Source organism: Trematomus bernacchii, unplaced genomic scaffold (genome assembly GCF_902827165.1).
Source record: "Trematomus bernacchii unplaced genomic scaffold, fTreBer1.1, whole genome shotgun sequence".
NCBI lineage: Eukaryota > Metazoa > Chordata > Actinopteri > Perciformes > Nototheniidae > Trematomus > Trematomus bernacchii.
Window position 1 is genome coordinate 10,186,753 of NW_022987720.1, and position 123,256 is coordinate 10,310,008.

General features: G+C 40.6%; 7 protein-coding genes across 8 annotated transcripts; 4 read left to right on the forward strand and 3 right to left on the reverse strand.

Annotated features, from left to right (window-relative positions):
• Positions 1-13,010: 13,010 nt before the first annotated feature.
• On the reverse strand, positions 13,011-15,871 carry rcvrna (recoverin a). The gene is made up of 3 exons (XM_034143561.1): positions 15,491-15,871; positions 14,877-14,988; positions 13,011-14,776 (listed from the first exon to the last, which is right to left on the reverse strand). Exons 1-3 carry the CDS (start codon positions 15,869-15,871, stop codon positions 14,658-14,660), a joined length of 612 nt encoding a protein of 203 aa, XP_033999452.1. The 3' UTR covers positions 13,011-14,657.
• Positions 15,872-36,077: 20,206 nt separating this feature from the next.
• Positions 36,078-42,001, forward strand: LOC117493481 (germ cell-specific gene 1-like protein). The gene is made up of 5 exons (XM_034144047.1): positions 36,078-36,378; positions 36,941-36,988; positions 38,659-38,811; positions 41,361-41,472; positions 41,698-42,001. The coding sequence occupies exons 1-5, from the start codon at positions 36,078-36,080 to the stop codon at positions 41,999-42,001; spliced, it is 918 nt and encodes a 305-aa protein (XP_033999938.1).
• A 1,953-nt stretch (positions 42,002-43,954) lies between these two features.
• Positions 43,955-47,319, reverse strand: LOC117493113 (protein NATD1-like). The gene is made up of 3 exons (XM_034143533.1): positions 47,121-47,319; positions 44,605-44,726; positions 43,955-44,530 (listed from the first exon to the last, which is right to left on the reverse strand). Exons 1-3 carry the CDS (start codon positions 47,272-47,274, stop codon positions 44,414-44,416), a joined length of 393 nt encoding a protein of 130 aa, XP_033999424.1. The 5' UTR covers positions 47,275-47,319; the 3' UTR covers positions 43,955-44,413.
• A 1,794-nt stretch (positions 47,320-49,113) lies between these two features.
• On the reverse strand, positions 49,114-59,928 carry LOC117493179 (dehydrogenase/reductase SDR family member 7C-B-like). 2 transcript variants are annotated; one of them, XM_034143612.1, is made up of 7 exons: positions 59,792-59,928; positions 57,537-57,714; positions 56,518-56,630; positions 55,921-56,131; positions 55,299-55,391; positions 54,492-54,641; positions 49,114-49,959 (listed from the first exon to the last, which is right to left on the reverse strand). In XM_034143612.1, exons 2-7 carry the CDS (start codon positions 57,697-57,699, stop codon positions 49,754-49,756), a joined length of 936 nt encoding a protein of 311 aa, XP_033999503.1. In that variant the 5' UTR covers positions 57,700-57,714; positions 59,792-59,928; the 3' UTR covers positions 49,114-49,753. The 2 variants fall into 2 exon arrangements, with proteins under 2 accessions (XP_033999503.1, XP_033999502.1); XM_034143611.1 differs by lacking the exon at positions 59,792-59,928 and adding an exon at positions 58,015-58,068.
• Positions 59,929-60,856: 928 nt separating this feature from the next.
• LOC117493116 (splicing factor U2AF 65 kDa subunit-like) lies at positions 60,857-77,912 on the forward strand. Its single transcript, XM_034143537.1, has 13 exons — positions 60,857-60,905; positions 62,124-62,274; positions 62,407-62,442; positions 65,595-65,606; positions 66,634-66,737; positions 68,226-68,377; positions 68,488-68,604; positions 69,704-69,842; positions 70,148-70,227; positions 72,401-72,523; positions 72,599-72,685; positions 74,814-75,056; positions 75,857-77,912. The coding sequence occupies exons 1-13, from the start codon at positions 60,857-60,859 to the stop codon at positions 75,986-75,988; spliced, it is 1,425 nt and encodes a 474-aa protein (XP_033999428.1). The 3' UTR covers positions 75,989-77,912.
• Positions 77,913-79,999: 2,087 nt separating this feature from the next.
• Positions 80,000-108,856, forward strand: LOC117493604 (myosin phosphatase Rho-interacting protein-like). The gene is made up of 22 exons (XM_034144247.1): positions 80,000-80,216; positions 82,449-82,526; positions 82,645-82,710; positions 83,680-83,831; positions 83,928-84,012; positions 84,859-85,024; positions 86,497-86,632; positions 88,937-89,048; positions 98,334-98,432; positions 98,647-98,703; positions 98,816-98,884; positions 98,975-99,064; positions 99,142-99,251; positions 100,820-101,309; positions 101,828-101,920; positions 102,030-104,222; positions 104,436-104,583; positions 106,057-106,174; positions 106,269-106,428; positions 106,851-106,952; positions 107,424-107,510; positions 108,184-108,856. The coding sequence occupies exons 1-22, from the start codon at positions 80,091-80,093 to the stop codon at positions 108,322-108,324; spliced, it is 4,878 nt and encodes a 1,625-aa protein (XP_034000138.1). The 5' UTR covers positions 80,000-80,090; the 3' UTR covers positions 108,325-108,856.
• Positions 108,857-109,522: 666 nt separating this feature from the next.
• On the forward strand, positions 109,523-117,005 carry LOC117493606. The gene is made up of 7 exons (XM_034144249.1): positions 109,523-109,855; positions 110,955-112,676; positions 113,495-113,617; positions 113,716-113,809; positions 114,506-114,555; positions 115,153-115,220; positions 116,246-117,005. The coding sequence occupies exons 2-6, from the start codon at positions 110,988-110,990 to the stop codon at positions 115,192-115,194; spliced, it is 1,998 nt and encodes a 665-aa protein (XP_034000140.1). The 5' UTR covers positions 109,523-109,855; positions 110,955-110,987; the 3' UTR covers positions 115,195-115,220; positions 116,246-117,005.
• Positions 117,006-123,256: the final 6,251 nt, after the last annotated feature.

Below are 123,256 nucleotides of genomic sequence, written 5' to 3' on the forward strand. Positions count from 1 at the left end.
CGTGATGAAGCTACAGTTGCAAAACACATGTGAGTGTGTGTCTTCAAGCCCAGACACACCAGGCCGATATCGGCCGTCTTCGGTTGTCTGGCGACAAAGCGTGCCCTGTCGCCCAAAGTCAATTTGGTGTGTCCCGAACCCTCGGCCGTGACACGCCTTATTTGGCCTTTCACAGTCGACACATGGCCGATTCAACATGTTGAATCGGCCATTTGTCGGACACAAGCTATTGGGCCAAGAAACCACTCTGATCAGCTGTTCAGCTAGCAAATGAGAAGCGAAATGGAAGTGAGGGACGTAAACAAACAATTTAAGAAGGCACAGGACAGCAGCTAAACCCCAGCAGGTGATACTTAAAAGACATCAAACATAGCCCTTAAAGCTCCCATGTCATGCTTTTCCGGTTATTACCCGTCCCCTTGTGTGTTATGAAGGTTTTTATGCATGTAAACGGTGTGCAGAGTCAAAACCCTCAAAGTACACCCTGTAGCGAGTAAAACTCTAACACAGAAAATACCTCCCCAAAACGCCTCGTTGGAGATACGTCACTGCCCATTTGAGTCTTCCATTTAGTTCCGGGTACGGCCTGATGTCATGCGGTACCCGGAACGAAATGGACCAATCCCGAAGAGCTATGGCCACACCCAGCGGCGCTGGCCGCACCCTCTGCCAGCCTAACATTTACTGTTGGAAGCTCTGGTTCAGTTCACAATCGATCCAGTCATGCCAATGCCAAGGACCTGTTTCCTGAAATGTGAGGATAAATCTGAGCTGTTTGTCCTACCGACGGAAGAACCACGACGAAGTCAGTGGTTGAAATGTCTTTTTAACACTGTTCCTTCAGAGGTTCGAAGAACCGGCATTTCACAGACGAAAGCTTCCAAAACATTGCCTAGTTTGAGGCCGGATATGCACAGCTTGTTTGGACCGTTTGGAGCAGGGGAAGATTCGGGTACACAACCTGTAAGTTTGCATTGTTATTTGTGTATTTATCAAACAAGGTATCTACCACGACTGTTGAAATGTGTAAACATGTTTCGGACTGCTAAGCCAGTGCTAACTGTGCTAACTAAGTTGCTAGCGTTTCCATATCAACTCTAATATCAGCAGATGGCCTTACATACATGTATGTAGAATGTCTGCATTCACACACGAAATACTCATAGACAGTATACTCCAGGTGATTTACCGTACGGTCAGTCGCGAAACGTAATTACATTATAGCTGGCGTTCCGAGCGTGTATGCTACCGAGCTACACAAACAACGAGGCTATAGTTTGTTTGGACCGTTTGGAGTAGGGGAAGATTCGGGTACACAACCTGTAAGTTTGCATTGTTATTTGTGTATTTATCAAACAAGGTATCTACCACGACTGGTTAAATGTGTAAACCGGACTCGTAAGTCATTGACATAGTGCTAACTGGGCTAACTAAGTTGCTAGCGTTTCCATATATCAACTCCAATATTAGCAGATCGCCTTACATACATGTTCCTCATAGTTGGATAATGTCTGCATTCTCACACGAAATAGTCATAGACCGTATACTCCTGGTGATTTACCGTACGGTCAGTCGCGAAACGTAATTACATTATAGCTGGCGTAGCGTGTATGCTAGCGATCTAACCGACGGAGCTAGACCTTAGTTTGGTCGGAAAAACATTTTTGTTATGCTACGTTGCTAGCGTTTAAATATATCAACTACAATGTCAGCAGATGGCCTTACATGTTTGTCATGGCAGGAGAATGTCTGCAGTCACACACACGGAATACTCATACAGTATACTCCGGGTGATTTACCGTACATTGTGACAGTACATGTACATACTGCATGTATAGCTAACGAGGCTAGCTGTATGCTAGCGCAAAACAATGTATTCATGCAAGTTACAATGTATGACCGAACGTAGCAGAATACCCGTATAATATTGCAATTATAAACACGTTATTGCTAGCCTAATATGAACCACAAGCTTTTGTTCATAGTAGTTTTATTACACTCCATTATCAAATCAAATCAAGTTTTATTTATATAGCACATTTAAAAGCGATTTTTGGTCGAGCCAAAGTGCTGTACATGTAATAAAAACACATTACTACAATCACAATAAACGATATATCTTAAAAAACAAAATAAAAATAAAACACACGGAAAAGTCAGGAGTCGTGCTCCGCTCTAACTAGAAAGCCAGAGAGAAGAAGTGTGTTTTTAGTTTAGATTTAAAAACCCCTAGGGTCTGGGCCGACCTCACATGGAGGGGCAGAGTGTTCCAGAGCCTAGGGCCAGCTGCTGCGAAGGCTCGGTGCCCTCGGGTTTTAAGCCTGGTCTTGGGCACTACCAGCAGCAGCTGGTCAGCAGACCTTAAAGCTCTGGCTGGGGTGTAGCGCTGGAGCAGTTCAGCTATATAGGCCGGAGCCAGCCCATTTAGTGCTTTAAAAACAAATAAAAGGATTTTAAAATCAATTCTGAACCGAACTGGAAGCCAGTGTAGTGAGGCCAGAATAGGGGTGATGTGGTCACGCTTTTTGTGGCCAGTCAGCAAACGTGCAGCAGCGTTTTGGACTAGCTGTAGGCGTTTAATTGAGGCCTGGTCCATACCCACATACAGAGCGTTACAATAGTCCAGTCTCGAGGTTACAAAGGCGTTAATAACCCTTTCTATGTCATTAAAAGATAAATACGACTTGGTTTTGGCCAATAGTCTTATTTTAAAAAAGCAGGATTTTACTACGGTGCTGACCTGCTTGTCGAATTTAAAAGTGCTAGTGAAGGTCACTCCAAGGTTCATGACCGAGGGGAGGATGTTTTTTTTGATAGAGCCCAGCTCAGTCTTGCTCTCGTTGAGGTTGAGAAAGTTTTTGCTCAGCCAGGATTTTATCTCTACTAAGCAGTCCATCAACTGCTGTAGTGAGTGTTTGACATTTGCTTTGAGAGGCAGATAGATCTGTACATCGTCGGCGTAGCAGTGGAAGGGAATATTATGTTTTGTGAGAATTGAACCTAGGGGCAGTATGTACAGTAGAAAAAGGATGGGGCCCAGAATCGAGCCTTGGGGAACCCCACAGGTAAGAGGGGCTTTGGCAGAGGAGAAGGCACCTAGCTGCACTGAGAAGCTACGGTCTGTCAGGTAGGACCTGAACCATGCAAGGGCAGAGCCTGTGATGCCAGCGGACTGTTCAAGCCGTGACAGCAGGATGCTATGGTCCACAGTGTCAAAGGCAGCCGTCAGGTCTAACAGCACCAACACAGCTGGGCTACCTGAGTCGGCGGCTAGGAGCAGATCATTAAAAACTCTTAAAAGGGCTGTTTCAGTGCTGTGCATGGGTTTGAAGCCAGACTGAAACTTTTCATGGATTCCATGGATGGTTAAAAAAGACTGCAGCTGGGCGTAGACTACTCGCTCCAGGGCTTTTGATAAAAAAGGTAGCTGGGAGATGGGCCTAAGATTTGCGAGAATGGAGGGGTCGAGATTTTTCTTTTTAAGTAGTGGCTTAACCACGGCATGTTTGAAGGCAGCTGGGACACATCCTGAGCTAAGAGAGGTGTTTAAAAGTAATAAAATACTTGCTCCAACTGAATCAAAAACATCTCTGAGAAGGCGAGAGGGAATGCTGTCTGAGGTGCAGTTTGTCGGCCGCAGGTGCTTGACTACATCCGAGAGAGAAGAGAGGGATACAGGCTCAAAGTGGTCGAGGACAGCAGGGCACAGAAAAGGAGCAGGATCTGGGGTAGGATTATAGTTGCCGTTCCTCCAAGCTAACGTTCATATCGTGTTAGCTACCAAGGTAAACAAAGCTAGGTTAGCATATTAGCAGGCAAGCTGTTCATTAGATAGATCCACACTCCTACCACAACTACTACTAACGAATCTAAAACAACTAAGTTTCTCTAATATTTTGTGATTTGCATTTGATTTCGTCCAGCCAGATCCTGCCGGACAATACATGACGGGGACCGGACTACCACACTGAGGCCTCAAGCCCCGGCTGCTATAGGCAAGATGCCGACAACGGGGAGTAATTGACGATATACCGTGTATATATGTATATTTACGTTCATTTTGTACATTTCTAAAAATAAAGTTTAATGGAAATACTTAGTAGGCCTATCCTTTCTTCCCTGAATTATTTGCTCCTATAACATATCATTCATATATAGCAAACCATGATTTGATTTCTCATCAAACAGTAGTAGTTTATAACAGGTAAAAATAACTTACTCTTTGTTATGACCGGCTCGTAGGCCACAACGGAAAGACAAGGAGACATACACGAGTTTACAAAACCACGGCACATTTATTGTGGTAAATGCAGAGATAGGGGAGAGGATCGCTGAGCCGCTTGGGAGAGAGAGAGGGGCCCGTGTGACTCCGGGCAGCTGGCTAGCACCTCGGCTCCGGCCAGGTGTCCGTGATCGCGCTGATTAGCCTCTTCAGCTCCACCCCATCGTAAGACAAAGGCCCTGGGGCCGTCACACTCTTCTATAACAACAGTTGTAGGTACAGTTCGGTTAGTTAGCGTATAAAATATACGGCTGTACCGACGCCATGATAAGACTGATGTTCCGCTGAGAGCAGCCGGAAAAAAGCACTGTTAGACATGGGCGGAGCCTCTCTGGTGGTTGACTAATCAGAACGAGTGGCCGAGCTGACCAATCGGAGCACACTAGGCTCACAGGGAGGGGGGGGCAAGAGCTCCAACGAGTCGTTTAGTGGAGAGAGTGAATACTGCTGAATACACATACTTGACAGAGATGCTGTATGCGAAACCAATGTGAGTTTGGAAAATTGCACAGTATAAATCTATTTTAGTATACCTCAACAATGTAATTATGATCAGTGGAAATGGCCATGACATGGGCCCTTTAAATGTCCTCTCTTACGGGGACACATAGCAGGGACATCTCTGATATCGGTGGGAGCGTCCCCGGCTGTCCTCTGCTGAGAGCTCCGTGATTTGTTTGGTCAAGTCCGGTTTTTCATCTCATCGGTTTATTTGTCAGTATAAAGTTGCAGGATTAGTCTCAAGTACCTCAACATTGTCCTTAAGTACAGTGTCTAAGTAAATGAGATACTGTCTACTGCTATTCATTTACCTATTGTGAGTCGCCTCGGATAAAAGCATCACATGGAAATGTAAATTTAGCAAGAAGTGGCCATTATTACATTACATACATTACTACATTGCTGACTCAATAAACTACACACCCGCCAGAACACTGCGATCATCAGATGCAGGTCTATTAACTGTGATTTTATAGTATGTCTGCACTTTATGTGCTCATTTCATCATTCATGTATTTTTATATTCTAAAACATGTTTTCGATGGACGAGAGTGAAAATGGAACGCACACGCTATTTGTTTGTTTATATCAGTCTGTTCTTCTTCTCTGTCTTCCGGTTGTTGCCTATTTTGAATGACGAATACACACTACCGCCGCCTGCTGGCCAGGAGAGTTATTGCCACTCACGCATGCGCAGTTCGTACGTGCTCGGCTGAAGTCTTTGCGGTGTGTTCCAGTGCGACACATGGCCAAGACGCAGGAGAACTCGCCGATGCAACAGTCGATGTCGGTGTCGGCGAGTTCTCTGGTGACTGCCTGGTGTGCCAGGGCCTTAAGTGAGATAGGTGAAGAGGTAGGGTCACTTCACTTCAGAAGCAAAAACCCAAGTGGAAAACAAAACAAAACCACCCAGTGGAGTGTAACACGTCAACATTTTTACACTCAACAGTGATGTCCTGAGCTTTTACATCCACATAAGCCAACCAAAGATTGTTTAAGCAACTTCACTTTGTAACAGCAAACCCCAAGAGTGGCTACAATGACCTTAAAAGAATAGTTTGACATTTTGAGAGTTACATATTGCATTTTTTTAAATTAGTTAAAAGAACAAAAAAAAAGGCACTTCAAATTTTAACTACGATTTAAACAATCAAACAAACTGTAACTTGGGCACATCGCCACATGCCATTGATCTTACTGTCCATATTCAGACATCACGCCACTCATGGTCCGAAAGTTCCTGTATCAAGGTGAGGACTCTCGGGTTCACCTGAAGACGGGATGCACGTGTCTTCTCCACTTTGGTGCCCTTCTCTGGGTTGATGGAGAAAAAACACCTTAAAATAAAAATACAAACAAACAGAATTAATAATAAAATAGCTTGCCTAACAACAAAAAAACTTCACATCAATCTTATTATTTTGAAGCCAAAATGACAATTATCTTAACCCCCAATTCACTGAAGCAGCTGCTTTAGATTTGTTGCAGTTTAATAAAATAAATTGTTGGATAAAGCCAATCCCAAAAAACACATACCTCTGGACAAACTCCAGGGTGGATGCCAGCTCTGACGGGTAGGCGATGTTGAAGCAATAATAGCTCCCAAACATCATGGACAGGGCAGAAACCAAGGAGGGGATGTTGTCCTGTACTATGTTTCGATCCACACTCAGCATGAATCGCCTTGAAGAATAGCATGATCGTCCTAAAAAAAGAAGAAAAACACAATTCAAACTAAACTAAAACAAGACTTGTCTTCCTGAAACATTTCACAAAACAATTTTAGCACACATGTTATTACATTTTAAGGTCTGTTAAATTGCTCACCATCAATACAAAAATGTATGTATGTGTATTTGCAGGTTAAGGGGAGATAAATGTAATGTCAATTTGACTTGCTTTTAGGGGATAGTTCATATTGTTTGAAGGGGGATTGTAGGAGCTACACTTTGGAGAAACAGAGAGGAGAACCAGCAGACAGCTAAGCAATATACTGCTGTGGACATAGTTAAGCCACCAAAAAAACTAAAACAATATTACTCTTAGTGTATGCTATATTAAAGAATATTTTCAAAGCTCTACCTTGCTGTCAGACAGCTATACAGTCTGTTTCTGATAGGGACTGAAGCAGCAGGGTACATTTGTGACAATATTATAAATATAGCGTACACGTAAACTGAATATTTAGGTGGCTAAAATACGTTTCGCTGCTGCACCCATCCACAGCTTTACATACGTACCCGTACTCCTCCCTGTTCCTCCAAAGACATGTAAGTAATACACTGACTATGGATAAGTATCCATAAGCATCCAAACTAGCCCTTTACGAGCTTACAGTAACAAAAAACATTGTGCAACATAAACGTCTCAAATTAGACAGAAAAGAGAGAGAGAAGTGGCAGAAAGAACAGAAAAAAGTAGAGTGGACATTTTTACTTACCACACACAACAATGGTGGGAGTCAACTGAACTTGGTCCATCTGTACTTCCCCTGCCAGGCATGTGTCCTCCACATAACAGAACATCGTGTCTTCCTTCTCATCAAAGTAGGACAGTAGAAGCAGCACCATGTTTTTGACGTCTTCAGAACAACCACTTAGCTCTCCTCTCATCACTTTAAACTTGGATAAAGCCTGTAGCAACTTTTTGCTCTTGTACACAGCAACAGTATTCCTGTAGTTCACAAACAGAAGTTAGTATTGTCCTGACAACACACCGTGTTATAATTGAAGTTTGAAGAAAAATAAACGGTTAGCTTACCAGTGCTACAGATGTGATCCTCCGCTCATGTGCACACAGCTCCGTGGTCCGTGGAAGGCAGACTTGAGACAGACTTGGCCGCGCACTGAGCCGTAACCGTTAACCTGCAAAAAGTGGCTGCCCCCGCGATAATTAAATAGTCCAATGAAATAACAGAAACAAACTATACTGCTCAGTAGGCGTGTCTCAGTTCAGCGGCCGTTTCCTTCGGAGGCTGCATTCGTTGACCGCTTACGTCACTTACGCCGAGAGAAGGCTGTCCCAATTTAAAAAAAAGACAAGACTCAAAAAGTAGACTTAAAGCTCCCATGTCATGCTTTTCCGGTTATTACCCGTCCCCTTGTGTGTTATGAAGGTTTTTATGCATGTAAACGGTGTGCAGAGTCAAAACCCTCAAAGTACACCCTGTAGCGAGTAAAACTCTAACACAGAAAATACCTCCCCAAAACGCCTCGTTGGAGATACGTCACTGCCCATTTGATTCTTCCGGGTACCGCATGATGTCATGCGGTACCCGGAACGAAATGGACCAATCCCGAAGAGCTATGGCCACACCAGCAGCGGCGTGTTCCTCCTCCAGAGGTTCGAAGAACCGGCATTTCACAGACGAAAGCTTCCAAAACATTGCCCAGTTTGAGGCCGGATATGCACAGCTTGTTTGGACCGTTTGGAGCAGGGGAAGATCTGGGTATACAACCTGTAAGTTTGCATTGTTATTTGTGTATTTATCAAAGAAGACTGTTTAAATGTGTAAACTGTGTTGGACTGCTAAGCCATTGACACAGTGCTAACTGTGCTAACTAAGTTGCTAGAGTTTCCATATATCAACTCTAATATCAGCAGATGGCCTTGCATACATGTATCTCATAGCAGGAGAATGTCTGCATTCACACACAAAATACCTATTGACAGTATACTCCGGGTGATTTGCCGGTCAGTCGCGAAACGTAATTACATTATAGCTGGCGTAGCGATCTAACACACGGAGCTAGAGCTAGTTTTGGTCAGAAAAACATTTTTGTGATGCTACGTTGCTAGCGTTTAAATATATCAACTACAATGTCAGCAGATGGCCTTACATGTTTGTCATGGCAGGAGAATGTCTGCAGTCACACACACGGAATACTCATACAGTATACTGTACTGTGATTTACCGTACATTGTGACCGTACATCAGGGTTGCCAACTCTCACGCATCTGGCGTGTGACACACGCTTTCACTCTCAATCTCACGCTCTCACGCTGCTCAAACTATTTTCACGCCAAAAACAAGAATACCGAAGACTAGAAACGGTTTTGAAAACTTTTGTCACGTAGTGATCGTCTTCTCAATAGAACATCTTTGATAATGTCTTCTGGCCAATCAGAATCACGATAACGGCGTGGTGTTGTTGCAGGAAGTCCCGACGGAGAATACTTTTGCGGTAGTACATCTCTATATACATCGATACAACATTACGTGTTGATAGAAATCAACACGTAATGAAATAAGACCCCACGGTTTGATGATTGATAGGTGTGTGGGCTGTCTTTCATTTTGACACACAGAACAATGGGGGCTATCCACCCTTATCCACAATGTAAAGTAATTCACACAGCCTCTTCCCTCTTCTCTCTGTGAGGAGCAGCAGGTTCAGCTTTCAGAACAAAGTAACACAAAACTAAAATGGCATTCATTTTTTTAAATATGTCGTGTAGTAATAGATTTATTTATTTTTCTTCTCAAGAGAGTACAAGAATGTGTATTTTATGTTAGTATTTCAAAAAATCTCCTGGGGGAGACTCCCCCCCAGACCCCCCTGCAGGGGTTGAGTTTTCAGCATGTCAACTCTTTCACTTGTGGGGAAATTGCAGGATTGGCTCCAGGTCGCCCTTTTTATTTACTACAAGACAAATGTGCCTTTTTATTTCATACAGTTCAATTTGGATTGAGACAGGGAAATAATCTAAACCTCACGCGTGGCGTTTCACTGTCGGGGGGAGCGTGTATGCAATTACATTGCAAATACTGATTTGAGCCCCACCACTGTATGGGTTAGCCCTACCATAGATTACGCAACAAAAATACTCTGGAGCCGCAACTGCCGACCCGTATTGCGAATGCGCAGATCTAAGATCCAGTAGAAATGATAAAAAAGTAAAAGTCTGCTGGTTATTGTTCTACTAGGCCAAAATAGAGTCAAAGAGTATATGAGAGTGAGAGTGTGTTAATTAATATATTTGGCAGTTTGGAGTAAGTCTGTAGATTTGTTTGTGTGTGTGTGTTTCATGTATAGGCCTCTCACGATAATTAATTTTGTTGGATACATTTTCCCGGAAATTATTGCGATAAACGATAATATTGTCGGCACCGTTGTATGACCATTTTAGACCACTGACATAATGATAATATATAATAATAATTCAAGTACATCCTTTCAAACTGCTAGTCACATCCTCATGTAAATGGCAATTTATCGAGGTCAGAAAAGTTATCGAGTTCATTTTTATTTATCGTACGATAAGTAAATTAATTGCTTATCGCGACAGGCACACAATAAAACAGTGGAAACAAACATGTTTGACTTTCATTAGTGAATGAAACTGTGTGCCCTTTATAGTCTGTGTCCATTATTGTGTATTTGTATATATTGTATATATATCCTATATATATGCTAAGGTCCCGCTGCTGACACGATAGCAGTCATTTCGTGCGCATATGTGTAATTAAACCGAATTAAACCCATGATATCAAAATCTCACTCCAGCCAGGTACCCAAAGTTGGCAACCCTGCGTACATATACTGCATGTAGCTAACGAGGCTAGCTGTATGCTAGCGCAAAACAATGTATTCATGCAAGTTACATTGTATGGTAGCAGAATACCCGTATACGATTGCAATTATAAACACGTTATTGCTAGCCTAATATGAACCACTAGCTTTTGTTCATAGTAGTTTTATTACACTGCATTATAGTTGCCTTTCCTCCAAGCTAACGTTCATATCGTGTTAGCTACCAAGGTAAACAAAGCTAGGTTAGCATATTAGCAGGCAAGCTGTTCATTACACAACTACTACTAACTAATCTAAAACAACTAAGTTTCTCTAATATTTTGTGATTTGCATTTGATTTCGTCCAGCCAGATCCTGGCGGACAATCCATGACGGGGAAGGGATTCTACTACTACTGAGGGTGCTAAAAGGCACCGCACCGACTGTGCGCAGGCAAGATGCGAGGAGGAGGAATGAATGATATACCGTGTGTATATATGTATATTTATGTTCATTTTGTACATTTCTAAAAATAAAGTTTAATGGAAATACTTAGTAGGCCTATCCTTTCTTCCCTGAATTCATATATAGCAAACCATGATTTGATTTCTCATCAAACAGTAGTAGTTTATAACGGGTAAAAATAACTTACTCTTTGTTATGAGAGTAGCTCGTAGGCCACAACGGAAAGACAAGGAGACATACACGAGTTTACAAAACCACGGCACATTTATTGTGGTAAATGCAAAGATAGGTGGTTGAGAGGATCGCAGAGTTAGTCTTCCTGCAGCCGCTTTGGAGAGAGACTGTGTCCTGAGGTGTCCGTGATCGTGCTGATTAGCCTCTTCAGCTCCACCCCATCGTAAGACAAAGGCCCTGGGGCCGTCACACTCTTCTATAACAACAGTTAAAAATATATATGTATATAAAATATACCGCTGTACCGACGCCATGATAAGACTGATGTTACGCTGAGAGCAGCCGGGAAAAGCACTGACATGGGCGCAGCCTCTCTGGTGGTTGACTAATCAGAACGAGTGGCCGAGCTGACCAATCGGAGCACACTAGGCTCACAGGGAGGGGGGGGCAAGAGCTCCAACGAGTCGTTTAGTGGAGAAAGTGAATACTGCTGAATACACATGCTTGACAGAGATGCTGTATGCGAAACCAATGTGAGTTTGGAAAATTGCACAGTATAAATCTATTTTAGTATACCTCAACAATGTAATTATGATCAGTGGAAATGGCCATGACATGGGCCCTTTAAAGTAGTGGCGCGTTCGATTACTGTTTGGGCTGTCTGCCGTGGGCTGCATTCCACTCCAAATAGCCGGTCGGCCCCAGAATCCAAGCTGTTTTATGGATTCTCATTTAATTTCCAAGAATATCTCAGTACTGGGTTATTTCCAATTTCCAAATAAACATATGTATTAAACAAATAGAAATAAGAAGTAAGTATATTATAGTATGTTCAAGAATTAAAAAATGTAAAAAAACATGATTTTAACACTGTCATGTTGTAATTTTAACTGTATTGTATTGTTTTATGTATTACAGTTTTTCTGTGTTCAAACCACAGTAATCTGTAAATTATACAATGAAATATAATTATTTTAACATATTCTTAATGTGAATTTAACAGTTTTGTTTGGTTCAGTACTTTACGAAATATTACTGTAAATTAAACACTGCTTCATTGTTTCTCTATTTACAGTTTTTTGATGTCGTGATTTTACAGCTTTTCCCTGTTAATTTCACGGACTTTTTTTACAGTGTACGCGGAAGGGCCAAAAACTGCAGTCGACTGTAAAAAGGTAAAATAATGTCCCTATTCTACTGTAAGTAGGGTGAATTGTAAAATTACTCATCCGTTTTGATTGAATGAAGGCTTACAAATGTGGCTTCACTATAGCATAGCCACATTGGGTGACAGGTGGGTGTTCTTCATATAGCATCACAGATATTTCATCCATATTTTACAGGCTATGGGTGTCCTTAACAGGACCACATTTCTAAAAAGAATATGTATGACAAATATATTTTTGTCCTATTCTGTTGTTATGAATTACACACTTTAGTTGACTACATGCATGACAGCATGACCCAGCTGTTGTACTGTAAGTAGATATGAGAAAGTACTGTAGCTACAACGAAGCTTACTAAAATATATACATGTGTCAATATGTGTTTGTCATCATCATAATATGACACCTTTTATTATTAGACGGCGGGGTCAAAGCAAGATTTTAAGAATAATCTTTAGTTTTATACTTTTGCAAGCTAGACAAGTCGGATGTACTACGACAAGGATTGTCTTAGTACAATTATGTGTTGTGTGAAACTCTCTCTGTGAACCAATATGCGTCACCAACACCAGTAGGTGTTACTGGGGTCTATATCACTTTGTTCTTCCAGAACAAGGGAAGATGTTTTTAAAAGAGGTGAAATACTCTCTAGCTGCAGCTATCTGAAAGGAGATGTAAAAGCTAGCATCAAGTTCTACAAGGTGTTCGTGAATGTTTCCTGACTTGCAAAGTTGCCTTTTAACTTGATTAACATTATATGTTTATAATGAAGGGATCTAAAAAATATATATACATTACCCTCCCCCTTTCTGTCCCCTGCCCCGAATACTTTACACACAGTCCCTTAAAAGTCAGTTTTGCAAATGTTTATTCAACAGTGACATGCATTCAACCGTTTGTGGGCTTCAGAGATACACACAAAGCATTAGAAAACTCCACTTTAAGTAAAAAATATGCTACAAAAATTACACGAAACATAAGCTACGTAATAAAAGAAAGCAGAGGAATTGTTATTCTATTCTTGTTATTCATGATAATCCATCTATTTGATAGGCCAATTTTTATAAAAGCTGTTCTCATAGCACATTCCAGGATGAACGTAGTCCGCATCAGAATATATTGTCTAATCTCTTTCACTGACATATCCATTTTCTTTACATATGTATATTAAAGTAAAATGATAACCAGCGATGTATTCTTCACCCACATTACATACACACTTAAAGTAAGGAGGTTGTTAGTCTCAACTGACCTTCAGCTCCTAATAGGATTGGCTGACACAGGCAGATTGTTAACCTGAGCCTAATTCCTCTCATAAGGAGCTCTTGCCCTGGCTTTTCTTGCCATCAAACTAATGAATGAATCCAAGCTCTGTTACACTGCCAGACATGAGAGAGTAAATTGGCTGGCATGGAGGTCAACTCAGGATATACAGAGGCCCATACCTTACAGAGCAGCAACGGTGAAGTGAAAATGTAGCCCAAAGTGGGCAACAGTTAGCCTAAAAGAGTTGTGAAATTGTATCCCTTTTATGCTGATTGCTGATAAGTGTCATTGTCCAATTTCTTAGGCAAAGGGAAACCACAGAAGCCTACTTGCACACAAAATTAGTTATTTGATGTTTTTCTGCTTTTTATTTCTCTTGTTTCTTTTTTTTAATAATAACTAACTCGTATTGAAATAAACACAAATAAGATTTAACTATAGTTGAGTTTAACCAGTAGTTTACCAACAGTAACTTCTAGCTTAGCTAATTAGCATTTAGCTTGACTAGTTTATTTGGTGTTATTCTTTTCTCTCCATTAAATGCTTTTGTTTTAACTTTGCTTGCTTTTCAATGTTAGTAATACATTCATGTTTAATTTTACAGTTTAACCACATGAAATCACATGTTTTCCACCAGTCAGAGGCTCTAGCTTCTTCTGACTGATGGAACGCACTGCTAGTCCGCTAGCTAGCAGTGGCATTTAGTCAAACTAGCTTAACTGGTAAACCCTTTTACCCTACATTTCAGTTAAGATAAAGCTGGTGTATGAATGATGTGGTATAACAAACTCATTTACTAAAGTGGGTAAATCAGGGAGTTGCGGGGGCGGCAGTTGCTGCTAAACTGCTAGCTAGCCATTTAGGCCTATTAAGTGTAACTTTCTTTAGTTCTTTTCATGACGTTGTCCCAAAAATGATAGACTCAATGGTATGATCTCGTAATTGTAAGTTACTGCATTTTGGCTTTGTGAGAGACAGTGTATCACTATTAGTGAGTGCATGTTTATCACAAGTTTTAACTGCACAAAGTTTAGAAACCCAGTTGTTTAGCTTCTGTTGTTTGGTATTAAATACAATTATTTAATTTCTTACTGGGAAAAAATACGAAATGCAACACTACCAGGCTGGTAAAGACCAAAGAAATGAATGAAATAATAAAAAATAAAACAGTGAGAGACGCAGAGGGAAAGACAGTGAGTAACACAAGCAGGCAAGCAGTCATATCATGTTAAATGTAAACAGAAAAAGAAAAAACTTAAAATCACACGAGTGGGCTTTAAACAATATATATTATTGCTTTTTCTCCGCCAGCTTGTCTTTAATTTTCTGAGGCTCATCATATTGTATCAATCGCAGGATATCTTTGTTGTCCATCACACCGTGAATGAATTCTCCTTCTGAGATTTTATCTGGAAAAAGACGAAAAACAGTACAAATAGAACAGCAGCCAAACGTGGATGTGTTTCATTGTATAACAAAAACTGTTAAAGGGAGCTAAAGAATTGTTACCGTTTTCTTTCTTCCCAAAGAATTGCCAGATCTTGTCCGCCCTCTTCTCTGGTGAGTCTTCATCCTCGGGGAGGACCTTCTGGTCTTCAGCAGGAATCATGTTGAATATTGACTGCATGAGAGTCATTTAATTACATGTTTTTAATCGTGCATGCTCAATTTCATCATCAAATCATATTTTAAACCTGTGTTCTTTAGAATGGATTAGTGCTGAAATATTTTGAAAATCAATAATTCATCAAACATTTGCTTGTTTCAGCTTTTCAAATATGACGTCCTACTGCTTTTCTTTGCTTTATGTAACTGTGAATTTATTATTTTGTTTTTTTTGGCTGTTGGTCTGTATTCAACAGCAAATTTAAAAAGAGAAAAATATGGCAATTAAACAATTGTCCTCAACATTATGGATTCATCAAGAGATTAAAGGTGTTAATAGCAATACATAGGGTGATAAATGATCTGCCAACAGAAAACAAATATACCAATATATAATCTTTTTAACAACATTTATGCTTGAAAGGGCTGGCTTTTGAAAATAGACTCAGGGATAAAATAAAATGTACTTCAAAACTATTTTTTTACACCATCACAATGAAAGAAGAAGGTATATATACCCTAACAATCTCCAGGATTTCACTTTTGCTGATGTTTCCGTTCCCATCGACGTCGTACAGAGCAAAGGCCCATTCCAGCTTCTGCAGCGTCTTCCCCCCTGACGTGAGATGCAGAGCAACAATGTACTCTTTAAAGTCCAAAGTGCCGTCTGCGTTGGTGTCGAAACTCCTGAAAACGTGCTGTGCGTATTTCGATGGGTCTGCATTGGGGAAGAAGCTGGCGTAGATGCCTTCAAACTGCTGCTTGCTGATCTTCCCGCCGGGGCACTCCTTCAGGAAGGTCTGGTACCAGGTGCAGAGCTCGGCCTCGGAGTATTTCGTGTTGGATTTCAGTTCCTCCAGGAGCTCTTTTGACAATGCGCTGCTCTTAGTATTCCCCATCCTGCAAACAGACTTCACAAATGTATTATTGTCCTCCTGTGTTTGGGGTCAAAACCTCTCAGCATTTATTTGGAATCACTCTGCCTCATATTCACCCTGGCAGCCCTCTCAAGGTGCCAAATAGGCTTATGGTTATCACTAGTAAATCCTGACAGCTGTCTTGAAGATTAAAGGGATAACCAATCACACTATGCCACCTATTTGAAGGAGGTATAAGTAAAGGATTAAACACAACAGGTGACAAACACTTTAGGGGTCAACATCTGGGAGGCCTATTATGCCTTTTGCAGCGGTTTTGCTTAAACTGCAAGCCCCTCATTCTTAGGCTTATTGACATTTTGTGAGAAAATCAATGAGTCATTTCCGAGGACAACTGTATGTAAGTAAATCATTTATTAATGATGATAACTACGTGAGTAACATTAAGTATTTGTTGTTTGAACGTAAAAGTTAAACTATAGTGGAGTGCCATAACTTTAGCAAGAATAAATAAATCATGGGTCTTGATCTAAATAGATATCATGGCAGAGATTAGTCAGCACGAAAAGGCAGATGAATTGGCTGGACTTGGGGGGTCCGGGGGGACTGTGTTGAATCCCTGCGTTGTGTGCGATGCTCCACCACAATGAATGCGAGGAGATTATCTGTGTCCCCAGTGTATTAATCTCAGGCCAGATTACAAGACCATCTGCTGCAGTGGTGCCAAAACCCCCCAAAAAGTGAAGGCAACTAATTCATTGGGATTAATGGAATGTGCTGATGATGTTGGTAATCCATTAGTATAAGAGATAAAAAACACAATTGATGTATTGAATGTCCCACGAATCCTAAAATGACTGAAAGTACTTTTGCTGAGCAGGATAATGCCATGCCCTTTTGTCACCTCCCTTTTTACCACCTTTAAGATATGCATGGCTAATGTTGGCATGATGGCTTTTCGTAGTCAAATGTAGACACATACAAGCATCAAAATTCCTGAGTGGGGTATACTGACATATCTTAACTTGTGGAATAAAGCATGATCATCTCTTAGGCTGGTGCTGAACGCAGACCTTGTTTAAGGCATCTATCCAAAATCCCATTAAAGAAAACATTGACTTTAAGACGAGCAAACTAGAAGTGCCAAAATGCTAACTCATATCTGGGTTTTAGAATTAATTCCTGAACTACAGATGATCATTTGGGAGTTTTCTGAAACGGATATATTAATAATGTCCCTTTTCTATGTTGGGAGCATCCATCTAAAACTCTACATATCAATGTAAGCATAATCAGATTAGGAAACCCCAAATCATTCCCTTGTCCCTCTTAGGTGCCTTACAAACAATGGACGTCCACTCTCGGGAGCGTCGGAGTGGTGCGGTCACCCTAAGTGACAGACCTAAAGTATCCGGGATTCAGGCATCTTCCCTGGCTTGTACATTTTTGGTGATGCGCCCTGGAGGTATCAGACTATTTTAAACAACTTTTCCCCGCTTTTCAAACACTTATTCCGAGGTTTTAGCCAGTCATTTTGCACGAAATCATTTAACATTGACGGTCTCCTGAAAAAGCACATATTCTGTGCATTTTCAGGAGAGCGTCTATGTTAAATGATTTCGTGCAAAATGACTGTCTAAAACTCTCTTCCAGACATTTAAAAATACTTTCCCCGACCATTTAAACATTATTTCTGGCTTGTAAAGTGCAGTTATGCGCCCTGGAGATATTGCACTATTTACAAAATGTAGCACTCTGTTTATTTCACACCTCCAGGAGAGACCAGGGGGAAATCACCTCTCTCTGCCCCCTCACAGAGCCCCAAGGACGGACTAATTACCTCCAGCATGTCCCCATAACAGTGGGACTCTGTTTCTTTCACAGCTCCAGCAGAGACCAGGGGGAAATCACCTCTCTCTGCCCGCTCACAGAGCCCCAAGGACGGACTAATTACCTCCAGCATGGGCCCCTAACAGTGGGACTCTGCACCTCCAGCAGAGACCAGGGGGAAATCACCTCTTTTTGCCCGCTCACAGAGCACCGAAGGACGGACTAGAGACCTCCAGCACCAGTCCCTAACAGGGGGACTCTGTTTATTTCACACCTCCAGGGCGGAGACCGGGAAAATCACCTCTCTCTGCCCGCTCACAGAGCCCCAAGGACGGACTAATTACCTCCAGCATGGGCCCCTAACAGTGGGACTCTGCACCTCCAGCAGAGACCAGGGGGAAATCACCTCTCTCTGCCCCCTCACAGAGCCCCAAGGACGGACTAATTACCTCCAGCATGTCCCCATAACAGTGGGAACTCTGTTTCTTTCACAGCTCCAGCAGAGACCAGGGGAAAATCACCTCTCTCTGCCCCCTCACAGAGCCCCAAGGACGGACTAATTACCTCCAGCATGTCCCCATAACAGTGGGACTCTGTTTCTTTCACAGCTCCAGCAGAGACCAGGGGGAAAATCACCTCTCTCTGCCCCCTCACAGAGCCCCAAGGACGGACTAATTACCTCCAGCATGTCCCCATAACAGTGGGACTCTGTTTCTTTCACAGCTCCAGCAGAGACCAGGGGGAAATCACCTCTCTCTGCCCGCTCACAGAGCCCCAAGGACGGACTAATTACCTCCAGCATGGGCCCCTAACAGTGGGACTCTGCACCTCCAGCAGAGACCAGGGGGAAATCACCTCTTTTTGCCCGCTCACAGAGCACCGAAGGACGGACTAGAGACCTCCAGCACCAGTCCCTAACAGGGGGACTCTGTTTATTTCACACCTCCAGGGCGGAGACCGGGAAAATCACCTCTCTCTGCCCGCTCACAGAGCCCCAAGGACGGACTAATTACCTCCAGCATGGGCCCCTAACAGTGGGACTCTGCACCTCCAGCAGAGACCAGGGGGAAATCACCTCTCTCTGCCCCCTCACAGAGCCCCAAGGACGGACTAATTACCTCCAGCATGTCCCCATAACAGTGGGACTCTGTTTCTTTCACAGCTCCAGCAGAGACCAGGGAGGGGAAATCACCTCTCTCTGCCCCCTCACAGAGCCCCAAGGACGGACTAATTACCTCCAGCATGGCCCCCTAACAGTGGGACTCTGTTTCTTCACAGCTCCAGCAGAGACCAGGGGGAAATCACCTCTCTCTGCCCGCTCACAGAGCCCCAAGGACGGACTAATTACCTCCAGCATGGCCCCTAACAGTGGGACTCTGTTTCTTTCACAGCTCCAGCAGAGACCAGGGGGAAATCACCTCTCTCTGCCCGCTCACAGAGCACCGAAGGACGGACTAGAGACCTCCAGCACCAGTCCCCATAACAGTGGGACTCTGTTTCTTTCACAGCTCCAGGCGGAGACCAGGGAAAATCACCTCTCTCTGCCCGCTCACAGAGCCCCAAGGACGGACTAATTACCTCCAGCATGGGCCCCTAACAGTGGGACTCTGCACCTCCAGCAGAGACCAGGGGGAAATCACCTCTTTTTGCCCGCTCACAGAGCACCGAAGGACGGACTAGAGACCTCCAGCACCAGTCCCTAACAGGGGGACTCTGTTTATTTCACACCTCCAGGGCGGAGACCGGGAAAATCACCTCTCATTGCCCGCTCACAGAGCCCCGAAGGACGGACTAATTACCTCCAGCATGGGCCCCTAACAGTGGGACTCTGCACCTCCAGCAGAGACCAGGGGGAAATCACCTCTTTTTGCCCGCTCACAGAGCCCCAAGGACGGACTAATTACCTCCAGCATGGGCCCCTAACAGTGGGACCTCCATAACCTTGCACACCCTGAGTCCCCGGGCCCCCACAGTTAAGCACTCCCCCACGGACTAAACACAGGTATTCACACCCACCAGAACCTCGTGCCCCTGGTGACCTTACAAGGGGGTGGTTTTATGGTGCTTCTGTGTCCGCCCATCAGCATCCATATTCGGCCTTCTTCACGGCATCACCCCCCCTTCTGTGGAGGGTATTCTCGTGCCCCTGGTGACCTTACAAGGGGGTGGTTTTATGGTGCTTCTGTGTCCGCCCATCAGCATCCATATTCGGCCTTCTTCACGGCATCACCCCCCCTTCTGGGCTGGAGGGTATTCTCGTGCCCCTGGTGACCTTACAAGGGGGTGGTTTTATGGTGCTTCTGTGTCCGCCCATCAGCATCCATATTCGGCTTTCTTCACGGCATCACCCCCCCTTCTGGGCTGGAGGTTCAAACACTTTAACTTTTGTTCACCCTCCTCTGGCTTACACCTCCTCCGCCAACACTTGAGCGCTCATCACAGGGTTCAGCACCAAGGAGAGTGCCTCCCCGGTGCTGATGGAAAGTGGCACTTTTTCTGCCCCTGGTAACCATCAAGGTTATTGTTTTTTTTTTTTTTTTTATTTTATTTGAACAAAAAACACAGTTGACAGTACAGAGAGGCTAAAACATAAACTATTTACACGTACTACTGCTACTATAACAGTACTACTAAATTTCTTAACCTACGTTTTAAAGTGCAGTTATGCGCCCTGGAGGTGTTGCACTATTAACAAAATGTATGCCCAGGATTCTGGCACCTTTCCTGGCTTGTAAAGTGCAGTTATGCGCCCTGGAGATATTGTACTATTTACAAAATGTATACACAGGATTATAATAATAATTATATACACGGTATACATATTCACAATGTTTAGCGGGATTCAGGGGACCAAATTAGGCGTCTAATTCTTACGGTGCACCAGGGCAAACAGGTTGAGTCCACGGCCCCTGCCCCATCATCAGGAGTGTCAACCAGCCCCGGTCCCGACTTCATTGGCCTCTTTCCCTCCCGCTTCCGCTTCCGCTGCTGCTGCCGCTCCAATGACCCATCAGGTGAAGATGATAGAGCTGTACTGTTATAGCAGCCCTCTTCGGAGGTCTCCCCATCTGACAGCGGTAGACATCCTTCTGATGATGATGCAGCTGCTGCCGCATCTGATGACGCCCTGAACATGGAGCGGATTCTCAATGCCTCCTTTATACCTGGCGCATTCGCGTAGAACCGGTCCGCCGTGGTTACGTCGTGACACATAAACCTGGCGAGAATCGACCGGCTTTCTGGATCTTGGTGATGCTTGATATTGTCAGCCAGGGCAGTGCGCAGGATTGTGAAGGTGACGGCTGTTTCTAGCCCAGCATCAGCCCATGCCCTCTTCAAGTGAGCGTTCAGGTTCTTGGAGGCCCGATTCCCCCTTGTGAAAAGGAAGAATTCATTCTGAGGACCCAGCAATGCCTCTTTAATCCCCATCCACCGCATGACCCAGCTAAACTCCTCTACTGTAAGCGCCAGCTGTGCTTCGCCATATGTCTTGGCCGTCTTGTGATCCTGCACATGGATGATGTAGCCCTCAGCAGTTCCCCTTATGGCTGCCTCTAAGACCTCACTGTTTTTCATGTTTGCGTACACGCCCGTACGGTGGCCATACAGGAGGCTCCAATGGAGGGTGAGATAGCCATAGAGAAGCTTCTGGGTGGTTGAGGTCGGCGTGCCGGCCATCAGGTCGAGGAGCTCCGGGATGCGCTTCTCAGCGGCCGCCATGGCGGCGAGAAGCTCCGCCTGGCTCGGCAGACGATCCAGTTTGTTCCTCTTCACCTTAAACTGATGTAGAGTGACTGCCTTATTCAAGTGTTTCATGTTGGCTTTCACCTCTCTCATTATGTGGGTCATATCAGACTGGGTGAGCTTGCACCCCCGGGGCTTTGACTCAGACATGTACCCCATGAACTGGTGCACATTCTTCAGGAAGAACTCTGATGTTGTGACTGCCCGGCCCGGCTTTACAATATACTCGCTCCAGCCACGGATCATCTTCATGTTTCTTAGGAACAGCCAGTCTGACAGGCGGTTAACACCATGGGCCATGTATACTATGAAGTTCTTTATCCGGCTGATCTTCGACACAACATTGTCTTTCTGTTTTACTGTCGGAGCGACACCCAAACAGTGATCCAAGTATGTCTGAAGGTACGCCTCCATGCTTCTAGGCAACGTGATTTCACGCATGGTATTCCCCCGTCCACACCCAGTGGACCAGTAATTTGAGGGAGAGGGCAAGTCATTAGCCAGCTTAGAGGCACGGGTCTTCCGGCATACAGGGGTCTCGCTACCGGAGGCTACTGCAAACATGACAGTTTCCACCGGGGTCTTCACAGGGGTCTCGCTACCGGAGGCTACTGCAAACATGACAGTTTCCACCGGGGTCTTCACAGGGGTCTCGCTACCGGAGGCTACTGCAAACATGACAGTTTCCACCGGGGTCTTCACAGGGGTCTCGCTACCGGAGGCTACTGCAAACATGACAGTTTCCACCGGGGTCTTCACAGGGGTCTCGCTACCGGAGGCTACTGCAAACATGACAGTTTCCACCGGGGTCTTCACAGGGGTCTCGCTACCGGAGGCTACTGCAAACATGACAGTCTTCACCGGGGTCTTCACAGGGGTCTCGCTACTGGAGGCTACTGCAAACATGACAGTCTTCACCGGGCTCTTCTCAGGGGTCTCGCTACCGGAGGAAACTGGTAATATGACAGTCTTCACTGGGCTCTTCACAGGGTTCTTGACCGGTCTCTTTCCACCGGAGGCTACTGCAAGCATGACAGTCTTCATTGGGCTCTTCACAGGGTTCTTGACCGGTCTCTTCCCACCGGAGGCTACTGCAAGCATGACAGTCTTCACCGGGCTCCTCACAGGGGTCTCGCTACCGGAGGTTACTGGGGACTGCATGACAGTCTTCACCGGGCTCTTCACAGGGGTATTGCTGCCTGAGGCTACTGTGTTTATGCCGGAGGTATTTGGGATTGCCAGGCCCTTAAATCGTATACATTCGTCCTCTTCCTCAAGAACAGCAGCACTCTGCTTCCTGGGTTTTAGCTCCTTTTTCAGCCTGGAGCGCAGGGTCTTCACCTCATCATTGAGGGCATCCTTCTGAGCCCTCAATGCCACATTTTCCAGCATCACCTGCCTGCAGTCCTCGTTGTCACACTCGGTATGTGGGGAGAAGGGTGGAGGGTGCCCGGGGTATTCCTCCTCATTGTCTATATCCAATGATGTAGCCATTCCAATGATGGGGTTAGTCTCACGGAGGTCATGGAGCAACTGCAGTGCCACACTATGCTTCAGCCTTGCCATGACCTGATGTGCCTTATGTCGGGACAACTCAGGGTGGTCATGTTTTACATGACGGTCCAGTCTCTTCCCAGCGTACGAACACCCAGCGATGGGACAGGGTTTGGTCCGAACATTTATCCTTCCACTGGCTATTTTCAGGAGGATTCCCCTCTCCTCCAAGTTCCGCACTGCATGCTTGTGCTTAAGGTGTTTGTTCAATGCCAGATAGAAGAGTCTGCACACCGGGCATTCAGATGACATCCTTCCTGAAACACACATAATGATTTTGATCAAAATTATGTTATAGTTCTCCGTTTATATGCGTTAGCGTGAGCGGTGGTTGCGACACTGGGTCCGATGCATCAATTCATGGTGCATGGACGAAGGGAAGTATTGGGTTACCACCGGGTCAGATGGTCCCACTTCCGCACCAACGCGGGGCTGGTGATGGCAACATTGGGTCCGATGCATCAATACATGGTGCCCCGACCATGAGAGGGTTTGGGGTACCCCGGAACCAGGCACCACCCCAGCAGGAAACGGGTTGTATGGTCAAAGGAGGAAAGAGTGATAGAACCGGGGTAAAGCAAAGAAAGTGTCCGACAATAGTGACTTGTGAGGCGGCCAGAGAGTCTGTCATATCTCGGTCCTATCCTCCAGGCAACGCTGTGGCCAAAACTGGGCTAAAAACTAAAAAAACTAAAAAATATTTCATCCAGGGAAATTTGGGTGAAAATGAAAAAAAAGTACCCCAAAATAGTCCTTCATTAGCCAGCAGCAGTCCCCTGTCGACTCATGTGACATTCCTCCAGGGTTACATAGAACCAGGGTGTGGGCTCCGAGCCATCTCCGAGACATCTCTAGTCCGTGTTGATAATGGGGGAAATGTACCCCAAAATAGTCCTTCATTAGCCAGCAGCAGTCCCCTGTCGACTCATGTGACATTCCTCCAGGGTTACATAGAACCAGGGTGTGGGCTCCGAGCCATCTCCGAGACATCTCTAGTCCGTGTTGATAATGGGGGAAATGTACCCCAAAATAGTCCTTCATTAGCCAGCAGCAGTCCCCTGTCGACTCATGTGACATTCCTCCAGGGTTACATAGAACCAGGGTGTGGGCTCCAAGCCATCTCCGAGACATCTCTAGTCCGTGTTGATAATGGGGGAAATGTACCCCAAAATAGTCCTTCATTAGCCAGCAGCAGTCCCCTGTCGACTCATGTGACATTCCTCCAGGGTTACATAGAACCAGGGTGTGGGCTCCGAGCCATCTCCGAGACATCTCTAGTCCGTGTTGATAATGGGGGAAATGTACCCCAAAATAGTGCATCATGACTCAGCAATCATCACACTCAACTTTGGTGAGAACCGGGCAAAGGGGTCAAAATCCGTCAATGTGGGGGGTGAAACGGCTGTACGCGAGCCCTGGGGGGGGCACCCGGGACCGGGCAGTGCCCCCGGCAGAAGGAACCGGGTCAAACGGGCCAAAACAGGAAAAAAAATAAAAATAAAAAGAACCAGGCAAAAGGGGGGAAAATGGGAAAAAAGTGTCCGAAAATAGTGCCTCATGACCCCGCAGGAGTCCCCCGCGGACTCCCCTGACATTCCTCCATGGTCGAAATCATCCAACTCAACTTTGGTGAGAACCGGGCAAAGGGGTCAAAATGTAAAAATTGTACCCCAAAATAGTGCCTCATGACCCCGCAGGAGTCCCCCGCGGACTCCCCTGACATTCCTCCATGGTCGAAATCATCCAACTCAACTTTGGTGATAACCGGGCAAAGGGGTCAAAATGTAAAAATTATACCCCAAAATAGTGCCTCAAAATCGGGTAGAGTCACCTGGAAAGTGCCCTCGCATTCCTCCATGGCTCAAAATGTCGAACTTAAACTATTTGGAGAACCAGAGAAATGTAAAAAATACGCCCCAAAATAGTGTCTCAAAATCGGGTAGAGTCACCTGCAAAGTGCCCTCGCATTCCTCCATGGCTCAAAATGTCGAACTTAAACTATTTGGAGAACCAGAGAAATGTAAAAAATACGTCCCAAAATAGTGTCTCATAATCGGGTAGAGTCACCTGCAAAGTGCCCTCGCATTCCTCCATGTCAAACTTTAAGTATTGAGAGAACCAGGCTGGGGGGTCCTTGCGCCACAAAATTAGGCCCACTCAAAGTGCTTGGTGAGCGGATACATTCTTCCATGATTTGCAACAGCCGTTATTTTTCTGAGTGCACCCAAAAACTGGGTTTCCGATTTCGTGCAGACGGTAGTTTGAAAAGTATGGATGAATCTTTTTAACAGAGAAGTGGAATGAAGCCCAGGGACTTTTTCCCCTTCTCCGTTGTACCAACCATCGGAGAAGGGGAAAAATCGGCCTGAAGCGCCAATAGTCTGGCCCCTTCTCCCGTTGGCACTCTGTCATTTTTTTGACAATTTTTCAAAACTTCATTTTTGATTATTTTAAGTTATAATTAAGCGTTTTCTTCAATTTTTTTTTTGCTTTCCACGGGTGGGGGCGCCTGGCAGGCCGCCTATGAGCACCCAAATTCGGCCTGGATCATCCAGGATTTGTGGGCTAAGCTCCATAAACTGACTAAATCACCCAGAGAGGTCACCTTTCTAGCCCAAATATATATAATACAAATACATTTAAATAGTAAAAGGTGCACTTGTGCTCTGCATTACCCGGAATTTTATTTTCATAGCCCCATGATAGTGATTAAAAATCATTTTCATGGGAAAAAGTGTTAAAACGCCTGATTAAATTATATGCAGGACCCCAGTGAGCTCCAGACTATGTGCATTGTGTTGGGGAACCATATAAATGATAGAATAAATGCATTTAAATGCAAAAATAATGATTTTAAATCATTTTAGGGGGACAATTGTGGAGAGGAGCCTGAAAATGACCTCTGCAGCAGGCTGCCTATGAGCACCCAAATTCGGCCTTCTTCACGGAACCACGACCCCTTCTGTGGAGGGTATTCTCGTGCCCCTGGTGAGCACACAATGACCCAGGAAAGAGTCTTCAAAACACAGGTAAAACTGTGTTAAACAGTGGGGTAACATGTTTGAAATTGACAGCACACTGCTGCTTGTTGGCAGCCTGACTCACTTCACTTGTCTCACACACACCCCAGGGGGGGAGAAAGAGGACACATTGACCCAGGAAAGAGTCTTCAAAACACAGGTAAAACCTGTGTTAAACAGTGGGGTAACATGTTTGAAAGACAGCACACTGCTGCTTGTTGGCAGCCTGACTCACTTCACTTGTCTCACACACACCCAGGGGGGGAGAAAGAGGACACATTGACCCAGGAAAGAGTCTTCAAAACACAGGTAAAGTGTGTTAAACAGTGGGGTAACATGTTTGAAATGACAGCACACTGCTGCTTGTTGGCAGGCTGACTCACTTGACTTGTCTCACACACACCCAGGGGGGGAGAAAGAGGACACATTGACCCAGGAAAGAGTCTTCAAAACACAGGTAAAACTGTGTTAAACAGTGGGGGTAACATGTTTGAAATGACAGCACACTGCTGCTTGTTGGCAGCCTGACTCACTTGACTTGTCTCACACACACCCAGGGGGGGAGAAAGAGGACACATGACCCAGGAAAGAGTCTTCAAAACACAGGTAAAACTGTGTTAAACAGGGGGGTAACATGTTTGAAATGACAGCACACTGCTGCTGGTTGGCAGGCTGACTCACTTGACTTGTCTCACACACACCCAGGGGGTGAGAAAGAGGACACATTGACCCAGGAAAGAGTCTTCTAAATTTCTTAACCTACGTTTTAAAGTGCAGTTATGCGCCCTGGAGGTGTTGCACTATTAACAAAATGTATGCCCAGGATTCTGGCACCTTTCCTGGCTTGTAAAGTGCAGTTATGCGCCCTGGAGATATTGTACTATTTACAAAATGTATACACAGGATTATAATAATAATTATATACACGGTATACATATTCACAATGTTTAGCGGGATTCAGGGGACCAAATTAGGCGTCTAATTCTTCACGGTGCACCAGGGCAAACAGGTTGAGTCCACGGCCCCTGCCCCATCATCAGGAGTGTCAACCAGCCCCGGTCCCGACTTCATTGGCCTCTTTCCCTCCCGCTTCCGCTTCCGCTGCTGCTGCCGCTCCAATGACCCATCAGGTGAAGATGATAGAGCTGTACTGTTATAGCAGCCCTCTTCGGAGGTCTCCCCATCTGACAGCGGTAGACATCCTTCTGATGATGATGCAGCTGCTGCCGCATCTGATGACGCCCTGAACATGGAGCGGATTCTCAATGCCTCCTTTATACCTGGCGCATTCGCGTAGAACCGGTCCGCCGTGGTTACGTCGTGACACATAAACCTGGCGAGAATCGACCGGCTTTCTGGATCTTGGTGATGCTTGATATTGTCAGCCAGGGCAGTGCGCAGGATTGTGAAGGTGACGGCTGTTTCTAGCCCAGCATCAGCCCATGCCCTCTTCAAGTGAGCGTTCAGGTTCTTGGAGGCCCGATTCCCCCTTGTGAAAAGGAAGAATTCATTCTGAGGACCCAGCAATGCCTCTTTAATCCCCATCCACCGCATGACCCAGCTAAACTCCTCTACTGTAAGCGCCAGCTGTGCTTCGCCATATGTCTTGGCCGTCTTGTGATCCTGCACATGGATGATGTAGCCCTCAGCAGTTCCCCTTATGGCTGCCTCTAAGACCTCACTGTTTTTCATGTTTGCGTACACGCCCGTACGGTGGCCATACAGGAGGCTCCAATGGAGGGTGAGATAGCCATAGAGAAGCTTCTGGGTGGTTGAGGTCGGCGTGCCGGCCATCAGGTCGAGGAGCTCCGGGATGCGCTTCTCAGCGGCCGCCATGGCGGCGAGAAGCTCCGCCTGGCTCGGCAGACGATCCAGTTTGTTCCTCTTCACCTTAAACTGATGTAGAGTGACTGCCTTATTCAAGTGTTTCATGTTGGCTTTCACCTCTCTCATTATGTGGGTCATATCAGACTGGGTGAGCTTGCACCCCCGGGGCTTTGACTCAGACATGTACCCCATGAACTGGTGCACATTCTTCAGGAAGAACTCTGATGTTGTGACTGCCCGGCCCGGCTTTACAATATACTCGCTCCAGCCACGGATCATCTTCATGTTTCTTAGGAACAGCCAGTCTGACAGGCGGTTAACACCATGGGCCATGTATACTATGAAGTTCTTTATCCGGCTGATCTTCGACACAACATTGTCTTTCTGTTTTACTGTCGGAGCGACACCCAAACAGTGATCCAAGTATGTCTGAAGGTACGCCTCCATGCTTCTAGGCAACGTGATTTCACGCATGGTATTCCCCCGTCCACACCCAGTGGACCAGTAATTTGAGGGAGAGGGCAAGTCATTAGCCAGCTTAGAGGCACGGGTCTTCCGGCATACAGGGGTCTCGCTACCGGAGGCTACTGCAAACATGACAGTTTCCACCGGGGTCTTCACAGGGGTCTCGCTACCGGAGGCTACTGCAAACATGACAGTTTCCACCGGGGTCTTCACAGGGGTCTCGCTACCGGAGGCTACTGCAAACATGACAGTTTCCACCGGGGTCTTCACAGGGGTCTCGCTACCGGAGGCTACTGCAAACATGACAGTTTCCACCGGGGTCTTCACAGGGGTCTCGCTACCGGAGGCTACTGCAAACATGACAGTTTCCACCGGGGTCTTCACAGGGGTCTCGCTACCGGAGGCTACTGCAAACATGACAGTCTTCACCGGGGTCTTCACAGGGGTCTCGCTACTGGAGGCTACTGCAAACATGACAGTCTTCACCGGGCTCTTCTCAGGGGTCTCGCTACCGGAGGAAACTGGTAATATGACAGTCTTCACTGGGCTCTTCACAGGGTTCTTGACCGGTCTCTTTCCACCGGAGGCTACTGCAAGCATGACAGTCTTCATTGGGCTCTTCACAGGGTTCTTGACCGGTCTCTTCCCACCGGAGGCTACTGCAAGCATGACAGTCTTCACCGGGCTCCTCACAGGGGTCTCGCTACCGGAGGTTACTGGGGACTGCATGACAGTCTTCACCGGGCTCTTCACAGGGGTATTGCTGCCTGAGGCTACTGTGTTTATGCCGGAGGTATTTGGGATTGCCAGGCCCTTAAATCGTATACATTCGTCCTCTTCCTCAAGAACAGCAGCACTCTGCTTCCTGGGTTTTAGCTCCTTTTTCAGCCTGGAGCGCAGGGTCTTCACCTCATCATTGAGGGCATCCTTCTGAGCCCTCAATGCCACATTTTCCAGCATCACCTGCCTGCAGTCCTCGTTGTCACACTCGGTATGTGGGGAGAAGGGTGGAGGGTGCCCGGGGTATTCCTCCTCATTGTCTATATCCAATGATGTAGCCATTCCAATGATGGGGTTAGTCTCACGGAGGTCATGGAGCAACTGCAGTGCCACACTATGCTTCAGCCTTGCCATGACCTGATGTGCCTTATGTCGGGACAACTCAGGGTGGTCATGTTTTACATGACGGTCCAGTCTCTTCCCAGCGTACGAACACCCAGCGATGGGACAGGGTTTGGTCCGAACATTTATCCTTCCACTGGCTATTTTCAGGAGGATTCCCCTCTCCTCCAAGTTCCGCACTGCATGCTTGTGCTTAAGGTGTTTGTTCAATGCCAGATAGAAGAGTCTGCACACCGGGCATTCAGATGACATCCTTCCTGAAACACACATAATGATTTTGATCAAAATTATGTTATAGTTCTCCGTTTATATGCGTTAGCGTGAGCGGTGGTTGCGACACTGGGTCCGATGCATCAATTCATGGTGCATGGACGAAGGGAAGTATTGGGTTACCACCGGGTCAGATGGTCCCACTTCCGCACCAACGCGGGGCTGGTGATGGCAACATTGGGTCCGATGCATCAATACATGGTGCCCCGACCATGAGAGGGTTTGGGGTACCCCGGAACCAGGCACCACCCCAGCAGGAAACGGGTTGTATGGTCAAAGGAGGAAAGAGTGATAGAACCGGGGTAAAGCAAAGAAAGTGTCCGACAATAGTGACTTGTGAGGCGGCCAGAGAGTCTGTCATATCTCGGTCCTATCCTCCAGGCAACGCTGTGGCCAAAACTGGGCTAAAAACTAAAAAAACTAAAAAATATTTCATCCAGGGAAATTTGGGTGAAAATGAAAAAAAAGTACCCCAAAATAGTCCTTCATTAGCCAGCAGCAGTCCCCTGTCGACTCATGTGACATTCCTCCAGGGTTACATAGAACCAGGGTGTGGGCTCCGAGCCATCTCCGAGACATCTCTAGTCCGTGTTGATAATGGGGGAAATGTACCCCAAAATAGTCCTTCATTAGCCAGCAGCAGTCCCCTGTCGACTCATGTGACATTCCTCCAGGGTTACATAGAACCAGGGTGTGGGCTCCGAGCCATCTCCGAGACATCTCTAGTCCGTGTTGATAATGGGGGAAATGTACCCCAAAATAGTCCTTCATTAGCCAGCAGCAGTCCCCTGTCGACTCATGTGACATTCCTCCAGGGTTACATAGAACCAGGGTGTGGGCTCCAAGCCATCTCCGAGACATCTCTAGTCCGTGTTGATAATGGGGGAAATGTACCCCAAAATAGTCCTTCATTAGCCAGCAGCAGTCCCCTGTCGACTCATGTGACATTCCTCCAGGGTTACATAGAACCAGGGTGTGGGCTCCGAGCCATCTCCGAGACATCTCTAGTCCGTGTTGATAATGGGGGAAATGTACCCCAAAATAGTGCATCATGACTCAGCAATCATCACACTCAACTTTGGTGAGAACCGGGCAAAGGGGTCAAAATCCGTCAATGTGGGGGGTGAAACGGCTGTACGCGAGCCCTGGGGGGGGCACCCGGGACCGGGCAGTGCCCCCGGCAGAAGGAACCGGGTCAAACGGGCCAAAACAGGAAAAAAAATAAAAATAAAAAGAACCAGGCAAAAGGGGGGAAAATGGGAAAAAAGTGTCCGAAAATAGTGCCTCATGACCCCGCAGGAGTCCCCCGCGGACTCCCCTGACATTCCTCCATGGTCGAAATCATCCAACTCAACTTTGGTGAGAACCGGGAAAAGGGGTCAAAATGTAAAAATTGTACCCCAAAATAGTGCCTCATGACCCCGCAGGAGTCCCCCGCGGACTCCCCTGACATTCCTCCATGGTCGAAATCATCCAACTCAACTTTGGTGATAACCGGGCAAAGGGGTCAAAATGTAAAAATTATACCCCAAAATAGTGCCTCAAAATCGGGTAGAGTCACCTGGAAAGTGCCCTCGCATTCCTCCATGGCTCAAAATGTCGAACTTAAACTATTTGGAGAACCAGAGAAATGTAAAAAATACGCCCCAAAATAGTGTCTCAAAATCGGGTAGAGTCACCTGCAAAGTGCCCTCGCATTCCTCCATGGCTCAAAATGTCGAACTTAAACTATTTGGAGAACCAGAGAAATGTAAAAAATACGTCCCAAAATAGTGTCTCATAATCGGGTAGAGTCACCTGCAAAGTGCCCTCGCATTCCTCCATGTCAAACTTTAAGTATTGAGAGAACCAGGCTGGGGGGTCCTTGCGCCACAAAATTAGGCCCACTCAAAGTGCTTGGTGAGCGGATACATTCTTCCATGATTTGCAACAGCCGTTATTTTTCTGAGTGCACCCAAAAACTGGGTTTCCGATTTCGTGCAGACGGTAGTTTGAAAAGTATGGATGAATCTTTTTAACAGAGAAGTGGAAATGAAGCCCAGGGACTTTTTCCCCTTCTCCGTTGTACCAACCATCGGAGAAGGGGAAAAATCGGCCTGAAGCGCCAATAGTCTGGCCCCTTCTCCCGTTGGCACTCTGTCATTTTTTTGACAATTTTTCAAAACTTCATTTTTGATTATTTTAAGTTATAATTAAGCGTTTTCTTCAATTTTTTTTGCTTTCCACGGGTGGGGGCGCCTGGCAGGCCGCCTATGAGCACCCAAATTCGGCCTGGATCATCCAGGATTTGTGGGCTAAGCTCCATAAACTGACTAAATCACCCAGAGAGGTCACCTTTCTAGCCCAAATATATATAATACAAATACATTTAAATAGTAAAAGGTGCACTTGTGCTCTGCATTACCCGGAATTTTATTTTCATAGCCCCATGATAGTGATTAAAAATCATTTTCATGGGAAAAAGTGTTAAAACGCCTGATTAAATTATATGCAGGACCCCAGTGAGCTCCAGACTATGTGCATTGTGTTGGGGAACCATATAAATGATAGAATAAATGCATTTAAATGCAAAAATAATGATTTTAAATCATTTTAGGGGGACAATTGTGGAGAGGAGCCTGAAAATGACTCTGCAGCAGGCTGCCTATGAGCACCCAAATTCGGCCTTCTTCACGGAACCACGACCCCTTCTGTGGAGGGTATTCTCGTGCCCCTGGTGAGCACACAATGACCCAGGAAAGAGTCTTCAAAACACAGGTAAAACTGTGTTAAACAGTGGGGTAACATGTTTGAAATGACAGCACACTGCTGCTTGTTGGCAGCCTGACTCACTTGACTTGTCTCACACACACCCAGGGGGGGAGAAAGAGGACACATTGACCCAGGAAAGAGTCTTCAAAACACAGGTAAAACTGTGTTAAACAGTGGGGTAACATGTTTGAAATGACAGCACACTGCTGCTTGTTGGCAGCCTGACTCACTTGACTTGTCTCACACACACCCAGGGGGGGAGAAAGAGGACACATTGAACCCAGGAAAGAGTCTTCAAAACACAGGTAAAACTGTGTTAAACAGTGGGGTAACATGTTTGAAATGACAGCACACTGCTGCTTGTTGGCAGCCTGACTCACTTGACTTGTCTCACACACACCCAGGGGGGGAGAAAGAGGACACATTGACCCAGGAAAGAGTCTTCAAAACACAGGTAAAACTGTGTTAAACAGTGGGGTAACATGTTTGAAATGACAGCACACTGCTGCTTGTTGGCAGCCTGACTCACTTGACTTGTCTCACACACACCCAGGGGGGGAGAAAGAGGACACATTGACCCAGGAAAGAGTCTTCAAAACACAGGTAAAACTGTGTTAAACAGTGGGGTAACATGTTTGAAATGACAGCACACTGCTGCTGGTTGGCAGGCTGACTCACTTGACTTGTCTCACACACACCCAGGGGGGGGAGAAAGAGGACACATTGACCCAGGAAAGAGTCTTCAAAACACAGGTAAAACTGTGTTAAACAGTGGGGGTAACATGTTTGAAATGACAGCACACTGCTGCTTGTTGGCAGGTAAACATTGTTTAATTGTTTAAGTGTTTTTAAATGTATGGAACAGTGTTTTGTCTCTTTCAAAACTCTCCCGTCATTGGCCGGATACATGGGGACGATTTTATATTCACTATGACCGTTACTATTCCAGTGAGACGAAGTACGTCCGGTGACAGGAGTGATCCCATGTTAATTTTGTCCAAAAACCAGAGCATTCCCTTATCTTTCAAATATCATCCCATGCTCTCACATAATCACATAACATTTAGGTTTTGTTATAAATTCACGGAATGGCAAGCATTGCTGTCCCAGGGGAAAACATTCAAATCTCACATCTGTCAGTCGTAAACTCTGAAAGAATTAGTTCCCCTCTGGCAGGTATTTACTATGTTAAAAAAGGGATGATTCCATGAAATATTCACTGAACAAGAGGCTTACTGCTTCATCAATTGTAACGCTGGACTTTTTACATGTTTATTACGTAAAGGCTAATGTTCAGAATAATCTCTTTGTGTTCAGGAGAATTACTCAGCGTGATGCTGGCTACGACTCAAATACTGCTCCGCAGTTTAAAGAGGAATGCACCGTACATTGGTTTAACATTTATGGATGCAAATACTTTTTTTTGCAAAGAAAACTAAGATTCTAAAGGATGCATCTTCAGAAGCATCAAACCTTAAAACCCACTTTGGAGTTGTTTTGTTTTTTTAATGTTCACGAATGCAGTCCATTGTTTTAACCTACTTTTTTATATTTGTGTTATTGCATCAGAATATTACTATCAACTTTAATAACTGAGTAAAATATTTCCTATGCTCGGAAATATGGGGGTGGCGGCGATAATAGTATCTTGCGTGTACTAATTTAAGCTATAGGCTAATGTATTTTAGGAAGAATATGCATATTTTAAAGAGTTATAACTAACTGTGTTAGCAATTTTGCACACAAAACAGACGCACGAATACACAAAAAAACAACATTTAGGCTTGGCCGACTATGGGTTGAAAAGGGAATACAATATTATCTATGCATTCTACATTACCTTCAATGTCCATACATTTAGTTTAACAAATGCAACACAACAGTTTTATTAAACTGTAGTAAAACAATTGCCATTAGTTTCCATTTAAAACGTTTGTGGTATCTCTTTAAAGGTCCCCTATTATACTGTTTTTCATCAATATATTATAGGTCTCAGATAACATGTCTCTGAAGTGTTTGGCTCGAAATACCAAACAGATCATGCATTGTAGCATCCCATAAACCCCTCTGTTTCAGCCCTGTTTCAAAAGTGCTGATTCTCTGTCAGGTTTTTATATAAATGGATCAGGACAAAAAGTGAGTGAATTTTTTATCCTGAAACTTTTAGAATCTTTTTACACAGAGGGGACACATGTTTATGTATAAAAGACATGAAAAAGTGGATTTTGCATAATAGGTGACCTTTAAGTGTTTCAGTTTTACTGTTTATAAAACCTTTAACTCAATGTATTTTCCGAAACAATTCCTGTTATTGAAGAAATCACGGCATTTGTACTTCCAGGTTTTGGGTACATGCTAGCATCTCTTTGAGGCTGTATTAAGTCACATTAGCGCATCGAGCTAAATGCTAACATGGTCGCAGCGCTACAAGTGCTCTAACCTGATCAACAGCATAGGGACTGTGACTCCCTAAAACGAAATACGACATTGGCGATCCCTTCCAAGTGTCCAATACTGGTTTGACCAAATACTTGAAAAAAACGTTCCAGCCTGAGCTGTACTGTGTTTCATGGTAATTAGCAAGATGGTAAACATGCTTAACATCATGTTAGCATTAGCATTGCAAGCATGTTAGGGACTCTTGCTGGTTATTGTTGCTTGTAAACCATCTTCAATATGTCCAATTTATGTTGCAGTTTGGGAAACATTGTCTTAACTTAGTGTCAGATCATTTGCCTAATTTCAATCTCAGACAACAGCATCTTATGTTGGCAAGACTTGAGCAAACTTTAAATCTCACCTCTGCATTTTAGCTATTAAAATGACACCCATTTTCCTTTTTTAAATTACAGCTCAAACACAAGGTGACAGGTTTGTTGGAGTAAGTCTGAACTGCTAGTGTTGTGATGGAAAATCTTCGACAGGAAAAAGACAAATGTATCAGCGTAAAGGCGGCAGATGTTTTCCCATAACATCTGTCATTTTCTTCACATACCTCTGCAAGTAATTTGTCTTACTTTGCGAGGCATATCCCACATCAGCAGGCTGTTAGATGTGAAGAGATTTGCCTTGCATGCAAACATTATGGATGGATTTTCATATGAGACTGTCACTGTACACATTATGTCACGGGTTAGCGGCTGTACAACAGGCTCTTGATCTTGTGCGGCTGAAATTGCTTTGGAGATGCCCTTTGACATGAAATGCAGAAAAGAAAAATCTGGGAAATGTAAATTTGCCCTGGATTATAATTTAAGCTCATAGTTAATCTTTTATTTTATTTTATTATGATGCTTAAAGGAAGTCTGGAATATAAGTGTAATGGATGATATTGCAGAAAAAGATTTGTGGAAGGGGAGGAGCGAGGGTACGGCGAGCTGCGACGAGAGAAATATTTCAAATTAATCAGGAAAAAGCAAAATACTCCCATGGCTGTCTATTGTTTCTCTGGAGACAATGAATCCTTTCATCAAGTTGGTGGCACATCATTAGCGCCGGCGGTGGGATGTAAAGCGTTCTCACCCAAGAAGCCCCAACAGGATTATGAAGATTTGATGCATCTGCTGGGAGGCAAAACACGGTGGCTGCATTTCGAAAGCCAGGATTAGTTGCCTTTTTTTATGTCATCTCCTCTGGCCTGGACCATGAGGCTAGAGCGAGGGCGGCGGGCTTCTCTGGCGATCACCCTCAACTTTGTCGCGTTTGCTTTTGCATTGTCTGCGGTGACCACCAGCTACTGGTGCGAGGGGACCCGGAAGGTGGCCAAACCCTTCTGCACCGGCCCCGCAAAAGCCAAGCAGTGGTTCTGCATCCGATTCAACAGCACCAACATCAACGACAGCCGCCTGGTGCAGTACATCTTCGAGACCGGAGAGGAGAAGTTCCTCATGAGGAAGTTCCACACGGGAATATTTTTCTCCTGTGAGCAGGCCGCCGACATGAATGGTTAGTCTGACTTTAAAACCTCCTTCAGCTGCAGCTAGGTGTGCAAAACCAGGAAGTGATGCAGCAGGAAGTAAAAATCTAAATATTTTGTCAATCTACATTACAGGTATAAATGTCGAGAAAGTTAATGCAAATCCTACCTATTCATTAGTGATTACGCTGAACGTGTTTTATTAACAGCAATATAACTTTATTTGTCTATATGATTTAAATTAAGGCACATTTGCTTATATAGCTGTACAGTGCATTCACTTTATTACTTTGTACTGTAAGCGTTTGCACAGTCCTTGGACATTTTTAAACATCTTTGCACAACCTGTGCAATGTGAAAAACATTGTCAGTTTCAAAATCCTCCATATGTTGAAGTTAACTGTATTCACAGTTACCGTTAGCCTTCAGGGGAAATGTATTGCTAATAAAAAGCCTTGAATAACTTTTTCATTAGTAGCCTACCCAATAAAATGTTCTCTTCAAGGGAATGTCAGAGGTAAGTTGTTAGAAGTGTCATTTTATCCTGCAACAACAATAAATCCTACTGTCTTTTTTTTCTTTTGATAACAGGGTTTGACTGCAGAGACTTCTCAGAAATTGCACCAGAACATGAGAGAGGTAATATGATGTATGAAGTTGAGCTTGAGTTACAATGTAACAACAATAATTCTGACTTTTAACAAACCGCTATAATTTTGTAGTCATTTCAGAATCCTTGTGTGCAATTAAATCCCTGCATGTCAATGTTTGGTTCATATCACTCTAGCCAACAAGATAGATTCAGCTGGGTTGTGACTTGCTAGATACATACAGCCAGGGTTCGAGTTATAAACTGAGCTCCATGGGGGTCTTTAAAACTAACTAACACACACACACACACACACACACACACACACACACACACACACACACACACACACACACACACACACACACACACACACACACACACACACACACACACACACACACACACACACACACACACACACACACACACACACACACACACACACACACTTGCTACAAACTTAAATATGAAAAGGTTCAACTACGCACACACACATCATCTCGGCTCGCGCAGCACGCTCACAGGCATAGATTGCTCAATAATGTATTGCACACCTTGGAGGTGCAGTGCAGGCATATTGTCATTCAAGAGATGCGTAGTTCTTTTGGAAAACGTCTTTTTCTTTAGCCTATTTACCTCGTTAACGTAAATAATACTCATTACATTGACACATGCATTATTTGTGATTAAAATAATGGTTGTTGGTAATGTATTAGCGACCCCCACAGATGTATGATTTCACTGCGTCCGTGGGAGCTCAGACCCCTCCTTATGGGAGCTCAGCTCCCATTGGCTCCCACATAATTTGAATCCTGCATACAGCTTGGTTAAATCACTGTTTGTGTCTCGGATGGTGTTATGAACCAAGACTTGACACATTTGGTTTCCCTACATATCAGGGACTTCCACAACAAAGCAGCAGCAGTGTTTATTTTGGCGATAGCTAGTTAGTATCTATATGAAAATGGAGATTAGCCCTGCCTCCTCTCAGGTGGGTCTACCTTGAGTGAAGCAAGTAAATACAAATGTTGCTGTGGTCAAACTTGCACAAGCATGACAAAGCAAAAATGTGCTTGGCGTCCGGTGTAAACTCACTATAAGAGTCAAGGAGTATATGAAGTATGTGCATGCATACAAGTGGGCAAATTGCTGTAATTGCACACAATTGATGTAATCATAAATTGCAAAGATGTACTGCCATGCCATGTAGGTCCGGTTAGTGTATCAAGTAAGACCTCAGCTTTATCCAAAGGCAAAAACAACACGAGCATTGCTGCTAGTAATAATGAAAACATTTTTTTTAAAGGGACATTTTGCTGACACTGGAACTTATACTTAGGTAACATTTTCAATTCTGTATTTTCACTTGTATGCCTTTACTTTAGTTTACCGTTTACTTACAGTGTTTTAAGACTATTTATACTTTTATTTAATTAAAGGATCCAAGATTCTGCATTTCATTAAGAAAAAATAAATAACAGAACAAAACCGTACACATTTACCGAGTTTTCCCACCTTTACAAGCTTGTTAGAACCAACAAAGCAGCTTAATAAATACATGTAATATACATAGCACCAGCCGCTGCCCTTGTTTATGAATCTGCTCAGATTCAGATCTCAAGACCTAAAAGGAGCAGACAAGTGGGATTATTCCTGAGGATAGGGTATTATTCTGAGGACACAGCACAGCCTAATCCCATGTTTCCGTTGTTTCCAGGAGTGCTGTGGTTGTGTATCGTGGCCGAGAGTCTGTATCTCACGCTGCTCTTCGCCGGGGGGGCTCTGATGACCCTGGAGCAGTGCCCCTGCTTCAGCATCATGAACAAGCTGAAGCTCAGTGCCTTCGCTGCCCTGTGCACCGCCCTGTCAGGTAACACTGACCCTTCCATTTTTTGATATTTTTAAAGACTTACACAAAACAACAACAAAAACCAACAAGAGTCCCTAACATGCTCACAGTGCTAATGCCAACATGATGTTCAGCATGTTCACCAATTCGCTAATTACCATTAAACACAGTACTGCTGAGGCTGATAGGAATGTTTTTTTTAAGTATTTGGACATACAGTGAAGCAGTATTAAAAAACAAATACAAATCCAATGTGTCAGGAATTGTTTTATTATGAAAAGAAAAATCGGTCTTTACATACTTTTTAGGATGTAACTGTTAGTGCAATATCCTTCCAAAAACATAGGGTCCAACAATTGCTAATCTAAGATCATTTAGTTTTTTGACCATCTGGTTTCTGAGGATTGATTTAATAATATAAATAATAAATGATAATTTTCCCGCAGAAAGCAGGTTTAGGAAGTGCAAAAGCTGAGATTTCCAGTAATATATATTTATTAATTTACAGGACAAAGTGTAATAATAAAAAAATAAAAAAAGTTTCACAAGCCAAATTATTTTTACAGAAAAGGTTACATTTTTGCTAAACTGCATACACAATTGTATTATTTTCAGAAAAAAACTTTCCCATAAAAAGTCACATTTCCAGAGAAAATTATATTTCTAGAATTATGTTTCCAAAAAAAGTTGTAACATTTCTAGAAACAGTCCTAATATTGCAAGAAAATAGTCAATATGTTAGAAGAAAAAAGATTATATATTGATCAATCTCTTTTGTGACCCTTGGGTTTGCTAATACTAAATTGAGTTTAAGAACAGTACCGATTAAAGTGCCTTCTGTTTCTGTTTCTGTTTGTTTGGTACGTTTGTGGTTTTTGGGGGGATGTGTAAAGGGGGCATTTGTCCTCAATTATTTTTCATGTATCTAATAACTCCGTTCAGGTGGCTACAGGAATCGGCTGATCTTAAACGGAGTTAAATTAAATCTTTGCACATTATGTTTCGACAGGAAAAGCGCAGTTTGTAATAAATGAGGAAAATCCTGCATATATTTAGTTTCTTGAAATCATATTTATGTTTATTTACACAAAAGTCGTACAAAAATGAACAAACAATAGGTTTAAAAAAACAACAACTGAAGTTTAAGCGGCATCAAACACACACACACACACACACACACACACACACACACACACACACACACACACACAGAGTGAGTGTTGAAGTATGGGTGTTGAGAGTAGCAGCAGATACATGTATTGTAAAAGAAAAAAGGAGCAGGGCAGCAGGTCAGTGTGCAGCGGCTCACTGCAGCGCGTGCACTCTCTACCTCGGAGGATTTGCTGGTTTGTGGACTAATCGGATTGGATCTGCGGTTTTGGGCTGTGCCAAGACCTGCCCAGAGGAGCTCCCTCCACCCCCCCTCCCCGGACACCCATCCCCCCCCCTGCTGTTACCAGTTAATCCCAAGAAAAGCAGCTGTAGAGAAGCAGGCTGCTGCATGAGAGAGCGCCACCTCCACCACATTCACATTCACGCAGTGTATTTATACTCTCTGTAAATATTTGTTTCTTAAGGTTCAAAGTTCAGGATTCAGAGGATTTATTTTCAAAGGCAGCTACAGCGTGGTTGTTGGCCTAGAACATCTTAAATCCCAGGATCCTCTGACAATGCAATATGCAGTCGAAACTAATTTAAACAATAAAAAAAATACAGGAAATAATAAAATGTCAATTTAAATCCCCAGAATCATTATCATCAAAGGTCAATTTTAGGTACTTGTGAATTACTTCAGTGTTTTAACTTCAAGAAACATTTGACTTCTACTCCTTTAATGACTTAGTTACTTGTTAATATTTCAAAGGGGCCCTGTTATGCTTTTGGGTTTCCACTTTCCTGTAGTGTGTTATATAGGTTTTTGTGCATGTAAATGGTCTGCAAAGGCTAAAATCCAATAACCAATCAGAGCAGACTCAGCTCTGGTTTCAGACAGAGGGTGAAAAGAGGTGCTGCAGCACAGGCAGTAACAGTAGAGGCACTAAATACTAATATGAACTTGGAAATGGATGGAAATTCAATACGCTGATACTGGAGAGCAAGGAAGCTGGAGACCAATCTGATGTCCTGCCTGGTCCAAGAGTAACAGATCATATTGATACCAGCAGGACACAGAGAAAGTGTCCACATTGCGGCCATCATTCTCTTCCCACATTGATCCTGCACAGGGCGCCTGCAGTAAGCCTCTTTATCTACAGATCAGTCATTTTGATGACTCATCAATCTTAGTCAAAACAATCTTAGCCGGACGTTGTCTCTGACTTTCTATCCCCTTGTTCTCTCTTTTACCAAAGTAAAGATAATCAATACGTCTTCCACAACTTTTGGAGATGCTGTAATACAATTGAACTAATTGTTTATTACACTGCTGGTGTCTCGTTTGCTTGGCAGCAGTAGATTCGAGCAGTATGTGTCACTTTGTGCTTTTTAAAATGAGAATCCTTGTTAATGCACAAATTACTTTTTATTAATATATTTTAATATTACTATCTCTGGTTTCCACATGTTCTCAGGCCTTTGTGGGATGGTGGCCCACATGATGTTTACCACCATTTTCCAGCTGGCTGTGGCGATGGGGCCAGAAGACTGGAGGCCAAAGACCTGGGACTACAGCTGGTCTTATGTGTAAGAACTTTCCTTATTTTGACTGAAAACTGAAATGAAAAATATTTTCCTTAAGAAATCAGCATAAATATATATATATATATATATATATATACAGTTGATTCTTTAAAATCCTTTTTAACAAAAAGAAGAAATCCAAGTTCTCTGTCACTTTTCTTGATAAAAATGCACAGTAAAAACACCTCCCTGTAAATGTACCCTGTCTGTTTCCAAACCTCTCTGCAGTTTAGCGTGGGGCTCCTTCGGCACTTGCATGGGCTCTGCAGTGACGGCCCTCAATAGATACACAAAGACCATCGTAGAGTTCAAATACAAGCGGCGGAACATCGAGAAGAGCCTGCTGATCCAGCAGAAGATGCTGGAGCAGCAGCTCCCCGAGCAGATGTGGGACATGTACCTGACGGCCGTACCCGCTGAAGCCGAGGCAAAGCTGGAACTGCCGGTCAACGGCCACAAACCCTCCACAGGAACTACGTACATGGTGCAGATGGACGATGGAACAGAACACCAAGGAGAGGTGTACTGTTAAAGAGTCCCTGCCCCCGTGTCCCACTGGAACACTTTTCAGCGCTGATGTTCCAGATTGACTCTTGTTTCCTGGATTAACATTTCTAATACAGGAGTGTTTTTTGTTTTGTTGACACACATCAAATGTGTGTCCTGTGAGGCCACAGCCCAGATTCTTTTTTTATGTGAATAATGTTACATGGTCGGCTTTGATGCAACATGCATTTCATCAAATCTTTCCATGCGATTCTATTTGTGGGAGGAAGGGAAGAGGGCTGCAATTTCATAGCCTTCACACTAATCTGTAACAAGCTGCAGGATGTGCAGCCTGCTGCTGCGGCATGGATTATTTATGTTTTAACTTCAAAGATATTCTGCTTTTGGCCTTTTTTTAAGTCAAGATGCATGGAAATGTTGCTCATGTGTTGTCCTCTGGGACAAGACTTAGTCACGTACTCAAAAGGCTGGACAGTGGTTCTGAGTGAGAACATATTGCACTATACATCATTGATGGATTACTGGATGGTTACCATTTCTTGTTGGTCAATCAAAAGATGCGAAACAACCAAATAAGACACAAACTATAACCACAAAGACACACAAAACAACAAAACACACAACCATGAAGAGAAACAATTACTACAAGACCCAAAGAAATACCACCATAAAGCCAAGCAAAAAAGACAAAACAACTACACACACAGCACACCATACAGAAATGCAAAAATAAAGCCACAAAAACATGCAAAACAACCAAATAATACACACAAAACAACCACAGAGACACACAAATCAATAACACCACATAAATCCACAAAGACAAAGAAATTACTACATGACCTACAAAAAAGACCACCATAAAGCCAAGCAAAACAACCACTATCAGACACAAAATGACAACAAGATGACAACAAAATGAAAACAAAAAGACACAAACAAAAATCAAGGCAACCAACAACATGCAAAATAACCACTTAAGAACAAATAATGACCACAAAGACTACACACGTCAAGACGCAAAACGACTACCAAGACACACATATTATGAAGTCCCAAAAAGACACACAACAACTACAGAGGATGCAGCAGCAGCTGTTTTGCACAAGCAGGCCTTTTATCATTGTGTAATAATCCATAAAATCCTTATAACACATCTGAGCAGAGGGGTTTTTATGTCAACAGAAAGTAAGTCTTCTGTCTGCAGCCTGTGAGTGTTGTAAGCCTGACTGTTATTCATCATGCGGCTCATATGGAGCGCAGAGGATCAGACGAGGATCGCTCATTAATGTATTAATGATCTCTCCTCTGGAGCCAAATTTACATTTTGTGCACATGCAGGGACAAATATAAAAAGGTGAGGGCTTATTGATATCAAAAAGGCTTATTTATCAAGTGTTTGATGGTGCATATTATGAACAATTTGCCTGTATGTATTTTTTCTAAAATAAAATTCCATGCTTTAGTTGTTAATGTTAAAAAAAAAAACTTACTTTGTCTCCAACAAACATCTGTTGCTTTCACACACTTCATATCAATGCAATGCAGATATTTTAATTTCAGATATAAATCTAACATTGACAGTTAAATAAGAGTATAAAGGAGTAAGACTGACATCTATTGGAATAAAAGTATATTGTCTTTTGAGCGTACTTGAAATATGCAAGGTTTGTTTGTATTTTACAGAAATGCATTTATGTATAATTTGATAATAAAGTATAGGTATTATTGAAGATGAAAAATGTAAAGACTTAGAGTATCTAAATGTATTACTCAAATACAGTACATTATTAACTGTACTTATTTACATTTCTCCATTGGTTTAGTTTTTTGGCCTCGGGTATTATATTATTTTGTGATACAGAGTACTTAATAACAACTATATATAGATATTTATTTATATCTATACTTGTTTTGATTGGCTCTATCAATACTGACAAAGTAACCTATCCAGCAAATAATCCACCAGATACCATAATACTCAGAAAATCATGTTTAATCATCAACAAATGCATATTCTTTAAGAGTTGTTGCTACATTTTAGCAGAATTTTACTGAAGAGTGACAACTACATTACAAGCATTTTTTTAAATGATATTCAGCACCCATTATTCTGCATCAGAGACACAAAGTGTTAATTATTTTTGCAGAAATTATAAAAAAAATCAAACATTATGCCTGGTTAACATTTGCATTTATTTTTCCAAATATTAAATAATTAATAAATAGTAATACTTAGTGAGAAACTATGAATTAACTAATTAAAGATGACAAAATATTAAAAAGTGCTTTCTGGTATGAAAAATCAATTTACATAATTCAGGTTGTCGAACAACAATTTACAACTTGAAATATCTATTCAGATTATTTTTGACTGATTTTGGTTAAAGATCATTTGAGGTAGCATCACTGGCTGTTCTTCACAATCTGGCTGCAGTCAAGGGATCACAAGTTCTTTATAAGTTTTCATCGGGTGATCCTCAATGTATTTCTTTATATACCAGCAGGAGATGTGAGCCTTGAGGTGTTCTTCAACCAGGAAGTCCATGGCAGCCTGTAAAAGAAGTATTACATATGCTAAATACAGCTTTTTAGACCCTGCACATGCCTGCATGAAGTTTAAGTTACCTGTGACAGCAATGCAGCAACACCTTGGCCCCTAAATGTCTCTGGAACATACGTTGACACTAAGTCCACTTCCTTCTCTCCGGTGAATTTGTAGTGCAGCACTGCACACTCTGCATGGCCGCCTGGGGAAACAGGAGGAGAAAGACTCAGTGTTTAATTAAAATGACTCGGATCAGAAAAAGGACCCTTAAAAAGAGAATTAAACATGTGAATCCAACTGTTTACTTTTAATTACTTAAGTATTTATTGATTTAGCTCATATTTTCTTGAATTCTAATTGGGTGAGGGACATGAGGTGAAAGTGAAATTCTATGAGACCAAAAAAAGCCTTTTGCTTACCCATTTGATAGACGTCCATGACCATTTTTGCCAGAAAAAAATAAATAGTATGAAAACTTGAATGAAAAAAATGATGTAAGCCATAATAAGAAAAAACGTGGTCAAAATAATGACTTACCATGAATATTTGGTGAAAGTGTCTCATTATTTTCGAACAACTAATTCATTTTCTTGAGACACGTGATTATTTTTGGGAAGTTTATTTTTATTTTGAGATAGTGAAGTAATTATTTAGGGAAGAAATGTGTCATCATTTAAAAACACAGTTTTTATTATTGTGGGGAAACTAGTCTCAGTGTCATTATAAAGATGTACAGGCTCGTCTTTTAACAGGGTTGCCAACTTTGGGTACCTGGCTGGAGTGAGATTTTGATATCATGGGTTTAATTCGGTTTAATTACACATATGCGCACGAAATGACTGCTATCGTGTCAGCAGCGGGACCTTAGCATATAGGATATATATACAATATATACAAATACACAATAATGGACACAGACTATAAAGGGCACACAGTTTCATTCACTAATGAAAGTCAAACATGTTTGTTTCCACTGTTTTATTGTGTGCCTGTCGCGATAAGCAATTAATTGACTTATCGTACGATAAATAAAAATGCACACACACAAACAAATCTACAGACTTACTCCAAACTGCCAAATATATTAATTAACACACTCTCACTCTCATATACTCTTTGACTCTATTTTGGCCTAGTAGAACAATAAGCAGCAGACTTTTACTTTTTTATCATTTCTACTGGATTTTAGATCTGCGCATGCGCAATACGGGTCGGCAGTTGCGGCTCCAGAGTATTTTTGTTGGGTAATCTATGGTAGGGCTAACCCATACAGTGGTGGGGCTCAAGTCAGTATTTGCAATGTAATTACATACACGCTCCCCCCGACAGTGAAACGCCACGCGTGAGGTTTAGATCATTTCCCTGTCTCAATCCAAATTGAACTGTATGAAATAAAAAGGCACATTTGTCTTGCAGTAAATAAAAGGGCGACCTGGAGCCAATCCTGCAATTTCCCCACAGGTGAAAGAGTTGACATGCTGAAGACCCAACCCCTGCAGGGGGGTCTGGGGGGATTCTCCCCCAGGAGATTTTTGGAAATACTAACATAAAATACACATTCTGGTACTCTCTTGAGAAGAAAAATAAATAAATCTATTACTACACAACATATTTAAACAAATTAATTAATTTTAGTTTTTTGTGACTTTGTTCTGAAAGCTGAACCTGCTGCTCCTCACAGAGAGAAGAGGGAAGAGGCTGTGTGAATTACTTTACATTGTGGATAAGGGTGGATAGCCCCCATTGTTCTGTGTGTCAAAATGAAAGACAACCCACACACCTATCAATCATCAAACCGTGGGGTCTTATTTCATTACGTGTTGATTTCTATCAACACGTAATGTTGTATCGATGTATAGAGATGTACTACCGCAAAAGTATTCTCCGTCGGGACTTCCTGCAACAACACCACGCCGTTATCGTGATTCTGATTGGCCAGAAGACATTATCAAAGATGTTTTATTTAGAAGATGATCACTACGTGACAAAAGTTTTCAAAACCGTTTCTAGTCTTCGGTATTCTTGTTTTTGGCGTGAGAATAGTTTGGGCAGCGTGAGAGCGTGAGATTGAGAGTGAAAGCGTGTGTCACACGCCAGATGCGTGAGAGTTGGCAACCCTGCTTTTAATCACATTGGCGTAAATTGTCTTCCATAAAACTCCCTCCGCAAATAGCTACTTTTAAGTGTGCCCTTCTAGACGGCTTCAGCGGTTCTACTGTTACTTACTAGCCAACACTATGCTGAAATGTGTCACCTTTGCTAATGATATATATGCCGAACTGTTAGGTGGATATAAACACATCATAACAATTACAAATCGTACATATGGGCTGCGAAACGTTTACCATTGACAAAGTTACAGTAAATTCCCTTATTTTTAGATTATGTTTCGCTTGGTGTTATTGTCTCACAAAAACGAAACTGCCAATATAAATGTAAAATTGAACTCATTATCTTTAAAGAAATACATGTTTAATCTAACGGTGAACTAATCAATCGCATAGATGTATGTGTTCTAGTAGGCCGCGAGTAGACACCGGGCTCTCTTACAGGATTTCCCCGGGCTGAGGAGCGTCATGCTCGGCTATGTGCTTACCTGCCCCGCTGCCCTGAGTGACGGTGAAGCGCCGGTTCTGTCGGTCGTGTTCCACCGATAAACTGCAGCCGGAGCTTAACGCCCTGAAGGCAGTCTGTGGACCCTTAATTTGGAGGTTTAACGAGGTGAGTCTGGAGAAGATTTTAAATGCCATTTATAGCCTACATTAAAAAGACACGTATAATAACTAAGCAGCATGTAATAGTGGTTGTTGTAAAGACAGACCACAAGGGGGCGCCACATGCTAGAAAAAGATAATGATTAACTTATCCATAACCTTTCTTTGATCTCCACTTTACAGAACAAACAGAGGTTATTAAAATGCAATTACATATATATTGTTTTATAACGTTAATGTGTTTAATTGTTTTATTTATTTACATAATCTATACAACAATATATAACAGTAATACTAGTAATACTATTAATACATTTAAAAAAAGGATGGATGACAGTAAAACACAATTTTAAACTTCCAATATTAAAGGTGGGGTAGGTAAGTTTGAGAAACCGGCTCGAGATACACTTTTTGTTATATTCCATGGAATGCTCTTAACATCCCGATAGCAATGAATATCTTAAATGCTTTGACCAAAAATCCATTAAAAAAATTAATCTGTGGAAGCCGTAGTACTGTAAAAAGCACGACCAATCATTTTAGCCGGCCCGGCTAAAATAACTGGATGGCCTACCTGCCTGTCAGCCTTCCATCTGTGCACAAGCTTATCTCGTGCCCTCATTGGTCATGTGCACGTTCGTGTGTGTTGGAGGAGGGGCTCTGTAAGGAAGTGGCAGATTTTTTCCGGCTGTGTATTTTCAAATTTTAGCGCACTCGAGTTGGTTTCTCCAAAATTACCTACCCCACCTTTAAAGTCCCACATTTGTGGACAAAAAAACTTGGATATTCTCTAAGATTAAAAATTATAATGAAAATAATCTTTTAGAAATAATGTCACAAGCAAAACCCTACATTTGGTAGAATTTTTTTTTTTTTTAAATATATTCTCTGATTTCTAAAGTTTATTAAGGTTTGTCAGGGAAAAACTTTGCTTCACTTCGCAATAAACTGAAAAATAAATTTCCAATAATTTCCAATTAAAAATGAAATAAAACAATTAGAGAACAACATTAACATGACAAGGGTTTACACAAACGTACTTTAATTTGTATTTTAAATCCACAAAGACAAGTACAGATACATTTCTTATAATTTACTTTTTGATTTAAATGTTCCACCATGACAATACATCTACTCATATTCAAATGTAAAATATAGTGATATTTTTTTTTTACAGTGAAATAATACACATAGCAAACTCATGACTTAACCCTGACATCATGGGTAATTTCTGGCCCATCTCCCCTTTCTGTCAAAACTATCAACCAACTACAACGACCTGTCCGAACCATTTTCCAATCTTGTTTCCATTCACAATACAGCACAGAAACAGCCCTCCTCAGAGTCACCGACAACATGCTACTCTCCAATTTTCTGGACACCACAGCATCCTTACCCTGCAGAACCTTACTGTAGCTTTCAACCACACCATTCTTCTCTCTGGTCTTGAATCGTCCCTCAACATCACCTCTCCTTCCCTCTCCTGTCCCAAGGCGTCCCTCAGGGTTGGGTGCTTGATCCTCTCCTCTTCATTCTCTACCTCCTAGATAGACCTTGGCAATATCATACGCCACCATGGCCTCTTCAACTTCTTTACCAATGATGTCCAGCTCTAGATTTAAACAAAATCCACTGCAACCCTCTCCCCTCTCATCAACTGCCTTACATACATTAATTAACTCAACTGTGATCAATCTGAAATGCTTATCATTGCTATAAAACCCCACACCAAAATCAATCAAAACTCCGGCTAACCATTACAAATTCAACTCTCGCTTCCAACAAATTCACAAGTCATTTTCGGCATCAACCGGATCGTCAGAACCTCCTTTTTATCCAGCTCAAAACCATAGCACGTCTCAGTGACTGCACCAATCTACCTTTGTTAAAACCGCAACTCATAATTCACATTTTGAACGGTTTGAATACAATAATATTGTATTTTTTTTATGATGTATGATAATGTAAATTGATTACATAATCTGATGACATCACAATATAACATCATAAAAAGATAAAGATAATTGGACAAAACCAGGAAGGAAAAAAAAGATAACATGAGACAAAACTTTATTTGTAAATGTCAGTCATTTGAATAATTAGGTTGACAGTATTGATACATTATTTAAATGTAGTTAGAACATACTAAGTGGGGTATGTTTTACTGGAAGACAATTCTTTTTCATGGAAAAACTGGTAATTCAACATCAAATTCAGTAAGTGTCTTTTGAATTGCAGCCTGTTCTTTTTTCATTTTACAATTTTCAAATAAAATATCTGTCAATACATGTAAGAACCACACTAGCATGGTTTAGATGCTATCGTCAATGAAGCCAAATCTTAATTGTAGCTGAAAATATTTATTTATGGGAACAAAAAAAAGAACAGATTATTTTTGGTTTTTCTGCATGGTCAAATTTGGGACTGCCATTGTTAAAACATGACTCCCATTTCCACCGGTTTGTTACACCTTCAGCGGTAAATCTCATGTCATATTTTCTTCTCTGCTACAGCTCTACATATTCTCAGAGGCCTCGGCGTGCTTCACTCCTGCAGCCATCACGGCGAAGAACACGTTGGGGAAGAAGGACCTGGCGTAGACAGCCATCTTTGGGAGCGAGGGAGCGATCAGGACCTCTTTCCTCTTGTTGCTCAGTGTCTTCACGATCTCAGTCGCTGCCTCTTCTGGAGTGACACCCAGAGGCTTCTTACTGTACAACACTGCAAAATATAAAATAATACATTATTGAATATACCAGTATATTGCAGCACCCATACTTAATACATAGTCTCACCATAAGTAACTTAACTACAGTTTACATTTAACTACAATTATTTATTTGTACATTTTTGTTGTATACAGGTGGTGGAATTCAATTAAGGGGGCCATATTATGCTCTTTTTTTAGGTTCATATTTATTTTTGGTGGCTCTACTGTGACATGTCTCCATGCTTTAATGTTCAAAACGCTCTTTATTTTTCTCATACTGCCTGTGCTGCAGCACCTCTTTTCACCCTCTGTCTGAAACCAGAGCCCAGTCTGCTCTGATTGGTTAGCTGGCCGGCTCTGTTGTGATTGGTGCTGCGTCATTGCGTCATCTGCGTGCCTGCTTCATAAAGCCAAACCGCGCGGAAACCCCTCACATCGACAACAACAACAATGGCAGATTGTATTGAAGCGCTACTCGTTGTGGTTTTGCTCTGTCGAAACGAAATGGAACAAATGGGACGACTTTACTACCAACTTTACAGTCGTTACATGCTACATTCAAGACTTCTTTACAATCATCATCATCAACTTCAACGACGATTCGTTAGGAGAAAGAAGGTAAATATACGTCCTATTCGATGGCGTTAGAGCTAGCTGTTGTTAGCCTCTGCATGCGCCAAGCTCAAAATACCCAGCTTTGCAGCATTAATTACTATGGTATAACATTAAAACTGATTCTCAATGTTATTTCCACAGATCATGTTGAAGCTGGCGGAAAGGCGGATGTCGCGTGTTATTTGGACACAGCCCAGATCTTCCGACTGGTGGGACACTGCTTCAGACTCGGTCCTCGGAGACAGACCGACGAGTGGTTTTGGATCCACGGTGAACTCGCTTTCTCTCTCGTCGATTGTGTTGCAGGACGAGTCGCTGAATGTGCGGAGCTCATTGGACGGTGAGTTATGCATTACCGATTTGTTTTGTTTGTGACTTTTTGTTTTACAACCATCTAGCTATCGACAGACCTGGCAATAAAGCTAAAGTTGAGCTACTACAGCTACCGGATGTGCATCCAAACCAATAATAGCGCTAGCATGCTAATGCTAACAATAATAAACAAAGGTATCCCCATGGCAAAGACAGCTAACTCCTCCAATGTATCTTCTTTCTTCTCACTAACGATTTATGATTTGTTGACGGGCTACTTTTGTTCATTGTGTTTACAGAAATATCTGGTTTGGAGCGTACTGTGTCGGAACCACCACTACCGTCGGCGTGTAGCTCGCCAATGCGGATGGAAGGGTCTCCTCTTACGGCAAGCAGCTCTTCCCAGGAATGTCTGGTGAACCTAATCCAGCCAGTGGGCCGAAACAAACAGGGTAAGGTTTACAGTGATCATTATAGTAATACTGTTCCCTGTTGCCATGTGCATTTATCATGGCATAGTCATTGTAGTAGTTGTTCAAGTTATGCAACTGCAGCCATAATAACAATACAACATTTCATTACACAGTATATAATATACATCTCATAAAATGTCATGAATACTGTGTTGACTTTATTATTTTTCCCTTTGTAGTTAAAAGGAAGCGGGATTCGTCATCTGGCCTTCTGATGTATATGGAGAAAAGTGACGTGAGGGATGAAAAGCTACTGGAGCAGGGCCAGGCGATGCTTCAGGAGGTGCATACTGCCAATACTGAGTTCCTAAAGGTGTTGAGCAGAATTGAGCTGAACAGCCACTCAATGCTTGGCTTGGTAGACAGGATTGTGAAGGTGATGGAGACCAACAACAAGAGCTGACCTTATTTTTGTATGTAAATTGTTCATACTTTTTTTGTTCATACCTTTTTTTTAACACACGTTCTTTTTTTTTAACACATTATTATAGTATATAAAGTATATTCTCCACACTTTTTTTGAATAAATCTTGTTTATATACGAATATTGTCCATACTTGTCTTTGATTTGTATATAAAATAAACAAAAGTCATATGTCTGATCCATTGATTTTATTGAAAAAAAGGATAGGCATGATACAATTAGATCAAGTTTAACTGCAGAAATATTAGTAGTCCCCAATTTCCAGCATATTCGACAGACTCCAGCTGGACAACCACGGCTTGCTTGGCTGGTAGAGGTGACCATGTTGTGAAAGAAATGACTGCAGATAGAGCCATAAGAAATGAATCCAACTGATTATTTAATGTGTAATGTTGTTTTTATAGGCAATCATTTAAGCTATTAGTTCCATGTTTAATATGTGCAATGAGTTTTGCAATAAACATTGAACCAGTCCGGCCCTCGACTAGTACTGATTTTTTAATTTTGGCCCACTGTGTATTTGAGTTAAGAATATAGTCTAAACCGTTTGGGTATGCACTTTTTCTATAAGAATATAGTCTAAACCGTTTGGGTATGCACTTTTTCTATAAGAATATTGTTCATACCTGTTTGTATCTAGATTCTGTGATTTGTATACAAAATAAACACAATTCAAGTCTGATCCAGTGATTTTATTGTAAAAAAAAGAGACATGATAGATCAGGTTTAACTGCAGTAATATTAGTGGTCCTCCATGTTGAAATAGTCCATCAATGCGGATCTAACGTCAGCTCCTTCTTGTCTACCATTATCTGGACAGGGGTGTAAAGGGGGTTGGTTGTACACAAGACGTTCATGGCAATCTTCAGTGAAGTTGTCACTATGTTCCTCACATATGTTGTGTAGTACACAGCAAGTCACTGTCATTATTTTGCTGAGCTCCAGCTCGCAGTCGTTCCTTTTTAGGAGGCACCTCCATCTTCCTTTTAGCCTTCCAAAAGCCATCTCAACAACCGACCGTGCACTGCTCAGCCTGTAATTGTAGGTGTGCTGTTCAGGGGTCAGTCTCCCAGTGTCCGAAAATGGTTTCATTAGCCATCTTTGCATTGGATAGGCTGGGTCACCAATCAGGTAATGTCCCACATCACAGCCAGAGATGGTCATTTTGTTTTGGCCTAGCAACACTCCATCACTGATAGCCACCCAAAGATTGGATTGTTTTAGCATTCTAGCATCATGTACACTACCTGGGTCGCCAACACACACATCCCAGAACATCCCCCTGCCATCAACAACAGCCTGTAGAACAACAGAATGCCATCCTTTTCTGTTATAATAGTCCTTGGGATAATTTTGTGGTGCTAAAATAGGGATGTGGCTTCCATCTATTGCACCAACACACTGTGGTGCTCTCCAACGGTTTTTGAAAAAAGTGGCCATTTCCACCAACTTCTCCACATCAGGAAATTTGATATGTAGTGGAAGCAGCATTTCCATGGTTGCCCTGCAGAAATCCTGAACACAGAGGCAAACGGTGCTTAGGCCTACCCCGAAAAGATGGCTGATGGTCCTGTATTCACCTCCGGTGGCCAGCTTCCAGAGGGCAATTGCAACCCGTTTTCTATTGGGTATACACAGATGGTAATTTGTGTCTCTTCTCCCCAAAACGCCGCTGACCTGGTTGCAGATGTAGTCAAAGGACTCCCTGGACACGCGGAAATTCTGCATGAATTGCAGAGGGGAGAAGTCTGAAGCAATGGTGTCCCATCAGTCGGAAGATCTGGGCTGTGTCCAAATAACACGCGACATCCGCCTTTCCGCCAGCTTCAACATGATCTGTGGAAATAACATTGAGAATCAGTTTTAATGTTATACCATAGTAATGAATGCTGCAAAGCTGGGTATTTTGAGCTTGGCGCATGCAGAGGCTAACAACAGCTAGCTCTAACGCCATCGAATAGGACGTATATTTACCTTCTTTCTCCTAACGAATCGTCGTTGAAGTTGATGATGATGATTGTAAAAAAGTCTTGAATGTAGCATGTAACGACTGTAAAGTTGGTAGTAAAGTCGTCCCATTTGTTCCATTTCGTTTCGACAGAGCAAAACCACAACGAGTAGCGCTTCAATACAATCTGCCACTGTTGTTGTTGTCGATGTGAGGGGTTTCCGCGCGGTTTGGCTTTATGAAGCAGGCACGGAAATGGTTACGTCATGACGCAAACGATGACGCAATGACGCAGCACCAGTCGGACTCTGAGCGGTGTGAACAGAGCGGGAGCTGAACCGAAGAACCGGTTCTGAACCAGAAAAGCTCTAGCACGGAGCTAGAACGGGAAAAGCCTTGGTGTGAAAGGGGTATAAGAGATGTCACGCCCCTTAGCCTATCAAGAACAATGTGTTGGAGCACTGGCTAATAGAAGCGCAAGTTTTGCGTATAGTTATGTCACTATGTTACAGAAGTAAACAAAGGAGTCCAATGGCATTTCAGGCAGGGGGGGAGAAGCTCCCTCTGGAGGAAACTTTGCGATTGTAGCCTTTGCAGACCATTCACATGCACTAAAACCTATACAAAACACTACAGGAAAGGGAAACCCCCAAAAAGCAAAGTACATTTCCTTAAATGCAAGATTTGTCTAATTTTTTACATTTTGAAAGAAATATTTTCTGTTCTATATATTATTACAAATAATGGCTTTTTCCCTCTGATTTTCCTCACATGAGCAGATGGATTTGGAGGGTGTCTCTGCCTCTTCGATCGATGCAGAGATGAAGGTGTGGTTGATGGTGCTAACGGAGATGCCATACTCCTCCACCTCAGATCTCAGGCTGTCAAAGAAGGCCTGGACGGCATGTTTAGAGGCTGAGTCTGGTCAAAATCACCAAGGAAAACATCTTTAAACCCACAGCCATTTTTAGTTTTAACTCATTTTTAAGTGCTAATACAATAATGCAAACAAAAACAAGGAGAATATTATATTTCCATACTTATGAAAGCATTTGCCAGACTTAATTAAATGTAAAATGTTAAAATAGCATTTTTATTTACCACTTACAAGCATACATTTGACGTAAATAAACGGAATAAATACAATAAAAATATTCAATTTTCACTCCTAGCATGGGAGTTCTCTCACAGACTGGAAATGAAAATGGAAAAAGCCTTTTGATAGTGAGATTAAGTCGAAATTGCTACCATATTTACTGAAAACTCTGTATTTGCTAATGGGTAAAAATGACTGGGTTTCATTTATTTCCCAAACAGGTCTATTGTTTGTTTTTGTTTTCATGAATATGTCAAATAACTAATGCCTTATTTCACTTTTTGTATTATTACATTTAATTGGGTCTAAATTAAGACCACACATTTCATGCTGCTACTGTGGCAAAAAGGTACATGTGTATTGACCTGATTTAGTGAGTTATAATATAATGGTAGACTAATGTTGACCAGTGCTTTCTGTGAAGTAGCACCAAGTATAATAATTGAAGAAAAGCATTTCCCTTCATAACGCTCTGAACTCACATGCCGTGCGGAAAGGCATGGCCAGCTTGCCCTGGATGCTGTTGACCAGCAGCAGGTGACCCGTCCTCCTGCAGATCATGGAGGGCAGCAAACCTGCAACACAAATATTTCAACACTGTGAACAACAAGAAGCAAAAGTGCAGTAAAAATGGGGGCTTAGCTAAGAAAAACTGTTAATATTCAATAATCTTGTTACATCCCTTGAAAGTTAACATTTAGTATATAGGATAATCAAATATAAAATTTAAAAAAAGTGCAAATTCACAAGCTATCAGCTAATAAAGAATACAAATAAAACACATTAAGGAATCAATATTATATTGTACATTATAATATCAAAATATACAATATTATTTTGTAATTGCCCAATCGGCGTGAATGTTTTTAGTAGTTTAGGTGTAGTTTCATGGTTATACATGTGTACCTTTAGTTAGATTTAAAAGCTTTACTTTAACTGGTGACAGAGTACTTCTCCACTATTGGTACTTTCACTAATGTAAAAGGTCTGAAAACTTTTTCTGCTGATACACACTACACCAAACTTGACCAGTGCTGTATGTCCCAGCCTTTACAACAACACTGTGTCATACTTTAACATACTAATTGTGTCTCCAGCTTCTACCTTTGGCGAGCGTGGCCGGTCCGAAGTAGTTGTTGTCCATCAGCAGCTTGTCCATCTCCAAAGACACGGTCTGTGCTGGCGCCTTCACCTTCAAGCTGCTGTTCAGGATGACGATGTCCAGGCAGCCGTAACACTCCAGGATCTCTGAGATCACGTCCGGCAGGCTGTCCATGTCTCCAAAATCCAGCAGCACCAGTTTGGAGGGAAACGTCTGAGAAACAGAGATGAACACGGACTTTACTTCATCCCTTTTCTGGTACTTTACACTTCTACTCAACTAAATGTATGCTTACTTTATGTCTTCATTTTAGTGACTTCTTTGTTTACTTCCATAACATAATGACATCAGTACAAAACACTTGTGCTTCTATTAGCAGTGGACCAATCACAACAGAGCCGGCAAGCTAGCCTAGAGCAGACTGGGCTCTGGTTTCAGAGGGTGAAACCAGGCAGTATGAGAAAAATAAACACCTTTTTGAACATGAAAGCATGTAGACAGGTCCCAGTAGAGGAATACAATACAAATATGAACCTGAAAATGAGCATAGTATGACTTATTTCATATAAAAAGTGTCTGTTACTTGTTTTAGTACTTACCAAAGTTGGGTCTGAGGCATTTGCCAAATCATCTTCAAGCTCTTCCAGTTTCTCCCAGCTCTTCCCACAGAGGATGAGCCTCGCTCCGCCTTTGTGAAACATATCTGCACATTCTGCATTGATAGAGCAGAGACACTACAGGTGAACAGGGTAAAACATTTAACATATAGATATCACTATGACATTTCACAAGTTGATGACTTACATTAAATTCATATTAGAGGTATCAGAATCAAGTTTACTGCCAAGTACGTTTACACATACAATGAATTTGCTTTGGTGTATGGTGGTGCAAACATGAACAATCTAAGAAAATGTGTTGTAAGAGTAGGTCCAAAATATAACAGGGGTAGGTATGCAAATTAAGCATTACCTTCTAAAAGATGTGCTACATTTCCATTCATTTTCAGAAAAGTAATCTGACCATTGAACATTTTGTTGACAAATTACAGTCAAAGGTTTTTACAGAGGGGGTTTTAGATATATCTTATAATCCCTGGATATATCAAAACAATTCTGAAAACAACCATAAAAATGCATTTCAGACCCTTTTTTGTTTTAAGATAATTCGGGTCTCTGATTAATAAACAAGGCCTTTGGTAAAAACCTGCATAATATGGATTAAAAATAACACTGGAAAGGTTTGTTTATTCAAATGCTAGTGAAGTGGAGAAAACTCATTTTGAGAAAACAGCCTTAAAGATACTGTATTGTGAAAGTCATACATTGTGTTCACAATACAGGTGAATATGCAAATGAGGCATTATCTAATAAAGACCTCTGGTGATTTTAGGACACAAAAAAAGTTATTAAAATAATCACCTAAATGTTTTTTTTGTTCAACTAGTCTGAAAGAAGATATGTTATGGATACAAAATATCTCCAAATCTCAAACTTCTCTTTACCAATACATGAGACTTCAAGACTTTAGAGTCTCGCAAAAAAAGACATTAAAAACTAATTCAAACGAATCTTTAATTTAAACGAATCTTTAATACATACGAAACGACGCATGTTACCTTTTCCAAGCCCAGATAAGGCGTCGGTTATGACCACCACTTTATTGCGTACAGATGTTTTGGACAATAGACCCACGACCGTGCTGTAGAGGTAGAACAATCCAGCTGTCAGCACCACCACACATGGCACCAGCAGGACAGTGGTGGTCCACACCGGGTCCATCTCCTGGAGGAATTGCTGGAAAACGTTTTATTTCATATTTAATATGCAGAACTTCAATAAAACAAGAACGTATATATCTTTGTCATTGCTAGCACATAATATTTAATGAGTTTGACACTCTGGGAATTCCGCTTATTTGCTTTCCGGTGAAAAGTTAGAATAAGCTTTCGTTGTTAAAGCATGTTTTGGGTTTTTGTCATACTTTTAAGATGTGAAATGTCTTTTCTGATGATGCATATGAGATGGGATGGAACGTCAACGACCGTGAAGGATCTAATGAACATGATTTACAGGATAAAAAGGAGCGTGTCCTACCCAAAAGCTCTCCGGCTCCGTAACATTGGACTCCATCTCACCTGTTACAACCATTTTTAAATTTAACTACTCTTACAACTCTGAAATAAAAACAGAGAAGACAGTTTTAAACCATGATCTTACATTAATCATGAAAACAAAAAGTAGCCTACTGGATTTGCAAACACAAACTATTTAATTTCTAAACATTTGCAATCTACAGTTAGTAAGTGCTTCATAAGGTAAAATTACAATTCCAAATGTTAAAACTGTAAAACATGTAAGTTGTGTGGGGGCAGGTGGAGAAAGCAGGATTCAAGTATTTGTTTTGAATTTTAAAGTGGACCTATCATGCTATATTATAATAATATAGTGTAGGACCATACCTATATAAGGCATATTTATACTTTTTTTTTTTCAAAATACCAAACAGATCATGCATTTTAGCCATGCCTCATTTTGCTCAATTTGCACTTTTTTAGCTCTGTGTTTGTAAGGGCAGATCAGGGCAGAACAGCACCATCTACTGGCCTGGCATATGTACTACAACGTCTCCAGCGCTTTCGAACGGCAATGGCCGTGGCTGTCTCCTCCTGATTGGTGGAGTTGGCCCAATAGCCGTAGCGCCACCGTCCTGACGTCAGGACAGTGTTCAAATCTGGATCAGTTTTTATCAGATCCGTTGCAGCCCCTTTTTTAGAGATTTGGGTATGGAGGAAAATAGAGAGGGTTGTGTTTTCTGACACTTGGTGAGTTCCCTGGAACACCGGGGACACATATTCATGTATAAAAGACGTACAAAAGTGCATTTTGCATGATAGGTCCCCTTTAAAATTCGACTTTTTACTGACTTTTTCCAAAGATCAAAGCCTCTGTCTGATGTGCCAGTTTAAAGTATATCAACATTTGAGACAAACAAACATAAACCAAACATGAAGATACACAAAACAACACAAATGAAAAACAGAATGACTACAAAGGGCCACAAAAACTAACTTCAAAAGATAGAAATTACTTCAAAACAATCAAAACAACAACAACAAAATGACCACAAGGACAACAAATTACACAAACTGGCCAGAAAGACAAACCAAACAACAAAAAAGAGCAATAAAATAACTACAAAGAAAAACAATATGGCCAAAAAAAAGACACAAAATGGCCAGAAAAAGACAAAAAACAACCATAAAGAGACACAAAAAACAAGAGAGAGACACAAAGACCAAAATGTAAAGATACACAGATATGAAAAACAGACACAAAATGACCACAAAGTGACGCAAAACAACCATACAGTATGTGTCTACAAGGTTTTGGGGACTTCTGTTTAAATTACAGATTATTTTAGAGTGTGAATCTTTATATCTTGACATCAAGTGTAATCTGTTAGAAACTCCTTGACGAGGCCAGTTAATTGTCATCAGATCATAAAGACGGGCACTCACGCGTTCCAGATTTGTCCAACAGGGAATTTTGGTTTAGGTTTACCCTTCCAAGCACCGGCTGCTGGTCTAAATATAAACTGTGCTATAAATAGATACTGTATCTCACACAAAGGCGCAATGCCATAGAGTTGTATTCACATTATTCCACGACAGAGATACATTAACACAATTACAAACTAACCAGAAAATAAGGAAATGGAAGACTTTGTGTTGCAACAGCTGTGCAGAATCAAATCCAAGATAAAACCAGTAGAAAATGTGTTTTGGCAATTAGCTCAGATAGATAAACGTAAGCTGGTCGTGTAGCTGACCTGGATCCTTCAAGGAGAAATTAATTATCTGCCAACACTTACTGCTTCTCAGGCTTCTGTAGGTCTTCTGGGTTGTATATCTCTGCAGCTCACTCACACAGCTCCTCCAACATGACAGTCTGCAGGCTGCCACAGCAATACTTTGGGATTTGAGCTCTTTTAATAGCAGCACAGCTGAGTCAGCTATTTTCCACGTGTGTTGTAGACATGGTATGTGTAAAGTGACATGAGAGTGGCGGGGGGGTCCGGAGGGTAAGAGAGGGGTTTCCATTGGGAACATTTTCAGGTGTAGGCCTACTGTTCTTGCATTCTAAGGATTTGTGTATATAAAGTCAATTTTATTTATATTTTGACTTGTGTCACTACAGAAAATGCAAAATAAGGCAAAGATTATTTTTGACAAAAACATATAACATATGACAGTATTAAATATTTCAAAATATGATAGGAAAAAAACAATATAGGAAGAAAAAAGGAAATAACGTAAGTTATTATTATTAATGGTAATAAAAAAAATCTTATTCAAATGCTTATAATACAAATAATTATTGGGAATCTGAAATATTTTTTTTACTTGTTAACGACACAATCTGTACTTTCAAATAAAGAGGAATAAATAATGTTTGTGACTCTCCTGACATGCATGGATGTGCAGTATAGTAGTATCTTGTGTGTTTGTATTAAATTATATTCTTTATTTTCAACAGGATTATTAATTAAAGTGCGATAATATGTGGCTGGTAAAAAATCAAATATTTGTATTTATTAATGATCTCCTCTTAATATAAATATTATTTATAGTATTTTTTGTATGTATTTCTTCTCATTTATTATTATCTTTGTTTGCTAAATACCTGCTTTTTTATTGTAAAATGCTATTGGATTGTTGTATACCAATGAACAAGGTATGGACCAAATGAGTCAAAGAATACATTTTATTTTGAAGGTTGTAACCGGATGTAGTTTATATACACTAGCTCTGCTTTGACACCTGGGATATTTGAGTGGTTTTGCTGCACTGACACTCAGCGGGCTGGTTGGTTAATCTTCCCTCTCAGACAGTGACAGGCCTGCAATATATATGTATACACGGTGACAACCGGTACAATGTCGGATTTCGAAGAATTTGAGAAACAGCTCAGCGAAAATCGACAGGGTAAGAGAACTAACTGTGCCCCAATTTGGTCCACAAGCTAGCATAGTGCAAAACGTTAGCCCCCGTAAATAAATGAATTAATGAATGACCCGACCTGACAGCAACTTTAGAGTGTACTTTCCCCACAACATGACTCGGCTAATTTATGTTAGCATCTCATCCCCATCCTTAAGCCACTATAGAGCCTTTGGTAAATTGACTTGCATCACTGAAGGCATTCTGGTTCCGCTGAGAACTTACCTGACTTTCTAGTCTGCGAAACAGCTACAAGCGAAACTCCATCACATTATTTCAACTTTTAAATTACTATCCCCTCCTGTAAAGAAAGGTACTTGTAGAATTAAAATACGTTAACTTTTTCTTAATTCTTTTGTTGTACTTTTCTATTCTGCAACCATTATTAATTGTTACGATTCTCTAAAGAAATTATTTTTGATATATCCAAAATAATATTCGTGGTCACAATCACAAAAAAACAAGCATGTGTTTTCCTTTAATATTAGTAGCAATACCACAATGTAGAGTGTTCAATAAGTATTCAATACCCTTAAAGGTGAAGGAATATTATTACTAAATGTCATGTGCACACGATGATAATATGTGATTTAATGGCACAGCATACAACATACCATATAGGTTAAAAAAATAGTTGCTGGAGGGGGACAATATTCGAAAAAAGAAAAATCTCGAAATGAACAAGAATCAAATAGTACATTTACAAGAAAATTAACTTGGATATTCTCTGAGGTTATAAATATGTACATTTGCAAAAAATTGAAAGAAAGATTCATATGAAATACAGATTACTGGAAAAAAACATACAAATCTTGAATATTCCCTTTTAATGATTGTTATGTTTCACATTTGTGTGAAAAAACTCTCTTTAATCAAAATAATTAAGTTACAAAACCATTATTTATCTTAATTTTACCTCCATCCCTGGCTCTGTAATTACAATTTTTTTAAACATCAGTGGCCCTAATACGTCTCCAGAGAAGGATTATCACAGTTTTTGCCTATTATTTTTCAGTCAGTGGTTGAATCAATTGATTTTCTCAGCTCTTCTACATGCAGTATTATCAAGTGTATATATTACCAGATGTATAATAATTATTTCTTGCTGCTGCACAGAGAGAGAAAGAGAAAGGCACAAAAAGAGGAGTCGCAGTGAATCTACCGGCCGAGCTGACAAGCACCGCAGCTGGAGCAAAGACAGAGGGAGTCGCAGCCGAGAGAAGAGGAGCCGCAGCCGAGAGAAGAGGAGCCGCAGCCGAGAGAAGAGGAGTCGCAGTCGAGAGAAGAGGAGCCGCAGCCGAGAGCGAAAGAGCCGCGACCGCCGGAGCTCATCCCGGGACCACAAGAAGCACAGGTCAGGAGGAAGCTGCAGAAACACTAACGAGCTGTGAACTTTACAGTTTGTAGTACCTGAGTGAATGCTTTACAGCAGGGGTGTCCTAACGTTTTTTCACCGAGGGCCACATACAGAAAAATATATACGAAGGGCTGGGCCACTCACTAGAGGTTTACTGCCTCATAAGTTCAGTTATAAGTTAGCAAAATCAATCAAATGTAGGCAGGGGCGGATCTAGACAAATATTCATGGGGTGGCAAGAGGGTGGCAGGAGATTCTGACGGGTGGCATCCCCTGGCAGAAGTATATGCTGATTTAATCGCAGTCATATCAATCAATGTTAACTTGGAAAGCCACAAGTCGATCTTTAAATTGACTTGTCCCACGGACAAGTGAAGTTTTTCGCCCTTATTTATTGACAAATTATTGATAAATTCAGCTTACAAAAGGCAGAACTATTCGTAAATTGTCCGTGTCCGCCATTGTTGTGGTTTTGCTTGTCGATTCCTAAGGAAATGCATCTCGCCGCTTTCTGTACTGTTAGATGGGGGCGGGGCGGGACGTGTAGCACATTGGCAGGCTTGGGAAGCAAAACTCGGTTCCGAGTAAGAACAAATAAGTTAATAACAATTGTCCGGTACCGGGATTAATAAGAGTTGTGAGGACAGGAGGCGGAGGCTGAGCCCCGCGGACCGCAGCTCTCTCTCCCTATGCTCCGTATCGTGTTGCCGTATCAGCTGATTCGCTGCCCGTTTAACAGCCTCATATTTGTCAAACTTTCTTATGTTCTTTCTCTAACACGTAATGAAGGTTATTAAGCGTTTTAGCTCCTATATTGTTAATATTGACCGCCATTTCCTTTATGAATTAAATCAGCCTCCCTGTCTGTGTCCTCGCGCTGTCCTCACATCCGCGGACCCCCAGACTCGGAGGAGCACAGGGATGTCAGTATTGTTTATGAAGCAGGGTATAGAAAGTACATTATTGAAATGAAAATACTATTTATTTACTTCTACAAATAGTGAGCAGCTGGGCAGCTGCAGCATGTTTATTGCAGGACATGTGTTGGACACACAGACTGTGTGGTTGGACTCTGTCTCACAGGCAGGTTGCAGTGTAACATCAGAGGAGACTGGGCCAATTGTACATTCTCAAACTGCACCACTTAGAACTAACTAAACAATTATTTTTATATAATTGTATTCAATAACCGTAACAAAATTAAACAGTATGAAGTGATTTTTAAATAGGAATACAGATTTGACTTAATGTTTTCATAAATATATTTTTCTCCCAGTTTGTCATGGGACTTATTTTTACCCTCTCAACGAACCAGAATCGAGAACCGAAAAGAACCGGAATCGAAAAGCAGAACCGGAATCGTTCAAATCCAAACGATACCCATCCCTATGTGTGATGCAGTAAAATCTTACCGTAAAAAACGTGGGAAAATGTAAAATACGATGCCAATCGATTTTTCTGGACAAGTGAAAAATGTATTCGGACAAGTAAATTGCCAAACTCACTTGTCCATGGACAAGTACTCTCTAAAAACTTTTTCTTACACTGTGACATTATTGTGGCACATCAGTAAAGCCTTACATATAAATATATAAGGTGGCAGACATAATTTAATGAATTTTAACTGAACAATAACTGAATGAGTTTGTTTCACTCTTAGACCAGCAGGGGTACCAAATCTATGCAGACTGCTGCAATAAGTACATTAAATAACTGTCTCATCGATGTTTGTCTGAATGAATATGATAATATTAACAATCATATTATTCCTATCAGCTGTCAAAGACAAGTAATTATATCATGTATCAAAATTCAAAAGATTTAAAGGAACAGTTCAGCGCCCCACGACTTTACTGCAAACAGTTACAACCTTGACTTTACATCAGAAAGAACAAACATTAAAGAAGTGACTAACTGCATCAGTTAGGGTTACAAAACGTGTATTCAGCAAAAACATATACATCGCTGCAGTTATTATCCAGTGGAAAGCCCTTACCTACTGGCCTAGTTAAATCAAAGTGGTTACTTTTTTTTGGCTGGGCAGTGTAGTTTTACACACCGTCTTATTTGACTTTCTCAGGACTTAAAACTGTTTTTTGGGGGAAGACCCCCACAAAGAAAAAAAAAATATACACACATACAAGGTCATCATCTTAACTGTTTTTTATGCTCATCGAGTCATCCGTGAGCAGAGCATCAAGTTGGCATGCCTATTACAGCTGAATGCGGCGATTACCATGTTGTTCAGCAAAACGCCTCACAAACGTATTAAGATCCAAAGCTTTAGTGCGTTTTGATTCAATGCTGAGTACAGCCAAACTTGACAGTCTCTTCTCTGTCATTGTAGACCGCAAATACCTCATTCTTTCCGTGTACTTGAGTCCGACTGCTTCTCGTTTTGCGCCATCCCCCCGTTCAAATGAAATAGCCGCCAATCATATTTCCAAGCTCGCGCCAGGGACGGGGGGAGGGGTTACAAGACTCGCCTCTTGTGCTGCATTCACTTGCACTCGGACATTAGAGATTTTCTCTCATAAATGTCCGATGAGCCACAACTTTTCTTTCAAAACAAAGATGCCAACTGGGGTGGCAGCTGGGGTGGCAAGGCTATTTTTTAGGGTGGCAGTTGCCACCCCATGCTACCCCGGTAGATCCGCCCCTGAATGTAGGTAAATGATGCTTGTGAGTGTGGGCAGCTCATCCCTTAAAACAGAAGCCTCAGTTGTGGGCCATATTCCATTATACTTTTTGAATTTGCTGAGGGCCGATTCAAAATGGTCCGCGGGCCGCATTTGGCCCCCGGGCCGTAGTTTGGACACCCCAGCTTTACAGGTTAAAAGCATTCACTATACTTGAGTTTATATATACTATACTTTAGTTTAGCAGAAATGGGAAGTAACTAAGTACATTTACTCAAGTACTGTACTCAACTTAATTTTTGAGGTACATGTACTTTACTTGAGTATTTCCATTTACTGCTACTTTGTAATTCTAGTCCACTGCAATTAAGAGGTAAATCGCGTACTTTGACTCCACTACATTAACTTAATACCTTTAGTTACTTTACAGATTTGAAAGACTTTAATGCATCAATATTAATAATCAAAACATATCATATCTATGATTCTGAAATGGGACAATTTGCATTATAAATACTTTTATTTTTGGTACTTTAAGTGTATTTTGATAGAATAGAATAGAATTGGGAGGGATGAAACCCTCTTTAATGGTCACACATGCAGAGCACACAGCACACAGTGACATGTGTTCTCTGCTTTTAACCCATCCTAGTACCAGGAGTCTAGTACTAGGAGCAGTGGGCATCTATTGTACAGCGCCCGGGGAGCAATGGGGGTGGGGGGGTGTCCGGTGCCTTGCTCAAGGGCACCATGGCAGGGCCCAGGAGGTGAACTGGGACCTCTCCAAGTAGCAGTCCACACTCCATATTTTAGGTCTGGTCGGGGACTTGAACCGGTGACCCTACGGCTCACAGTCCAAGCCCCTACTGACTGAGCCACTGCTAATACTTGTACTTTGAATTGAGTAACATTTTGAACTCAGGACTTTTACTTGTAACAGAGTATTCCTACTCTCTGGTACTTCTACTTTTACGTAAGAACAAGATCTGAGTACTTCTCCCACTTCTGTCCTTTAGTACGAGATTTAGGTACCTGTACCTTATGCCACTTTATGCCTTTACTCCTTTACACGAATATCAGAGGCCAGTGTTTCCCCTACCATTGTCTTGGAGGGGCGCTGCGCCCCGCCAACGGAGCCCCGTGCCCCCCCTGAAATTCAAGGTGTTCAAAAAAAGAAATATATATAATTTTCTTTTTTTTAATAATTTTTCTTTTAATGTATGTATATATATATATATATATATATATATATATAGCACCAAATTGCAACTAATCTATATCTACTGTCACTTTTCACATTGAACATGTGCTCTTTTATTAAATAAACTAAACGCTTTCATTTTAAGTTGTGAGTTTAGTGTTTTTGACCCTAAGAAACACTGATGCATTAATCAATAACAATAATCCACAGCTCCTCTCTCTGCTCCAGAGGATTTAAAAAATATATATCCCAATGCCATAATGATCTCTTGATATCTTATATAATAGTTCAACAGAAACCATCTGGGACATCTTCTCTCTTATTATTCCTGATTATACTTAAATACTTCTACTTACATTTTAAATGCAGTACTTTTATTTCTCACAGAAATTGTTTATAGTGTGATAATCATACTTTTATTCAAGCTTGTCCATTCACTCTCACTCGTGTTTACTTAAACACACACCTCTCTGTGTGAACATAGTGCTTAAACGTTATGTTTCCGTGTCTCTGCAGCCACTCCCCCAGGAGAACCAGGAAGAAAAGGACCTGCAAATATTGGGATGTGCCTCCTCCTGGCTTTGAACACATCACAACAATGCAATATAAAGCTATGCAAGGTACTTATCATATTATTTAAAAAAAAAAAGTTTTCAGACCTATAACTTCAAGTAGTAATAATATTTGACAGCCTTTATCCAGACCTGAACGTGGCTAATTCTGCTTCCAAAAGGGGTTATAATTATCACAATTCTTGAAACAGTTTAACCTGTTAAGCCCCAAAGACCCCGCCGGCGTCTCAGGGCTTCTTAATATTTAAAAAACTATGAATGTGTCATACCATCCTAACGGGAAGAAACTCAGCTAACTGATGATACGAACCATTTTTACCGAAACAAAACACAAGTCTCACAAGAAGGGTCTAAATGAGCCCTGAGTGAAAACATGCTAACGCACTTAGCACAGAACTCTAGGTATAAATCGATCGATATACTTATCGGATCTGCTCAAACAAGCTTAGCTAACAAGCTGAGATTCCACAGATTCTAGAAATATAAGTATCATCACTGAGCGATCAGAACCCGCGACAGGGGAAGCAAATACAGACATCACACGACGCAGCTTTAGGTAGCAAAACACGGAGATACTGTATGCTCACCTTTTGCTGTTATTCTGGTCAAAAGTCGTGTTCAATGGCATTAAAACGTAAAAAACGCGGCTGAAGGTTAATCCATAGGTTAATCCAATGTGTCTGTCACTTTGAAAAAATTATTGATAATCCATATTTTGAGTTTATATCAGTGTGACATACACTTCCAGGGGATGTAAATGCTCCTGCACATACCATAGTGTTTAAATAAGTCAATATGATTGAAGTAAAAGAAAAAAGGTGTTCTGTTCACAACCTGCCAGAGAAGCTCTGTTTTTCAGTTTTCTTCAGTATCAAAGTAATCCAGCGATAGTTGTCTTCATATCCAGGGGTACATAGCAAAGAAAATGACGAAAAGTTAAACAAAGAATCAAAACATGAGTGACTAAAACCCATTCATTCCAACTTTTTTCATGTTGCACTAAATAAATGTTTCGGAATAAGTTCTTATAATCTCATTACACTGACACTCTTTATATTCACATTTAATATTCATATAATGACAGTAATATTATTGCAAATGGGTCAATGATGCACAGTAAAAGGATTTTCAACAGGCCAATTTTAAAATACAAAAAATTAGAACATCTATTTAGATTTCTTCCACATTCAAATGGTTGTGTTTTTTCATTAATAGGATGTGTCTTAAAAAAAAATCCTTCATTTTTTTTAACAAGTTCTGTCATCTTTAGTATTTCAATGTATTTAGAGATTTTGTTAGAAGTGATCTTTCATTTGATATTATTTATATTCATTATTATTCAAAAAAACATAATTTAGGATTCTGCAGGGGTCGAAAAAAAAAAAGTAATAACCCTTTTATTTAAAGTAGAGACCAGCAAGTAAATAGTTTGAAACACCAAACACTTTAATTTATTTGCAGTTTTCTCTGAAAGACGGAGGAGACTTTGCAGAAGTTAAGAGTTTTTTAGCTGACGTTTCTCACTCCATCCCTCAGCGGCCGGGCAGATACCAACCATCGCTCTGCTGGCGACCTCCACCAGCGGCGGCTTGGCTTCAGCTCCGACGCAAGTGCCCATCGTTGGCAGCCAGATGACCAGACAGGCCAGACGCCTCTATGTAGGAAACATTCCCTTTGGAGTAACTGAGGTAAAGTGTCTATTGTTTCTTTGACTTCCTGATTCGTATGTGCTTTTTACACCAAACACTGATATGTTCATGTTGTTTGCAGCCATGCTGTTTGTTCTCTTCCTCCCCAGGAGTCCATGGCCGAGTTCTTCAACGCTCAGATGAGACTCGCCGGCCTCTCACAAGCCCCCAGCAACCCGGTCCTGGCTGTGCAGATCAATCAGGACAAAAACTTCGCTTTCCTAGAGGTACATGTTGCCAATATATGGCATATATAGGTCAAGTAAAACATTTGACAAGAAGTTGTACATTTACTACATTTAAAGGTATTGTAGGAGCCAATTAACACTGTGGGTATAAAGGTAGGAACCTATGTTTGTGGTTAGAGGTTCCGCCGGAAGGCCATACAGTTTTTGACCACAAACGGACCACACACGGACCACACACGGAGCACACACGGAGAACACACACGGACCACACACGGAGAACACACACACACACGGAGCACACACGGACCACACACGGACCACACACGGAGAACACACACACACACGGAGCACACACGGAGCACACACGGAGCACACACACAAACACGGGATTACAAACATTTACAAAAGGTATTGTGTGAACCGTAATATCGTGTATGGTGAATGATAGCAAGTTAAATGGAAACCAGTGAAAAGGAAATAAATGGACTGTATCGAACTGGAAACTTTGTTTCGGACTTTTATTCAGCAGCAAACTTTGTGTGCGTCAATTACGCCAACATAGCAGATCCTCAGAGGCTTAAAGAGTTGGCTTAGCCTCTACAGGTATAAATTTACATAAAATCCCCAAATCAAAGGAAAGAAGCGTTAAAGTTTAGAGCAACCTCATTACACCACAAATGTATGACGTTATATTCTCACAGTTTCTTGTATATTTTCTAAACAAAGTCATTGAATCTCTAATAAGAACATAGGACAATTTCTTTCCAGCAGTAAATCAAAGTTATTTTATCCTTGTTCTCTACATTTCACACATAACTATAATCATTGTGTTACTACTTTTTGTAATCTTTATTATCTTAAAATTACGATTAATAAATTACTAAATTGTTTACCACCATTGTATCAATGTAAAAGGAAAATTCCGGTTTGTAAAACTTAAGAAATAATGAAAAATATGAATGTACAAGAAATACAAGACACATATTAAACATTCTCCACACAAATAAACATAACTGTAATGTTACTTTTGTGAATAACAGGCTTTTTTCTTCAAAATAATCATCACATTATTTGATCATAAGAAAAATCAAATAAAATGTGCCAGATGTGCCAGTATCAAATGATTTCCCTTTTACAGTTTCGGTCTGTAGATGAGACGACACAGGCGATGGCCTTCGATGGAATCATTTTTCAGGGTCAATCACTGAAGATCAGAAGACCTCACGACTACCGGCCTCTGCCTGGAATCTCAGAGCAGCCGGCTTTCCACGTCCCAGGTTTGTTACCATGGTAACATTAAGTAATGTCAGCTCATCGGTTTATCATTCTCTCTTCATCTTTCATCTTGTGCGAGTAACGCATTGCGAATTGTCGCTTTAAGTCTGTTGTGAATGCACCATAAGGGTAAGGACATCTCCAAGCGGTTGACCAATCACAACAGAGCCAGCCAGCTAACCAATCAGAGCAGACTGGGCTCTGGTTTCAGACAGAGGGTGAAAATAGGTGCTGCAGCAATAGGGCCCATTTAAATTTTTTTTTCTGATATATGAAATGTATTTTGTTGTTGTTTTGTTCTCTGCAGGCGTTGTCTCCACAGTCGTACCTGATTCTCCCCACAAACTGTTTATAGGAGGCCTGCCCAACTACCTTAATGATGACCAGGTATTTCCCTGAGAACAGATTGAACAGGCACAATCATGTTTCCTTATTCTCACACTTGCGGAGGCTTTTTTTTGTCACACTATAAACATGCACAAAATATGTCATACATTTCCTTATTACATCAAGAACCCAAAACGTTGTTGTGGTAGAGAAAAAAAGCCAGAAACAGAACGTGACCCCAGAAAAGAATCCCTAAAAATCATCATAATAAATCATAAGTAGGTTCATATTAAATGGATTGTATTTGTGTTGTAGAAGTATTCACAATGGACCAATTCTCAAGATAATTAATACCAACATTAAACTATGATATCACAATAATCACCTCGTGTCATTTATTACATGAATGCTAGCATTTAAGATGGCTTTTTGTGACAAAATAAACTGCTTATACCTTTCTCATGCACACTGATTAAAGAAAGGTAAGCAAAGTCCAGTATATTTACACAAAAGGCTGATAAACTGATATTTATTTATATTTATTTCTGCATTTGGCATCAATATTGGCCATGAGTCCATATTGTCGAAGAAAAAGTCCACCTTTTTTCTTGAATTCTTTTGATAATTAATTTTAGTACCTTACCAACTGTGAATATTTCATTATTGCTGAAGTTAGCAAACTATAATGGCTCTTCTAAATAAGTAATCGATTGATAGCAAAAAAAAGTGTTTTTTCTGTTCGATAAATCAGCAATGAATGTAAAGCCCCTGTTCATACAGTAGCAAGGTACACCATATTTACTGGTTCTTCAAAAACCCACCGTTAAGAGCTGCCGGAAGATAACGAAATACTCCAAATAAATAAAATATTGCAGTATTGGAATGTACAGTAAGGTGGAGAACAGGCAGATTTAAAAACAGGTAGCTTGAACAGAAATGTGCAATGTCATCCTTTTGAAACATCTAGTTGGACTTTTCCTTTGACAGTATAAAAAGTGAAAGTACAAATGTGCTCATAAGTAGGCTTCTAATACTCTGAAGGACCAAAGGTTTCCACAGCTCCATCTTTGCTCTCAGCTGTGCAAATGATTTCAATGTCCACAGTGAATTGAATTATGTCTCTTTTACTCTAACTAGCTGTCATGTGACCGATGTATATTCTTGACTTCTATTTTTGATCTAACTCTTGCAGTCTCTTGCCACTGCGTTGATACTCACAGCTCTTTCATTTTTGTTCCCCCACTTTGTCCCCAGCTAGGGGCCTGTAAGATCGTTAAGTCTGCGCTCTTAATTTGTTCAGTAGTTCTCATCTACTGCTGCCATGCCAACATGTAACACAAGGCAAGTAAAGACATCCTGGTCCCCACAGGATACACTCCCTGCCAGCAGGCTACTTCCTGTCTCCAATCATGCATTTGGAGCGCGTTTAGTGGGGGTTAATCATTAGTTTTGTATGGGGAGGGGGGTTTAATTCAGCGTTTAATATAAAGGTAAGAAAACACATTTTCCAAGTGTTATGATCTAATGAATAACAAAGATCTTTTTTTATTTACCTTGCACAATGTTGTGGAAAAAATTACTTTGAATAGGAATTTAGTACAGCTTATTTGATATAATTTGCATATTAACTAAATGTTGTGATTTATTTGCCTGAAACTGAAAAAACTAATACTTTTTTAATCTAAATAAAATCATTTTTCTGTTACCTTCCAACATTTCTCGGGAGAAAAACTAATTTGAATATTAGATAAATGTTATCCTTTTCCCGCATTATTTGCGTCCAACCGTTGTGCCTGTAGCTGGTTAAATGCATTTAAACTCAATCTATTAAATCTAATTAAGATCACTTTTGGTTTACTTCGCACCATTTTCTGTGATGTATTATTTCTTGAGGGATTCATACCTTTTTGGTCAATTCAGTCGATGAGCTGTTTTGGTTTTCTGTGTTCATGTGACTATAGTGTGTATACTGTATGTGTGTGTTTGACTGTATGTGTTTGGACCCCAGGAAGAATAGCTATTGCTAACGCTAATGTGGATCCTAAACCTTTTAAAATCCCAAAAGACATGAACATTTGAATGCAGTGTAAAGTCTACTTAACTGCATACATGTCATTTCCAGTTATCACTTTATCTATTGGATTGTGATGTGATGCTTTTAGGTATCAAATGGATCACTTCCTGCATGTTCTCTTTGTAATATCAGTCATCCTGCGGTCTTGGCTGTTTGCAGGTGAAGGAGCTCCTGACGTCGTTCGGGCCTCTCAAAGCGTTTAATCTGGTGAAGGACAGCGCCACCTCGCTATCTAAGGGTTACGCCTTTTGCGAATATGTCGATATCAGCGCTACAGATCAGGTAATTATAGTTTTCTATGTGTCGGATTATATACTGTGTCGTTTTTTACTTTAACGTGTGTGTTTTCTCTGTCAGGCAGTAGCTGGGCTCAATGGGATGCAACTGGGCGACAAAAAGCTGATAGTCCAAAGAGCGAGTGTGGGAGCTAAAAACGCAACTCCTGTGAGTCAATCAAACTTTTTAACTTCTTCAAGGCCCTGATGGAGCTTAGGTACGCTGCATTAGGGTAATATATTTATTGTCAAAACAGTAGGGTGTCCGCGGGGTCTTAAAAAGTATTAAAAGTTGATAAATCAATTTAGCGAAAATTAAGGCTATTAAAAAGTATTAAACGGCATTTTCCAAGGTATTACATTTTGTAGCTTGTTTTCAATAAGTATATAAATTGTCCAAAGAGGTTGTATTCTACAGTGTGCCTGAATGTAATCATTGCGTAGGTGTGTAGTGTGATTCTGTGTAGTTTATTTATGGCATCCCGTTGGATTTGACGTCACCTGAACAGGACATCGCACGCTCACTGACTGATAACGCGCGAAGGTCCGTTTACGCCGGTTGTTAAACAACATCGTTATGGGGAAATGCAAGTTTGCGTCCAAATGGTTGGAAGATAAGGAGGAAGGACAATCAATACTGTATATAGTAAATGTGAGGTAAAGTGGGTCGCCAATGTAACCGGTTAAAACTCAAAATGGCGATGAGGTCTTAAAATGTATGGAAAGGGTCTTAAAAAAGGTCCTGAAAGGTATTACATTTGACTTCAGGATTCCTGCATATACCCTGTACATGTATATTGCTATCACAGCAGGGCCAAGGCCTATATTAATTTATGTTTTACTTTACTATACTTTCTTTTTTAGGATTTCACGTGTGGAAATTGCATATAGACTACTTAGAAAACATGCTATGATGTTTGTATAGTGAGATATTAAATTGCCTATGAAATGTATCAAAGATGTTGACCTTATGGTCCAGCCCTGTGCTGAATCAGTGCCCCTTTTTAAATTACTTCTCAGCAAATATAACTGCGGGAAGATTGCTTTGGTAATTTTTCAACAACAACAGCAATGACAGAGAACAAAAAAAGAGATATTAAGAGTAACATAAAGTTATTTTTTATATTTATTACAGCTTTATATTTTTAAGTATTTAGGTATGGGAGTGTGCTGGTTACTAAGTTAAAAAAATCTGTATTTTTGTATGGTTATAAATCCGGGGCTTCCTGGAAAAAGTAAAATACATGGACTGTAAATTAGCAGCTAAATTGAATTATTTGTACCCTTATTCTTCCTGCTGTGACGAATGTATTCTGTTGGCATTAAGTATAACAGTGGTTCCCAGCCTTTTTTGTCTCGTGTACCCCTTGAAAATGACTTTTATACCTCACCCTTAATACAAATACATTTAAACTTGATATTTACACCTATTGTCAGTGAGAAAAAAATTATATTAAGACTCACTTTTTTAGTTTGGAAATATATTGCAATCACTAATATTTCTACGTACCCCCTGCAATCTCCTCAAGTACCCCTAGGGGTTGACTTTCCCCCGGTTGGGAACCACTAAAGCAGGGGTGTCAAACTCAAATACACAGTGGGCCAAAATAAGAAAATGGGTACTAGTCGAGGGCCGGACTGGTTCAATGTTTATTGCAAAACTTATTAAAAGGAACTTATTGCACATATTAAACCTGGAACTAACAAAGCTTAAATTATTGCCTATTGTTTTTCAACATTAAACATTACATAATCAGTTGCATTCATTTCTTATGGCTCTATCTGCAGCTTTTCCGGAGTCATTTCTTATGATCACATTTTTCCACAGGTCAACAACAGCTTCAATAAAACTATTTCCTTCAAAGAAAAAACCAAACATGCCCTGTTGTCTCAAGAAAGAAAGTGCACAAGGAAACATCCATTAAACTCAGTTTGCTGCTCTGTGATGCTAGTTCAAGCCAGATACTTGGCATCTCATCTTGGGTGCAAGTTCATCAATGTTTGGGCTCAGGCTCTGAGCTGAGGAGACCCTCAGGATTGAGTGAAGGTGTGCGTGCAATATACCGGCGGGCCAGATCTAATAGTAATTAGAAATTATCCTGCGGGCCGAAATTAAATCCACCAAGGGCCTGACTAATGTATACAACGGTAAACAAACAAGATCATCATTAATAAATAAACAAGCAGGGAGTGCATGGCAGGAAGCAGCAGGCTTTATGGGAAATATATTCTAATATATTTGCTTTAAGTCAGAGAATGGAGACTGAAGTGTTCCCTGATGTGTGCGACTCCTCCAGACCTCCATCATCGAGACCCCGGTGACGCTGCAGGTCCCCGGCCTGCAGAGGCTGCAGAACTCTGGCCTGCCCACGGAGGTGCTGTGCCTTCTCAACATGGTGATGCCCGAGGAGCTGGTGGACGACAAGGACTACGAGGAGATCCTGGAGGACATCCGAGAAGAGTGCTGCAAGTACGGCAGCGTGCGCTCCATCGAGATCCCCCGGCCCGTGGATGGGGTGGAGGTCCCCGGCTGTGGGAAGGTACTAGTTTAGACTTTATACCAGTTATTATCATACCGGTTACATTTTTCTTACAAAGCCAGCACATCGATTTCTGCCTTCCTCGTTCTGGTCTGGCAAAGCACAGTGTAGGTTATCTCCTTCAATCTGACCACTCACTGCCTTGCTTTTCATTTTCAAACTGGAAAACATTATATAAAATAGTTTCTGAGGCTTTATGCTCCATTATCCATATGTTTGTAATTTGAACCTAATGCATCAGGGCTCTGTTAAAGGGGTTCTGTAATATTGTATTTCATATTAAATAAATAAATACATTAAAGAATATATCTCTATGAAATGTATTAATATCGCTGTTTATATGCAAAGTCGATGAAGGGGGCAATAAATAAAAACTAACGAATAATACAAAATATAATATAAATTAATCAATATAGTTTAATAAAAAATATTACAAACAGGCATATTTTCAAAACAAGGACTACATTCATTGGAAATTATATTTCATAATGCAACATTTATTTCCCTTTTATTTATTCATGTTTTTTTTTCTGAATGAATAGGGCATGGTTTTCTCACAGATTCAGACTAACGCATCAGTATTTAAATGCTTATTTCCTCACTTATTTAGTTCAGTTATTGATGATTAGAGATTGAAAGCTAGCGTGAATAAGTGAGATTTGAGAGATGTATGATGTCGATTTTTTTGTTAATTTTCCAGCGATGTATTATTTGTATGTACATGTTAAATGAACTCTCCACACAGCTCTCCAGCTTCTGAATAACACATATAAATGACATCTCATTTGTTTTCCCTCCAGATCTTTGTGGAGTATGTTTCTGCTGCAGACTGTCAGAAAGCCATGCAAGCCCTCACCGGCCGCAAGTTTGCCAACAGAGTGGTGGTCACCAAATACTACGATCCGGACCAGTATCACAGACACGAGTTCTGAAAGCACAGGAGAGTCCTTCTTTCTGTTTGTGAAAGGAGAATTCTGTTCGGGCGGTTTCTTTACCTAAGAAAATACTTATTTTATTACATCTTCTACCTAACAAACTGCACTGAAGTGTGTGTTTCTTCACCGAATATCTAACTCCTAGCTTTAGCTTCAACACCCATACAGTGACCTGAACTGAGTGAATACAAAATAATACTGCAGTATCTAGGGATGTCACGATGCCAGATATTTAGTAGTGGATAACCATACCAATGAAATTCCACAATTCTTGATACCTAATGTGTAATTGTATGTTACTAAGGGGCGGGAAATTTGACACATTGACTCATCTCTATACGGTTGACCAATCACAACAGAGCTGGCAAAAACAACATTTTAAAAGACCTTTTTTGAACACGTCATGACAACGATTTGATTTACCTTCGCTGATTTAATCATTTTGAACGCTTCACAGTGAAACTCTATGGCCCTTCCACTAAACCGGCTGCTAACGGCAAACATGAACTAATCGTTCTTCCAAAATGAGTGCTAGTGATGTAATGAACACCTCTTTCAACAGTACCCTAATTTCTGTAGAAAAAGTACTTTCATACGATCAAAATGCTTGCATCAACTTGGTACCTAAGTATCTGTTCTTGTGACATCCCTATCAATATCCATTACATTTGTAGTAGAAGGAATGTGACATGTATCTTCCCTTATCTAATACTGCCTGACGATGCCAGAGTAGCTGTCTTCTGGAGATGCACTATATGAGAAAAAAACAAAACAAAATGTTTAGATATCCCTACTGAGCACAAACATTCATTTCACTGTTTTCGATTTGAAAAGCCATCATAAATGTTTATTGTGTGGCTATGAGAAAAAAAAAAATGTATTTTTTGAAAAGTAATATTTTCGTCTTTACGTAATATATTAGTCATTAAACATATACAACTCTATTACACTGCTCACATAGATCAAATACAGGGCTGTACTGAGCAGTTCAAAGCTTCAACTAAAATGCTACATTCAAATATTAAATTAACATTTGAATGCTGCAAAGCTTCTTTTTTTTTGTCTGATGTCTTTTCATTTACTTTAAAGCTGGTATTTGTTCAAGGTTGCAGATAAAGATTGGTTTTATTATACTTTGTGTAGAATTGATTCCAGTAGTGGCTGCATTGCATTGCTTCTGACTCCAAACATTTTGTATAACACTTTAACAAAAAAATCTAAACTTTTTTATCCAACCAAGAACCAAATAATCTGCTTCAATCCATATTTGTTTGTGTTTCAAGATCAACATTTTGACTTTGGTCCAAAAAACTTTGTTTGCTTTCCTACTTGCTGCACACAAATGGTGGTACCAATATTAACCTGTTTTATTCATTCAATGATATGTTATTCAACTAAATGCAATTTCTAACAAAAACATCAAATTGTCCTCGCTTTTCAGGTTGACGATGTAATAAAATATGACAAAATATATTTTAACCTCAATTGAAGCTTCACATTTTTTTTAAAGATGGCATTCGGTACAGCCCTAACTAAATCTAAACGTAATCTTTTTAAAACATTTTAACGGTAATGGGGTAAATGTGAGTGTGTTTTGTCACCCTTAAATCAAGGGCCTTTTGTGTAAAATATGACTTTAAAGAAAAGCAAACGGCTTCCGTTGGTCTAATAAAAAAAACGAAGCAGTATATGTTAATAAATGCACCTTTAAGTTTTGTTGATCGCAAACGGAATGACTTTTTTCAAAAACATTTATTATTTTTGTGAACAATCAAAGAAAATGGATCCAATGAAAGCATTAATGTATTATTAGAAAATAACTTCTGCTTGAAAAGTGCAAGCGCAAACATCCTAAATGATTTGTCTGATATCGGGATGTGAGATAATGTTCTGTTACCACATGTTTTAGTGCAATAAATATCACAGATCATAAAAAGCCACTCTGTCTTATATGTTTTTGAATGGCCAAGAATTTAATTTATTTTTATTTTGTACAAATTCAGCCACTGCCATTGCCTTGAATACATGCTTCCATCCACTGTCAGTCTGTCTGTGAGGAATCCTTTTGTGCATTATGATTGGATCAGTTATGGCTGGTTATTGATGTATTTAAAATGTGTAAATAGTAGATATTTATTCAAATACCTAATTGTTTTATCACAGAGGTCCCTCTATTATCTTTTATTAACATCTTAAGTCATATCCGTAATAACACTGTTGTAAGGGTCTCACTAGCACTGAGCTAGCTATCCATCCAGTTAAACCGTTTGAAAGAAAACTCCAGCACAGTTGTCAGTTTTACTGAAGTCTCTTTACTTGGTGAAACTGTAAAGACAATACAGACATAACAGTTTATTATTGACTGCCCGACTGACGAGCTAAATAGACAGAATACTTCACACAATGAGCTACGGTGCACAAACTGAGAAGCTAATCAGCCTAGCCGCTAGTAGCTTAGCCGCAAAGAATACTCACTGCATTCCTACAAACATAAACATTTTACATACAACATATTCCCATGAAGCCACAGTCTGTCGGACAATAACACTCACAGACGATGCGTGAACCAGCGGGAAATACGAAGCACAGCCCATGGAGAGCAGACGTCCGTTCATGAAACAACCCAAGCTACACGTGGAGCACACCCGGGAACGAACAAGTTCGGTCTCCTAGCAACAGGAATCGAATAAACCACTAGAAAGCAGCAGTGTCAAACAACCACCACAAGGTGGTGCCAAAACACAGCCAAGAAAACACATATACGACAGATATACACCAAAAACACACATCAAGGACAGAACAACTGTGTTAAAACAACCACATAAATACTACTCGGTTACATTTATTTTGGATGTGGAAGAATATTACATACTCACCTTCTCTTATTATTCATTTATTTAACCCTTCTATTGTCTTTGTGTTCCCTGCCCCCCTTACTTTGGTGTTCGCGGTCAAATTTGACCGGTCCTGTTTTAACTGCTATTACATTAACACAAAAAACATTAATCATCACCAAATTTCATTTAACACCCTTTCAAACTGTAAATATTGTATCAGACTACTGGTATGAACAACTGCAGTAAATATACAAAGAACAGACACTGAACATGTATTGCGTGTGCCAGGTGTGATCCATTTGGGGGGATGGGCACATAAGAGCGGGAAATGTATTAAATTGTTCTGTGTGTGTTTGTGTGTGCCAGGTGTGATTCACCTGGGGGGATTGGGCACATAAGGGGGTGAACACATCTAGAGTGTGTGTGTGTGGGTGTTTGTGTGTGTGTTTTATCTGATCCGGATGGTTACAATATTCCTTTTCTTTATGGCGGTCATTTTTGACCGGGAACACCATGGGTGTTACAAAGTTGACTAAATCATCCAAAATTCAATGAAAGTGGTGATCAGCAATTGTACATGTTCAAATGTCTACTGTGAAGGATATCATAAAGCCTTAATGCAATCGAATCTAAAACAAAAAAGTTATGATTGATGAAAGTAGTAAATCGGTCAGATTTGACCCGAAGACAACAGGAGGGTTAAAGTGCTTGGCCATAGTTAGTGGCATTTTGGAGAAACAGACAGGAGTACCAGCAGGAAGATAAGCAATGACCTGCTGATGGTGGGGGAGAGGCGCACAAAAGTATTTCAGCCACCTGGAAAAATATGTATTTGAACACCTATGACCTTTACATTTTATTTTGTCACTTTTGTATTGACTGTTGTACATAGGCTGCAACACACTTACATTTATACATTTTTTCCTTTCAATTGTATTTTCTTTCATTGTATTAGTTATAAATGTGAAAATATGTTAACTAAAATAAACAAAGTAATCAATAACATATTGATTTGTCCTTGGTAACTTGATGTATATTCTAATTTTATTTATTTATTCTAGAGAAATAAATAAAACATATATTGTTTTATTTTGAAGGTTGTGACCGGATGTTGTTTGGATGTACCGCGTCAGATGACCCGCCCATGACGATAGAGAGTCAACAGTTTGACAGATGTTGGTTCAGGATCACCATTCAATGCCAAACATCGCAGGAGGGAGTGCGGGTTGTGTGTGGATTACTCTGCAGCACAGGAGCGAAACATGTCGGGAGAAAAAGGGACGAACCCGTGCAACAAATTTCAAGCCAACATCTTTAATAAAAGTAAATGTCAAAACTGCTTCAAGTCCCGCGAGCTGCATCTGCTGAACGACCATGACATGGAGCAGGTAACGTTACACTTGTATTATTATCATTAATGCGACACCACACTTAGTCAATTCTTTTAAAAAGTAAAACAGCCTTTCTAACAGATTAAAATATATTTTGAAATGTTTTCTGTTACTCGTATTCGACGTAGTGGTCTGTTTCTTTTGTTACTAGCATCCTCTTTCTTAACGTTAAACTTTACATTTTTACTTAGGCAATGTTTGTTACTTTTTTCAACAAGAAAGGTGGTTTTACCCTAACATTGCTTATTAAAATGAAACTGTCACCTCTGTTACAACTCAAAACATATTTGTGTAACTCTTATTCGACATCGTTTTCCAACATAGCCTAACTATTGTATGGATGTTAGCATCCCTAATTGACCGGATGTTTGCTGGTTTCCTTCAATTAATGTTCTATTATTTATCTGTTTAGTCCAAAAAAAAGTGAAAAATGCCTGAAAATGTCTGCTTAGTTAGGGACTGTACACAAATGCATTGAGAATAATGATTCAATAAATATATTTAAAATTGAGATTACTACTGTTTTGATTATTTATGGGTTTTATTTTATTTTATTAATTGTGGAATAAGTTGAACCAACCAAGTACCACATTTTGAGATATAAGGGTGTGGATGGTGTTGTTTTTGTTGTCATTAAGTGGGTCGAGTAAGATATTAATAATGCAAGGGAGGCGGGTCTTTCAAATAAAAAACAGAAATATCAGTTTCGGCCTTCCCTCCTCAGCCTGGTCATTTTTAAACAGTCCCTTAATCCCAGTCAGTTTGGAAGTATTATTGACATAACTTACTTAAGGTTAAAATAAGAAGGCAAATAGTGAAAGTAATCCTTCATTAAAAGCCCCAGAAAAAGCAGTTGAAGTAAAAGAACAGAAGTTTTAAAAGCCAAATACATAACAAATATCAATATAAGTATTTGATCTGTTGACACATGACTCATGTCAGGAATGATTTTACGAACATGTCACGTTTAGTTAATACTGTTGAAGCTACTAGCAAACAAAATGTAAAGTATTACATCTCTTTGAATAAATTATACATTTTGTTAACTTGGGTAATCATCTTGTCTAATATGTAAAAAATAAAGACACATATTTTGCAATCTCAATAGCCCTAGGTGATGTATTGAAATTTCTAGTGATAATTGATTCGTCAAAAGATCAAATGGTTTTGATTCATTTTAAACATACCTGCGGCTATAAAAGAGCTATTTGAGATGGTGGAATCTCAAATGTTTGCTCTTTACTGGATATGTCAAATAATAAGGCTGATCAAATATCAAAATGATCTCTCAATCCTGTTTTTGGTGAAACATTCCAGCAGAATAGACAAGTCTTTGTGCTCACATTAAGTGTCTCTAAACTCTTGGTTTACCGCCTCTGAAAACATTGCTCCTGCAGGTCTGTCATGTGCAGGTGATGTAAGGAGTCCATCATGACGGCTTCCTGCATGCCTCACATTGTTAAAATATGTTATTACTCTCTGTCCCCCTGCCTGGTTTCACTGTGCCCTGTAATTTCAGCACTGTTGCTCAACATTGCACATGGCTTTACCCTCAGCTGTGCTGAACACTTTGCAAAACACATACTGTGTGCATAACACTTTGATAGAGAAGTATACAGCCAGCGAGTTTTCAGCACAAACAGACAGCGATACAAAAATCGAAGAGGCCTTATCTGACATTTAATAGACCAAACCAAATAAATAATCAGGTTGATTTGTTTTGGTGGTCGACCCAAACAATACTGTATCTGTTTGGGTAGACCACCAAAACAAAAGCTGCATACCAGCAAAATGAAGTGTCTTCTTGATCAGTTATCTGGGCCACAGCTAGAGATTAGTTTCACTATTGATCAACCTGATTATTCAAATGACTCTTTCAAATGATTATTCAAAATGACTCACACTGTTTCTAAATGACCTCCTAAAACTACCCACATAGATTAGATTTGATCTACTTTGTTGACACACCTCAGGCAAAATGTGGCTTTGGTTAATCCCAAGTACAGCAAGGTGAATACAACACATCATAGAAAAACAAACATTGATGCCATAATCGACCGTGAAACAATCAAAAAAGAAACGGAAATATATTTAAGTACAGATGGCAGGAACTAGAATATGTTTGATATTTTAGCTGGAATTTTTTCATAAACCATTGATTGATTATATATAAACAGTTGTCAATCAATACTGGTGAATGCTAACTCTACTTTTCTCCATGACTTTCAGGCAAAACCCGTCTATGGAGGCTGGCTGTGTTTGGCGCCTGAGGGAACAGATTTTGCCAACCCGATGCAGAGGTCGCGGGTAGGACATGATTACACAAAGCTGAAACACACTTTTTATTTTATACATCTTTATCATAACTTTTTACTCAAGAAAAATGGTGCTGTGTTGATTTTATTTGTCTTGTGTGTTAATACAGAAATGGCAGCGCCGCTTCTTTATTCTGTATGAAGACGGCAGCCTGAGCTTCGCCCTGGATGAACTGGTAAGTGCTCAGATAGTAACACCATTCCCCAACCCAAACAAAAGAACATGTAGCACTGTACAGTAGGGCTCCACCATGTCATTATTTTGTATTTTTGGAACAAAAGGTTAAATGTCCCCCTAAAACTATAGTAACATTTATAATATAACATATTTTTCTACAAACTGATTATATCAACTTTTTAAATCAACGTTTAATGCTTCCAAACTGAAGTAGTTTTCAGTATGAAAGTGATGTTGTCTAGATGGAGCACCAGGCATACATGGGAAACTAATATGATATTCTTTTCATTGATACCACTTCAATAATTTACTATATTTGTTAGAGCCAAAATAGATTTTTGGTGAAGTGGTTATATAACTATAATTTGTGGCGCTGTTAGACTTTGTTTTTGACTGACCTTAATACAAATGTTATTTTTAAAACTGAACATGAAACATGTATTTAAGAAGAATATTGGATTTAGAGAAATATACTTTTGGATTTCACATCACTCGAATTATTGGAGATGTTTGGAATACAGTCACCACTGGATTCTAATTCTACAAATTGTTTAGTAATGTGCAGAAAATACAGCGTTTAAACACAACGAATAGACATGCAAATAAAGTCAAATAAGAAGCTGCCCAGCATTCAAATGTTGGTGAAATGCCATAAAAGAAGCTCAAACTATAGGGTTCAGCCCTTGTGTACAGTCAAGCCTGCTTTGTACATGCATCTGCATTTACAGTGTGTTGGGATAAAGCAGGCATGTTTAGGCCAGATGTTGTGTGCAGATGATTTGGGCTTAGGCTGTCCTCTAATGCACACATCCCCCACTCTCTGTGATCCTCTCAAATCTCTTGCACTCCACACTTGACACCACAAACTGCTCTCTGTTTAACTGTCAGTCATCGTCAGTCGTCCAAGCAAAAACAATACCGCTAAGCCAGATTTTGTAACTAGCTCTCTCCTCTGCTTTCCCCTCAGCCGAGCACTTTGCCTCAGGGGACGGTGAACCTGAATCTGTGTACAAACATCGCTGATGCGGAGCCCAGGACGGGACAGAGGAACGCACTCTGCATTGTCACTCCAGCACAGGAAATATTCATCCGCGGTGACAATAAAGAGATTATTAATGGGTCAGTAAAAAAGTGTAAAAAAAAAGAGGAAGGAATAAGGTGTCACGGTATAGTAACTAATGACTTGTCTGTGCTGTTTCTATCTTTGTTTACCAGGTGGAGTGATCAGCTCACCGTCTATCTACGGACTAACAAGCAGAATCAGAAGAAGAAACGCAAAGTGGAACCGGTTGCCACCCAGGTAACAAAGCACATGTCAATCAAGCACACGATGTGTTTTTTCCTGTAGTGCCAATTGATGAACAGGGTACTTGGATATTTGTTTACTAAATGTCTAGGCCACCCATCTTAGCTGTGCAGACATTTCACTGAATACCTGAGATGTTTACATGCCGGTGCGTCAGGAGAAGTCAGAGGACCTGCAACATGAACGTCCATTCAAATTTACATTGCTATCCATAAAGTGGTTGTTGACGGGTTTTGTTCTGGACCAAAGTGGTGCACCAACTATCACTAAAGACGCTAACATTACTAATACATATCAAACTCTACTGAGCTGATTGCTTTAAAGTTTCAGATTTCTTTCATGTTCTCCAGAGAATGAGCCCCTTTGCATTTGGCTTTCTAGCACTTTCAAAAAGCTTTTGTTCAATTGTATGAATTTTGTTCTGCTTTTTCTGTGTTTGTGTTTTGAAATAGGGCTACAACTAGAGATCTGCTGACTTTTTTTTCTTAAACGATTAATCATTCCTACAAAATGTCAGAAAATATATAAAAATGCCACGGCATAAAATAAATATTGCAGCCTCAGATTGCTTGTTTTACCCAATTCAACAATTTCTAACGTTAAATATAAATCAGCAAACGGAACAAGGACATGGCAATTTTTTCATGAAATGTTTTGCCCTTAGACTAATTGATTTATTTGATGAGTAATTTCAGCTCTAAATGGAATATCTTTCGATTTTTCGGCTGTTGGACAAATACATCTGTTACCTTGGGCTTCAGGGGATTGAGATCAGCATTAATGAATAAAAGCAAAAGCTTGTCTCAGCATTGTCTTTTTGTTTTTCTATCAAAACATCAGGAACCTAGTCCAGCAAAGATGGCTGCAACTGATCCAAGTCTACGGTCCTCTGAGAACGCTGCAGAGTCCGCTCGGTGGCAGGAAGACCAGCAGCAGGGCGTGGGAGCCGGTGAAACCCCCGTGTGGACTCTCCCAGACTCGGATCCCCTGGAGAAGACCCCTGCAGGTGCAGCAGAAAGCAAAAACAAACTCACAAACATGCACCCAGGCTTTAATGTCCGTCGGCCAATCATAGCCACTTCCTGTCCTCTCTCTCACTATCCTAACGTCCTGCAGATGTTCTCACATTTCCAGCTTTTTATTTACACACCTCATTTAAGGCATGTTGACCCAGCACTGACTTGTAATCATGGGAAGACCTTTTAGCAGGAAGTTACATAAACAAAGACAGACAGAAAGACACACACAGATGTGCAGGAAAACATGTGTCTCTAACCTTCAGGCATCATAAAAACCAAACATGATCCATAAAAGACCTCCTAAACACGTCCTAATAGGCTGGATGATTAGCAGCGGGCAGGTAGTCCTCTTTGCGCTGCCACAGAGTGGACAGAAGCACCCATCTGGCGTCAGACTTATTGCAGGGTCTGGAAAGGTCCTGTAATAAAGACTGTGCCTATAGGCTGCTTCATTAGAGCAATGTGGGTCATACACGAGGGGTCCTAATCAAAAAAAGGGTTCCCTCTTGTCAATGGGTTCCTGGACCATAATTGTTTCACAAATGTGTTTTTATGATGATTTTCTTTAGCAGCTTTGTAGTAGAAATCAAATCATGAACCCTTTTGAACAAAGTACATAAAACAGACATTTCAAAATGAATCCACTCTGATTTATATCTGGAAACACATTAAAAAAAGTGATGGAATTAGTGGCTTTTTTCAGAAAGCCTTTTATCTTAAACATCTTATATTTTCATAAAACTGCACTGAATAGTTATTTTACCAATGGATTCAATGTGTGATGCTGCAAGGGCTTACGCACATCGACAAACACAGATAATTATCCCCAGGTTCTGCAGTTGTGAAGTCCTTTTGAGCATCTGTCAGATCACTGTTATAAGGCACTTTAACTGCTTTGCTGTCCTGTTTAGGTTCATTTCCAGTTACCCCTTTCCTGTGGTGTGTTAAATAGGTTTGTGTGCATGTAAATGGTATCCAAAGTACAAACATGTGCCTTTACTTTAAGTCATTTCCCTCTTTTACCGTTCGACATTTCTTCTGCTATTTTTTATTTATGATTAAGTCATTGTTAGCCTCTTCCAATCTGTATTAGCAATCATTTGGTTTGTGGTTCTATCAATGTTAAAAAAGCAAAAGTGAATGTTTATAACCTAAAAAAAACACTTACTATTTGCCCTTATCTAGAACAACTCATCAAGCTGCTTCTTCTTCCTATCTTAAAGATAATGTCCTGTACCACAGATACTGTACTGTCTGTAATACATTACTATCTTAATCAAACTGTTACCAGGACAAACTCTGGAGGTTTTGCGCCACTGGCCTCGGTGTGAACCCTGACATAATGTGTTGTGTGATTGAAAAAGAATGATTTCACACGGCTTGAATTCCAACAAACTGTGTTCCTGCTCTCGGTTTATTAAAAAGTCTGAAACAGCTTTGTGTTGTTTTCCATATCCAGGCAACGGCTACCTGTGCCCGGTCTCCTTGGACTTGGTGAGCAGTGGAAACAAAGAGCCTGGCAGTACCAGCCAGCAGTCTGAGTCAAACAACATCCAAACATCAGTGAACAACAAGAACCAGAGCCAGGACAAAAGGTAATAAAGGAATTGAAGGTCAATTTCCAGCCAATTTTGGATAATAATATGTGTAAAAACCCTTCTATATGTTGTGTTTGGCAGCAGTCAGATGTTTATTTCTTGCTTTCTGTTAGTAACAGCCTCTAAAGTTCCTTGGCAGAGGAAAAGGGGGTAAATGTGCAAGCAATTAGCACAAAGGACATCCAATGCTTCTCTGCTTCCCCCCCCCAGTATAAAGCCGAACAGCCATCACACACCGCTAAACACCAGATCAAAGGCTCATGCTCTACCCCTCTATTAGAGATCACACGGCCGCATTTTTAAATTTAGCTTACAGAAACCCTCCCACTTTGTGCCCCAGCAGCATGTAAACTGGTCACGTGAGGAGATTATTCACTCATTGCCTTTTCGGGAAACAAAAAAACGAAATACCCTCCAAATAAGGCCAGAAATTCCAAAACGCTGCTGTAATTAGATATCTGCGGCATTGTTTCTCAGCACTTGAATACTGACTGTCTGCCTGAGAACGTAGACTTCAGCTGGAATCTAAGTTTGAGGGCATAAAGCTGTATAAACCCACCAGAGGCAGGACTCTATTTATAATGTCCTAAGAGAGTCTCAGAGTTCAACATGCTTTGTTTGTTTGTACAGAATGTTAGATTGATTCCAATGGGATTAAATTACAAAACATACCTCAGGGCAAAAGCAGTTTTACCATCTTTGGCGTGAAATACATAAGGGGACGATTTTAGAGAAAAATATCAAAAACATCTATTAGATCTGACAGAATCACACAATACTTATTGATTTGACAACCCCCCACAAATCTGGCTGTAGGGCGTGATGTATTTGACGAACTTGTTCAAGAACAGATTTTTCTGAAAAAGAGGCGCAACTATGAATGACATAAATATCATTCACTTTATCGTTTATTCTTAAACGGATATTCATAACGCCTTGCCTAAAAATCTATCTTTCCTAAAAAAGAATGAGACAAATGAAGTGCAGATACTGTACTGTAAGTGTGAAGATTTAAAGTGCTCTGTGTAACTCTGCCCTGAAGGACTTATTACCCAATACATAAATAAATGGCAGATATTGGCTTGCTGAAACACAGTTAGTTTCCAGCTAAATGTGCTCTTTGCTTTCGTGTAATAAAGAACGTAAGTTGGTGCATTCTCATTTTTAACTTGATAATGTACCATAATATATACAAAATCATTAAAAAAACACGCACTAATAGAGCTTGTTTTAATACTACATTTCGGGGGGAGATTCCACAAAATCCCGTCAAGCAGCAAATCCATTTTTATCTGATACATTTTTGAATACTTGTTTATGAAATGGCCCCTGTACTCCTGGCATTTTGTAACAGTGGCCATTGGGCAAAGCAAGATGAGTATTTCAATTTTCCTTTACATTAGGTGAACCCTAACCTCACAGAAAACCATGTTTCCCATCCCCCACAGTATGGGACTCAAAAGGGATTCCTTTACAAATGTTACAGGCATGGTTATGGCAGGTTAAAGATAATACGATTGCATGTGACAGTGACCCCAATATCAGCCAAAAAGTAATGTGTAAAGATGGTACATTCTTCTATACACCTGAAAAAGCCTGGATTCAATCCTCAATCATGTATTTTGAAACATCAAACAATGATTAGAAACAATAGTGGCTTCTAATAATCATCTAAAGGATAATAGGAGGGTCAAATATTCTAAATAATAAGATTTGAAAGGTTACGTTGTGTTCTTTATTGTATGTTAATACTGAATACTCTTTTTAGCAGCAAAGCTAACACATGTGCTAACAAGAAACAGCTTTTGAGTGATATCTCTGTTCTCTCTCTCTACTATTAGTTGATGGATTGCTACGAAATTTGGTTCAGACATTTATGTTCCCCTCAGGATGAATTGTAATAAATGTGGTGTTCCTCTTACTTTTCATCTTGCGCCGCCATCAGTTTGTTCAATACTTTGATTTATGATCAAATTCCCACAAAACTAATGACATTCCAACAGCCTCAGCTCTCCTTTGTGCTTTTTAATGAAATGTTAGCTTGCTATGATGCTAAACGACATGGTGAATGTTATATCTGCCGTACAACAGGATGTTAGCTCTTATCTCTTATTAGCAACAATAGCAGTGTTGACTCTCAGAAAAAGGATATTTTCCGCTGCACAGGTGCTGTTTGGAGGCTGTTATCAAGCTGTCATCGTCGTGTTCATGTTGGTGGACATTATGTCAGAAACCACCTGTGTGTTAGCGAGGTCAGGGAAGCTTCATGCTTTTCACTCATTAGTTGGTGATATTTTGCAGCCATGGCAGGTCAACAGAAAGGCTGCTGGGATTGGAGGCCGGCGAGAAAGAAGGAGCGAGGACAGCTGTTTCCAGGACGGGAAGGAGTGAAGCTCGCACCAACCATCGAGAGGTAAGCACACCAAGTACTTATACTATAGTGTACTATCAACACTACACAGGTAGACCATACATTTATTTTCTGACACCCACATGCCACATAAGATGTCACCACAGACATTTTCATATCTATTTTCCATATTATCCAATACATTTAAATGGTAAAATTGCATCAGTGGAATGGTTGGAAGCATTGGTCAGACTCTCTGTTTCCTGCTCATTTATGGAGAGGCTTTTCGAGTCTCCGCTTCCTATTTCTCCTAGGGACATATTTCGTGACAAATGAAATAAAAGTACGTTGGTCAATAGCGACAGAAAAATCATTGGTTTCTCCTTTCTGGTAGCCTCGACCCATTCACAAGAATGCGCTGAATTTCTTCAAATGTGGAACAAGCGTCAACTTGGACATAAGGACAAACTGATTACAATGTTGTGCTCAAAGGTCACTGTCAACAAAGTTGGACACCATTTACATGCCTATCAACTTATCATTTATAACACAGTACAGGAAAGAACCCCCCTCCATAAGCATATTAGAACATTTCCTCAACACGTAAAAAAAAACCTTCGCCTATTTTTTATTATTAATCACCTGAATGGTTTTCATTGGACAGTGTCAATATTTAATCCATCCAACATTTGTTATGGGTCAGTCACCAGGTCTCCTCCCTGTTGGACGAGCTTGAAATACCTTCAGGGTTAGTCACCCAGGAGGTGTGTTTAATTAAACAACACACAGTAAATACTTCCAAATCACCAAAGCAACATCTTTGTGTGATTTCTACAAGTTTCTGCATGTTTAATCATTCTTGTTGTAAAAACATTGATTAAGCTCACACAGTGTAGGTTAAAGGAGAGTTTCTTGCTTGGAGTTAAATGAGATGATAGAAACCACTCAAATGAAGCGGCAGGCAACATTTGGTTATCATTTTAAAAGTGAAAATAAAGCGCTAACTATGGTAAATAAGACATATACAAATAAGCTATGTAATAACTAGCTGTCAGGCACAAACTGTAAGTGTGAATGAGGTCATTATGTTTGGACGGATAGGGGCCTGAGAGGAAGGGGTTGTCACGTTGCTTTGTGGAAATACCTGAATAATCTGAAAAAAGCATATACACCCCTTGTGAAGTGACCTTTATTGTTGTAACTTTGGCACTGGTAGCTTATTGTAGGAACATAATTGTCCAAAAAACTGCCATAGAATTATTTAAAAAAACATTAAAAAAAATTCCACTTCCACCAATTTAATGTTTAATTGTTCTAACCAACATCAGTCCTGATTGCTACAAAATATTAACTTCTTTTAACATTTTCCACCTTCTTTTACACAATGCCACTGCTCTCTTTACACAACATGCTAGTCTTTTTTCTCACAGTCTTAGATATGTCAATGTGTTTTTATAGAAAATGCATGATTACTAAATGATGCAATATGTCAAAACACAAAGAGATACAGAAAGAACATTCTTATTGGAAAAGTACAGCCCTTAGGGGATCAACAACCTGGTGTTTGGGACATGTTCCTACAATTGAAGAAGTTCAAAATGGCTTCCAAATATCTGTCAAACTGTTGCTATACATTAAGAGGTTAAGAATCTAGGTATCCGTATTTTGGCTTAACATTTTATAATGGACTTAGCGTAGTAGCTGAGGTTAAACTTCTTAAACTTAAATTCAATTGACATAAAGTAGGCCATATGCATTAACAAAGCCAAAATGATTGAAAGCATTTAAAATAATTGGTTTCAGGGCGACTTCATCATACATATTAAGAAACCCAGTTCCTGACTGAGCCTCCATTTGATAGTAATGACCATGAACAGGAATGGCTGATTAATCTCAAGGTGGGTTTGACAGGATTAACAGCAGTCACTGTTTCCAGCTGCGCTCCGCCTGCCCCGGGCTGGTTCCAACATGATTCACACAACCAGGTGTTACTCAGAGAACAACGCCATTTCAAAGATGAAACTCTGCACAAAGTTGATCTCTTTTTTTCATCTGTCAACAAATCAGGACTTGATTTCTTCAAGTATCCTGCATCGTAACAACTCAAGACTCAGTTAGTGTAAAGAAGGCGATGAGAGTTTGGCATGAAACGCGTGGAAGAGTGGATCCTGCCGTGTCAAGGCTTGTGTTTGCTCCGAGCATGTGTGCCAGTGGGAGCGTGTGTCAGCAGGTGGGAGAGAAGTGGTGATTCATTCGGAGCTGCATTTTGTTTGTGAACAGAACTGGTTTTGATGCCTCGAAGGCGTTCAGCCCACCTTTCGTTCCGAGTGTGTGTGTTGTAATCTGGGAGAGAGCATTCCTCTTACAGACTTTTTCCAGGGAAGACCTAAAACAAGATCATGTCTGAACTGTGACTCTGCAGCAAGTAGTGGAAGTATTCAGATTGTTTACTGAAGTAAAAGTACTAATACCACTCTGAAAATACTCCACTACAAGTAGAAGTCTCAACATCTCAAAGTATTGATTGTGCAATAAAAGTAGTTAAAGTATACACTGCCCCTAATTAAATCTTTAGGAGTATCTCTGACTCACGTGACGGTTCGTATTGACTGAACCCGGTAAACTCACAGTGTCGTGCTTCCTTTCCAAGTGCACACCTGTTTGTGAATGACAGTCACTGTGTGTTGTTTGGGCTAGACTTTAGTGATTAAGGAGGTGAGTTAACATTTACAAACGTCTGTCTGTGTGATGGTATCTAAAAAGCAAAAACAAATAGCAAAACAAGTCAAGATAACCAGTTAAGCCAAGCTTATTTAAGTCAGTCAAGCGCTTCAATTCAGAAAACCCTGTGTCAGTAAGCGAGGCCTTTGCACTACCATCATTATAACTACTAGGCTACTATGTTTTGTTGTTGCACTAACCGGCACATTACTTTAATATTGCACATATGTGTGTGTAAAAGTATGTACGTATAACTAGAAATCTTCCTTAAACATTTAGCTTTTCCCATGTATTTCCCCATTTGTGAATAATATTAAAAATTGAATAATTAGGATAATAAATACATCATAATATAATAATAGTAATATTTGTATAGCAGCTTGCATATATATACAAAAATATTTTTCAAATGATTTCCTTTATAAATGATAATAACAATAATACACTTTTTGTATAGCACGTTATTCATATATGATAAATAATAATAAAGTATTCAATCAGTCTAAACATTGGTTTAAAAAATGTAAGATATAATAAACACAGACACATTATACAGGAAAATGATTGTACATATAAATGCAATGCATTGAAGTAATAAACTGGGTTATTTTAATGGTGATGTGTATTTGCAATGCTACTGTATTCTGTATAATGTCCTGAACCTTGAACCTTCATTGGGGGGTAATCGGCTATCGTTAGCTTTAACTCAGTAATTAAGAGCGAAATCACTAGCATAAACAACGCAAGAGCAGTTTTGTCATCAATTTCTAGGTCCGCAGCGATCTCACGCTGTCGGAAGAGATAGAGGCACAACATAAGTCAGCTGCACTCAGTTTGTTCCTGTGTTTGTTGGTAACGTGACATATTGGGTCCACATCCCACATGAGTTATGTAAACGTTCTTAATAAAGTGGGTTATTTTACTTGGTTAATATTGTGAAAGTAAAGTAATTACCTTCAGATTGTCCATCGGCCACTTCCAGCCACCTACTTCATTAAGATCACATACATGTACAGCATTCAGTGTGTTGACTTGGCAGATTATTTCACATTTAAAATGTATGATTCTAATAGGGCAACTCATATATACATGTAGTGTAAACTTTACATGTAAAAAAAAAAAAGGAACTTTAGGGGAGGAACCTTCAAAATGGTGAAAGTAAACCTATTTCCTCTAAATATTGCTGTCCTTTTTTTTTTAGAAACAAAAGGTTAACTGTAATTGTTGTTTCATGAAACACCCCTCAAGAACACAGTCTTGTCTTTACCTTTACATTTTCCTTCACATTACATTCATGTGATAAGTGCTTAATGTTACAGGTCTGTGTTTCAAAGAATTAACTAAATAATCCATGTTTGACTTCAACTTTTATGAACCGTGTAATCCTGGTTGACTTTGTTAGGCTAATTCACGATAAACGCTGCTTCTCTGAGCCACATTAATGAAACACCAGTGGGAGGGTAACTTTGGTATTTTCTAACCTTGGCCCTATCTTCCTATGTTTTTGTGTCTAAGTGACAAATGGGAAAACTCAATTTAGTATTAGGTGAAAGTTGCAGTCACTTGTATGTAAAACTCAATAATCAATCAATATGCAGTATGTCTACTAAGAAGTGAATGGATGCGAGAGGACAATGGTGGAAATATGAGCGAGATTTGAAAAGGGGAGTGCTGGGAAGAGTTATTTTGTTGGAGAAAAATAAAGCACTTGTTTGAAGCATGTAAACATGTAAACATGTCAGAGTAGAGGCACATAATACAAATATGAACCTGGAAATGAACATAATAGGGCCCCTTCAAAAAAACATAGGAAGATAGAGTCCTTGTTGAAAATAGAGAAGTAACCCTTTAAAGGGCCCATATCATGGCCATTTCTACTGATCATAATTCCATTGTTGAGGTCTACTAGAATAGATTTAAATTGTGCAATTTTCTAAAATCACATTGGTTTCTCATACAGCATCTCTGTATAGTATGTGTATTCACTGAATTTCACTCTCTGTCCTAAACGGCTTGTTGGAGCTCCTGCTCCCCCCCCCCTCCCTGTGAGCCCAGTGTGCTCTGATTGGTCGGGACGTTGCGAGGCTCGCTGCTGCAGTGTGAGCTCGCTGGCGGTGTGTTTTCCGGGTCGGCGATACAGCGAGAACAAGCGAAACTCATCCTGAGCACACACAAACACTCACAGCCGAAGTAAAAACAATAAGTGTGGCTTGATATTGAGTAAGAAAAAGGTTTATAAACGCTGTGAGAATGGGTCTGCGGAGAGCATTTCTCCGCGATCCCAACTCGTCTATTACCAGTGTTCAGGGAGCTCTATGCAAGTCAATGGGACTCCCTGTAGTGGATAGTGACGCCAAGGGATCCTGGTGTGTGAGGTGCTGCGCGGATTGGTCCATTTCGACCAATCCGGTCATTTGTTGTTCATTTTGGTAAGGGCACGTCACGATACCCAGGAAGAAAACATTGGAAAATGAGAAATCTCCAACGAGGCGTTTTGGGGAGGTCTTTTCTGTGTTAGAGTTTTACTCGCTACAGGGTGTACTTTGAGGGTTTTGACTCTGCACACCGTTTACATGCATAAAAACCTTCATAACACACAAGGGGACGGGTAATAACCGGAAAAGCATGACATGGGACCTTTAAGGCTGGTGTAGAAAACAAGAGTACAAGTACATTTATTTGGGCACAGATGGTGTTCACTGTGGCAGCTGCTAATCTTTGATTAAACAGACAAGCTCATTCCAGAGGATTTGCCCTTTAAATACACTCGGCAGCACATTTCATCCCATGGGAGGATTTATGTGTCTTTGGGTGCGTTTGTTTTGGTAGCCAGGAGAAGGTCAAAAGAGCCTGTCCGGAGTTCATTCAAGCTGAGATTCCCAAGACAGCCTCCTCGTCCTCCCCCACTCTCCACCTCCCCTCCAGCTTTGGGAGGCTTCTTCCCCAAACAGAGGACAGGCTCTGTCTGCAGTGGTCAGCGATTGTTTGGGAAGAAGAAGGGGAAAAAAGCCCAGAGCACTCTGTCCCTCCATGTGTTGTGTCCTTGGATGGTTTTCAATTTAAATGCCAGGAAAAGAAAACACAAAGAATGTTCTGTAAGTGGTCATTTTTCCCATTGAAGTGGTTATATAAGAGGGAGAATGAGTCCTTTCAAGTAAACAAAATGCTTCTTTCAATAAATGCTTTGTAAATCAGACTTAAAAAGAGATATATATTCTCAACTTCTCTTTGCCAGCATTGAAGCTGATCTGAAGAAGCACGCAGGGATTTTGGGACTTTGTAGCATCATTTTCAATACAAAAAGCCATGAAGTATCAGGGATTATGTTGCATTTAAAACCTTTTCATGCATTCCACATAGCCAAATGCAGTCATCCGTGTGCAGTTGAGTTGTGATGTGAGTAAGAGTTTAACAGGCAGTGTAGAAAAGCCTGTTGGGCTCCCCGCGGTGCTCTACAGCAGGCCTAATCCTTACAGCTGACGTCCCTGCCAAGGATCCAGACTATCGGTTACTCTGCTTTAAGGAATGCAGGCCGCACATACAAACTGCCACCGTCCTGATTCAGAAAACACCTCAACTCTTAAAGGGGCAGTTCATCCTAAAAGCAAAAATATATATTTTTCACTTTAGCTGCCGTGCTACCTATCAATTTAGACTGTTTTGTGTGAGTTGCAGTGTTGGAGATACTTACTGTAGAGTATAATGGAACTAGATGAAACTTGGCTTAAAAATTCATTGGCAGTGTATCTTTTATTCTATTGGTCCAATAATCGATTGATTTAGTGTTATTCAACTTCCATTTCTTTAGTAGATTAGATCAAATCAAGACGATATATAATTCATTTTCAGGTTCATATTTGTATTTGGTGCCCCTCTGTGACATGTCTCCATGCTTTAATATTCAAAAAGCTCTTTATTTATCTCATACTGTCTGTTCTGCAGCACCTCTTTTCACCCTCTGTCTGAAACCAGAGCCCAGTCCGTTCTGATTGGTTAGCTGGCCGGCTCTGTTGTAATTAGTCAACCGCTTAGAAATGTATCGGAAATGTCCCGCCCCTTCGCATATCACAAACCCATGGGTTTGGAGCAATAGAAAGTAACACCAAGAGTTAGGTTTTATCTTCTTTGTAGATAAGGTAGCATCTATTAGGTCCAGTATTCATCCTGGGACTTCACTGCCCAACTCTAGCCACTCTCCATCCCATTCTGTTCTTGGCTCCTTCTAACCTATCAACACACAAGACCTGATGGATTTGATTAGGAGAATTAAGCCATCTTCCTGCCCTCTGGATGTAATACCAACTTCCCTATTTTTAAAAGTTTTACCAACCATTGGCAGTGCTGTATCAGCTATTATTAATACTTCCTTGTCTACAGGATGTGTCTCTTCCTATTTTAAGCATGCCACTATTCAGCCCATATTAAAGAAAACGAACTTAGATCCGGCTCTGCCCGTGAACTACAGGCTTATATCAAAACGACCCTTTCTGTCAAAAGTTCTAGAGAAGGTTGTGGCCAACCAACTCACTGCTGCACTGGAGAGACACAATATTTATGATAAGTTCCAGTCGGGGGTTTCCTTGTGTTGCACTCCACTGAAAGGCTCTCCTGAGGGTTTCTAACGACATCCTGATGGCTTCTGATGTGGGTGATTGCTCTGTGTTAGTACTTCTTGACCTAAGTTCTGCGTTTGACACTGTAGACCACCATATCCTGATCAAGAGGTTACGTGACTGGGTGGGCATATCTGGCATAGCACTAGACTGGTTTGCATCATATCTTGCTGACAGAAGTTTCACCGTCTCGATTGGAGACTTTGTGTCAGACTCCTCTCCACTGTCCTGTGGTGTCCCGCAGGGCTCGGTTTTGGGGCCTCTGTTATTCTCCCTATATTTGCTACCCTTAGGACAGATCATAAACAGATTTAACATTACATATCACTTATACGCGGACGATATCCAGCTCCACATTTCATTCAAACCTAGTGAGGCTTTTAAGATATCTAGGCTCTTAGAATGTCTAAGTGCTATTAAGGACTGGACGGCAGATAACTTCTTACAACTCAATGCTGATAAGACGGAGGTTCTGGTTGTTGCACCAGAAAAGGTTGTGCCCATAATTTTGAAAAGTATTGGACCATATTCCTCTGCTACCAACTCCAAACCACCTAACTTAGGGGTAATATTTGACCAATCCGCGTCGTTTGATAACCATGTTAAGCAACTGACGAGATCTTGTTTCTTCCACCTACGAAACATTAGTAAACTGAGATCTGTAGTTTCAAAACCAGACCTAGAAATGATTATACATGCGTTTATTTCATCTCACATTGACTACTGCAACACATTGTTCTCCTCTCTCAGCATGTCTGCTGGCAGTCCAGAATGCAGCTGCAAGACTTCTCCCCCGGTCAAATAAACGGTCCCACATTACCCCAATACTGAGATCTCTTCACTGGCTCCCTGTAGCTTATAGGATACAGTTCAAAATCCTCACTCTCACCTACAGAGCATTGCACGGTCAGACTCCTGCTTATGTGGCTGACCTAATTCATCCATATACATCAGCCCGCCCACTCAGGTCACACATGCACAATTTACTGTCTGTCCCACGTACCCACCTTAAGACCCGCGGTGATCGAGCGTTCAAAGCCGTGGCTCCCAAGCGATGGAACGCTCTGCCCGCTCATCTACGGTCTGCTGACTCTGTTGACTCCTTTAAAGCTAATTTAAAGACATTCCTGTTTGGGCAGGCGTTTGGGTAACTGGTGTGCTTGATTTTATTCTATTTTATACTACGTTTTTATTTTGTTTTTATTGTGTTTTTATTATGTTTTGGTGCTTTTATGACTTCTTAACAGGTGGCTTGTGTGTTCATTTATCATTGTACGATTCCTATGATGATGTTTTATTGTTTTGTCAAACACTTTGTGACTTTGTCTGTGAAAAGCGCTTTATAAATAAACTTTACTTACTTACTTACTTAGGTAGTGATGTCATTATGTTACAGAAGTAAACAAAGGAGTCCAATGGAGGTGATCAGGCAGGGGGGGAGTGTGTGGGACATAAACTTTTGGGATTTTAGCCTTTTTAGACCATTGACATGCACATAAAAGCTACATAACATACTACAGGAAAGGGAAAACCACAAACAGCATAAAAGGGCTTCTTTAAATCAACTAATCAATACGTCGATGAACATGTACAGTATGAGTGTTAATCGACTCAGAATTTCTTTAGTGGAGGACAGCTCTAGTCTCTCTGTTTAGTTAAAATATTCCAAAAGACCTTGTTGTGGACAGCTTTTATGTCTGAACTTTTTTTTTCTACCAAACTATACCTGCAAACTTTATCATCACGCAAAAGGAAAAGAGGATCTATCCAGCTAGCTAACACTCTTAGCCAAGGAGAACACCTTTAATTGTTACATCTCATGCTGTCAGGAGCATAGGGAAGAAGAAGAAAGGTTCCTACGTGCAGACATCTTGTTCAACACTCGACAGCTCTCACATAAACAATCTAGACTGATAAATAGCACTACATGTAAGAGAGCAAATATGTATGTTTGTCCCTTTTTAAGATAATAAGCACAACAAAGCTTTTATCATCCTATGTTTTTATTCTACAGAAGCTCCAGTCATGTGGAGACATCACCCAGCTCACTGCACCTTCACCCCAGAGAAGAGCCATGTCTCTGGACCGCAGGACGTCCGACACCATCATGACCGTAAGACACCAAACAGATCATATTTTGTACTAACAATTGCAAAACAAAATACTGAATACTTGTGGATGCAAATAAAAGCTTCATCAGTAGAGGTATCGACAAAAACTATTACAAATACATCACAATTAAGCGGTCATAAAGACTTGAAAAGCTTCATTTCCTCATAAGTTACTGTTGTTTATGGCAAAGATGTTAACATTGTGTTTCGTTACAGCCAGATTTATTGAACTTCAAAAAGGGTTGGATGGTCAAACTGGATGTAAATGGGCAGGTAAACCAATCTGTCCTAAATCAAATTTATGTTATTGATGGAAATCATTTTTTATTCATTTGATTTTGTTTGTTTACAACTTCTCACTCATTTGTCTTTTGGTTCCCTCTAGTGGAATAAATCTTGGTTTGTGCTGTCCGCTGACAATCTGAGGTACTACAAGGACTCACTAGCTGAGGAGGTATTTTGATATTAATTAAATAGTTTATAGAAATAAAATAAAAAGTGTTTATTTTAAGACATTCACATATATTTTGCTTCCTCCCCTCAGGCTTCACATCTTGAAGGCGAAATCGACCTCACAAAGTGTTTCAATGTGTCTGAGTTCTCGGTGCAGAGGAACTACGGCTTCCAGATCCATGTAAGAAAAATGTTCCTACACTAGAGAAACCTCAAAATGTTGCATTAACATAAAATTAAGCTTAATGTTTGTTTTAGACCCCAAAGGGTCTCTACACTTTGTCAGCCATGACTTCAGGGATACGTAAGAACTGGATCCAGGCTCTGATGAAAAACGTCCGTCCAGCTAAAGCCCCTGATGTAGCCAGGTAAAGTCAAAATGAACTACTCTTGGTGAAATCTTAAAGCTTAAGTGATTTTTAAACCAAATGGAAAATAAATACTCAAATATATTATTCTAATTGAAATGTATCAATATAACCAGAGGTGCACATCACTTTTTTAGTGAGTTACTCAGATGAGTACCAGGAGACAGCGTTTGGTACTCACCCCACACGAAGCGTGGTCCTCCTCAGTGTCTCCTTCACTGTCCTCTATTTACACTTCTTGCATGCTAGATGATGAAGATGATGAAGATGACGAAGATGCACCTCCCGGTCTCTTTTTAAGCCTCCGATTTGTTTTCTCCAAAACGTGTTGCCAAAACTGTAAAGTCCTTGCATTTCCTGAGGCCAAGTTGAAGGATCAAATACTAAGAAATGATCACATGACTTGAAGTCATATCTGATTTCAGATGTGGGAAGTTACTAAGTACACTTATTCAAGTACTGTACTTAAGTACAATTTTGAGATATTTGTACTTTACTTGACTTCGATCTACTTTGTAAAATTAGCTGCACCTTTACCAGCTTTGATAACACTTTAATGATCAATCATTACAAAACATATCATATATATTATTCTGAAATGGACCAATCTGCACAATGACTACTTTTACTTTTGGTACTATTTGGTAACTATATTTTGATGATAATACTTTTCTAATTTTACTTGAGTAATATTTTGAATGCAGGACTTTTACTGTAACAGAGTATTCCTACACTCTGATACTTCTACTTTTACTCAAGTACAAGATCTGAGTACTTCTTCCACCTCTGTCTGATTTCAAATTCTTCCACAACACCCTGAGTAAGTTTGCAACTGTGTGTTTCACTCCACTTTGGTGTAAATAAAACTGCAGCAGCTTGACCACAGAGCGTGAACGTTGTGATCAGCTGATTTTGCGCAGTTCTCCAGTGTGTGCACGGGGCACAGAATGTGCACAGGGGAGTCTCCCACTGCAGCCAGTTGGCGGAGTTTTGGCGCAATTCTGTTGTTCATACTTACGTTAACCCTGTCTGTGCACACGGTGAACAACTCTGTCGTCCAGTGATCTAAGCCTCTGCCTCCTGTAAAGCTTCACAGGTCCGTCGGTTATGTCCTGCGCGGCTCGGCCAGCACCCAGGCCAATCAGCCATAGAAAGTCTGAAGATTTTTGCAGGGAGCAAAACGGCAACGTAGCTGCTTAATGTCTTTGGGTTTTTTGACATGTCTTGTAGTTTACTCCATTGAGTGTTGACAAGAAACACGTGTAGACGAAATATGTGTTTTGTTTTGATGTTTTGAGGTACGCAAAGGCGCGTAGTGACACAAGTGACGTTACGCAATGCGTACCTTCGTACCAGTTATGTGCACCCCTGAATATTACAGTGTGAACAATATATTATTACAAGAACATTTAATGCATAACGTAATACAAAATGTATGTAATCAAGTTCTGTCTTATCACTTGGGTACATTTACTTTAAATTGTGTTACTGTTGTACTGCTCTAATAAAGAGAATTGAACTGAATGTTTCCCATCCACAATCTAATCATTACTATGTGTTGTGATCAGTTTACCGGGCCTCCACAGTCCACTTGAAGCTCTCCCCAGACCAGATGTGACTCAGGACTCTCTGCCCACTGACATCTCCTCAGAGAGAGACCCTCACCCAAAACACAGCAGTGTGATGGAGAGACGGAGGGAGGGACGCAACAAAACCTTCGACTGGGCCGAGTTCAGGGCTCAGAACAAACCCGCCCTGGACCATCAGAGGACTAAAGCTCTGTGCCCGCTGGAGTTAGGAGAACTGGAGAGGAGGAAGAGGAGGGAGGAGCGGAGGAGGAAGTACGAGAGCATGCTGGGCTTCCCTCTGGGATGGGAGGCGATTGGAGATAAAACAGCAGATGGATCACTGAGTCCGAAATCACAGCAGAAATTGGAGGAAGAGATCGGCGAGTGCTGGAAGCAGGTGGAGAAGACCATGTTCAGAATGGACAGGAGTATCCCGCTGTTTCCTGAAACTGAAGAACCTGTGGAGCTGCTGGACAGCTACAGGACGGGGGTGAGTGCTGTAGTCCCTCACTAGGGACATTTATTTTTATTTTTCCTATCATTTTGGCTGTGATAAAGCATGTGGAATACTTTTTTTCCCACAAATATTGGAATTTAAACCTCAACTTCTTTACTAAAGTGTGTATTTAAAAAAAATCAGAACCTTAAAGGGGCCCAATAAAGCTCTTTGGGGTTTCCCCTTTCCTGTAGCGTGTGATATACTGGAGGTATTTGTGCATGTAAACGTTCTGCAAAGGCTCACATCCCAAAGTTTATGATCAGGACTGATATTGGTTAAAAGACTCAACTTAGTAAAAAAGGAAAATAATATTAATATGTAATGTTTTTATCCTCTAAGCAACAAGGGTCAAATATTGCTACAACTCATAACATCATTTGTGAACTGGATTTTTCTTATCCACAAAGGAGGAATCCTACTCCTTGTTTTGGTTTCATCATTGTAAAAATCTCAACATGTAATTGATTATTGGTGATTATTTATATTAATTGAATGGTTTCCCATTAAAGATGGAGGATCTGCAGGCCCAGCTGGCAGAGTCTGAGTGTCGCAGACTGGAGATGGAGGCTCAGCTGACTGCAGCAGGATGTTATCAGCAGCAGGTCGGCCACACGTTGCATCTTTATCTACTTCCTATTTTGTTCCTATTTTTTAAGTTTTCATACCGACAATGCTTATTTCTTTTAACCTATCTCTGCTGTCTCCCCTTAGCTGGACCCTCCTCTAACTCCTGAATCGGTTTTCTCCCCATCGGACATAAATGTAAAGACACTAAACGGATACGCACAGACCCTGAAGGATGTGTGCACAGAAAGCAGAGAACAGCAGAGCATCATCAGCATGCAGGAGCAGCTCAGCATTGTCCCGCCTTCATTAAATCCTCAAGCCCCCAGCATCTGGCTGCATGACGCAGAGGGCAACTTCACAGACCTGGGGGATTTTCTTCCTGAGACAGAGGACACACCTGTTTTACTATCACCTGCATCAGATAGCGAAGACTCATTTTCTCAGAGTGACGGACAAACAGATTTAAACGTTGCGACATTGAACCACCAGAATCAGCTGGACAGAAGTGACTGTGAGCAGGCTCCCAGTGCAGAAACACAAATAAAAAACAGTGAATCATTGGTTCTGCAGACGCTGGAGGAGGGAGATGACAAACATCTGAACGGCTGTGTCGAGCAACACGTACCGTCAGACCCGGAGCTGGTGAGGAGGCTTTCCCAAGAGGTGGAGCTGCTCACCAGCCAGAAGGAGGCTCTGAACCAGCGCAACCAGGAGATGCTGAACCAGCTGACAGAGGCAGACCGAGAGATAGAGAGGCTCAAAGTGGAGCTCAGCAGCAGGTACACTGAACCCCATCACCTCCCTGAAGTAGAGCAGCTGGGACAAACAAGGGTGGAAGTTCTGGAGATGGAGGTCAGCTCAAGAGAGCAGCAGCTCCTGGAGGCGCAGACTTTAATCGCCTCCCTGGAGGAGAATCTGAGGGACACGGAGGCCATGCTGCAGCTGAATTCTCCAACAGAGGGAGCCCCACAGGAGAGCAAGGGGTATCTGCTGAGATGTTTCGAGGCTACCGAGGCAAAGCTGACTGCGTTGGAGAAGCAGCTAGAGCAATCAGAAGCAACCTGCAGGGAGCTCCAGAAGCAAAACGCAGAGCAGAAAGGAGCGGAGACATACTACCGTGAATCAGCTGCGGAGGCGAAGGCAGAGGTCAGGAGGCTGAACGAAGAGCTGGAGAAGAAGGAGAGTTCGAAAGATGGAGATAAATGTGTTTCTGGTGAAGAAAGGATACGGCAAGTGATAAGCGGGATGGTCACGAGGTTGAAAGCTTTGGACAAATTACTGGAGGTGATGGAGAAGTTGGATTTTGGTTCGGGAAAGGAAGAAGAGCTTACAGTGGAGAGTCAGTTAAAGTGGGAGGAGCAGTTTTGGAGATTGCTGCACGACAAAGTGAAAGTGAACCCCTCGGAGCTCAAAGAGGAGAAACCTGTGGAAGAGCTTCTCAGTGAGGTGACAGAACGTATGATGGTGGAGAAACAAATGCTGCTGTCAGGGCATCGTCTATTTTCTGAGACATGCCCAGATGAAGGCAGGGAAAGTCTAAAAAATCTGGATATTAATTGGAATATTTCAAGTGAGATGGAAACCGAAAAGACGGATGAAAGTAGGATATTTGATTGTACTAGCAAGCTGTATGAGATGGGACATTTTAGAAGCGTCACACAGATGAAAATACATTTTCTAAATCACCTTGCATCCTCTGTTGGCACCTCAGCGACGGACAAACTCCAGCTGACGGCTGACCTTCACTTTTCTGAGCATCCGATGTCTGGTTTCATTCGATCTGCAGCGGCTGAAGCGGTACACTGCTATCATTTAACCAGGCTTCACTCAAAATACGGGAGGCAACTAGAGGAAACCAGACAGAAATCGCTCTCCTGCAGCAACTGTGTCCGCTTAATGGAAGAAAACAGGGAGCTGAGAGAAAGATTGTCAAACATCGAAGCACAACAGTTGTCAACGGGGGATAAGATAAACACAGGTTGCCAGACAGAAGACGCCTACCAACGGGAATCAGACATTGAGCTACAGGAAAGTATTCCAGATGAAAGAGGGGAAGAAGAGGAGATGGTTGAGTGTCCAGAAATCCCTCTTCCATGTGCTGAAGGTCAGTTTGGAATTGAGGAGAGAGCAGATGAAAATGCAGAGAAAAATGATGCATCTCATAAAGAAACGTGTCCTGTATGCATGGAGTCAGAGAAAGAGGTTTTACTGCTGAGGAGAAAAGTGGAAGAGCTGGAGGAGCTGCAGGTTCTCATGGGAGAGGAGATGAAAGAAGAGCTTCATGGGAAAATGAGTTCTGTTCAGACACAACATGAGAAGGAGTTGGAAAAACTGAAGGTAAGCAAAGCACAAGGGGTTTACAAACACAGCTTTTTCAGGCTTAAGAAGCCCTTAGTTCCATATTTAAAGATCATTTGACCCATCCCTTATAACAGACATGCATGGCACATATCAGATTTTAATTAAACTGATTTAATCCGTTTGAAAAGACGTAAACCAATGAATAACAACAATCTTCGAGTATGTCACTCACATGAACATCTCCTCCAGGCCACATGTGAGCGCGGCTTCGCCTCCATGGAGGAGTCTCAGCTGAAGGTGGTGGAGGAGCTGCAGCATCAACACCAACAGGAAGTGGAGCGCCTCCTGGTGGAGAGAGACAGGCTGCTGGAGGAGGAGAGCGCTGCTACTGTCATTGGTGAGGAGCTGTCAAAAATGCACTTTAAATCCATTGTAATGCCACATTTTTACCATCGCCTTTTTAGATCTTATTAATTTTTAACTTTATATTTTCCTAAAGGTTTTTATTCTTTAGACGTCTGGTTCTTAAGTTAACAAAGACACAAGCTGAGATGACTTTATCCTTAACCTGTTCAACCCGGAGGCCCCCGCCCACGGGTTTTTTTTTTCACGAAACTGTGTCTCAGGGCTTCTTAACTTTTAAAAACCTATTAATGTGTCATACCCACTTAAGGGGAAGAAACTCAGCTAACTGACGATACGAACCATTTTTACCGAAACAAAACACAAGTCTCACAAGAAGCGTCTAAATGAGCCCTGAGCAAAAAAATGCTAACACACTTAGCACAGAACTCTAGGTATAAATACCCTTATTACATATCGGATCTGCACAAAGATATTGATTAGCAAGCTGAGATTCCACAGATTCTCCAGGTATTAGTATCATTACTGAGCGATCAGAACTCGCGACAGGAGAAGCAAAAACAGACATCACAACATGGAGCTTTACGGAGCAGAAACGGGACATTGTCTTACCTTTTGCTGTTGTTCTGATCAAAAGTTGTGTTCAATGGCATTAAAACGATAAAAACGCTGCTGAAGGTTAATCCAATGTGTCTGAAATGATTACTGACAATCCATCTCCATATTTATGTCAATAACGGAGTTTTCATATATAGCTGCTATGACAGCTACCAGAGTGTATGACAGCTTCCGGTTCCGGGGCATTCTGGCTACGCATCACTCATTCACCAATGGGTAATGTTTAGATGGATTTTAGGAACTTCCCCTCGATTCTATTGGCTCTAACGGTTAAAAAGAGGTGTCAATCATCAAAATCGACCGAGGGGGGCCATAGAAATGGAAAATGCACCCAAATGACCCCAGAAGTGTTGTTTTTTTGCTAAACCTCTCTAAAAAGGTCAAATGTCACTTGTTTTGCATCAATCTTGATACAGGGTACTTATTATATGTTATAGTTTGGATTCCTAAAGCTTTTAGTCTACCATCCCATCATTCATTTTTTTTGGACGGACACTATCATTTACATTTTTTTACTATGTTCAATCTGAATTTACTTTGAAATAAAAACATTCTATATTGATTCTGACTTTTCTACATCCAACTCACAGGTTTATCATTGTTTTGAGAAAAAAGATTATGAATTTTCCCCTTTTAGAAGTGAATATAGTCATTTGTTCTGGGAATGTCATTTGTGAGCCTGAGACCTGAAAAACAGGCTCAGGGCTTTACAGGTTAAGCCCATAGCTCCTCCATCCTGTGTCCACAGATGAAACACATATTTTTTATGTGAAAATGCTTTATTCAGTTTGTTTTTTTGTATAAATTCTATCCGTTTCCTTTTTTGAATAACCTTCAAACTATCACCATGAAAAGTAAATGATTTAGCTAATTATTCTTCTTCTTTCAGCAATTGAGGCTATCAAGAACGTCTACCAGCTGGAGTTGGAGAGGGAGGTGCAGAGGAGATGTCGCTCAGAGAACAGCAAAGGAAACACACACCTGGAGGACATGTGCAGACAACACAGGTACATCTTTTATGTTGTCCAAACAGTTACAATGTATTGTAACTGTTGTGTACAGATTGCAGTTTATTTAGAATATTTCTGTGTGTTTGTAAAGTGAGGAGCTGGCCTCGTACCAGCGGGAGCTGGAGGTTCTGTCCCAGCAGTTCTCTCTGAAATGCCTGGAGAGCGGCCATCTTGTGCAGGCCCTGGATGCTGAGAGGAAGGCCTTGTGTCAGTGCCAGCAGGAAAACCAAGACCTGAGGACCAGGAACCAGGTGAGAGCTGTGATGCACAATGGCTAATGGTTAATACCCGCAGAGAAAATAATACATTCTCAAAGCGGCCGCAAAGGGTAAAATGCTCCCCCAACTGCACTGCCAAGCAAATAGTGTCTTAGTCATTTACATAGCTTTACAGGAATACTCACCCGATAAAAAAACATTTGTATATCAATAGGTCAAGCGGTGTTATAGTTAAAAAAAACGTTATTCTTTTCACATGGTGACTCAAGAATTGAAGTGTTTCATATACAGCACACCTATATCTCACACAACGCGTGCAGTATATCCAGTCTTTTGCTCATTACTTTACAAACACATGACTTTTGACTAAAACGGCCTATGGGCTATTTAAACACATCAGAGTGTGATTGAGATAAAAGCCTCATTGTGGTCTTGTTTCTGATGTTGTCCTCCAGGAGTTGAGCGGTCACCTGGCAGCAGAGATCACCAGACTGTGTTCTCTGGCGAAGCAGGACGCTCTGCCGCTCAGTCAGGGGATGGACCGGTACGAAATGGAGGTAAGTCTTCTCTTTGAAATAAGTCTTGTGTGGAGATGGAGTAAGATAAAATAATATGAAATATGAAAATATTTATAAAGTTTATACAGTGTTATTTCAATGTTTTGTTGTTTTTGGTGAACAGTGGCTGAACATATCTGATTGCAACTTATGAACTGTCGGGACAAATATAGGGATAAAATATAAACATTAAAAAAGTGTAAATTAATGGATATTAATTTATTTTAGAGACTGATCGCAAATGAAAGTAAACATAAATGTAGTAAATGTATATGCATAATGAGAAGTCATCTGAAAGACCATAGCCAGAGCATCCGACCTTTTAAAGTGTAAGATGTTGAACTCCAACTAGTTCATTAGTCATAAAGCCAGTAAGCTCTGCAGTATGATTTGATCTCCAGTGTTCACTTCAGTTTTAGCTCTTTACTTATTGATGGTGGAGACATAAAGCTGTTATTATTTTGATCTCAGATAACCCTTCGGGTGAAGGAGTCTGAGGGTCAGTGTCTGAAGCAGGAGATCACATCTCTGAGGGATGACCTGCAATCAGCACAAAAGGTGAGAATCTGAAGTGATTTATTACCGCTTTTGTTTGTGAAAAATGGTTTTGCCAGAAATCACTTTGCAAGGTCGGCCTCATAAATTCATGAGATATATTTTCTACTTTTATCTCTGGTAATATTCAACAAATGTTTTCTGGGAGATGTACCACTTCATTAGTGAGTTTTTTCATTTTAATTCTTAAAGGTAGGGTAGGTAAGTTTGAGAAACCGGCTCGAGATCGCTAGAATTTGAAAATACACAACCGGAGAAAATCTGCCACTTCCTTATAGAGCCCCTCCTCCAACACACACGAACGTGCACATGACCAATGAGGGCACGAGATAAGTTTGTGCACAGATGGAAGGCTGACAGGCAGGTAGGCCATCCAGTTATTTTAGCCGGGCCGGCTAAAATGATTGGTCGTGCTTTTTACAGTATTACGGCTTCCACAGATATTTTTTTATGGAGTTTTTGTCAAAGCACAAAAAGTGTATCTCGAGCCAGTTTCTCAAACTTACCTACCCTACCTTTAACTTCAATCTTACATTTCATATGTTTTTTCTGAGAATATAACCTACGTAATTTCTTTAATTTACCCTACAACGTCATAAAAATCACACATATACAGTAGCTGGAATAATAAAGATTGAATCAAAGAGAATTACACCTAATGTCTGTCATGTTTCAGGCCAAGAGGAACGCTACCAAGAAGTACAAAGACATGTACACGGAGCTGAGCATCACGAGGGCCAAAACAGAGAGAGAGATGGACGAGCTGAGAGAAAACCTGAGACTCGCTCATCACGCTCTGGACCAAACTTCTCCCTAAAACCATCTGTTTTTAAAATAGCAACATAACATTAGTCTTCACTGTAACATGTGGTTTTCTTCCTGTATTTTCACCCACAACAAATGTATTTAAAACAAACAAACAAGTTATTGTTTAATACATCCAAGAACTTTCATCCACAATCTTACTTAACACACCTTTTTATTTTTGTGTTTAAAGATGTTTATATTGTGTCCCTACTTTGTATTATGTCTGAGCAATTATTAACCTTTCTCACACTGAGTTTGTCATTTACAGTAATTTCTGCTGCAATGGTCCTGTGAAATTTCATTTGAATATTTCCCAAATAATATTATAAAAAAATTGTTAATTTATGTGTATATTTGATCTGTACAGCCATATAATTGTTGTAACACTTTGATCTGAAATATGTATACTCTTAACCACTGCTGTCTGTCCTCATTTATTATCAATGAAATTGAACTAAATCTAAAGATGTGTTGCCGGTACACTGCAATAATAAACATAGATGTTTTATTAATAAATCACATTCGCAGAATTGAATTGGTTACTATTGGCCATATTTCATTTAATATTTCTATTAAGTACCAGTTTGTACATGAAAGATTAAAAGTCACAGTTAATACAGTCATTGAAAAAAATGTATATCTTGCGAAGATGCAGCCAAAAAAATCAGGCTATTTTTGACAGTATTCAGCACTATTTCTGGCTGAAGAAGAAGAATGTCAAGTTAAAACAGTTAAAACAGAATGTCGGAAAAACACTGAGTTCCGATCTTTATATATACAGTCTATGGTTCCGATTGAAGATTTCAAAATAAAAGCCCCAATTGACATCCAACGTGGGACAGTCGGGCAGAATATTGCGGGGGTACAAAAAACAATGTATTACGTAAAATAAACAATGAGCGTAAAATTAGAATAGGAACAAGATAAGGATAAAATAAAACACATTTTTTTATATTCACCAGTGTTCTCTGTAGCCTATTTTGTTGTGTGAACTCTTTGAAATTGAGATATTCAAAGCAAAACAATGAATGTATTATTCCTACACATTAAATAATTCTCTCGATTAAATCCCTGTCTCAAAGCTCATTTTTATGTTGATTACTTTGGATAAATTATAACATTGATGCTTTATGTTTAGGGTATCATGAAGCTTTTACTCTGAAATGGCACGCTTCTTTCCGGTGTCACCCTGGTTCCTTCAGGTGTCTTGACTCTGAAGGAAGATGGACTCCCTGATGACAACTTTAAAATACCAACAGTAGCCAGAGGGCTGTAACTGCCTGACAGCGATTATTTAACGAAAAATGGTAATCTCGTTTTTACCGCGTCGAGTGTTGCCAACGTTTTGATGAGCTTTAGCGGGTTAACGTTAGCTAAGCAGCTAGCATGAAGTCGCTGCTTCTTGTTTACTTCCAGTCCTGATGATGACGGGCCCGGAGAGGTGTGTTAGCTAAACCCACATACACGACCTGTTTGCTGGGGAGTTGTCCTCCCAAAGCCCGCTGTGTCAGGACCGGGGTCAAACTGCTGCCACCTCGAGGGTAAGACCATCAACAGTTTTACTCTGAAAAACATTTATTTTTGTACACTTATTGTGGGTTAAATCTACATTACATCATGTCATGTTACAGGCAGGTTACCTATTACATTACTCATGGGCGGGCCTACCTGTTAACATGTTAAAGCTCAGTTAAATACAGGTCCGGAAACATAAACACATTAGAAAAGGGGATTTTACCTACAATTACTATTTTTAGAGCAAGGTTGAAATAGTTATTTCAAACATGTTACATAACATATATCCTGCTTTGTTGTAGTTGTCTCGTACCTTTTGTAAACATAAAACTAGAAACCATTTCTAATCACTTTTGTTTTCCACTTTAATGAGGATTTCAACTCACTGATGAAAATAAATAATACAAATACTTTTTTAAATAGATGACTGTAGCGACATACCAGTTATTTGTTGTGGAATGTTTTTTCTGGTTAACGTGCAGTGTTATTGAACACAACTGCGGTGAAGTTAGTTTGGGGTTGGATATTCGACAGACCAGAGGGTTTAGGGACCATCAATAAATTACCATTTAAATGACCAAAAAAACAATGTTAATTTCAACACCTCCGTGCTAACTTGCTATTATTTGTAAAAACGCTAAAAGTATAAATATTTCAATAAGAAAAGTCAGCTGTCTCAATCGCAACAATGAAAATGTAACATAAATTCAGCATTTGTTGATGAAAGGTGTCATTTATTTCCAATAGCTTCTGTATCATCAGACCCATTTACTCAAAAACCTTACCTGATACTCTATGATAACAAAAGAAGACAAAAAAGACACATCTGTTGTTATTGGATTATTATTTATTTTTGTATCTCTTTTTATTTATTGAAAAGTATTAAATATTTCCAGTAGCTTCCATGTCATGTGATGCATAATTATTACCCTCTGTTGCAATCTTTAAAAAATACTTTAAATATGATGTCAACTCCCAATTTGTACTTTTTAATGTTTACTATGTTTGCAGCCCATCTTCACCAGGACTGTCAGAAGAGGTTGTATCCCAATGGGGCCTTTCTGGTAAAATAAATCGTAATAAAAATAAGTGAATCCCTCTAATTTAAATGTCTATGTGTTGCAGTGATGGAGGTGTCCCCTCAGGATCCCGTCTCTCATGGCTATGGACCTGTCAAAGGGCTTCTCGGTCCACCCCCTGAGCCGCGGCCACACTGAAGCCATGGACCTGGGGAAGAAGCCTGAGTGGTACCACCGACGGCTGCCGAGCTGCAGCCCCGAGATCAGCTCCCCGTACAGATCCAGAGCCTCGTCCTCCTACAACTCTCAGCCCGGTCTCCACTGCAGAAACATGGAGCAGGGCCCCGAGGCGTTGAGTAACTATATGAACTCAACACTAGCTCCTGGGCTGTACCCTAACGGCAACCTGTGGCATGCAGGTCTCTCAGTTCCTGAAAGCAGCGGCGGAGAGGAGAGCGACAGCGGCTCTGATGTTATTTTCCTCGTTTCGTCCGCTAAGGAGCCGCTCTTATGCAGCTCGTTCCTCCAGGACAGCATGACGCACATCGTGGACCCTCTGTCCCCGGCGGTGTCCTTGCTGGAAGAAGAGCGAGGCTGCTATCACCTACCTCAGCCTCTGAGCTCGCCCAGTCCCGACAGCTCGGACTCAGAGGAGTCCTCAGACAGCTCCGTGGACATCCCGATACATCACGCCCGGCCCGTCGTGCTCCTGTCAGACCTGAACCCTGCTGAATCCCTGGTAGATATTTCAAGCGACGACAGTGACATCATTGAAGTTTCTGTCACTAGCAAAAACAAGAAAACTGTTTCTTGTAAGACAGCGAGAGAAACTCCTCCTCAGAGTGAGGATGAAAAAGCTCAGCCTAGAAGAATCCGACGCAGCACTAGAATCAGGAAATCTGTGTCTGAAATATCTCAATACATCTGCAGCGAGTCGCCACGCAGCTTGTCCAGGTACAGTTTGAGGAGGCAAGCTAAAAATGACGTGGTGGGCATTTATAACGAAAGCTGTGACTCTGACGACATGATGGAGTACGAGGCAAGGTTTTCCAGCTCGGACACAGAGGAGTCGGCCTTGCAAGAAAATGTGTCCCAAAGAGTGAGCAGCAGCTCAGAGGAGTCTCATGCGGCCTCTCAGACAGACAGGAAGTCACCGCAGAGGGAGCAGCAGCCTCGCTGCAAAGCCATCAATTGTAAACGAAAGAAGCCTCCCGCCATTTGTAAAACAAAAAAAACAAGAACTAAACAGACACAAAAAAGCACAAGTGCTACAGAGCAGCATGAAAGTAAACAAATCAAACAAACAGTGGCACGACGGAAGAAAAAAGTGCGCTCGCGGCCAACTGGACCTTGTTCTCTCTTTTCTCCCAGAGAGACAGAAATAAAGCTCAAATATGCAAACTTAAAAGAGAAAAAACTGAAAAAGCCTTCGGGGAATTTTTGCCCCTTTGTTCACGTGCAGAAGAGGGCGTGCACTGTTGTTAACTATCCAGAAGAGGAGACTACAGTGAGGAGGGGGCAGCAGCAGAAAGCCTCCTCTCTGTCCGGGTTTGTTCCCCACACTTCCTGTTTCCAGCTGGGGCGCTCTGGCTCAGAGAGCGGGGGTGAGGCAGCTCTACTTTGCTGCCTGTGCGGTCAGACGGCCAACGCCACGGGCCTGGGGGACCTACACGGCCCGTATCACCCCACCGGCCCCTCTCTGCTGTGCAAGACTGAGCAGAAAGAGGAGGGACAATCAAACACCAGCAGAAGCTCAGTAAACTCCTCAGATAATGACTGCCATGGCGTCAAAAGTCTGCTTGAGGGTGACAACCACTCTCTCCCAAAGGTGGGGCCGCAAATAATGATAATGGTTGTTATTGTTATGCTGAATATTTTATAGATATTTTTTAAATAATACTTGTGTATAAAATATCCATTCTAGTTTTTCAAATTCAAAAGTGATGTCTTTAAATGTCTTGTTTTTGGATCGAAACCACAGAGATATTTGGTTTACAGATATGTTACGCAACATTCTTCATTAAAGGTACCCTATTATGCTTTTTGGGGTTTTCCCTTACATATTTAATAGGTTGTTCTGCATGTAAATGGTCTGCCAAAGTTCCCTCCAGAGGGACTTTCTCTCCCATACACTCCCAAGCTGCCTGAAACGCCTCCATTGGACTCCTTTGTTTACTTCAGGAACATAGTGACATCACTATTAAACAATTGCATTTCATCACATTGTACGTGATAGGCTAAGTGTCGGGACATTTCTAGGCAATTGACCAATCACAACAGAGCCGGCCAGCTAACCAATCAGAGCAGACTGGGCTCTGGTTTCAGACAGAGGGTGAAAAGAGGTGCTGCAGCACAGGCAGTGTGAGAAGAGCTTTTTGAACATAGAAGCATGTAAACATGTCACAGTAGACACAAACTACAAATATGAACCTAAAAATTAGCACTAGAGGGCCCCTTTACAACAAATAGCACACTATGCGTTTCAGATGGTTTCCTGTAATGGCGTTGTACCCCCTAAACTGTCATAAATTCAGTCTTGATACATTTTTAAGCCTAATTTTTACTCTACACTTTCTAGATTGTGGAGGTATTTACCTCTTTATTTAAACTTAATGAAGATGTTAATTGTTGCACCTCCTCCCAAAGGAGCCTCTCCGTGTGGACGAGGGCTGGATCCACGGGGACTGTGGCATCTGGTCCACCGGGGTCTTCCTGGTGGGGGGGAAGCTGTACGGGCTGGAGGAGGCTGCCCAGCTCGCACAGGAAACAGTGAGCGGCACACTAACATATTAAAAAACAACTGACTATTTGTTTCATGCTTTTAATATCAATAAGTCTGTGTCTCATTGTGGGCTTTTTCTTTTCAGAAATGTTCAGCGTGCCAACAAACGGGTGCAATTATGGGATGTTTCCAGAAGGGCTGTCATAGAAGTTATCACTACTCATGTGCCATTCAATCAGGTACAGTATGACATATCCGTCAGGAAAAGAATGCACCCTCAATATGTGTACTGTTTGTTAAATGATGGGATCATAAAAGTCTCTGGAGAAGAATTCAATTGTAAGGAAAAAATAAAGAGTGATAAATAAAATAAGTAAAGCCGGTTGCTAGACAGTTTGGCCCTAAAGGAATACTCAAAAAGCAATTGGGAAAAATAAAAAAATACAAATAAATACAATATAAAAATAAAATAAATATTCTACAAATAATGTAATTTATAAATAGAAATAATCGTATATAAATAGATTAATTATTAATTATTTTTAATAAAGAAGGATTTGTAAAAAATGAAAATGTTTATAATTATATTTTGTATTTGTCTTTATATATCCAGTTGTATCTTTTACTATATTTTCCCACTTTTTTTTTCAGATTTATATTTTTGTTTATTAATCTTTTTATTTCCAAAATGTATATTTAATTTGTTATTCTTTTATGTATTCCAAAATATATGTTTTTTTTATAAAAGGTAAATGTTGAATGTTCAAAAGTAAACTCTTTTTTGTATTTTTGTATTTCGCCGTTTACCTTCTGCTCCCTCTGAACTCTGGCTGTGAAATGTTGAAAGCTTTTCGCTCTCATTCTCTCTCAGTCTCATGGGACAATCTTTAAGGATATGAAAGCTTATGTTCTGTGTTTGTGTTTTTTATTTCCAGGCTGTGTCTTAAACGAGGATAACTTCTCTATTAGATGTCCAGAGCACAAAGTAAGTTCCAGCCTTGTTATTCAGAGCTTTAAATGTGTTGTTGGTCCAAAGTGTGAGGAGCTGCATGGCCTCTGGGGGTCACTGGTGTTTTATTTTCAAATACATTGTGTATACTAGTTATTTGAGAGGTATAGATTGTATATGCAAATATGTGGGTGAAAGATTGAGACCTTTTACATATAGAAACAAATGGAAAACACGGGCAGATTTACTAACAAGGAATATTGTTTGTTGGAAAATATAATGTTAGATATATAGTCAAATCAAGTGTACAGAATTGACATGAGTGTGGATCATCAGTGACACACACACACACACACACACACACACTCACACTCACACTCACACTCACACTCACACTCACACTCACACTCACACACACAGAGTGAGCCCGATGGCTATGTATCATGTAGGTTGAATAATTAATTGTGTTATTAAGTATTAAGAAAATACTCACGTGTTCTGTTTGATTCTCAGCAGATAACCATATCTGCTGTTTGTATTGTATGATAATCATCACAACATGTCCTGCTTCTGGAAAATATTTAAATTAGTTTCATTATTTCTGTTTATTTTTTCTATGTTTGTGTCCACCAGAAGAAACCGTTAACATGTGTCAACAAACAACACAAGAGATGACGTGAATACATTTTCAGGCACTGGAGGTATGTACAATTTAAAAAAAAAAAAAAAAAAAATTAAAAAAAAAATCATACTAGTTTGTTTGAAGAGCTGATGGTTCATTAAATCAGGAGAAAATGGTTGCAGCAAATTCTTATAGAGGATTTACAGCTTCTTAAATGCGACACTTGGATGTTTTTCTTAATGTTATGTTAAAGGTCCCCTATTATACTGTTTTTCATCAATATATTATAGGTCTCCGATATATACAAAACATGTCTCTGAAGTGTTTGGCTCCAAATACCAAACAGATCATTGCAGCATCCCATAATCCCCTCTGTTTCAGCCCTGTTTCAAAAGTGCTGATTCTGGGTCTGTTACTTTAGATGAAAATAAGGAGCCACTCCCCACGCCCCTCTGAGAGATATTTGGTTACAAAGAACTCAATGGTGCTCTAGGAGGAGATTCAGGTGATAAGGTGGGGGGGGTTACCTTGGTTGGTGATTGGCTCATGGTTACACAAGCCAAAACATCGTTATGACATCATAAAGTGGCCAAAATCTGATCAGCTCACTTTCAGACAGGTTTTTATATAAATGGATCAGGACAGAAAGTGAGAGAATATTTTTTAAACACATGTTTATGTATAAAAGACAGGGACAAGTGGATTTTGCATAATAGGTGACCTTTAATGTTATGTTATTATTTAAGGTTTTTGGGAATGTTTTGCCCTAATAGTGTTATATATAAATGTTATATATATTTTTATACTTTATTTAAGTTTAAATGTTTTATTCATATTTTTTTCTTATATCTTTTTGATTAGAGTTGTTGGTGGGAACCTGAGATCTGACAAAAAATAAACAACAACAAATCGTTCACTTTTTTTTATCACATTTTTTATGCTTTTGCACCACATTTTAATTTGAAGATAATTATGTGCGGATTAATTTCCATTAAAACAAGTTGTAGCTATATTTGTTTGTTATTAGAATGAGATATTGTATAAATACATTTTCTGTCAATAAATATGTGTATTCATCGTTGATGTCATTTCATTTCTTTCCAGAATGATCCGCAGATCTCCTCAGGGTGCGACGTGATCGACATGACTTCACCTCGTCTGTTTTATAACATAAATTAACGTGAGTGTGTTTATTGAGACCGGGGGCCATGTTCGGATTTCTTTTTTATGGGATGTTTCTATAATTTGTTCTGTCTCTTTGACATGGACAGTTACACCAACTGGACACAAATAGAGTGTGTGAATGGATATTTATTTCTCATCACATAAACAAATAATAATGATATGTATTAGAGTTTAAGTGAGTTTTATTTATTTGTTGTATATATCATAATATCTTTATATAAGGCCACTCCTTTTCTTTCTACAGTTTTTGTACTACTTTTTCATTCCTGTCCGTGCTTCACGCAACAAAACTCTATTTATTTTCATCAAGCTGCATGCACACTTGATGTTTGCTACAATGGACTTCATAGTTTAATTATATTTCATCTGTTTTTATTTAAATCTCTTTGTAGACTTTTAGCTTATATGTTCTAAATTAAATGAAAAGCTGCACTAAGAAAGATTTATATTTAAAATGATGGAATTCCTCCTTAAATCTCGAGAAAGGCATCCTTTCCCCTCTACAAACATTACGTTTGGTACAATTCTTCACTTGTTTTTTTTAGAAGTTAAAGGGTCAGTTCAAAGAAATCACAAAACAGTTAAATATAACTTACTCCAAAGTGGTCTAAAAATAATAATTGGTATCAGAGCTGAAACGAAAAGTTTAAAGAAAATAATAATGATCATAAAAATAATAAAACACTTAAAGGGGACCTATCATGCAAAATGCACTTTTTGATGTCTTTTATACATAACTATGTGTCCCCGGTGTGTCAGGGAACTCACGCAGCGTCAGAAAATAAAACCCTCTCTCTTTTCCTCCGTACCCAAATCTCTAAAAACGGGGGTACAACGGAGCTGATCCAGATTTGCGTCCGATATGACGTAATATCTGAAATGTGGACCCACGGCACTATCAGAAAGTTGCTATCAGAAACAATGCCCGACTGTTTTGGACGTAATATGGTCGTGTTTACATTAGCATCGCTAACACTCAGAGCTAACCTGTACTGGAGAGCATGTGTGTGAAGAAGCTGGAAATAAAAAGGAACTCACCTTGTGGTATAACCGGCAAGAGAGAAAGCCTTTGAGCTCCATACTGTTTCAGAAATAATCCTTGATAATCCATGATATCGCGTTTCATCACCGCAGTATTTAGTTAGGCAGTAGCTGCCGGGTCCCGCATGAGCTTAGCCCCCTCTTTTTTTATTTTGTATCAATATTTTTATTTTTTAAAGCTTTATACCCAAAATCAGCACTTTTGAAACAGGAAGTGAAATAGAGGGATATGAGGCATGGCTAGAATGGGTAATCTGTTTGGTATTTTGAGCAAAACACTTCATAGACATGTTTTTAATATATTTGTATATATCTGAGACCTATGCTATTGCCTAAAAATAGCATGATAGGTGACCTTTAAACAATAGAGAAAAATTAGAAAAAAGGATCACAATTCATAAAATTCGTATCTTATTTATTCATCCGTGTTATTTTTCGAGTGTTTTGCTCGCCCCTGTATTATATTATTGCACATTTAAGATTTAGGGTTTGAAAACTGTTTGTCAGACAAAACTTACTATTTAAATGTTACTTTGGGCATTTTAGAAATACAGATCCCATAATTCCTAGGGTTTTGGTAATGTAAACAGGAAGTAAAGTCTCACCATGGAGTGAGCAAGTTAGCTAGGGCTACGACATGCCTTATCTTTATTTGTGGCAATATTTGTTTTAATTGTAAGATTAAGACTGAAATAAGTAAAGTAACAGAAATCGATAAAAGTTGGAGATTCACAAACAAAGTAAAAACATTGCATTCAAATAGAAACTAAAGAGCATTTGGAGACAATTGTCATACAGTAGTAAAGTGAGCTTATTTAAGGCCTATATTTGGTTACACTTTCACACATTTGCTTCATAAAAATTATGACGAATAGCTCTTTGTTTTTCTAAAAATAATGAATCCCTTTTTTTGTGCGTACATTTGTAAACATGTCAGTACAGTCACAGCATTGAAAGTACAAACAAAGTATTCCTGAGTTTAATGCTGAATAAAAGTGATGTGATGATTCTCAGTTAAAAGGAGCGGCTTATTTACTTAACAGATTTTACTTGAGCGTACATTTGTTAACATATTAGCAAATGTAAAGCATGCAAATAGCTAAAAGTGTTTCTTGTTTTCAGTACACACATGGATGTACACACAACTATTTCTGATGGATTTAAAACTGAAGAAAACCGCATCTTGTTTTTCTGAATGGATTTACTTTTTCTCGCCTATATTTGCTCACATAATTGGCAAATTTGCTCCATTAAAAGTATGCAAAATGAGCTATTAGTATTTCCTGTATGTCCAAATGGAGGTGTGTGGATGAGCAAACTATGATTTCATACCAGTGAACCACAGGAATAGGTAGATACATATGTGTTTGTGATTTGGTTGAACTGACCCTTTAATATATTTCAGTTTCCATGTAGTGTGCTGCTTTATTCAACCACCTGCGTAAGTATTGTATTTCAGTTCACATGATATGACAGACGACAGAAAGGCTTTAAGGTAAATAGTTTTTCTTATTTGAGGATACACACTATGATTAATGTTCTTTAATAAAGGTCCATAAAACTGAACCCATGTCTCTCCTCTCTCTTCAAATAGACACATTGATTTAGAAACACTGATGACTGCAATCATTATTTATCTTCCTACACAGAGACAGAATGGTCTTCTGCAGGGATTTAAGTGTCTCTGGGTTTTGGCAACCAAATATCTGAATTGGTTTCCTTAATATATTTCACTTTTTCTGAACAAGTTGATTCATCAGCCAGGTCTGCAGTGGTGGTTTGTAGCTAAGTACATGAACTCAGGTACTGATCTTCTCTACTCATTTTAAATACGTGTGTCTTTTCTTTCCCTGCCTCGTTCTACTTCATTTTAGTTTTTACTGCAATATAGTTACCGGACATCTTTAGTTACTTTAAGGTTTATGCACACACAATTCAAGCCGTTATAGGATATGATCATATGTCAAAAATGTCATTATTCTACCATATATGGGACTAACTGCAACATTGAAATACATTTAAAAAAAATACTTTGTAATGTCAAACTAAATAAATATATCTTTTCAGATTCTTCATTTGGTCATTTGATCTTACTGTAAATACTTTAAATGCATTCCCTGATTTTACCTACATACTTTTACTTGATACATCATTTCTTGGATAGCAGACATGTATTTATTTTTTTAATTGAATTGTGTTAACAGCCGTGCCACAGAACAGTTATCATTGGAGTATCTTCCTCCTGAGCTCTGCTTTTCAGTCAGTTGGATGGAAACAGTTCCTGCACGTATATCGAAGGGTTAAAATCTATCTGAGGAAACATTTGGCAGCTCCTTTCCGTCTCATCGCTCTCTCGGTACAGGTGTTCCTCACCCTGCGTCTCAGAATAGACTCGCTGCTCGCAGATGAGACAGTGTGAACACATGGCATCTGTTTCACTGAATGAGTGTTGCAGCAGATCTTCAGATACAGCTGAATATCAGTAAGACTGCTATGATGCTAACAGGCTAAGCTAAGACATTATACCTGCTTATCGTTTCATTTTGAGAATGTTAACAAGCATGGTAGTCTTGGTTTATTTGCTTTTATGAAAACATACTGTTTATGCCTGCAGCTGCAAATGAAGACTTCCCTTTTTTTACTCGACTATAACAGACAATGCTTCTTTTTCTTTAATTCAATCAGAATCAGTTTTATTACTAAGTAGGTTTACACATACAAGGAATTTGCTTGGTATAAGTGGTGCATACAGAGACACAGAAAGAACAATATGTTACCCAAAAAAAATAGCTAAAACTATTGCAACAAAGGAAAAATAAAGACAATATTTACGCAAAAATTGTTATGTAGGAAACTGAGTGCAGTAAAATGTGATAAAATATGACAATAATTATAATTACACAAAAGTTATAATATAGAAATGATATAATACATAATAGGCGCGTTCACACCGGAGTACTTTTCCCCGTACTTTTCCCGTTTAGTTCCGTTAGTGCCTGGAATTTTGCGTTCACACCATAGATAGACTGTATATATAAAGGTTCACACCAAAAAGAGTACTTAGTTCAGAGAACTTTTACCCCCATTTGTAGTGCCTGCTAGAGAGGTGGTACTTTCCTGGGGAGAAAAAAGTACCAATTTCTATTGGCTGGGCGGATTGCAAACCACGCCCCGTAAAACTCTGAAAAGTTTTGTGAAGCCGCCATTTTATTTCCTCGCAATAAATATTAGCCCAGCGCACCAACGGAGTGAGTAGTTTGTTGTGAAAGCAGTTATGACAACACTAAATAAGTCATCGGAGCGGTGGAGTGATGAGGAGGTGTCGGCGCTTCTGGCAATTTAGAGGAGACCTTTTTCTTTACTTTTGTCTTTGCCAACTTCTCATTTTATTTGATAAAACTGCACGTATAGCCAGGAAATGGACTCTCATCAGTATTTAGAACATTAACATTTTACCACACAATCAATACTTTTATTTTAAGTGCACTTGCTGAGGGTTTCAATGCAGGACCTGTACTTGTAGTTGAGCACTGATACTTTTTCACACTGCTGAAACTGAAAAGAACATGCAAATAACTGGCAGTTTTCTGCTGTGAGGGCGTGTTGTGATGCATAATATAGACACACATCAGCAGAACATACAGTACAGAACCACACGCAGCCTCTGGGGAACGTTGATCAGACTGTGTTTCATGTTCTGAGATCACATCATGATTTACAGCCTCATGCTGTGTCAGCACAGAAAATGGTCTTAACAGCACAAAGCTGGACTCAGCTCCTCCATGCCGTTGTTGTTGCGATGGAGGAGGTGCTCAGATGCTTTAAGTAGGAAAAGCAAAACTGGTCGAATAACTCTATTAGGAGCAAAGTCCTACATTCAGAACTTTACTCGGGTAAAACTAATGGAGTGGCTTAAAAATAAGGTTTTCGCTCTCCTATCTTATGACTCTAATTTAATCATTTGCATCTTAATAAAATCAGTATTGTAAAATCAGCTTTATATAATTTACTGACTTTTAACTATCTAGTTCATTTGACCGTTTGTCACATCTCTGGATGTTTTATATAAACATTTTCAAAATATTGGAACCAAGAGAGTAAGAAATCAGAAATACCAGAGAGTAGAAATACCCTTTTTGTTAGTAAAAAAAAAAAATATATATATATACATCTTATTTAATTATAATTATTGAAGCATTTATGTGTACACTATGTTAATGTTGCAGCTGGTAAAGGTGGAAGTATTTCATCTTAAACATAACATTGATATTATGATTATTGATTCAAACCACTCTGCTACTTATCAGAGGGACATGTTTTACTTTTACTGCACTACATTTGTTTCTACTTTGTAGATTTTCATTACAAAATATAGTTATTTGACATCAAACACTGTATAAAAAAGTAATTTAAGGGAGCTCCACATTTCCCAATAGCAACATTAAAGTGATGAAAACATGAATGCAGTAGAGCCCAAGTTTACCACTGACTGATTATTGAGTGACAGGGTAATATTTTAATGCTAATACAGTTGTATTTTTACTTAAAGGGGACCTATCATGCAAAATGCACTTTTGTACATCTTTTATACATGAATATGTGTCCCCGGTGTTCCAGGGAACTCACCAAGTGTCAGAAAACACAACCCTCTCTATTTTCCTCCATACCCAAATCTCTAAAAAAGGGGCTGCAACGGATCTGATAAAAACTGATCCAGATTTGAACACTGTCCTGACGTTGATGAGCGCTATTGGGCCAACTCTCCACCTATCAGGGGAATGTGGGGTTGGGCCACGGCCGCCCATTGCTGCTCGAAAGCGCTGGAGACGCTGTAGTGCATATGCCAGGCCTGTAAGTGGCGCTGTAGTCTGCCACAAAAGCAGCGAAGAAGACTTCCCGCCCATAGTTACCATGGTTACCCTTCTGTTTATTCTCCGCTGTGGCTTTTTTTCTCCCTCCCCGAGGCAAGCGTTTGCTCCCGCTGCAAGTGCATTCCTCTCGCCCGTCGAGGCAAGCACTGTAATTATCTCCGGTTAGTCCACCAGCAGATGACAAACACCCACCTCTCCGCCTCTTCCAAGGAACGAGGGGACCGTGCGGCAGAGTTTCAGTTTCAGTTTATTTCGCCGGTCAAGATGTCCGTTAAAGTTTAAATCTTCCGGCCAAAATTAGAAAAGTGCCGGTCAAAGGTCTTCTTTGTTATTTATTGAGCTTTAAAACAAATGAATAACGACTCTATATAATAAAACACGGAGGACGGAGATCTCTTTTTCTCCCCCTCTTCTGACAGCCCAGCAGCTGATCAGAGCACGGCTCCCCTCTCCTGCAGGGGGGCGTGGTCAGCAGAATCAGACCCGTAGACAGCAAACAGCACATAGAGCGAAATGAGGCATGGCTAAAATGCATGATCTGTTTGGTATTTTGAAAACAGAAACGTATAAATATACCTTATATAGGTATGGCCCTACAATATATCATTTAAATATAGCATGATAGGTCCACTTTAAATAACATTTTTAAGGACTTTTTACTAGTTTAAAATATCTGAACATTACTCACAGACACAGAGCTGATACACTTGTATTCTCTGCACAGTAAACATGGAGTGACGCTCAGCCGCACTTTAGCTGTTTCTCCCCGTTTGCTCTCTTTATACCCGAGCACACTTGAGTTTAAACTGTTGTACTGAAATTGGAAAGATTCATTTAATCTGTCTCTTTGGCATCAGTCTATAAAAGCCTGTGACATGTGCATATCTGCTGCAGAAGTGTGTTTAGCTTCAGATGAACTGTTGATATTCAGTTTGTGTATTTGTTTAACTGTAACATGAAATGAGATGTATTCCCAGGTTCATGTGGGCGAGCTTTTTGGAGGCAGAGCGGCTCGTTA

Bases quoted from the DNA above. Each gene is read 5' to 3' on its own strand.
- rcvrna (XM_034143561.1), bottom strand. From the start codon at position 15,871: ATGGGGAATACTAAGAGCAGCGCATTGTCAAAAGAGCTCCTGGAGGAA. The intron at 14,989-15,490 runs GTATATATACCT...ACTCTCATGCAG, and splicing joins AAATCCTGGAGATTGTTAGG to TCAATATTCAACATGATTCC. The intron at 14,777-14,876 runs GTAACAATTCTT...GTCTTTTTCCAG, and splicing joins CTTTGGGAAGAAAGAAAACG to ATAAAATCTCAGAAGGAGAA.
- LOC117493481 (XM_034144047.1), top strand. From the start codon at position 36,078: ATGAGGCTAGAGCGAGGGCGGCGGGCTTCTCTGGCGATCACCCTCAAC. The intron at 38,812-41,360 runs GTAACACTGACC...ACATGTTCTCAG, and splicing joins CCTGTGCACCGCCCTGTCAG to GCCTTTGTGGGATGGTGGCC. The intron at 41,473-41,697 runs GTAAGAACTTTC...ACCTCTCTGCAG, and splicing joins GACTACAGCTGGTCTTATGT to TTTAGCGTGGGGCTCCTTCG.
- LOC117493113 (XM_034143533.1), bottom strand. From the start codon at position 47,274: ATGGCATTTAAAATCTTCTCCAGACTCACCTCGTTAAACCTCCAAATT. The intron at 44,727-47,120 runs GTAAGCACATAG...CTGTTTCCCCAG, and splicing joins CACTCAGGGCAGCGGGGCAG to GCGGCCATGCAGAGTGTGCA. The intron at 44,531-44,604 runs GTAACTTAAACT...CTTCTTTTACAG, and splicing joins TTGCTGCATTGCTGTCACAG to GCTGCCATGGACTTCCTGGT.
- LOC117493179 (XM_034143611.1), bottom strand. From the start codon at position 58,068: ATGGTTGTAACAGGTGAGATGGAGTCCAATGTTACGGAGCCGGAGAGC. The intron at 57,715-58,014 runs GTAGGACACGCT...AACGTTTTCCAG, and splicing joins CGGAGCCGGAGAGCTTTTGG to CAATTCCTCCAGGAGATGGA. The intron at 54,642-55,298 runs GTGAGTTCAGAG...GATTTTGACCAG, and splicing joins CATGCCTTTCCGCACGGCAT to ACTCAGCCTCTAAACATGCC.
- LOC117493116 (XM_034143537.1), top strand. From the start codon at position 60,857: ATGTCGGATTTCGAAGAATTTGAGAAACAGCTCAGCGAAAATCGACAG. The intron at 70,228-72,400 runs GTATTTCCCTGA...GGCTGTTTGCAG, and splicing joins ACTACCTTAATGATGACCAG to GTGAAGGAGCTCCTGACGTC. The intron at 72,524-72,598 runs GTAATTATAGTT...TTTCTCTGTCAG, and splicing joins ATATCAGCGCTACAGATCAG to GCAGTAGCTGGGCTCAATGG.
- LOC117493604 (XM_034144247.1), top strand. From the start codon at position 80,091: ATGTCGGGAGAAAAAGGGACGAACCCGTGCAACAAATTTCAAGCCAAC. The intron at 85,025-86,496 runs GTGCAGCAGAAA...TTCCATATCCAG, and splicing joins CCTGGAGAAGACCCCTGCAG to GCAACGGCTACCTGTGCCCG. The intron at 98,704-98,815 runs GTAAACCAATCT...GGTTCCCTCTAG, and splicing joins AACTGGATGTAAATGGGCAG to TGGAATAAATCTTGGTTTGT.
- LOC117493606 (XM_034144249.1), top strand. From the start codon at position 110,988: ATGGCTATGGACCTGTCAAAGGGCTTCTCGGTCCACCCCCTGAGCCGC. The intron at 112,677-113,494 runs GTGGGGCCGCAA...CTCCTCCCAAAG, and splicing joins ACAACCACTCTCTCCCAAAG to GAGCCTCTCCGTGTGGACGA. The intron at 113,618-113,715 runs GTGAGCGGCACA...TTTTCTTTTCAG, and splicing joins CCCAGCTCGCACAGGAAACA to AAATGTTCAGCGTGCCAACA.